Source organism: Aphelocoma coerulescens, assembly GCF_041296385.1.
Source record: "Aphelocoma coerulescens isolate FSJ_1873_10779 chromosome Z unlocalized genomic scaffold, UR_Acoe_1.0 ChrZ, whole genome shotgun sequence".
Classification (NCBI taxonomy): domain Eukaryota; kingdom Metazoa; phylum Chordata; class Aves; order Passeriformes; family Corvidae; genus Aphelocoma; species Aphelocoma coerulescens.
The window spans coordinates 14,127,582-14,271,760 of NW_027184085.1; the positions used below are offsets into that span (position 1 = coordinate 14,127,582).

General features: G+C 39.0%; 5 protein-coding genes across 5 annotated transcripts in view; 2 read left to right on the plus strand and 3 right to left on the minus strand.

Moving 5' to 3' along the window:
* The first annotated feature begins 30,239 nt into the window (after positions 1-30,239).
* Positions 30,240-40,979, plus strand: PTGER4 (prostaglandin E receptor 4). The gene is made up of 2 exons (XM_069002230.1): positions 30,240-31,565; positions 38,822-40,979. The coding sequence occupies exons 1-2, from the start codon at positions 30,735-30,737 to the stop codon at positions 39,413-39,415; spliced, it is 1,425 nt and encodes a 474-aa protein (XP_068858331.1). The 5' UTR covers positions 30,240-30,734; the 3' UTR covers positions 39,416-40,979.
* Positions 40,980-44,538: 3,559 nt separating this feature from the next.
* TTC33 (tetratricopeptide repeat domain 33) lies at positions 44,539-89,003 on the minus strand. The gene is made up of 5 exons (XM_069001960.1): positions 88,940-89,003; positions 88,535-88,763; positions 65,336-65,417; positions 56,600-56,731; positions 44,539-47,859 (listed from the first exon to the last, which is right to left on the minus strand). The coding sequence occupies exons 2-5, from the start codon at positions 88,753-88,755 to the stop codon at positions 47,509-47,511; spliced, it is 786 nt and encodes a 261-aa protein (XP_068858061.1). The 5' UTR covers positions 88,756-88,763; positions 88,940-89,003; the 3' UTR covers positions 44,539-47,508.
* Positions 89,004-91,043: 2,040 nt separating this feature from the next.
* Positions 91,044-111,929, minus strand: PRKAA1 (protein kinase AMP-activated catalytic subunit alpha 1). Its single transcript, XM_069001055.1, is given in 10 exon segments — positions 91,044-93,178; positions 95,234-95,360; positions 95,737-96,223; positions 99,373-99,597; positions 100,485-100,572; positions 102,229-102,373; positions 104,045-104,138; positions 105,885-106,026; positions 111,553-111,878; positions 111,880-111,929. Coding segments are annotated over 10 exon segments (1,929 nt in total). The 3' UTR covers positions 91,044-92,933.
* An 8,438-nt stretch (positions 111,930-120,367) lies between these two features.
* On the minus strand, positions 120,368-123,093 carry RPL37 (ribosomal protein L37). Its single transcript, XM_069002081.1, has 4 exons — positions 122,946-123,093; positions 122,158-122,293; positions 121,747-121,831; positions 120,368-120,479 (listed from the first exon to the last, which is right to left on the minus strand). Exons 1-4 carry the CDS (start codon positions 122,946-122,948, stop codon positions 120,410-120,412), a joined length of 294 nt encoding a protein of 97 aa, XP_068858182.1. The 5' UTR covers positions 122,949-123,093; the 3' UTR covers positions 120,368-120,409.
* Positions 123,094-137,592: 14,499 nt separating this feature from the next.
* Positions 137,593-144,179, plus strand: part of C7 (complement C7) — a 23,618-nt gene continuing 17,031 nt past the window's right edge. Inside the window, exons 1-8 of the mRNA XM_069001744.1 lie at positions 137,593-137,717; positions 138,008-138,063; positions 138,802-138,877; positions 139,800-139,941; positions 140,743-140,884; positions 141,657-141,795; positions 142,455-142,577; positions 143,739-143,982. Of these exons, the coding sequence (XP_068857845.1) occupies positions 137,712-137,717; positions 138,008-138,063; positions 138,802-138,877; positions 139,800-139,941; positions 140,743-140,884; positions 141,657-141,795; positions 142,455-142,577; positions 143,739-143,982 (928 nt within the window). The 5' untranslated portion in view covers positions 137,593-137,711. The remainder of the gene's footprint in view (positions 137,718-138,007; positions 138,064-138,801; positions 138,878-139,799; positions 139,942-140,742; positions 140,885-141,656; positions 141,796-142,454; positions 142,578-143,738; positions 143,983-144,179) is intronic.

Here is a 144,179-nt window from a genome sequence, read left to right on the forward strand (position 1 = left end):
CTGTTTAGCATCACAACAGATGCCAGCACAGATATCAGAGAGTAGACTGGGATTTTTTTTCCCCTAAGGAAGAAGGATTATTCTTTCCATCTGTAAACAAACCTTTTTTTTTTGTTTTTCTGAACTTCAGGCTCATCCTCAGTCCCAGACCTTGTCATTCCACCATGGAGCAGATGGCCCCATTTGTCTAAGGAATAAATTCTGCCTAGCATTTCCAAATTAGTCTACAAACATGGACATCTGGCTTTATGAGAATAAAACATAACAAAAAGCATTCAGTAAGACTGATGACACATGAGCATAATACTGCAATAGAAAATGAATAGGCCCAAGGGTAAAATTGGTGTTGTGTAAGTTACACTCATCATAAACCTAAAAAAGCAAGAGTATTTACATTTGATGTCATGATAGAACACATCATGGCAAAGGACATGCAATTGAAACAGTAATTGCTCAAACAAACCTTTTTAGAATGGACATTTTTTTATCATTGAGTACTTTTGCAACAACATGGATTTTGTGTTTGAGTTTGCTCTTGTGCCTTACATCTCAGCTTATGGCATATTTGCCTTATGCATTTGTAGGAAGACCTATCTTGCAACAACATTGATTAAAAAAATACTAACAGCTGAATTGATTTTGCCCAAACAGAATGAAATAGTGTTACACATGACATCGTAAACTCTTTCCCACATGCTCACAGACTTGAAAGAATGACCTGTCCCAGGAGAGGCAGTGAAACAGATAGCAATTAAGGCTGGAAAGCATAAATTGAGCCAGGGATTAAAAGCAAAGTTAGCAGAGAGGTTAAAAAGTGTCTTAATATAGACAAAGCAGTGCCTTGCAGGGAGAGCAGAAATATCCCCACATGAGCCACCTCCAGAGCTGAGAGCAGTGGGGTGCTGGCACAGAGCTCTTCAGGCAACAGCCTAAGTCATACCGAGCTGGTAATCACAGGCATTGCTACACCAACAACATCCCAGGTAACATCCTCAGCTGTAGCTTAAACTACCTCTGCCTGCACTGTCTTGTGCCGTAATTACAGAGGGCTCTTACTGCACAGGGTGAGTTTGGAGCCCACAGTCTGACAAGGCTAGTCACTGAAAATCAGTTGTAGGAAAGGGAGGAAGAGGGAGAGCAGCAGACTCCACAAGTGAGAGTTACCTCCTAAAAAACAAGCGTTGAATACCTTGGGACATGTCTTCAGTAACTGTCAGCTGGCATAGAACCACCAAAATCTCAGAGCTCTGCAAAATGCCTGCGGTTGGGACATGGTCACACAATTAAATCCAATGCTGAGCAGTTACTTCTGAATGTGTTTACTTGTGCATTATGCACTGGGCTCTCCTTTCCTCATTACAGGAATCATCTGTGTACCTGCCGAGCTGTGTTGTATATGTTCCTTAGGCATTAATGTCCCCTTTCAGAAAACATTGTCCTAAGGGTGAGAAAAAAATGTGGACAGCCAAAATCCACAGATGTTCAGACTGGTGAAAAGTGGGAGAATTTTATCACTGAAAAGACATATAGGCATATTTAGTAAGAGCTGATAGGTGATAAAAATCAATTATACAGTTAACAAGACTAGCAGGATATGTTTAGAAATAGGAGGGGAGATTTATGCAAACAAAACCAAGGATGATAAAATTTCCAGGTAGAATAATTCATTGATTCTCAGACAGCCACATCACCTGACTATGCAAGAAGCAAAACAGATGGTAAATGTTAATACAGCTGGGTTTATAGGCAGCATATCATAATGAGCAAATATGTACTGTACAGCATGTGCAAAGGACATTCAACCTATATTATCCATCCTTTAATAGGAATACTCTGGATGTAATACAGTTCTTAGACATTTCATATCCAAGTTGTGTGAGCAGAGATACGGGCATGTCTGTTGCAGCTGAAATGCAGGAAACCAGAGGCTACCAGGTCAAGTTTATGCATATTCTACAACCCCATGAAACAGAAGGCAGAATCACAGTACAGACTTCCCAAAAATATCTATGTAGTTTAAAAATAAAAAGACAAATTTGTTCATACTGTCCTAATGGAAATCCTCCAGTGGTATTATCTTGAAGTATTTAGACTGCACTTAAAAGACTGATTACACCTTATGTACAAACAGTAGCTGACTTGGGGATAGATAGAGCACTACCCAGGGTAGCAAAATGCAGTGTGCTAGCTGATCATTTGAAGTTTATATAGCTTTCCAAGCATACATTGTATTGCAAGCTCAGCCCCACAGTTATGTGGTTATCAGCAACAGAACTACTTAATTCTGGTTGGGCATGTTGGTGTGAATTGCTCTCATACCTAAGACTTCCACACAGATACTTCCTCCTCACCCTCCCCACAAGAAAGCCTGAAAATCAATTGGTGAAGCTTTAGAGCCTGGGCTAATTAACCCCTGGCAATCCCAAAATCCTTGTCAATATCTGAATGTCAGCAAAATACTAATTCTGTAAGTAAATATTTGAGAAAAACTTTATACAAGTCATCAGAAGAAACTCTCACACTGGTTCAGCATCTGATAAAAGACTGGCATGGTACAGACTGAAATCTGAAGGGTAAGTACATAGAAAAAAGCAATACATTAGTAAATTGAAGGTGAGACATCCAATCTTCCACACTAAAATGAGTCATTCAAGAAAGGTAACAAGCAATGCAACAACAAAATCTGCAGATGACACAATCTTGTTGTAGATAATCAAGATTAAATGCTGTGAGATTATCAGAGCATCTTTACAAAGCTAGGCAAATAAAGAGCAACAAATAAAAGTCAGGACTGTGCCATTGGAAACAAAGATGGCCTAATCTGAACCTTTTTTACTTCTCAATTAACTGCCAATCACTGATGATCATTAGTTAAGTATGCTAGCCAGTGTGTAACTGTGTCCCAAGAGGCAAATATTCAGCAAGAATGTTCTAAGAAATGTTAAAAAATCCATTCAAAAAGCAATATTGCACATGCACCTATGGGACACTGTTCAGTTCTACTTATCTTATTTCCAATAAAAACTAACAAACAAACAAAAAAAATTTTAAAAATATTCTGTGGGAGAAACAGAAAAAGAAAAGGTTTGGCAAAGCTACATGTAGCTTACCCTTGCCGACTGAGCCAACTGACAGCTTTGGCTGGGCAACAGCTGGTTTTCATCTGCAGAACTCAGAACACCTTTAGTCAGCTAAACAATGTACTCAGTGGCCCACCATTCAGGATCAGAGCAGTGTTCGTTCTTTGCTTCATATAATTTTTTCCTGTGGACTCCATTCTACAAAACACCATTCTACAAACTCTGCCTCTTTGTCTTACCTCTTTCCTCTGCTGTCAAAACACATGGTACTCCAGAGACAGCAGAGTATTCATATTTGCAGAGTGCACACCTGAATATTAGCACTACTTTACCTTTTCTTATTCACATAAATACAGTGAATTTCCAAGGGTTCCTTAATTCTGGCTTTTATTTAAAGTTACAAAGCCTAAAATATGTTACACCCCAATCCTCTTCTTTCTGATCCATACTACACAAAAACAGATTTCTTCACCACAATTTGCCAACCTCTCTTCAAATACAAACTGAATTATCTGGGATCTGTAAGGTAATAGTTATATTTTCCACATATTTCCTGCATTATTGTAAAAAATTTAATAGGTGTGTCAAAACTGTCATCTAGTTCTTTATGAAAAAGCCGGGAAAAGTTTAAACAAATAGTTTACACCAGAGAAGGCATGGGCCTTCTCATTCCCTCCCAGACAAGGAAGACAAAGAATCATACCACCAAGAAAATAAAAAGTCTCTTCCTTTTTCATAATCTCATCCTTGAAAGTTCTTTAAAAAAACAAGATATTTAGCAAAGGTATCTCATAGACTTTTTAACATTGTGTGGAATGATACTGCAGTAACACTTCTACAATGAAAATATCAGCTGGGATGTTCAACAGAATCATAATATAAAAGTCAACAAAGCCAAACTTGCTGAGGCTATCCATTCTATCTCTCCCAGCAAATGTACTTTTCAGTCCTGATAGCAAAGTCTCAGGAGACAAACTGAGATTCAGAGATGTCAGCTGATGACAGATATCTGGGAACAGCAATGGAACCACCCCCTGGAGATACTAGTGGAACAAACTGCAGATTTGGGGCTTTCCTTCTCTTTGACACTCTCAATGTTTTTGCTTTCCAGTGTTTGAACCTGCCTTCCTGAGATAAGCTTTATGTGACTACCTTGGTTGTGCTCAGCTTTGTGAAAGTGTCAGCTGTGTCCAGTCTGTAGAACTGCACTGCACAGAAGTTGTGCATGATCTGAAAATGATACAGCATAGAACAGTAATAATTAGAAACTTAGAGCTCATGAACACTGAAAAAAATAATTGAGAATGATTACCCTAAGGAAGAAAAGAGTGAAAGTGAAATCTAAAACCAGACTACAGTTACTGTGATAACACAAAAGAATGAGGGAATAATCTGTCCTCTGTGCTCGGATGGACAGGCAAAGAAGCCATTATTTTAAATTTCTGGAACAGTGATTAGGTAAGTAACAGGAAAGTCTGGAAATGTCCAGGAAATTTTTGTAAGAGTAAGGACAGGTTAAGATCTGAGACAAATGGCTTGAGAGGCATCATCAGAGACTGTAAGAAATAGATGAAACAATATGAATGACACATTTTAAACCATGCTTCACCCCATCTCCTATGACATTCACTTACCCTGCTACTAAACTGCAAGAACACAAGACCTCTTTTCGTTTCACCATTGAAAAATATGACAGAGAGGTGATAATTAGAGAAGTAGATTTATGCAGCAGCACTCTGAGAAGCCACGAGTTCACGTGTTACAAATCACCATGCACAGAACATGAGCTGGTGTGTACCTCAACAAAACATTTTAAAAAATCAGATTTCAAAAAAGTCCCTTTCAAAATGTCAGTAGAGTATATTAAAAATTTGAGCTGTGAAGTATTGTCATAATCAAAATTAGGTAATACACAGAAAAAAAGCAGCAGTGGTGAAGCTCAGTTTTCTTTACTGAAAAAGTAAGTTGACCAATATAAAATCAAGGTGTTTGTTTCTTTTCAAGTAAAACTGAAACAAAAACTGGGACAAAGGCTGAGTAGTAATCAAGGAAAACTGCAGGTGCTTCAAAGTTATTTAGGGTGGTCAAGTCCAGACAGGACTGTGAGAAGTTTACAAGAGAAACCAAAGTAATCGCCAAAGTGGTAAATGAAACTCAGTGTTAGTACATACAAAATAACCCACATTGGACAGAAGAAAAAAGGAAGAGTGTTCTTTCATCATCCTAAATTAACTGTATGAACTTTTGAAAATAGTCTGGTATCACTGTAGAAAACTCATTAAAGACCTCAGCTCAATGCTGAGCTGTGGTAAAAAAAGCAGACATGATGTTTTGAAGGATAAGACATAGGATGGTGAATAATGCAGAGAGTATTGTAATGCCACGATATAAATCAGTGGTGGAGTCTCACCTGGAATGCTGTACGTGCTTCTGATTACCCAGTCTCAAAAGGGATACTGCAGAACTAGGCAAGGTTCAGAGAAAAGCAGTGCAAATGATCAAAGGCCTGGACACCTCACATACAATAATCAGAAAGGATAAAAAAATATTAGCTTCTGTAAGGAGCAAGCCAACAATGACAAATGTGCACTGCAATGAAGTATGGAGATATAGGTCCTCCTTATCCCTGACTCATGACACGAGCACAAGGTCATTAACTGATGTGAAAACACTAGAAACTTAAACACAAACAGGAGATACTTCACATCTAACACATAATTAATCTGTATAAAACATAAATATAATGCCAAGTACTTACATTCTGCCGTTTGTTCTATACGTTACAAAGCAATTAAACAAAAAAAAAAATTAGGAACTACAGAGAGCTAAAAAAATTTGGATGGAACAGCAAATGAATTAGGATTAGGGAGTAAGCCAAACCTAGGAGGCAGATTACCCTTTATTTTAGAAGCAATTTCTCACACTTTCTCAGCTAGCTGGACAGAATCGACTGCAACTTGCTGAAATAAACCAACAACAAAACTCTTTTTACTCTGGTCCTTTCCCTACATCTGTGAGAGAAAAGGGAGTGAAGGGCACTGTACATCAGTGATGGAGATGGCTAAGACAGAAGCTGTTAGGAAATTGAAATAAACAGTGAAAAGCAGTTTAAAAGAGGTTGTCAAAATCCACCAGCAAAGTTGAATTTGAGAATGACAGGAATGAATGGTAAACTAAATGAAGGTACAAGGATTCTCTGAGCATAACCATAAAATCTACACATACAGAAAATAAAGGGCTTTACTAAGGCAGAGATGTGAATATACAACTAGCAGAGGTGAAGCTTAGGTAAAGAAGATAAATTGTTGGCCTCTATAGTGTCAACTAACCTATTTAAAGGTGAAAACATAATAAATTACACTTTCTTTAAAATGGAGCAGATATGCATGAAAGCAAAGGTGTGCTGGCATAGGCCTAAGAAAAGGCACACTTAAGTTTTAAAGCTGAGTTAACATTCTAAAAATAGATGGAAAAATGAAAACTCAGTCCAAAAAGTGACTTAAAGAGTGACTGTAGTGTGAGGCTCCACAAAGACACTTAGTAAACTGCCTTGTATTTCAAAGCATGTGCCTGAGTGACTAAAAATTTTAGGCACAACTTTTAGGGACTCTAAAGGAGTTGCAGTTTCAGGGCCCACCGATACTCAAAATGAATTGCTAATTGCATATGATTTGCAAATCTCCTCTTTATAGAGCTAAGGTTTTTGTCACATATATATGTGTGGGGTTTTTTTGTTTATATATGCATATTTCCATATGTGTATAGATATAGATATAGATATAGATATAGATGATATAGATATAGATATAAGAAAAGTGGCCAGGACCATTTTCTGACACTGAGGCCACCTGGCAATGAACTCATCAGGTCTCTACTACTGAAGTGCCTGAGTCTGCAGAACAGAGAGGGTACAACCTAGAATTAGATGTTAGACAGAGCCCACTCCCCAGTCCTGCCCAGGAACTGCCTGGGAGAGGGGCAGCTGGCCTGGGCCAGGGCATAGTGGTGGCTGCTCTGGCGACACAGCAGCAGAGAAGACCCAGTTCTAATGCCATCAGACATCCTGGTACTGCTTCCTGGCACAAAGCAGTTCATGGAACCCTGCCCCTGACTACCAATGTTTGAGCTATGTTCTTTTTAAATTATGGTGGTATTTTCTTCCTTACAGTGGGGGTAACATCAAATAAAACAGAATTAATTATAGTTATTTTTCCTTACTTCATTGCTGTTTTTCCTTACTCTCATTACTTGAGTCCCAAGTAGATAGACAGTTTTCTCTCTTGCAGAAATCCTCCTCCCTCCCCCCTAATACGCTTAGTCCACACAAAATGAAATGCATGTGATACTCAGGTAATGTCAGAGCAGGCACATGGCAACAACATAAAAGCCATATATGGCCAAGGAGGCAGACTGCTGCCTTCTACTAGGCAAGGACTTATGACAACATCATGCTGAAGGGTTTGCATGACTAAAATTAGGCAAAACATATTCTCCATGAAAGAAAGGCAAGGCAATCTATAAGCAGTAGCCAGAGGCAGCTTCAGACGTGTCAATTCAGCTGTGTAAAGAATGTGCCAGTCTCACTCTTGGAACAGTCTCCACACTTAATATACAGAACGAGTCATTAAAAATGAGGGGGAGAAACATGAAAGGGTGAGGCACATGGCACACAGTGTGCTACCACAGCATACCATATATTCAAGATAATAGCGTGCATTAGAAAATACATTTACACTTTCACTGATGACAAGTACAGCTATTGCCAATTAACTTCTCTCTCCACCTCAACTTCTGTTTCAAGGTAAATTCCTGACCTTAATGAGTCCACAGAAAATTTGCTATAAAGGTTAGTAGGAACAATATTTACTTGTTCAGGATTGTGCAAGTGTTTATATTCTTCTAACTCAAATACACATATTTATTATATGTTTTAATACATATGACCTGTTTCACCCCTCCATGTTACTTTCCTCAGTTTTTTGTATTATTTGGTGTAGCAAAGGCTGAAAAAATATTAAACTGCCCAGACTACTATTATACTCAAAAAGATGGGTAGCTATTTAAGAGGCTGTCCTCTCTCATTTCTAGTTCCAATCCTCCTTTAAGCTTTGTATTAGTGTCCTGCAAAAATGGACACAGTAAGGCATAAGCAACAATAGCTAACTCAGATCCTGGAGGTCTGTGTGGTATGAGTTCAACATTTACACCACTTTATATTTGCCCAGTGCAATGGCAACCACATTCTGATGGTTCAGGCCCTAATCCTGATCCACAAACTTCAATACAAGCCGTGGACTTCTGCTTTAAGGAGATTCGACCCTGGATTACAAGTGACGTTCCAGTGCCTTCTTGGAAAGAAAATAGCAAATATTGTTAATTCTCTAGTGATGACATTGGTAGCCTAAAGGATTTAAACAGATCCATTCCATAACTATATTAAAATTATAATATCACATACCGGATTGTTTAGTTTGCTCTTCTGTACACAGATGATATACATGTTGGTGAATGACTAATATTGACAGTCAGGAAGGAGCTACCCACACCATTTAAAATATTCCAGTGCAACAATAGATCACTTTGATCCATTACACAAGTTAGGAGGCCTGAGCTGACCCAGGAAAAAGGGAAAAAGATCATGGAGAAACCTGTTCCAGTTTTGAGGCTGTTGGAATGAATATTGTGCTGTGCACGTAAGGGCTCTGCGTAAACATACAGCTACTGAATGGACTCTGACGAAACTGATGATACACACACAGAGCATTCCTGAATGGACATGTGAGCACAACACCAAGCCTCACTGAATAAATTTTAACTTCACTTTCATATACCCTCAGTGTGGGGCAGTTTAATTTTACCAGAAATTAATGTTGACACACTCCCTCTGAACAAACTCCAACCTATCTGCAAAGCCCACCTGTACAACCGTTCCAGAGACTCAGCAGCCCCACTGATGACAACAGTAGTGTCCACCAATTGCAGTGGTTCACTATAGGGAATAATGCCGTGACTCAGGCTGGCCTGCACTTTTTATTACATTTAACCATAAATCTTACTCATAGAAGTAAAACTGCATGAGCTTTAATTTCATAAACAGAAAATATAAGTGCTTATTTTATTGCAGTTAGTGTCTAAAAGGCCACAGGAAATCTACCCACTCCTAGATGACTACACATCTTCATATTGTACGAGAGATTTTTAATTCATTTCCTGTATGAGATTCCGCTATTTGGGGTAAATTAGTTGTGGATATTTAAAAGCAGTCCCCATTCTGCATGAAAAATCCATGTCTCTTTAACATTTACAGAACTTATGTATGTTCTCTAACCAGCAGGGAATTTTCTTCTTACACCATAATAGAGAATTGCACAAACATAAAAAATACTTAGTCCACCTTTCTGCTAGTCATTAATTAAAAAACAAAACCAAAAAACCTTCTGATGTTATTTTATTCTGTCCAACTAAATTAATTAGTCCAGTGCCTCTATACCTTATTTTCTATTTCCAGAATCACTATTCCCTCAGTAAATGACCAAATTCAACTACATAAGCAGGAAGATCAATGCAAAGACCTTGTGCTAAGGGTGAGGGGTCCAGAGGGATGATCCAAGGCTATAATGCAATTCCTAAAATATAGAAATGTAGAAATTGTATGATCTAATGCTTCAGTGTATAAATGATGGTGGTGAAGAAGTGGAAGGAAAAGTCAGATGTATTTCTAGTGCTTCAAACTCATAGAACCCATCTGTACTAAAGTCAGGATAATAAGCAACTCAAGTGACTTCAAAGATGCAAACACCAGCTGTGTTTGTTGAGTCAAACGTAGACATTTGTTTTTTTCTCAAGAAACATTTTCAAAAAAAGGACAATGGAACAAACATGAAGCTTTAATCAAATGCCAAGTTTGTATACCTGATGATTGTACAGGCTTTATTTGTCAGTCTTCTTTCTTTTTTGGAGTTGTCCAAAATGAAACACCAATGAAACAATGCTAAGAAAAAGCAGTTGTCCAAATAAGTGGGACCATCAAAACATGTTCACATTATTTGACTTAAACCAACTCCTCCTTTATTGCATTCATCTAACTTTTTTAGTATGGGAACACACATCTGCAGTCCAAGCCATCAAAAGAGGAAAAATTGAAGCAACACAGCTGTCAAGTGAAACAACTATCAAACATTGTTCCAAAATACCACCTCAAAAATGAAAAATCAGGCCTTCCAGATACAAATATGTTCTATGATTTGTACACTTTGTACCTCTGAGATTGTTAGTAATGTATGCAGTGACAAATGGCCTTTTTCCAGTACAGGAGGTTGATGACCAATACCCTAATCCTAACTGAGTCCATCAAAGGCAATCAAGGACATTATTCACATGATTTAAGCCAAAGGTGAATGTCAATAGTTTATATCTAAAGCAACAACAAAAATAGTTTCTTCTACGCAGTATTTTCTGTACCTGTCATGTGCTAGAATGGTTTATAAACAAGAGAAGGACATATCAAGACTTTGGCCATACAACTTGAAGAGGATGAAATATATCTCTGGAATGTTCAGTTCCAGAGCCAGACTAAACTGTTATCTTTATGTTGCACTTAAGCCTTGGTGCCAATCCTTAGTAAAATTCATCCTGAAGAAGAATTTTAAGCAGGTTTTGTTCTAAGTCGGAATTCTCTTTCAAGGGGCTGCTGATATCAAGTTCTTAATCTTGCTGCAGTTAACAGCTGTAGCTGCTGCTGACTTCAGTAAAACCAGGCTTTTAAACAATTCTTTTTAAAGGTACTTTAACTGTCATCAGAAATAGAAAGGTAACACAGGCAGTGGCTGCTAACATATCACAGACAAACAAGAAAAAAGTTTCAAAAGCTAAGATTTTGAAAATGAAGTTTTAGCTTCATAGACATACAGCCAGAAAACATCACCTTAGGCGTCTATGCTTTTGCATCCTGAGATGAGAATGCTAGCTGTGGAACAACTATCTTACTTTACAGCGACTACACATAAAAATGAAAGGCACAAATGGTGATATGCTCTGGAAATTAATGAACTTTTCTTCTTAAAAAGCATAGAAAAAAGTAGACAGATCTTCTGATATCAAAGAAACAGCTAAGAAAATTCCATCTTTCTTCCACAGAACAGTCACACACATTTAATTCCAATTGAATCAATGCCATTTCGCATGCATGAAGTACTTCAGCCTAAAGGACAACAGCAAATTGATCTAAAGAATTTACACCAGTTGATATTGAACAAGATTAACAGAATTCAGCCCTTGCAGGTAGGCTGCTGAACATGTGATTTTCTCAGGGCTGGTGTAAGTTTGCAAATAATTTGGACAAAAAAAGTTTGAATCAGCATTATCACATGCAGGACAGACATTCAGAACAGTCTCTTTTGGTTCCGAGATAATGTTTTTTTGAGTTGTGTTTAACAACAGAGGACACTGGAAACAAAAATTAAGAACAAACCATCCCTTTGTGCTTTGGCATAGTCCTCACAGTATTGTATCACTACAATTATTTTAACCTCATAGACACATTTTCCATTATTTCACTTTATTACCCAGTGCTTCAGTGAAGTGTCTGTTCTTTAATACCATGGAAATTGGAAGCTCTAGCTGTGAATAGTAGCTGTGTTCAGGTCAAAAGCATGCTTCTGTAAGCCTCTTTTTTTCCTTTATTTTGTTTCTCCAGAATGAGTAGTTCAAAATGAGAGCCAAAGCACACAAAGAAAGTTTACCTCCATGGTAAAAAAACATCCGGCCAGAAAACATGTCCATACAAAAAATTCCCTAGTCTTTCCCTTTTCTATTCCTTGGAACAGGTTTGAAAGCTAAAGTTGAAGCTCAGTTCCAGATTAAGATTAATGAGTAATATCTTTATAATGCTTACAGTACAAAAAAACCCTGGGGTTTATTGAAAGAGAATTGTAAGAGAATGCTGTTTTATTTAGTGACTGATGCACTGTCATCTTCCTACAATGATTAAGAAAATATTTTTTCCATTGAAAAAAAGATTAATATTCTTGGAAAAACACACTGTGGTAAACAAACCCACAGCTTTTCCTTTTATTTTCTTCACATACCTAGCAGACTTCTGAAATTAGCTAGGGAAAAGTTAGAAGAAAAAATACTTACCTGGAAAATTAAACCAAATTTAGTGGGCAAACAACAATGAGAAACACAAAGACAGTAAAGGGAAAACAGGAGACAGATTTCTGAACTATTCCCCAATTAAACCCAAAGATATTAATCCTGAGGTCACTGAATTCAACATTAATAATTTAAAGACTTGAACTATGGGTTCACTATAAATTTTGACACCAGTTTTCCCGTTGTTAATTTCATGTTGTTATTCACATAGACAGCAGTTTCCAGAATCAAACCCATCCTCCATATTTTCACTGCAAGGAAACCTAAATCACAATAAAATTATTTTTTTGTGCAACATGATTGTTTTTTAAACATAAATCAAATTACATAATACAAAATAATTAAATTAATTTAATAGATTTCTATAAATATAGTCCTTTCAGTTGATTCAATTGAGTTTATTGTTGCAACTAAGTGAAATCAGTAGGGTTAGTTTATAGAATAAAGTTGTGAGCAACAAGTCATACTCATCAGTAGACAGGACAGTGAAAGCAGATTATTACTTCACTCATAAAATAACAGCAAGTTTAGAAAATGTCATGGAAATTGATTTTTAAATTAATACTGTTTTCTTAAAGGTACCTCCCCTTATCCCAGCACAAGTCCTCTCTTATGTAATACAATATTCTGAAACACAGATTTTGGGAGCAGGATTGATCACATTTGCTTTTACTACTTAAGATAAAGAATATTGTATCAGCAAGTTAAGAAGATTCCTTCTGTGGTCAGATGAGATGGACTGCTACTGTCAGAGGACAATTCTACATGGTCTCAGGGGACGTCTCTGTGGCACCTGAAATACTGCTGAAGCTAGGCTGTGGCTGAAAGGAACTACCCCATCCTCCCTCAGCTGCACATTCCTACAGGCCTTTGTATGATCACATTCAGTGAGATCAAGATACAGATTAAGGGGAAAATTAACCTCCAAATTCAGGTGAAAGCACTCCAGGCAACAATCTTTCAGAAACATAAACCCCAATATGAGTCAACAAACACCTACAGGAAAAAAATATCCGTAAGTATAGCACAGCAGCCTGCACTCAGTTTAATCTAAAATGGTGACAAAACTGCAGCTTAAAATAGGAGGAATTTCCAGACTTTCCCTTACAGAAGAAATCTGCATAATACCGTAAGACTACTGAAATCATATGAAATCTGCCTATTTATCTCAAATTTCGCTATGCTTCATAGAGCATGGTTATAAGATTTTTCCCATGGTGCTTGTGGAGCAATTTTTTTTTTTTTTATACACCATTCAATTGTTTGCACAAAATTTCTTTCCAGCGAAGATGCAAACAGCAAAGCAAGACTCTAAATGTAAGATGCTTCTGTCCTTGCCTTTATTGCATTAGTGCAGCCAGCTATGTTCATCTTTAAACTTTCAGAAAACTGAAGTCATAAACTTCTTCACGTGCCACTGAGTTCCACCTTAGAAAGTCTTTGAGTAACACTTTAAGAAGACTTTGGATTGCTTCTGCAGAATTGATAGTTATGGAACCTGAGAGCCGCAGACAAAAAGCACTTACTCAACACTGCATAGAATTTCTAAATCCCTGCTACGTTGTTCCATGATTTTTCTTTTTGTTAAAACTTATATTATTCCGGTTAGTTCATAAAGTTAAGAACCCTGAAAGCTGATGCTGCAGGGTTTCTAAGCACGATGAGACAGTCTCAACAACTTATTTTTAGGAAATAACTCCATATCTTTAGAACAAATAAAAATATCATATATCAGAAAGCACAGGAAATAATCTGATATATATATATGTTTGCAATTCCTCTGCTAAAACTTTTGAGATTTGATATTTCAAATCTTTTGAGATTGGATATTTTATATTTCAGGTTAAAGAGGTGACTTGCTTTTTTAAGTATGAGGATACATAGATGTACATAGAATAAAATTTTGTGTTAGGATTTTCAATTTCCATTAGTTCTGTATCTCTTATCATTTTGGTAAAACTCCCCAGGCTGCTTATAAGGCTTGAGAAGACAGCACCAGACCTTTCAGATTTCCTATAAATTGTCACTGTCACTTGGTGCAAGTCACATTTTGAAACCTATTCCGACAAGCCAGTCTAGCAACACAAAGACCAAATTACTTCTCTGTCGGAGAGCTTACAAAGTGATGACCATGGGACCACAGGTGTCCCAAGTCTGATGCTGGCACAAGGTTCTTGGCACCCTGAATAAGAAGACTTCAGCCCTGGCCCTCTCCCCTCACTCCAGCCCAGGAAGTCTCTATCTGCCAGCAAATAAGCTCTTGGTAAGACCTCTTTTAAAAATGTATCTGAAACCTATTTTTAACTCTGGGTCTCAGTATTGCTGTTTTAGACAGCTGTGCTCTTTACCACGTGAATTAGCCCCACATGCTCAAAGCAATACAGCCCCTGAAACTGCCAGCACACTTACACAGTAACACCCTCCCATGAGTCTCTGATCTCCCTCTTCTCTCTGTTCCTCCAGCTGACACACACTCACTATTATGCAATCAGAACGACAATCCCAACCTCAGTCAATTTGTTTGCTTTCACTTCTGTCCCAGGATGTTGTCCATTCCTCATTACAAACAGGTGGCATACCTAATTTTCTAACTATATTGCATTTTAAAAGAAATACTTCAACCAAGAAATATGATTGCTGAGTGTTTTAGGACTGTATGTTCTATGTATGTTCTCCTGTTCTGCTGGGAGAATGTGTCTCCTTATTTTAATGCCAGGAAATAATTCATAGCAAAAAATATCTTATAAATTCTTTTTTTCTTCATCTGTTCAAATCTCATTCAGGAAGGATTAACTGTGTAAAAAACCAACAGCAGTTTTGGTTTTTAAACAAAAGGTACTATATGCAATATATACATAGAAAATATTTACATTACTAAGTATTATTGCAACAGGAGCACATCTGTACTTGCAAATCTGGAAATGGATAAAACAAACAAAAACACTAGGCATTTTTCCTGGTTTATGGTGTACAGAGAATGCAGGCACACATCATCAAGGATACAAGAGACATGAGGCAAAACCAAGAGTCAGTGTTCACAGAAGTCACTGACAAATGCAGGTATGGTGACAGAAAGAGAAAAAAAAGAAGAAATTTAAAAAGAGTAGGAGAAAAACCATTACTCAGAGGCAAAAGTACAGAGAAGCTCATGGGAGAAGCTTGTAACTACCAAGGAAATGGTGACATGGGTAGTCCTCTGACTCAAGAGAAAAAGAGGGAAATGCTGGACTTGCCAGGGAAACATTCTTGAAAAGCAAAAGTGAGGCTACCTAACAGAGGAGATATTTCAAAATGTGTCTTTCTTTCATTGCATTACTGAGAGGCCATACTGAAACCAAGCAATGATTTTCCTCTCAGATATTCCTCTCAGTGTCTCATCCTGAGCTAAATATCATAAAAAGTATAATATTTATTGACCCCTACAGTATAGATCAACAAGTACACATCTGTAAAGGCCTGCACAGGGCCATTATTTGGGTGAAAATCTCCATAGTGGTAATTTATTTGCGATCTAATCTCTATGAAGACAAAGATTTGCCTTTCAATCATCTAAAGCTGAAAGGCTTATCAGTGGAATGCAGGTTTCAGCAGGACATCAAGCAAATTCTCTGTTAATTCTTCTCAAACTGCAAGTTTATTTTTAGCAAAAAGACAGCATCCATGCACCGTGGCAAAGGCTCAGAAACAATTTGAAGATTAAATAGCAAGAGCAAGTTGAAAAGCAGAGAGAAGTGGCAAGAGTATGTACCCCTACTGAGAAGACAAGTTCTACTAAAGTCTGAGCTTCCTTTTTAAAAACTGTCAGCAGCATCTCTCAGCGTGCTTTTTAGACATAGATCATTAAGGCTTAAAACCAGAAAAATATTAAACACCTTACTAGCCCTCCATTGCTGAGGCTATAATCTCCACAACTAATCTGCTGAGTCTATTACTTCTACTGGAAATAGAGCTGCTCGGCTGTTCATTTCCCTAAACTGTTCATCTGCTGTCAGGCTAAATCTCTTGTGCAATATTTGAACCTTCCAGTTACTGTAACAGCAATTTTAGCTTTCAGAAGGCTTCCCCTTCCTCTTACAGACTGAAATTTGTTTTGCAATTCAGTTCATTTTATTTATAAATATTTAATTTTCATTTGCCTCCTTAAAATTTGTTCTGAGTGGATAGTAACATGAATTTATTATGAAGTGTATTTATCTTTCTGTATCTCATTAGTGCTCAAGAGTTCTGTTGACTCTAAGGATTCTGCTAAACAAACTTCTGGAGGCCAAATTAAAGTGCATGTAGGAAATTAAATGTAAATTTAGGATGCAGTTCTTCTTTTATGCCCCTCTGCAATCTTCCTCAAAACCATATGCCCCACAGGAATTCAGAAATGGCTTTAAGGTTGGTGATCTGAAGACAGGAGACATGGTCTGGATTAGTTTTAGCCCCTCTGCTCTGTATACAAACAGCACCATTTCCAGGAATAACCCAAAGTGTCAGTTTCAGGGGTTATAAACATGCACACAACATAAGAAAAAGGATTATAAAAAAGTCAGTTTTTAAAATGAAACAAAAAACTCCGAGTGAGGGCTTTTAGCTGTCACACAGTATTGCTTTATGCTAGTTGTTCCCCAATACTACTTTTTATCAGGTCTGCACACTGTTCATGTCTCTCTGAGACAGCAAACAAATCAGAAAGTTCAAATCAAATAAAGCTGCTTGAAAAAAAAAGGTGAAGAATGAAATGAAAAAGACACAAATAGTCGCAAGATCAAAAAGAACAAAAATGTGAGTGAAAAATAGCTGACAAAAAAAATAATGCCTATTTGTGCATCTCACCATGACAAGGGTTGATAACATTTTCAACATACCTTCAGTTCCACCAGTTAGCAAATATTCTGGTAACATAAATATCCTGAAAGCATGAGCCAGGAACAGCACAGCATAATTTCAATCTGGTTTGACTTAGGTTTTCATAGAAACAGGTCACAATTAATGGAATTTAATTTGTCATTTTAAAACCTTTATGATGCAACTGTCTTGGCTGGATATCAAAAGCTCTTTTCACTACTTCCCCACTACAGGGAAATTAGAAAGAAATTACTAATTGGGCAATTCCAAGCATATCTGCATACTTTTTCCCCTAAGACCAGCATCATAACTGCTTTATTGGTAAGTTCACAACGAGAATCAGGTTTTATCATTAATACTAAATTATTTGGGAGATAGAGAATAAAAAAGTATAGAGACAGTTAATTCAGATTTGAATTATGATGCCAGAAATTATTGCAATTGCAATAAACACCTTGGGTACAGTAACTGAGTTCATCAGTCTAAATGAAAATCATACGTTGCACTTAGTGTTGTTGGTTTAATGCAGGACACAGATTAAAAAAATTAAATTAACAGGGCAAACATTTAACAAAAGTATCAAAAGAATACATGCTTCTTACTCTGTCTCTGCATAGATAAAAGACAGATACTTTATGTTGGGGCTGAATGAAAAGGCATTGTGCCTTTCAATCAGTGGTAAGTATTTAGTCATAAGTACCTCTACTAATGCTCTCAAAATGTCATGGTGATCCATTTTCTTTAAAATGGAATGATTCTAATATCTGTGTGTCCTTCAGATAAAACAAATTGTATTTTTAAAAGTTCACATTGGTCTACTAAAATGGATACTGCAGTTCTCTCTATCACTAAAATACTCAATAATCTGCCATGCTGTTAGATATTTCAGACAGCTGAAGAGGTTTCTGGTTACGATTAAAAAGCGCTTGATAGCAGGTTTTTTAGTTTGTAAAACCTTAGGTATTGTTCTAACACATTCTCTTCTCATCCCAGACAAAACACAATGCTGAGAATTTCCAGTAAGGTCCTGCAAGAACAGACACACTTTTTCAAAATACTCAATTTTTTCAAAATATTCACTACAGCTGCCACTGTCATTTTAACTTCCTGAATAGGAACTGCTCCAAAAATTGACGTCTATAACATCATCTTTTGTATTAACAATTTCAAGACAGTAGAGTTTACAAATGTCACATATTTTATTACAGAAATTTCTGTAATACTCTGTTAAATGGAACTCTCTTAGCTACTGGAAGAGTCTTAAAAGCACACTATGTATTAGCAAAGCCTTGTGACAGTGAAAGCAAACTACCACAACCAATTTAGCTTTCTTGACTGGGTTCTGGTAAAAAACTTTAGCTTGCAGTAAAGTGCTAACTTTAACACCCACCACAACTTTGAAGACTGAAGGTGGTACTCTATGCTTAGTACTTGACAAGTAGAAATATATCAGAATCCATCTTGAAAATACAGTTATCATCCCAGTTCCTTCTGAACCAGCAATGAAACAGGGAGGGAAAAAGTGCCTTCTTTTCTTGATGGTCATACTTATTAAAGAAATAGAACAAAGTCCTATAAACTGCATAATCCCTAAACACTGGAAGAGATTAAATCACTGATAAAAATGTTATTAGTACAGACAATTTCTACCATTTATATCTTTATACATTTTTATAAAATACTGGATGAGCCATTTATCTCTCAAAAGGTGATTACCAACCACTATCCAGTAAAATAATCATCAAAAACTAGGATAGTAATTCAGATAAAATACATTGATTAGTTCCTGTAGGAAAAAAAAGTGAGCAGAAAGAGCATCGATACCATCATTGCCAAACATTAGTCAGTTGGTTAATACGGCATCAAAAGCACTCCAGTAAGGAAGTGATGAAAGCTAAAAACAACCTGCAGAAACCACAGGTAAGACAATCAGCTTTGATACATGGCACAGTGTATTTGAAGAAGCAGTTTTAGACATGGAATCCAGCAAAAAGGAACTGAGAGATTCTTGACAGAATAAACTGAAGCATGCATGGAAATGGAAAGCTGTGAAAGCGAAAGACACAAGGAGGAGGTTTGAGAGGTACATACAACACAAAAAGGAGCAAATCAGTGATATCAGCACAAGAGGCTGCACAGGGCTGTAAAAATACCTTACATTTTCAGCATGCACTGGCATTTATGGTTAGATCTGTATAGGTAGGATACCTCTGTAGAGGTAGGATTTAGACACTTAATTTCGTGCTTAAGTTCCAAAATTAGATACTCAGCATCATCCCTGTTAGTTAAACCTGCCTATCAGCACACTCAGCTGCTATTGCTCAAGAGAGCTGACATCTCTAGTACTATTTTAATTTTTACCAGTTTCACTTCTGTTCATATCTATGGATAGTTCCACATTCTGCTGCTTCCCCTAACTGTGGCATTCCAATCAAGGACATCCTCAGAAAACCAGGCTTAAGACAGACTGCAGGACCAATGACAAGCACTCCCTGGAGCTAGGGCTTAAAACTCATGTCTCTCTACTCCCAGATGTGTGAGCTAATCGGTAAACTGATCTTCCTTCGCACTCCAAATTAATATTTAATTATTCCACGCACAGCAAAACACCTTCAAGAGGAGACACTGCAACCATCCCACCTCAGTATTTTATAGCCAGGATACTTTCCTGGAAGATAGGAGATGCTGATTAGAGCTCCCTCAGGCAGAGAAAGGAACTGAATGCAAGCCTGATGCCTTTTAACTGCTGAGGTAGTGCATAGCACGCGTTGGGAGTGGCAGGCAAGCAACAGAGCAGTAAGAGTTTTTGAACAAAAAGGCCATATGGCTAATTTCAGGAAAGGGAGCCTGCCTTGAAGGACACCAGTCCCAGACAACGACACTGCTTAAGGCACTCCCCCTTTTCAAGATCCCTCCCAAGCAACTCTCTATTCAGCCTGTTGGGATTTGCCATGTAACTCACCTTTTCCTAGAGGCTTCCTAATCGTCTAACTTTAATGATGCAAATTCACAACCAAGCACCTGGGTACAGCAAACCTTGAAGCTGCAGCAATTTTTCTGCTTTTTTTTTTTTTGAGTGTAGTGCCCAGCAGCTTAGAGAAGAGATCAAGAAGCACAATGTCACTACCAGAGTGGGGAAATACCTTGATCACTTGGGGTCAGCACAATTCTGGGTGCACACAAGGCAATAGAGCGAGCAGCTCAGACTGAGAGCATTTACTGTAACCCAACAGAAAGTCATGAGGAAATGGAGTGAAGACCGCCTTTAGGATATTCAAATAATGAAGTTCCAAGAAAAAGAAGAGCACCTACAAAACAAGTTTTCTCCAACTCTGCTTCTCCACCTGCTCCCATTGTATTCCTCTCTTCCAACATTTACAGTCTTATCACCAAACCTCCCATATTTGTATGTCCCATCAGTTCTCTTTAAAGCTACCATCTCTACACAGCCCTTACAGATAATATTCCTTCTCTCATCACACTAATAAAATTAATATGATTAACCATTAATCACTAAAATAAAACATTCTCTCTGCCTGAATGTATAAAAAAATAGTTTAGATTATTGGTAAAACAGATTGTAATTTCTGACATACTGGGCATACTGGGTTAGATTCTGACTTGTGATATGAATCAGTACATTTCCAAGAAAAAATCTGATTTACATCACATGAGTATCTTGCTTGTCTAATTAATATGCATCAGGACATTCTGGAGGAATGCTCTCCATATGGCATACATGTCCATGAACTGAGTGATACATCACACACATTCCTTCGAGATCTGCCATGTCAGAGAGGGTGTCCCACAACACTACTATATTTGCACTTGCTCAGGTGGGTGAGGCTGAAGCATTACTGCAGTAAGCATATCACAGATTTACATGCAGGAAGAAATTACAAATGAGATGCCATAAACCTTTGAGATCTCCAGAGGCCCTTATCATCCAACAAGAAACATTGCTCCTTTGCATTCTTTTCCTTTTTCTTTTTCTTTCTTGTCAGCATGTCTCAAGGGGTCTCTCATACCACAGAAATACTTAAGATATCCTGGGTTATAATTTTCATTTTTCTGACATCATTCCCAGGATTCGGGAAATGAAAAAGCCAGTTTATCTACAAAAGGATGGGAAGGACACAGACACTTCATTTACCATACTAAAGCAAACAGTCCTAAAGTGCAATCCTTCAGGTGACACGGTTGCAAGCTTCAATCTTCATTCTTTCTTCCTCCTCAGATCAGATGAAAACTGAAGCCACTCCACTTCCTGAATCCAGAATCAGGTTCTTAAATAATTCTTTCAACTGAAAGAAGTAACACCACATTAAAAATAACTCACCTGTGAAGCACTGTGGAGACATTGTAAAGCATTGAAGTTTTCATGCTACCTAACCAGGAAAGAATCACATAGAGTTCCTTGAAAATGTTCAGACCTCAGCAACCAAGAGCCTTTCTAGAATTAATACCAGGCTCAGCAGCACTGCGCAAGATATCACAAGCCTGCAAGATCACAGGTAATTACTCACTGCAGTGCGATTTCAGCTGTCATCACAATACCAAAACTGTTACAGCTGCACACAGTAGCTGTAGCAACCCAATGTTTTTCAAGAGTACTTACAGTATCCAAATATCTCATGTGCATACACGTAAAATTCAGCTACAATTCGGCAATATACATACTGAAATTATATAGAAAAGAGCAAGGTGCCAAGACACATAAACCAAGGTTTATCTTGTGAAGTTAAAATTCCTGTTGACATGTGGAAGTTCAGGCTGTTGCAATCCAAAGGCATATTTGCAAGTCTAACATTTATAATTACACAAACATTCCCCCACCCTTAATGTCAAATGTACTGAATGCCTTTCCGACAGTGAGAGGCTTTCCAGCTGGTGAAGAAAACAGCATCAGGAATTCAATGTGTATATTATTTAAAACTATTATCTATCTACATTTCTAAAGAGAATGAAGTTCATTTTTGTTCTAGTCTGTAACTGTACTATAGCCAAATGCCAGAATAATGGATAAGATACATAAATTTAAGAAGTGCATAAGAATATTCACTTACAACCATCTCAAAAATATTACTAGGCTAATACATATCTTTATACTGTTGTTATGGAGTGCAGTGGTTCAAAGTTTACTTATGCCTATTTTAAAAATATTAATTGCTAACACAGACATTCCTCATCTGTATGACAAGCTTACACTCTCTATTAACCAGGCATTAGCACTTTGCAAACTGCTTACCAGTGAAACAACATAAAGTACAAACTAAATACCTTAAATCAACTACAAATGGGTCTCTCTCCTCCAAAGTTATTTCCACTTTGAAAGGCAGCAAAGTCTACAAGATTACAAGGGACTGGCAAGTAGCAAATCTGGCACTAACCTTTTGTATGACTTTGGAAAAGCTATCCTGGGTTCCCCCTCCTTCTTTTTTCTGTCTGGTGTTTAGAAAAAGGGATCCTGGATTGGTATTCAGGTCTGAAATCATCCCATGTTAGTAAAATAGCTTACCAAAGCACCTGCAATAAGAGATTAATTGCCTAGGCTTTTGTATAATTGGTAGAGAGTACGACGTGTCTTCTACTGATCCAGGCAAAAGTTCTCCTATATTCCTTTGATCATGTAGAATATTGGTTTAAAAAATAGAAGCAAGTTAACTGGTTATACCTGTGTTGCTCCAAAATAAGGAATTTAGACACATAATTCATCCTTGATATAGTTAGGGCTTTCTTACCCAATAAATAGAAAATTATAAATAGAAAACAATAACGTGTCATTTCTGAAAGGAAATTCAACACTTGAAAAGGGGAGGGAAAGTCTGTAACACAGAGGGATACAGCTAGATTTGAATTACATGCCTATCTGACTCAAACGTATTAACAAAAACAAAAAAAAAGAAAATACAAAAAATAGAAGTCCTGCACACCACAGGGAAAGCTCCAGGTGAAAGTAACACCAAGATCACTCAAGCTAGTCATGGAAGCATGGACATGATTGACACTGACCATATTCACAGGTTTCTTACAGGAATGCTCCTTGGTGATTTTTTTTTTAGAGCAAATTATACAGAAGTTTAAGATTAAAATATGCAGCATAGTGTTAACCATATTACACCTCTCACTAAGACAAACAGAAAGATAAATATTAGTATATTCTTTTTAGAAATCAGGCAAAAAGGCCAATATCCATGAGGAGCTGAAACGCTGCTTTGAAGGAAACAAATTCTGAGTAATAGGGCTCCATTGAAACGTGGCAACAGAACAACTGTGGATCTTCACATCTCTTCTGCTACCCTTTCATGTATTCAGTCATCACTGCCCTCACTCATGCTTTCTCGAGTTTCTGCTGCACCTCAGGACTGACAGTCACAAAAGCTTACTTCAGGACTGCTTCCTGATGACTGATTTAAAATAAAATAAAGTATCACAGAAGAGGAGACCATAGAAAGAGCATCCCCCAGTCAACACCCCCTACCACTGAGCAGAGCAGAGAGCAGCTGCAGGTGGGTACTAGCACAAACACCTGCAAACATATATTCTCCTCGCCATCAGCTGCTGCAGCAGTGGGTACCGTGGCAGAAAGAAGGGCTTTTAAGCAACAGTAAACAAGCCAAACACTCTTCAACTGGAGTGATTTATGTATTTGAAATAAAAAATGCTTCATGTTGTATCTACTTCACTAGCTGACAAATGAAAGTGAAGCAGCTCTTAGGCTGATATGCGACTGTTCTCAGCACAACAAACTGCAGTAATTCTTGAAGGGCAAATGAAGCCCTTGGTAGCAGGACAGAAATGGGACTACTGTTGAATTTGGCTGCCTTTTCCAGTCCCAGCCTAAGAACATATAGTAGCCTAACAGTATGTTTTAGTATTTGTTAATCTGATGAGGTCAGTCCGTTGAAGTTAATTTTTATTGCCTTATCTAAAACAAGAGGAAATGGGAATCATTAAGTTACCTTTCCCAGTCATTCCTCCAACACACCTAGCTTCCTAGAGGATAAACTACCCTCTGCTGGAATAACAGAGAATTTACAGGCAAGAAAACATTTCCTTGAAAACTTCTTATGAACCTTCTTAAAAGCATTCTGCTGCAAATACAGTTCGTCATTTGTTGCAGAATTACTAAAGCTGGAGCTTATTCCAGTGATTTTGCAGCCAGTGTCCTCTTAGTGAAAGATAACTGACTCACCTAATACATGAATCATTCCCACAAAATTAGCCTTTTTTTCAAGGAGCTTTAGTAGATTTTTCTAAGAACCAAGCTGCTGATTAACAGATAATATCCAGTAACTTGTTGGTTTGTATTATTTTTATTGATCCAGGAATCTTTCAGAATTCAATACTTAATGTGACATAATTAATCCCACACAAGAGTTAATCACATACAGTAGTTACACAGTGTACAAACCCTTTCTGAGTAACTGCAATAGCAAGCATTCAAAAACCAGAAAAAATCTTTCCCAAAGAGCCCAGGCTTAGCATTTATTCAGATGGTTCTTCCACCAGGTAACAAAAGAGCCATTGCACTTCACTACTTTTTAGTCCATCCTGACAGCTGGAAACACTTCAAGTCCAGCCCCACAGTGGGCAGGGTGGTACAAGAAGAAACTTCTATTAAACTTTCAGCTGATTTTAACTCACTATCCTTGAATTACATGCCCAAGCCAGCCCTCATACTGCAAAGGTAGCATAGAGACTCAGCACATACTTTAAAGGATTCTGCCCTCTTTCCAAAATGGTCCAGGTACCTTGATGGAAAAAAACAAATTTCACCTCAAAATTACTGACTGTCTTCTTGGACCACTTCACCAGGATAGAAAGAGAACACAATCTGTACATAGGCAGTATACTTTCCAGAGAAACTACAGTTTATTTTACGTGGAGGTGTTGAATAAAACAGCAAAGCCAAGTATGACGACAGAGAAAGGAATGCTACAAAACCACATCATGAGTTAAACCCCTTCCATGACTGTTAAACCAGCTGCAAAAATCACAGGTCCACTGATTTCACCCCAGGTGCCTTTGGTACACAGCTTTTAACACCTGATAAAAGTTTCAACTTTCAAACAGAAATGCACAGCTCTGGTTCTTTCTTCAAATCCACAGAATATGGGTGTATATCACACCCTGACAACACTATCACACCACCTGAAAAAAAATCCAAAATAACAACCATGAGAAAGCCTGCTACTTTGTTGAAATTTCTGGCACACACATACAGAATTACAGAATTACAGCCAGGATCTTTGGAAAGGGCCACAGAATTACAGCCAGGATCCTTGGAAAGGGTCTTCAGTCTTACAATCACTCATGAAAAATCTGCAGAACAGCTAGAAGGCAACAGGACCTGCCCCATAACTGCTTCCTGTGCAGTGCTGGGCTGCTTCTGCTTCCACCCCAGTTGTCGATCACTGTACCTCCTCACAACAAAATGAAACAGCACACAGCACCAGCCACAGAAAGTTTAAAAAAGACAAAAAATTCTGACTACTAATATTAACAAAGTATATTCTAAGGCCCCTGTACAACTAATCCAGCATATATTCTAAAATATTAGTTTACTTCAGTGAAGGTAACAGCTTGTACCCAAAAGGAATTTGACTTTTTTTTCATAACATAACATTTTTTTCTGCATAAGGTCTGGCTTAGCTGGCTACATGTAAGGCATCAGGTAATGCCTAAAACAGTCAAAATTATTTTAAGGGCTCTAAAAAAAGAAAATATGTTGTCAGCTATTTATCAGTACTCTTCTACGAACTTCCCATTTCTGCTGGTGGTGTCTGAAAGGCAAGTAAAAACTGCCAACTTAAAAATAAATAGATAGATAGATAGATAGATAGATAGATAAATAGATAAATAGATAGATAGATAGACAGATAGATAAATAAAACAGTATAAGCAACAGTTGAAGCATAAGCTTTTTTAACCTACACGGTTCCAAAGAAACAGATTGAAAAAATTAATTGAAGCATTTTAAGTATTTTAACAACTAATGCAGACTTCAAAACTGCTAAAATAGAATTGTGTACTAGCGCAGTGACAAATGTTAATACAGAGGAAAAACCCAGTGTACTACAAAGGTTAACAGCATCATTTAAATAGATAAAAAAAACCCCCCAAACCTCAGTAGCATGATTGACTAATATGGAACACATGACTGTGGAGTAAATTATAGACCTGTGCTACATACAGTGTCCTATGGGGGATCAGAGGTGCCCTGCATGCAGGGCACCACTGTATCACCTGGCAGTGGCATTCGCAGCTCCCTCCTAGAGCAGCATGCAACAAGAAGAGCAGGAATGGGACAGAACTGCTCTCACTCCACAAAAATTTCCCACCCTGGGAAAGCTCCCACTCATCAAGATGTTATCAAGAACAAAGGAAATGTGCCAGAAGGCCTAGTAATAATTTAAAAAAAAAATGCTAGTAATAATTTTAAAAAAGAACTAAACCAAACTGTTACCGTCTGTGATGATTTTATACAAAAGTATGAGGGCAGGAAAATATTCTACGTTTTAAAATATAAATTTTTTATCTACTTACAGTGCTACTTCTGTTGAAGTGATGTTACAGATTCCCCAATTCCTTTGAAACAGTTTTTCAGCTTACTCCTTGCATGATCTTTCTTTTCTAATTATTGATTTAAGACTGCTATGCAACATTTGGTTCAGTCTATCTCCATTGTCTATTAATAATGATTTTATTTTGGCATACAGACAGAGTTTACTCTAACAGTTGTTTTTTTTCCTGAAAAAACTTTATGTGTCAAAAGTATGACAGTGAAAATTAAGCAAAAAAGCAGCAATAAAGTTTTTCCATGGCCAAATTTTCCACGAAAGGAGAAAGGCTGACAAACTCTTAAGTCAATAATTTTACTGAACTCCAAATATGTAATGGGAGTTTAACATGCAAAATGTTTTTCAGACCTGCAGCATGCTCAGAGCAGTCCAAAACTTCCAAAATTGGCTGTATACACACTTCCACTCCCTGCTGAAGACATCACTCCTCTGGAAGTGGAGCTCATAGAACCACTGCCAGAAAATGCCCATCAATTCAAATGTTTACTTGGGCATTTTAGTATCAAAATCACAGTTACGAACAGCAGAAAGGCCTTTACATAGTTTATTTGGCTATGTTCCAGCTGCCCCTGAGAAATGCAGTAAGCTTTTGGAACCATCAGCTAGCTAAAGGAGATATAAGGGATATCATGTGGCAGCTGAGACATGCTGAATAAATATGCCATGGAAGAAAAAGTAAAAAAAAAAAAAACAAGAAGTCAAATATTTTAATTAAAATCTTTCACCAAGCTAGAAATATGACCACAGTTAGTTATACATCTCAACTGATCAAGCTATAGTAGTTGACGCATGTGTGTCACAATTAACCTTCTAAAAATTTTAACACTATCATCAGAAAAAGTTTGAGGCAATTAAGAGTAAATCCTAACTATTGTAACTGTCCTAATATTTCCTAATCTAGAATTTTTGAAATTAATTGTGATTTTTTTCCCATGTGTGATTCAAAGCTTTTATTTTTAACTTGTGATATTTTAACTTCTCACATAAGTGGTTTTCTCACAAACAGAAGTTCTTTAGTGGTTACTCAATGCTACAACGTGTGACATTTCTGATATGAGAGGATGACAAAACTCATGTTACAAGTGGAACTTCTTCATTTTTTTCAGTTCCACTTCAGTCCACAGTGTCTGCTTTGCTCTGAAGACTACGGATTTCACGTGATTATGCTTTTCATCTTGACTAGGAGTTCTATATATCAAAACCATTAGTTCATTGGGAAACTCCCAAAAGTTACTGTATTTTTCTAATAACTCTGAAAGCTAGACAATGGGTAGACACAGTAAGCTCACATCCCCAGAAACCCATCCCACACTTGTGTGCTCAATTTCTATCCTATTCTCTAATTAAAGAACTAACACTATTTCACAAAACTAATCTTACTATCCTTGCACTCAAAACTATACTTTTTGTATACTTTTCCTTTTTTAAAAAAAAAAAGTGCAGTTTCTTCTTTGATTTTCCTGACTTTCTGCATTTTTCAATTAGTTCTTCAAGTGTATCCACTATAAGACAGACCTTCTAGAACAAAAGATAGCATTCACTCTTTCACACACACTCTCATGTCTACAAACCCACAGAGGGGCCGGCACACCTTATGCTACAGACTGAACCTTCTCAAGACAGTCTGTTCTGAGATGGGCAAAATACTTCATAAGATGGGATGTGCAGATGAGGAAAGAAGTGGAAAAAAGGCAGCAACAAAGAAATCATTTCCTCTGCCTTTAGTCATGAAAAACGTTTGCACGGCTTCAGGGAAGCAAGGTAGTTCTTTTTCTATACTAGTAAATACTGCTGCATCTGTGTTAAATTAATCCCATATAATGGCCTCTAAAGCCAGAGCTGCAAAGCCTCAGTGTAGGAAAAAAGGACTGTTGAGAAAGCACGTGCAATTACACCTCTCAAATTCAGAGCTTGCCCTGCACCTGGGTCAGCTTCCCTGGAACAGTCAGAAGACTGTTTAAAAGATAAGAAAAACAACCTTTGTGCTGCACTTACTTTGTATATTATTTTGAAGAGCTTCTAATTTGCTTCTGATAACTAGGCAAGTTTAACTGATCATCCTCTACTCCCACGTGTACTCCTGCCTTTCTGACAGAATGACTTTCTAATTTTGCAAAAAATAAAGAGGCACCAGTACCAGCAAAATGTAAGGAAAATTGCTGTTTGTTTTCTCTGAGCAGACCAGATCACCACCACTGCTATAGTTTATCTCTGTAAGTGTTACTTAAAAATCAAGGTTTTTTCCTAAAACTGTATTTTTAGTTTTCAAAGCAGTTAGATAACAACACTAAAAAGCGGATCAAATAAAAAACAGGGGCTTTTTCTTCATTTCTGCCCACACAGTACTGAAAACTGAAACTCTTTGTTCTTTCCTACAGTAGAAACTTGTCCTCATATATTTTGTTCTGTCAGTACTTTTGTCATCAGTATATCATGATGTTATCATGACTTTACTGATAGCAAGTCCACAGGCATCATTTTCATAGGCTTGAAAGAAAAAAAAGAGAGGGAAGATGGTAATTAAGACTGACAAATAATAGACTTTTATAATACATTTTGCCTTTGTCCCAGAGAAGAGATTCTTATAAGGACATAAATGTTATGCTTTGGGACAGAGGTTTTATGTTCTTTATAACCACAAATATCACCAAATGTACAAGAAAGGGCAACAGACCAGCTGGATCTGGGTGTGAAATCCAGCATGACAATGTGAAGCTTCGTTCCTGAGCCAGAAACCACAGCACAGATCACTAGCACAGAAACACCCATGGGCATACTTGTGGTCGCAGGTCTTGTATGGACATTTCTGGACTAGGGACGACATCACCACCATCACCGCTTGGGTGAAAGCTGCACACAGGCACTGCATAAAGTGACCGCTGTGCTTCCACTAGCCCAGGTAAGACTGACTGTAATCGTAGGGTTTTGCCAACAAGTGTAACCCTACTTCCAATTCACACGTGATCGTCCCACAGTCAAGACCGAACAAGTTCTTGGAACAAACATACAAATGCATCCCTTGAACGTACACACACCCTTCCTGTGCTCGGTACCCACACTAACAGAGGCCAGAAACAGGCAGTACAACAGATCTTCCCTTTGGCAGCGGGACCCTCCGGTCATGCTGCCCTGATGCCAGAGCATCGGCTGCGGGCCGTGCCCTGCGGCGTCACCCCGCCGCGCCCCTCTCTGTGATCGCGGCCCGGCGGGGCGCGGGGGTGACACGGGCTCGGCCCGGCACACGGAGAGCGGGACCCCCTCCCCGGCTCCTACGCCGGAGCACGGCGGGCCGGGCAGCGACAGCCCAGCTCCGCGACCCCTTCGGTGCGAGCAGCCCGCGCTCCCGCTCGCCACGCCCGAGGGGCACACGGGGTCCGTGCCGCGGAGGCCGCGCCGCACGCACAGGTGCCCCCACCGCCCCCGGCGGCCGCCCGGCCCCCGCCCGCACCCGCCCGCGCAACCTGCCCTGCCCGGCGCGGCCAATGGGGCGAGAGGGCGGGGAGCAGCGGCGGAGCGGCCCGGGCCGCCCCCGCCCTCCGCGGCGAAACTCGGCGGGAGCGCCGCGGGGGCTGAGACGGCGCCCGCACTCGGCACGGCCCGCACCGCTCTGCGCAGCTCCGCACCGCCAGCCGGCGGCGGGGGATGAGCCGCGGCCACCGCGCTCCGGCACCTTCGCACGCCGCCCCCGGGGGCACCTGGAGCCGCCGCCCCAGCGCCGCGCTGAGCCCTCCGCGGCGTCGGTGCGAGAGGCGGTGAGGCGGTTCCGCTCGGCTCGGGCCGCCCCGATCCCCCTCCGGGCTGGGCGCGGAGCGCTGCGGCAGGAAGAGGCAGCCCCGGCTCCCCCGGCTGCGGTCGGTGGCTGACAGACGGCACCCCGGTTCGGCCCCATTTTAGGACTTTTTTTCTTTCTTTCTTTAATTGAAACACACCACATTTTTGTTTTGTTTTGGTTTTTTTTTTTTAATAACTTCTCGCCCATTTGAATTTTTACTTTCGCACCGTACAGCCGTCTCCCCTCACTGAGCTTTTCCTTTTCGGACCCGATCTTGCCGTCTCCCAACTCGCCGGCTGCAGCGTGGTTATCATGTCATTCGACCCCACCATCATGCCACCTGCGAACGGCTCCGCCAACGGGACTGCCAGCGGGGCCGAAGGCGGGAAGCCCCCCACCATCCCCACTGTCATGTTCATCTTCGGCGTGGTGGGCAACCTCATAGCCATCGTGGTGCTCTGCAAGTCCAGGAAGGAGCAGAAGGAGACCACTTTCTACACGCTGGTCTGTGGACTGGCAGTCACAGATCTCTTGGGGACCTGCCTGGTGAGTCCAGTCACAATTGCCACTTACCTGCAGAACCAATGGCCAGGAGGAGCTGCACTGTGTGAATACAGCTCCTTCATCCTCCTCTTCTTTGGGCTGTCTGGCCTCAGCATTATCTGTGCCATGTCTATAGAGAGGTACCTGGCCATCAACCATGCCTATTTCTACAACCATTACGTAGACAAGAAGCTGGCAGGGCTCACGCTCTTTGCCATCTACGCTTCCAACGTGCTGTTCTGCGCCCTCCCCAGCATGGGGCTCGGCAGATCTAAGTTGCAGTACCCTTACACTTGGTGTTTCATAGACTGGCGAACAAACGTGTCCACCCATGCAGCATATTCCTATATGTACGCGGGCTTCAGCTCCTTCCTGATCCTGGTGACCGTGATCTGCAACATCCTGGTGTGCGTGGCCCTCATTCGCATGCACCGACAGTTCATGCGACGCACGTCCTTGGGGACAGACACCACCTCCAGCCGTTTATCTGACTTTCGCAGACGCCGGAGTTTCCGTCGGATGGCTGGAGCAGAAATCCAGATGGTTATTCTGCTCATTGCCACTTCCCTGGTCGTGGTCATCTGCTCCATTCCTCTGGTGGTGAGTAACATCATGCAACCTTTCTTCTGTTCCATCACCCTTACTGCAGAGTCTTTTCTCCTCCTAGTCTGTGTTTGTCAAACAGATTCCTGTCGGAATAGGTGCTTATTTGTGGCACCTATAGTTGGTGTCACAAACTGTTGAAATAATTCAAAGGCTGTTAGCATACATGCATGGTAAGAGAAAGTTAGTAGATTTACATTTCCCCAAAAAGAAACCTGCTTATCCCAAGTCCTAGACTTCTTTGCTTAGTTAAAATAGAGCACCAAAAATTCTCAATAATTGTTCCACTGTTCAACTGGAATCCACGTAGCAAAGTCCTACTGAGAGCTAAACGCACTTTAAAGTTCACCTGCAAAATTAATTTGTGATAAGTGAAGTTTGGGTCTGGCCTGCATTTCTGGCTGTTTAGTGTGTTTTAAAAATGTGCATGCTGTTGCTGAAGGGTGCAACAGTCCCTGATGTGCAAAAGGAGGACAGGGTTGTGTTCACATGGCACTAGCAACATGCAGAGTTCTTCACAACCAAAACCTGTGCTAAGCTTCCACTCCTCAGGTATTCATGCACTATCTCTGGGCTAGATCCCACACAGGCATCCTTCCAGAAGATCCCCACACAGTGGGAGGAGTGAACTCAGTGGAACCACCTGTCAGTGTGCTGCTCATTGAAATGAGCGTTAGAGGAATCTGGCCCACATAAACCTTGAGATCATGCTGAAATGTCAAACAACATTACAACTAACCATTTGCTAATTTTCTGAAATGGCTGATACAATTAGTGTCATTGAACTGAACACACAGGATCCACTTTTTTCTGTTCTCCACCTTCTCCTCAGGAAAGACAAAAAAACCCCAGATCCACCAGCTAGAGGCTCAGTTCTTGCTTCCAACTGCCATAATAAAGCTTGTCAAAATCGTGTTCTACTCTGGCTCAGAGACATTAAACAAATAGTTGGCTTGCCTTATTTGCCATCTTCCAAAACACAGTGTAGGGACTCAAGCAGTGGCTGTCAGACAGAAGGTGCTTTTAGAAGGACTTTTTTAAGGAGGTTTCTTGTCAGTAGGATGATCCCTCTGTCATAGAGAGGGAGTGCAATGTATGTCAAATAGATCTGGCCAGCTGGAGAGGCAGGTGTATATCCCCGTAAGGAAGTTTAGAGAAGTGCATGTGAACAGGACTCAGCTGTCAGTGAGTCTGTCCCCCTCCACTCAGAGGAGCTGTAATCACAAGGGTTGGGCCAGAGCTGCCACATTACTGACATAAACGGGAGCTAGTGAAGTGTGGCTGTGCTGCAGCACCAGGGTCCCTGCTTTCGGCGTTGTCACTTTGTGTGGTGCCGAGGCACGACCGAGCACGGTGCCGTGCGTTCATTGCCTGACATCCGAAGGAGGTCGAGAGGTGCTGTCTAAGCTGCCCACAGGGTGTCCCCGGGAGGAGCACATGCCTTAGACAGAAGAACTGTGCCAGCCTGCCCTGCAGTCCAGCTCCAGAAACGGCAGGGGTAAGCTGACTTGTTGCACCGGGATGCACCAGGTGGCCAAAACCCCGACAAGTACTGAGGGATGACAGTACTCGATTTGATTAATCTAGTATCAGAACAGCTACTTCACAAAAGAACATTGCATTTTCAAAAGAGATGCTGGTAAATGTAGAGAACGGGTTCTCTAAATTAAATACAGTGTCATGATGTGATGGACTTAAGCAGCTTCAGAAAACAAGCCAAGCTTTATCCTGTAGCAGAGCAGCTAGAGGAATGCTGAGAAGTCTGAGTGTGAAAGCAAAATGAAATAGTTTATATCCATTTGAACCTAGGCAGTCTTTTACCTAATATTTAAAAAAACAGGCGGGGGGGAGGAAACCAAGAGGGAGGGTTTACCAGCAAGGGAACTGGATTGTTGAGAGTTAAAATTAATGAACCTGGGTGGGGCAAAAGGTTTATTATTTAAACAGTAGCTAGTGAAAAACTTGCATATGGCAGAAATATGTGAAGGTGCAGGTGATAAAGTTGTACAGCTCTCCCAGAACTTGATTTCACTTCATACAAAGGCAGAGTGTTACCTTGGGAATGTTCACATAAGTTAGCTTTTACCTCCTAAAGCAGTACATATTTTCTCTATCTAAAATGATGTAAGAGACTCTCAGTTCATTTAGATGGATGACTAAAAATAAAAGGAACTTTTTCTAAAAAAACAAACCCAAATGACCACTTATATATACATCATCACAGTGTGCAGTGTGGTTAAATTTCTTCATTGTTAAGTAGCTTTTTAAAGTCTTCTGCCTCCCTCTGTGGGAGTGAGCCACAGCCACATTTGCTGCTTTGTACCATGATGAACTGCCATGTATGATGCTGTGTTAAGCCCTCTGGATGCATCAACACTGAGATTAAGAATGAGGAAACTCAGAGAAGTGACACCTTTATGCTATAAATCCCTAGAAAGAGCCACTAGCAGAAGTAGATAGATTACTAATACATAGACTTACATTTTCATGACTCGGAGGAGTTTTAGGGAGTCCTCACCGAGTGAGGCACTCACCTATAACAGGTCAGCCTAGCAGTCATCAAGAACCATAAAAGTGGTGAGGTGGTGGTGCCAGCAAGATTCAGACACATGAAGCAGGCTCAGGGGCTGCTGTGTGACTGAAGTTTTCTTTTGATGAGCTGACTTCACACTGATGATTTCAGATCAATAAACCATCACTTAAAGAAAAGCAACTTCTGAAAGAGACACAAACCTCTAACATTTTAGAACAAACACTTCCATAAGATAATAAGATATCAGATGGAGTCAGTTCAACAGGATCCACTTAAAATTTGACAGAAAAAATTTCAAGACTTGAAATATTAAACAGCTCTGAAATAAGTGAGTCACAGATAACAGCAGTTTTTAATAATGAGATGCTTCAGCACATGATTTACAAGAAGGGTTGTTTAGAGTTTTAGTGGTTATTCATAAAATCAGCAAAATTTTAAAGTAGCAAGTGGTGTAACAAAATTAATGGAGGCTATGCAAAATCCTGAATGAACTTGACAGAACAGAACTGAAAGCTGGTCAAATATATCAAGGAAAGAAAAGGTTAAAACCGTGAAAGGAAACTTTTTATATACACTGGTGTGTTCTCAAGGTGCAGAAAACAGTGTGAAAGACATGAATCTGAAAATTGTTTAAAAACTAAGTAAGAAAAATACATAACTTACGTGCTGACTTTTGTCTCTACTCCATGTGGGTTATGTCATCTCTTAAAATATTTGGGGTTTTTTAGAAATTAGAATTTCATAGTGTAAAATGTAGGGAATAAATTATGTGAGGAGGGATTTTGTCAAGACAAGAATAGAAATTTTATCCGGCCTTTCTAAAATCACCAAGCTGTTTCAAGAGTAAATAGGCACACATTACTCAAAGTCTGTAATTGACTCCAGCAGTCTGTCAGATACTCTTACAAATTTAAACTGTGTGATCTTTTTCACTTTGTGACCACTGAACATTGTTGTTAAATTATGGTAATGTTTCAGGGCGTACATCTCGTTGATTGCATGAAATGATCAGGAGTTTCTAACTTGATGTTTAATTGATCTAAAATTGGATTTTCTATCAGCTTGGTTGGTTTCAACTTTTTAATATCAGGGACTGTCCACAGCCAACTGCAAGGTGTCAGACAGGACTTTTTGGCAGTGGAGTAGTCACCAAGCAGACAGTAAGACCTTGAAGGGCAAAGGTTTTTGGCTTGTGGAGCTGAAAAACTTGTTCCTGCTTACTACCATATGTTTTTTAAATTTATCATATCAGCATGTGGGGAGATTTTGAGGGCAGGTGGAAGCTGTGGTAAAAATTACAAGTGTGAATGTAACTGTAAAAGTCAGTTTATAATGCTTCACAGGATTAGAAATCATGACTTGCATCTGTAGTTGGTAAAAAGGAAAGCACAAACAGCACAAGGACTCTGATCCTACAAGTACCTGTCTTGAGCATAAACTTGACGTACCTTAGAGCTGTGTACTACTTAATTGCAAATAAACTGCTAGTATTTTTAAGATATATTGTCTGGATTCTACAACTGCAGATCTAACATATAAACTCTATTTTTTAGAGATCCAAATTGTTCTAGTTTGTTTGCTTCTTTAATTAGGATTTCAAATTGCCCAAATCCAAGCATCGGATTAGATAACTAATTTAGTAGTGGATTCCACTTGGCACTTGCTTAGAAGATGACAGGCAATATCTTTTATCGTGTTACCTCCTGCAGCAGAGGACTTGTAGCTGAAACAGGGTACATCTCTTGCCGTTATTTTAAGTGATATGTTACTAAAGGTTGTTTCACCAGTAAGTAAAGAAGTAACTTAGATTCCTACATGGATAAATTTTTACCCTGTTGTGATTAATGTAAGCTAGCAATCAGTCTGAATTGATAAATTCTGACAATCTGGGGAGCTTTTCTATGGGACTCTTCTGGGAAGTAGAAACAGTTTTGTACAGTTTTCACTGACTAGGTCCACTCTGTGAATCGTTAACTTCTACATGCTGCATAGCTGTCAAAAGGAAGTAAAGCACGCAGGGATAGCATAAAACAGGCTGTGCTGTGTACCATTAGCAATAGTCCTTTTCAGCTATTCTTTTCAGCCACAGAGTGAACTTGGAGACATTTTCGCCTTTCTGTAAAGTCTGGCAGGTAGCAGAAGGAGGTGGAATAGGTACCTCAATTTCACGTGCTGCTTATCAAAAGAACAATCCGACTATTAAATCACTGACGTGTAACTATAGCTCTGAGTTTAAAAAAAAAAAAAAAAAAAAAGGCAAGCCAGGTCTCCAAGTTGAACTGTGTATTTCTTCAGCTGTCTTCAAAGTGTGCCTTGTGTGGTCTGGGTGTCTTTGTTACACACATCATACATATACCCATGTATATATTGCACATATACACATACATATGGTACATATATACACGTAGACATTATACGTGTCTACACATTACACATATGTATACATATCTATTATACATACGTACACATACACCTTAAACATATATACACATTATACACTTACACACGTACATATTGCACATATACACATACATGTGGTACATATATACACGCTATACACGTACACACATACATATGTACACCTTAAACACATATACACGTTATACATACACACATATTACACATAGATCCCCACCCACCGCGGGGCAGCCACGCCATCTAGCGCCGTGCCCAGGAGCAGCAATTTATTGATCAATCATTTATTTAGGAATCCTTTATTTACATAGCATAAATGGGGAAAGTTGCTTACAGAACAAGCCATCAAAATTATAAATAAAATAGTAAAATTAAAATCTTATAAATAAACTTACAATGAAATTATTTTTAAATAAAATTAATAATTATTAATTTATGTCTAAAGTAGTTAAAAATAAAGCAAAATATTAAAGGAAAGATTCTTAACAAATTTTTTTTTAAAAAGCCATAGAAATAAGTTCATCATCCGTAGGAATACTCTTTGAAGCACCTGAATGGCATGTTTGGCCTAACAGATAAATACGGCCAAGAAATTAGTAGTCAGAAAAACATCTAGGAAAGTTACTGTGGATAAAACTGGCATCACTATATTGCTTTATAAATTCAAGATTTTCCCATATCTTGAGTTCACTAGGTTACCCATAAACCTAGAGAAAAGTACTGAGAAAGAAAATACAGTCAATCATCAATTTGACAGACTGAGAGAGACTGCGGGCACAGGGCTTCCACAGAGGGACTCTGCATTATACTAAACATATCATTGATAGTTTTGGAGAACATTCCATCTCTGAATACTGAGGAGGTTGAATGCCACCACACTGCCCTCCTGCAAGAAAATTTCTCAAGAGTTGTTATATTTTTCACCAGACTTGGAAGGCTTCACATGCAGAACTTCTAAAAATAGGACTTATGAGGGCTGTCCTAATTTGGCTCATATATTTAAATGCTTGCTTGCCTCCATGTCTGTAACCTCACAGCTAGGCAGGCCTTGATTCATTTCAGGAGCTAAGGATGAGATTCTAAAAACGTCTTAATTTTGCTACTAGATTTTTACTGTATTAGATAAAAATGTAATTAAGGGATCTATTTTGACTTACCTTAAGGAATCTGAAGAAAATAGAATCTTCCATGATCCACTTTTCAGTGGCTTTCCTAAGCCTTTCTCTAACTGGACACTGCTTAGGTCTTGCAAAAATGCAGAAGAGCTATTTGAGACTAATCAACACAACAAACTCCTGTGATGCCGTTGTGGCACTGGAAAGATGATATCCAAGAATTGGACTGTGCCTCACTCACAGTAGCATTTACAAAACTGGCTTCTAAACAAGGAGAGAGACCAGCTGAAAAATAAACTAAAAGAATAAGCTGAATACATTTCTGTGAAGAAGACAGGGCCTTTCAGTTTTAAATATTATGCAGGATAAATCACTAATTAAATAGTCACTTCACACATCACCTTTGACATGTTAAACTCTTGGCCACTTCATTAGTATTTTTGTAAGTAAAACCAAATTGCTGGCTCATATAGGAGAACAGAGTACTCTAGTCCAGTGCTGAAATAATCTCATTATCTTGGCCTGTTAAAAATCTCCTAGCTGGGCAACCTATCTTTTTGGGTTTTTTCCCCCTTTTTCTTTTTTTTTTACCCTTCTGTTTTTCTAAACCATGCTGCAGCAAGCAAACATTTGCGGTTATATAAACAGTTCCAGTAAGGACAGGTGCCAGGAAAATACATTTCTAAACTTGGGAATCGACAACTCTGGACTTGCTTACAGAGTCTCATGTACTTGGATCATCATGTGTGTTTCATTTCATTTCTAAGTGATTATTAGACTTTTGCTAGAGGAACTGATCAGGTCTCCCCAGTCAGTTACCTCTTTGCAGGTTGCATGAGAATTGAGATATACCAAGGAAGCAGGATACAGGTCTATATCTTTGTTCTTGGGAATTTTCAAAGACAACAGCCAAAACTTGGAGGTTCAGGAATTAATAATGAGGTAAAAGAGAGAGAAAAAAGCCAGTCATTTTCTACATGTAACAAAGGTGTTACAATTTTCATCTGATTTTTTTTTCTGTTTCCAAAAATGAATTAATGGCTGCCAATCTGAGATGCCTAACTTTGCCAGCCTCCTCTTCTCTCGTAGCTTACATCTGCAAATCTAGATCTCTGTTTTAAAGTGCAAGCTTTTCTCTCCTGATGCAATTTTGTAATCGTGTCTTTCTTTTCCTCCATCTCCTTGGGTAGGTCCGTGTCTTCGTGAACCAGCTGTACCGGCCGGTGTCGGTGCAAGATATCAAGCAAAACCCTGACCTGCAAGCCATCCGCATTGCCTCGGTGAACCCCATCTTGGATCCGTGGATCTACATCCTCCTCCGCAAGACTGTGCTCAGCAAAGCCATCGAGAAGATCAAATGCCTCTTCTGCCGCATTGGAGGGGCTCGGAGGCAGCACTCGGGGGGCAACTTCAACTGCGTGGATGGGCGTAGGACCTCCTCTGCCATGTCCAGTCAGTCACCCTCCTTCATCTCCCGCGAGCTGAGGGAGATCAGCAGCACCTCCCAAACGCTGCTGTACCCTCCGGAGCTGAGCGAGAGCAGTGTCGGGGGCCGTGTGCTGCTCCCAGGCCCCAGCGCCAGCCCGGCGCAGTCCGACACCACGTCAGTACGGACACTGCGGAGCTCCGACACCTCGGACTCCTCACAGGGACAGGACTCCGAGAGCGCCTTCCTGGTGAACGAGATCAGCTCTGGTGGCAGGGCCAGCTCTGCATCCAAGAGTGGCCCTCTCCAGGTCACCTTCCCCACAGAGACATTGAATTTGTCAGAAAAGTGCATATAGATAGCCATAAAAGGCATCAACCCTGGGGATACTTCCTGGTACATTGGAAAAACTGGTGCAATAGATAGGTGTTCTGCCTATTAATGGGAAGAGGGGTTCAGCTGTGCTTCAAAGGGCTATTTTTCTCTCGCTGTGATGGGTACATTTCCTTTAGACTACTGAGGACTGTGTGGAACAGACATCGCACTTGGGCCCTGCCATCAGAAATGGTACAGAGCAGGTCTGATGGGACTGGAAAGATGAACTGCCTTGTCTTCTTGTGGGACACAGGAGAGCTACTGCGTCTCTGGAAATAGAAAGACCCCATCACTTGCTTTCTTCTTTTTTTCTTTCCCTTTCCCAGTCTGGTAGAATTGTTTTTGCTCCCTCCCTGTGGCTGCTCAGCTATCAAGAGTTTAAGCTTCTGGTATTAGAGGTGAGTATGAGGCAGCTGCTAGGAACTGGACACAGCTACTCTGAGAGCTGCCTGCAGTAGGATTTTAAAGTGTCTCACTAAAGCATGAAAATGTGAATTTTTATCATTGTATATATATCAGGATTGAAAATATTTAAAAGTGTATTCTTCTCTATGAGAAGGTTTGTTATTAATACAAGGTATATAGAAATGATTGCCGGCCTTCTCTTCCCTCAGTATTTCCTGCTGATAAGGCATTCTTGGCTTAGATTTGTTGTCCATGCTAGATTCACAGCTGATGAGGTAATTCTTGAGCTGAGAATACATAAGCACTTTCTGAGTGAAATGGGAATATATGCCTTTTAAAGAGAGAAAAAGAAAACACATCCTTTCAGTTAAGAATAATAGTTTTCAGTATATGTATATACTAAAAAATCAGATTTTATTTATGTTCTGAGAATGTTTTTCTGTGTAACACATGTGCGCCTCTCCGAGTACTTTGGCCCACAGCCTGCACACCTTAGGCACACACTTAACATTGCCCACCAGAGTGGTCCCTCTGCTGCCAGGGAGACTCCTTACATGTAAAGTTAAGGACATATAGAAGTGCTTTCAATATCAGGGCCTAAAACTTTCAACTCCTGGTTAATAGTCTTAATATTCACTTTAGTTAAAGCATCACCGATGTAATAAAGTTATTTTTTCATAACATTTATCATTTTACTTTAAATAGTAAATAGAATTTTATGACTGTGTAATCTGATACTCCATCAAATAAATGTATGAAACCATGGAAGCAGAATCTTCATTTAAAGTATAGATTATATAGAACTATATCTCAGTCTTGAACACCTTGAAAAGCATTTGTTGCTAGAGTTCTAATGACAAACACATCACCAAAACCAGCTGTTAACCACTGACAAAAAGGAGTTTTGTGTTTTGTGTTGTAAGGGTTAGATCTTGTTCCAGAAATACTGTGTATCAAAATAATTCTGTAGAGATATTTGGGGGATGTTTTGTCAAATACTAAGCATGTTATGCTGCTTAAAGTGTTTTCATATGAATGCTACATTGTAATGAAAATCTTGAGCCTTATGTTGATATGTTTAAGCAGTTGTACCGACCAAAGTAATTTTGGGGATCACAATTAAATGGAAATGTTCTGCTTGATCTCAGATGTCTACATGAGTCTGCCATTCAGTGCCAACTCCTCGCCTTAACAAGCCTCCCATCTTGGAATGCTTTCCACTCAGCTACTGCCAAAACATACTTTGTCCTGTAAGTTTCCGAAACACCACAGCATGATCACCATCAGCAAGAAGCAGCTGTCTTCAAAACTGTCCCCAAGAGCACTGACACAGAGCCACAAAAATTCTTTATTTTACCATATTCCTTTAACAGGGGAGCAGTAGAGCTTATTTGCCTTGATACATACAGAAAGTGAAGTTAAATCTCTACACAAATATTTGCAGCAGCAGCCGCTTTTCACCAGTTAAGCTGGAGAACAGTATTACTCAAGCTCCCACTGCAGCTACAGATAAAGATCTGCCTGAATTCCTTGCAATTAAACCACCTAACTATGGCCTGTTGCTTACCAGTGACCAACAAATAGAACAGACTCACCATACTTCCCAAAACAGGAAACAGCACCTGGCAGAGCAGGAAGGTAGGATTGCCAGCAGCAGGTAACACCACATGTACCAATATGGGACCAAACCTCTGCAGCTGGCCCAGAGCAGCACACCAATTACTGGTACTGTATGCAATGACAGAATTAATTATATACAGTGTGTATTTAAATAATTGCTTTCTATTTTTAAAATTATTTCATTAATATGCTTTTATTACTCTTTACCATCATTACTGATGAGAAATACATGTGGTCTGAAAGAGCTTTAAGCAAGAATAGACCATCTTAAGTAGCTTCCCTTAGCAAACACGTATGATAAGCCAGAGGTGTTCTTCCTGCCTCCAGCATTCACAACGTGTCAGTAGTGGACTCACAGACCATATAATCAACATGAACTCCCTCGCTAATGAACTCACGATTCCCAAACAGCCCACAATGTCTTCTGAGCAATACTGGAATTGCCTGCCACAGCTCCATGGCAGTGCACAAAGGCAAAATAAGAGTGCTTCTGCTGTCTATTTGCAAACACACGAGTGTTCAGGAGCAGTTGGGCTGAAGGACTGGGCAAGTGTGCTTTTTTTTTGGGTGACAGTAATATCACATCTCCCTCACCTACCCCATGGTCCTGCTCAGGTTTAGCACCTTCCTCCAATGCTGACCACAAACACATTACTGAACTACATTCCTTGGCCTCCCTGAGCGTAACAAGTCTCCTAAAATAAGGCTACAAGTTTGAAGAGTCTAATTTGCACATGGAGGTTAAAAGGTTATTTTCTTGCTAAGTATTTTGAGTAGTTTCCATATATACAAAAGGGCTTCCTTTCTCACACATTAATATATCCCCTATATTCCCAACCCCCAGAGATCCATATCCCCTCAGAATGGCCTTTCATCTGGCCTTTCAGAATGGCCTTTCCCAACCCCCAGAGATCCATATCCCCTCAGAATGGCCTTCCACATCCACCTTCCCTAGTTCTCTGTGTTCACAGAAATTTACTGATTCAAAAATTTCTCATACCAAACTTGCATCTCTCAAACTCCATCCCACCCTGCCAGTCCTGTGACTGGCAGTCCCTCACCCTCACTTCCAGCAGTCTGTCCTGCCCACACACGCCAGATCACCTTTCCACCAGACACTGCCAGACCTCCGACCCCACAACCACACCCTGAGCCCCAGCCCTAACTCAATTCAAGCCCCTGTCCTGTGGCAGGGCTTGGAGGATCCACCCACCACAGGCAGGATGAGAACCAGTATCTACACCAGACAGTGGTTTCTGTGAAGATCTGTGGATTAGTTTGAATCTCTGATCCATGGTAAGTTAGCCTTATGAACGGTTTAGGGTGTGGGATGTACTGTCAGAGGACTTGGCTGTTTTAATTCAGGCTCACACATTCCTGCTGTTGGGAACACCCGTGCTGCCTGCCCCAAACTAGCACTACAGGCCCAGTGCCAATGCACAAACAGGATCAGTGTAATCTGCTATCTTCAAGTGGCACAGCCAGCATCCTAAGTCAGGAAGCTTTTGAGTTTTTATTTCTGCTGCTAGACACAATGGCAAACCTGTTCCAGTTAAGGCAGATTTCTATTAGAGCTACCAAATACCACTAGGCCTTTGCACTCCAGGCCTTGTTCTAGACCTGCCAGCTTTACAGACCTAAGAAACCCACTGAAGTCTGAATCTCCTGCTTTGTGAAACCAAAGGCAGCTTGATCCCCGTATCTTATCTTTCCCTTTGATCATTTATCCTTTACAACTCTCCCAGCTCCTAGCCTTGTGGCTCTTAGGAAATCAGCCCTCAAAGCCAGGCAGCACTCTGGCAGGATTCAGCAGTCATCCATGCCCACCAGCTCTTCCTGCTGCTGAATCATCCCCTCTGGAGATACCGCAGCCCAAGGACTCCAGCACATCTGAGAACACCACCTTAACAAGACAGTGAACTACAATAAACGCGTGGTTCCTGCAACCTGCCAACAAACCAAGCCCACATGCTTCTGCTTTCCTGTGCCCCAGTCCTAACTACAGTCATTATAGTTTGATAGCTATTCTATGAACTCAAAATTAATTAAGATAGCACCTCAACACTAGTATTTTACCTCCTTTCCCTTGGTTTTAGGATTGGGAGGGAACTTACCTTGTGTGGGCAAACAAGTTTCCAGTGCTACCTCTCTGATCTTGATCTCTAAAACCAACAGATACTCAGACAACTTCATACAGCTTTGAGGATAAGAAGAGTAAACTGCTCCACTTGCTTTTTATCCTTCTCCGTGACTACTTTTAAAATCCAGTATCTTATGGCATTATCAAGTAAGAGTCACTGTTGTCTTATCTGATCCATATTTTTTTTACCCTCTAGTATTTTTAGAAAGGATTTATTTCTCTCTCAGTACATTTAAGCTTTTTAAAGATACTTATCTCCATCTATGAGAGTGGAAGTCACATGCTCTGTTTCAGCATTTGAGGTTAACTGCCAGTCAGTCACCTTGAGCTTCCTTTGTAGTCAAGGGAAATAATTAGGCACCTTGGCAGGCTGATTCAGCTCATTCTAAGATACCTATCTAGCACAAGACATATAAATGGCCCTGTGAGGCTTTGTATTTCTTTCCACTGGATATAAAGGGACTCAAAGGGAAAAGAATATATTTAAATGTTTAACTGTAGACTTTTAAATCAAGGAAGATTAATCCACCTGACCCACTGTTGTTCTTGAGCTTTCCTCTTGAATGGCATTGCAACATTTAAGCATTTTAATATGTGATTTATATGGAAGGCAAATACATGAAAGCTACTGCAGTCACTACCACTAATGATAATGAAGAACAATAAAAATGATTTCCTAGTGTCAAAGGGGAGGTGTATTTCACTAATAACCTATTTTGGATAACATCTCCTTTTGTTCTATCTCATGAGGATATCCCTGAAAGGTTTAAAAGCTCTGAGCATCACCTCTTATTAAATATTTTTCCCCGAGATGTCTTCTTTTCTTTTTTACTGTAACACATTAACTTGTTCACCACAGACAAAAGCAAAAATGAGGAACATTCCAGAATGGGAAATAATAACTTATTTTTGTTATAACCCAAAGAATAAACAAGCATCACTAAGCAGCAAAGAAGTCAGTATTTTATTCAAACCAATCCAGAAAATTCCTTACATGCAAAACATGGCATGCTGTACAAAAAACAATGCTGAAATCATCAGTATTGGAACTTCTCCCCAGTTTGAGAAGAGTGTCACAAGAACTTAACTGCTTTACAGAACACTACAGTTCTGACAATACCAGGAATTCACAACCTGATCTAATCAGAAGGAAAACACATTAGTACACGGGATGGAAACCACCACCCCTGGAGCCCAGCACAGCCTGATGGTGCAGATGTGCAGCCCTCCAGCAGTTTGGCCCTGCAGTGCTGAAGTCAGTAGGAACTTTGTGAATCACTTCAGAGGAAAGAGATTCTGTGATAACATGGGCCTCCGAGGAGGGCAGCAGTCCTTCCTGTATGAGTAAAGACAGAACACTGACGCAGGTACAAAGAGCAGAGAAAGAAAAGATGAGGTGGATACAGCCGAGCTCCTTTAAAAAGAAACATACCCTAGAGCATCTCACACATTTCCTTTTCCAGACAGAGAAGATCTCTTGTCTGAAGAAATCTTTCCAAACCTCTCTCATGCTAACTCTTCCTATGGCTGACTAGATTGTATTGATAGGAGAAATAAGATTAGGAAATCTTTCAACTCTAACAATTTAAACTATCAAACCATATCTTAATCAGGTGCCTATCCAGCATTTAAAATCCTTAATGAAGAAATAAAAATGGAGCATGATGATGTTTTACAATTCTTAATATACTTAGGTCACTGTAGTTATAATTATTTTGAACATTCAGAGGATAGCAAAAGGTGTGATTTTTGTGAACGTGTGTTCATGCAAGCACAGATCTAAAAATTCTCACACACAAAAAAACATTCATGGAGAATCTTGGAAAACATTGAACCCTTAGTACAACAAGGCAATTAAGTCTTTAAGAAAGATAATTAATTTTTTTTTAAAATTGGATGTATCCTTTTAAACAAAGATATTCTGGTATCAGAAAAACAGAAAGTATGATTTGAGACAGTTTTTCTGCAATGCACTTTCCACTGCAAAAAACACTATACTTCTCAAGCAACATTTTCTTTTAAAATGAGTTTTGAAATTAGAAATCAGATTTGAAAAGTGCAAAGATTACTGATTTCAGAAGTTTCACTTGTCTACAAAACTCTCTATTATCATACAAAACATTATCAAAATCAAGTAAAAATTATATGCTCTCAAACTGAATTCTTCAAGAATTCCTCAGCTGACCATTTCTTCCAGTACAGTTAGGATGTGACCATCTCTACCTTGTCTCCAAGACAATGAAAGGAGAACAGTCTCAGCACAGAGCACATCAAAGAAACAGCCTGATTTCATTTCTCTGACCTGCCTGTGCGACAAACCAATTGCCACCTTCCCCTGAAGAAAAACGAACATTAAAAAAATCTCCTACAGTATGCTTCAGTACCCACCAGGGCATCCAAAATCCAAAAAGGATAAAAAGGGTGACTCCAGCAGTGCTATCCTGAAAAACTAAGGACATACTTTTAATAGCAGGTCATAAGAATTAGGAAAAGTAAACTGACTTCCTTTATCAGATTAGCCTCACTAGGAAAGAAAAGCCCTGAATACAATACAATTCAGCCATATCTATTTCCTACTCCCACCATTCTAGTTTTGGTGATCTCTGCAGCACAGCACTCGCGATAAGGAAAGGCCAGTTTCAGTCATAACCTGAAGTGCTCTTTCTTCTGGTGAAACTAAGCATTCAGGGCCTTGTTTGGTATAGCATTTCCTTTCATCTAATCAAAAAGTGTTTAACACATTCACTGATGAAAGCAAGATAAAGGTTTCTGCTTGATTTGGCTACAAATCAGATCTGTCACACACACACAAAATAGTAATCCATCTCTGCTTCATAGGACACTTTCTCATAGAACAAGTAATCTTAATGAAAGCAAAGACTGTCAATAACAGAAAACAGTTCACACTTTTACTGGAAGAAAAATAATGTTAATTAATAGTGATTGCAATAATTTTTACTAGTTCCTATTTCTTTTTGTGCTGGTTTTGGCTGGGATAGAGTTAATTTTCTTCAGAGTGGCAAGCAGGGGGCTAGGTGTTGATTTTGTGCTGGAAACAGTGTTGATAGCACACAGTTGTTTTCATTATTGCTGAGAAGTGCTTCCGCAGGGTCGAGACCTTTTCCTGCTCCTCATCCCACCCCACCAGTGAGAAGGTTGGGGGCGCAGAAGAGGCAAGGCTGGGAGGAGACAAGCCAGAACAGATGACCCCAACTGACCACAGGGATATTCCATCCCACAGCCATCATGCCCAATACATAGAACTGGGGAAAGAAGGAGTTAGGAGAAGGGAGGACATTCAGAGTGTCTTCCCAAGCCACACATGTTGTAGCCCTGCTTTCCTGGGGACAGCTGAACACCTGCCTTCCCAGGGGAATCGGGCAAATCCCTTGTTTTGCTTGCACGTGCAGCTTTTGCTTTCCCTATTAGGCTGTCTCTGTCTCAGCCCACAAATTCTCTCACTTTTACTCTTCCAATTCTCTCCCCAATTCCACCGGGAGGGAGTCAGCTGTGTGAGGCTGAGTCGCCAGCTGGGGATAAACTACAGCACTTTTATAGTTTAAATAAAACTTTCCTAATTACTGGGAAAATGTACACATTAACTTGTAAAATTATGAAATACACAAAGATGAAAGCAGCTGTTGAAATGCAGTTAAGCATTTCAGCATTACATCTGGTCATAAGAATTCAGAATTTTCAGAATCAACTCTTGGCTTTCTTTTTGAAAAATACGGATGGAACGACAACTCAGGTCATTGGTTTTTAATTAACAAAAGAAAAATAATTTCAGTTCTTTAACTTTTGCAGGCTATCCTATCACATGATAAAAAAAGAACAAACACAAAGCAAGCAAAATACAATAAATAACAGTAGTTCTTGAAACTAGGGGTATGACAACTCACGAGGCTGCCCTACCGGGCCCTGATGAAAAGGGTTTCATCGGGAGTGGCAGGACGATTGTCCCGCTCAGTAACAGTCTCTACTGTGCCTGAAGCAGACACGATCACCATCGTTTTAGCGGCTGAAAGAGCTTTCTCCTTCTCTGCAATGGCAGCACAGACTGCCACAATTTCATCACTTTCAAAGTCATAGTCTGGGATTGACTCCTGTGCAAGCTCTTTTCCTCTTGCCAGTGCTTGCACTGACTCAGTTTTTGTTGCCTTCTGCTGTTCCTGTAGTTTTCTTGCCCAGGAAAGGTCTTCTTTCCATACTTCAGGGTTCATTGGAAAGATGTGTAAGGATACCTGGAAGCTTCGGATTGCCTATAAGCAGAAGATGGAAGAAACAAAGATGGGACACTTTAAAGCCGACCTAGTCCATAAAAACTGACAGCAACAAAAAAATAACATACATATTTGAGCAAAGCAAAAGCTGTTCTATTCCTGTCTTTATTGGAGCAATCCTCCCTCAGCTTAAGTTCAACAGCAGCCTCACCCCCAACCAACTGTGTCTGAAAGGACAAAAATGCATGAATAAACTAGGTACCTGGCAACAACGGCACAAATAAAGAGTTCATATATGAAAAATAATATTGTAATTAAGAAGGTGGAAGAAAAAACAATTTTTGGATGGTTTTCTATTCTACTTTTCTCTCATCATTAGATGTACGTAAAGGCAAAAGCAAGCAGACAGATATGGTTTAAAGAAATACAGAAAAGGGATGACTGGAATTTGTATCACTGGTATTGCTGCCTTTAAATTAGAATGCAGTCATTTCACATACAGACCTAACACTACACCAATACTAGCCACATGGTAAGCAGTTTCTGTAACAGGTATGTGGTTACAAAAACACATACATAAATGCTCAAAAGGAGCCAAATAAACTCCGAACTTGGAGAGTTGCTCTAAGAAAGAACTTCTATAATCTTATAAAGAATGTAATATTAGTAGAAGTAAGTGTAGTTGGCAGTGTTTCTCCTTTCTTTCAGTTCAACTGGGAAAATATTCCTAAATACAAATCCTCAGCAGAGAAGCTGTGAAATTTAAAAAAAAGTGTGACCATCTAAAAGTAAGAAGAGGTTGCTACAATACTAGAAAAAAGCAACACCAAGAATTACAACTGTATTGTCTTTTAGTTATATTAACAGTGGGCAAGGCTGAACCTAACTATTCAAACTTAGGTACACGTACACAAAAGCATGTGTGTATTTCACATTTATGACTGTACAGTCAGTTATGAAAATGGGTTAGTGACCAAACTCTTGTATGACGGGTAAAGAAGCCTTCCTGTAAGATGAGAAAATTGTGATGATAATGGATTTGGATTATATTTGGGAAGAGTTCTAGCAACTTGCATATTAAAACTTTAAAGACATATGGTAAACCCCAGATTACATATTCTGTTGTAATTTATAGACATTTAAAGCATGCCAATTAATTTGTAAAATCACAACTTTTCATCTGCACTGACAGAAACTCATAGTTCATCCTTCTGGTGGCACAGATGAATATATGGGCTCCACATGATGGGAACTCAAAGAGATACAAAATCAGACTTAAGAAATGCTGACTATGCTATCAGTATTACTGCTGTTGTAATAGGCAACCTTTCAGTTCCAGATGGAAAAAAAAAAGCTTGATTATTGGTCCATGGCCAGCTCTAAGTGCAGGAGCATGCTGAATTTTAAACAGGAGGAGGACTGAAGTTTAATTCTTATAAAACACTTGTCACTTTATTCAACTTTGCTAGCTTTTAATTTTCAGGGACACATAAATGACAACTAAACACTAAATGCTCTTTTTTTGTATTTCTGTTGAAAACAAAATATAAACAAACACCATCTGCTTTTAAGCTTTACATGAAAGAGGTCCCCTAATTAAAACCTGTCTGTATAGTTATGTTCATGCACAATAAATAACATTTGGTAAGCGTCAAAGCTGCTTTGATGATTCATACAATACAGCATAAAAAGATCATCTCAGTAAATCTATTAGAAAAGAATTTTTATGCCTGACATTTTTATAAAGAAATAACAAAATATTAAAGTAAATTTTTAAGTGCTGCAAAAGGTCAGAGGGATTAATTTTAAAGCAGCAATGTAAAACTGAAAAATACACACTTGTCATCCATTTAAAATTTTATGCTGCCACTGGAACAGCGCCCAAAGCCACTAATTTCTGTTAAGACAGAAGAAAAGAAAATAACAGCGCTACTTTTAATTCTTTTCCTAATGGAGATGTAAATCGCCTTCTCCAGTTGCCTGTCGCATTATAGAAAAACACAGTGACACTACATAAAATTGATATTTCTAGCCTCATTTTAAAGAGTAGCTGAGATTTTAGACACCCTGCATCTAAGGACTGCAGCACTTTAAATCAGTACAGTCATGTATCTGTTTTTGCTTCTGTAGGGAAGTGCAGTGTAAAACCTACTGCAAGACATTCCTGCTTGTGGAGTTACAGTATTTGAAAAATCTGTATTTTTTAAGTATTTTACGTGTTTCTCACTAAATAGTATTCCATAGCAAACAATCTTTCATTTGTCCCATGAGCAGAGTCTCTTCTGCTGGTTGGAACAGTCTTCAAATGTGAAGGGCAATTCTGATCAGACTGCACTTTTTTTACAAGTTTCTGTAACACACGGACTTAGTAACTGTCGCTATACAGAAACTCCTAAAAAAGCCAGGGGAAAAATTTTAAGAGGTTGTATCTGCTACCAAGGTATGCATTAGGCCTTTATGTTACACTTGGCTGACACTTTCTGACCTGCTTCAAAGGATGTCTATCAGTGAAGCAATCTTTTTCTGTGTTAAATGATCTTCAGTATGGAATTTTTTGTTTGTTTGTGTGTTTTTATAGCAGTCAGCATAGTCCCTGGGGGTGCAGGTGCATGAAAAGCTGGACATGCCCCGGCCATGGCACTCACAGCCCAGAGAGCCAAACGTGTCCTGGGCTGCATCCAGAGAGCCCCGTGGGCAGCAGGGGAGGGAGAGGATTGTGCCTCTCTGCTCTGCTCTGGTGAGACCCACCTGGAGCACGGCATCCAGCTCTGGGGTCCCTGCACAGGAAGGACAGGGACAGAGCAAGTCCAGAGGAGGCAACAAAGATGATCAGAGGGCTGGAGCACAACTCCTGTGAGAACAGGCTGAGAGCATTGGGGCTGTTCAGCCTGGAAAGAGAAGGATTCAGTGGTACCTTACAGCAGCCTCCCAGTACCCGTACGGGACCCACAAAAGAGCTGGAGAGGGACTTTTACAAGGATATGCAGTGATAGAACAAGGGTTAATGACTTTAAACTGAAAAAGGGTAGATTCAGGCTAGATGTAAGGAGGATATTGTTTACAATGAGGTTACTGAGACACTGGAACAGGTTGCCCAGATAGGTGGTGGATGCCCCACCCCTGGAAACATTCAAGGGCAGCTTGGACAGGGCTCTGAGCAACCTGCTCTAGTTGAAGATGTCCTGGCTGACCGCCAGGGAGATTGGACTAGAGGACTTTTACAGGTCCCTTTGAAACCAAAGCTTTCTATGATTCTATGACAATATATTACTGGAATTTAAGTCTTATTTTTGTACTACTCACCATGAACGTAACTCGTTTTTACAGAAGCGTTTATCATAGTAATGCAGAAAACAGGGAACTAAGACGTTTTAATATATTTAAAGAGTCCTCGTGACATTTCTCTTCTTCAAACAAGAAAAAAAATCTAGTCCTTTCAGGTACTTTCACACTAGTTTAATAGTTTCTGTGGCATAATCTGAATGGCAAATTTGTTTTGTTTGTGCTTTTTTTTTCTTTAAACTGTCATCTTGAACTTTTCTGTGTAATTTTCTGTTCAGACTATTTCTTCTTTTCAATAAAACATTCTCTCTGGAAATTTCATCAGAAGTAATTCTAGTGTTGTACAAAATGAGGTGAACGTGTAATATTTTCCTCTTCTTACATTTACAAAACCATTTTATTCAAAGGTTCCTGAGCTCTCATGTTTTGGAGAAAATACCTGAAATACAGGAATTTTCCAGATGTGAAAGACTATTTTTGTCTTAGGCTTATTGGGATTCCATTAAGTTACAAATGCATGAAAGTCTTTGTTCCCATCTGGTAGATATGTGTGAAACATCCTCATTTCTCCACCTTCCTTCTTCTCTTTTTGAAGAAGTTTGTATCTCCTTATCCTCCTCTTGTACTTTCTTTTGCTTCAGTGACAGATTTCACAGATGTAATTTTGCACCAACTCATTTCTTCACAGCCCTCTTTCCTCACATTTACTGCCTTTCTGCCCTTACACCTCAGTGCACCCCCCTGCAAAGCTGCAGAATGTTCTGCTGAAGTCACTGCTTCAGGCTGCTTCTACCACAGAGACCTCTACACTGTGCTCTATCAGATGCATGGATATAATCCAGGATAACCAAGGAAACAACCTCAAAAATCAATCTCACCCTAGAAACTGACACAGTTAGCCTAAGAAAATAAAGCTTAAGTGATATAAGTACTTCTACCTTGCAAATCAGGAAAATCCAAGAAAACATTTACTTCTTTATTACCAAATTATACTGCCAAAATTATTGCAGGAACTTTAAAACAGTTTTCAAAGAAATTTTCTTCAACATCCCTGTTTGTCTTACCCTGTTCATCTGTTTTAGCTAACACTTTAAATTACATGGTCTAGATGTTGAGAAATGCACTCCTCAAAAGTCCTGAGCATCTGACAAAGGTAACTATTAACAGGAGGTGCCAGCTCAATCAGCCACAATGACTTGCAAGAACTGAGTACCCCTGGCAGAAAGGTAGCACTGAAAAATGTAGCTGAAAAGGGCAGTTAAACTTTCAGAGACTTGCTTGCCCTTCTGCTTTCTTGATGGAAAATAAAAATCACCTCAGACTGTAAGACCTTTTTGTGCATTAACAAGTACTAGCACAAAAATCTATTTATGATTTCCAACAGTGGTTAAAGAAGAAAAAAGGGTTACTCTATAGTAGATGGAGAGGGCAGGACTAACACAGGACTGTCCTGGCGAAGCTAATGTTACTGACTATTACCTCAGTAACTCAGTTGGACTGTTTGAAGCTGTTGAAAAGAATTTAACAGAACCCCACTTTAACTGACAAAGCATGGTACTTTTTCTCTTAACTGAGCATTTCCTAAATACTTTGACTTTTCAGTGCAAGGTCAACCACCAATTTCCTTTTTATTACCAAAATACTCTATGTTTCTAAATGCTAACATTAGTAACATGTTGAAAAATTACCTCAAATTCAGAATTAGTTATGTTAATCAGCTTCATTCCAATAAAACACAGACATTTCTCTCCTTGGAGTACAAAGCCCCCATCATTATCTAGAAGACCTAAAACTATTTCTTTCAAGAGAGATGAAAGGAAAGGGCTGATCTGAGGATTCATATTGTCAAGGCATGATTCTCCTGACAAAATGTTGTGTCACACTTAAAGACCACTAAAGCACTAACTACTTAGCAGGAATATAGGGAACCACATCCTTCAAAACATCAAACACAACCCATGCACAACTGGTGCACATTTACACATCTACCCTCTCAGTTTTGTGATCCTCAGTACTCCAGATTTGACAGGGACCCAGAACAGGGTGAAGCTGAAGTCACAGAACCACAGAATGGCTGAGGTTGGCCAGGACCTTCTGAGGTCATCTGGGCCAAGCCCCAGCTCAAGCAGGGCCACCTGGAGCTGGCTGCCCATGACCATGTCACATGGCTGATGAACTTCACCACAGTGGAAGACTCAGTGCTTTCATTCAGTCCTTGATTTTTCTGTGGATTTGGTTTTGGCTTTTCTTTTTAATATTGCTTTTGTTTGGTTTTCTTTTTTTTTTTTTTCCTTGATTAATCAAAGCATGGGGCTCACTCTGTCTCATGGGAGGAACTGTTCTAATGAAGCTATTAGTGTGAAATTGCTAACTGGTTAAGATGTCATCAGAAGTACAGGAAATGTAATTTGTAAAACCAAATATTTACAATGAAATGAGAGAAATACTGCAAGCCTGACTATATTTCTACAGTTTCTACATTCACATTGCAGGTTTACTCAGGCGTGCTCTGCACATTAATTTGTAGAATTTAAGGAATTTCTGCCTTTACAGAAATAAAGTTCTCCTTGCTCACATATAAGTATTACTGTTGAATTACCCTATTTAGTAAATTCAGAGAAAAAAAGAGCAAACAACTTTTATAAAAGCTAAATAAAATGGGACTAATTTACCTCATTCTTTCTGTCACAAATTTGACAAAAACTAAGCAAATCTTTCTTTATTATTACACAGCTCATAATATAAATAAGATTTGTTTGGAAGCAGCATTTTGGACCTGGGAAACTTGAAATTAAAATACAGTAAATTGTTTTTTTCCCTAAGAAAAAATGCATCATTCGTTGTGAAGTAATAGAAGTATCCACAACAGACCATTTGGCAGGATGTGGGTAATGAAGACAGATGTTGATGGGGGAGAAATGAAACAAAAAAACAGAAGAAGCAGTTTTTGAGAAGGGTAGTAATTCCCAAATCTCAAAAAAAAAATTACTAAAAAGCCCTGATATTAACTTTATTAACTTTTCTTTGTAAAAAATATTATACAGGGAAAAAACAGAAAACCATGACAATGAAGGACTAGTAGAAAAAGGATAATTATGACTTAAACCACTTGGTCAAGAAGACTCCCACTCCAGTTCAATAATTATGAACTCATTTAACATTTTAAAACCCCTTCAGTCTTAACCGCTTAAGACTTCTTAAAAATTGCTTGGTTTGAAAACAAATAGTGATCATTATCTGCATTTTAGAATAACTCCCCAAGTTCTCTGTATTTGAGAATGTATTCATCAGAAAGCAGTTCAACCTAAAGACAGAAAGGCAGTGAAGTATGAACAGGCAGTACCAAAGCACTGGAGACACCAACAGGAGCTTGCACACCTCGGGCCCTCTGCTCAGAGACAATCAAAAACATTAAGAGGGCAAACTACCTGATAATAACCCCTCCTCCCTCTTCACCAACAGTCAGGTCAATTTAACAATTACGTGAGCACCTAGAGTGGTGTTTCAGATGGATGAAGTGCTTTGATGCAAATCTCTGATTGTTCCCACTTAAAATGCTTTGCTTTGCATTACTGAATGGTCTCAGATGCATAAATTAGATCCCTTTCTAATTAAGCTCAACAATGTATTCTAAGAGGGCACCTGAAGTGCTACTCTGAAATAAAACAAAATTAATATAATGTGAACACTAGGTCCCCAGCACTCAAGATATCCCCTCCCACTGGTGTTTCATGATTTGTCTATGTAGACAAAGCTTATAGGATCTGGTGAATTGACCTGGTGGGTGTAACTAGTATGGGTATATCACTATATATAACTGATATTACAGCAACTGTAGCATTTTTTACAGAATGAACAGCATCAGTTACTTAGGATCCTTGAAGGAAATGGAACTTTGATTTTCCTGAGACTAGTGCATTTAAAATTCTCAGACATAATTCACAGTGACAGCTTCAAACACTTGAAAGGAAAAGATCCAGACAGAACAGACTATCTACTCTTACCTTCTACACCACAAAAAGCCATGGAATGTCACCAGTGTTGAAATGCAGATATGCATGGATTTATATGAGATATTTCATATTATGGTACTGCACCAACAAAGGGAGCACACATCTGCAACACACAGCTATTGTCTTAGGTTTTGTCTAACAGGACTGGAGCACCTCCCCTATAAAGCCAGGCTGAAAAATTGGGGCTGTTCAGCCTGGAGAAGAGAAGGTTGAGACCTTATAGCAACCTCTCAGTATCTGAAGGGGGACTACAGGGAAGGGGACTCTTTGTCAGGAACTGCAATGGTAGGACAAGGAGTAATGGATACAAACTGAAAGAGGGGAAATTTAGGTTAGGTATTAGGAAGATATTCTTTACTGTGAAAGTGCTGAGACTCTGGAACAGGCTGCCCAGGGAAGCTGTGGATGCCCCATCTCTGGAGTGTTCAAGGCCAGGTTGGATGGGGCTCTGAGCAACCCGGTGTAGTGGAAGGTGTCCCTGCCCATGGCACAGCAGGGCTGGAATTAGATGATCTTTAAGGTTTCCTCCAACCCAAACCATTCTACGATTCTAGGTGATTCACATTGTTTGCATTTGTTTTGGTTTGTTTGGGGCTTTTAATACTGCTCCTTATTACATTTTAAAAATTAGTTTTGCATGAATTGTTAACCTCCATCAAAAAAAAACCTATTATTTTTTTTAATTCTTGAAAATTTTCAGACCAAACATTGTAACTTTGCAAAACCACTCTAAATTACCAAGAAAATTATTTGTATCAAAACAGCACACAGCTACTTCTATTCCAAATACAACCAGTATCTCTTTTCATTTGAGTGTTCATGATGCACTGTTTTTCTAATGGACTTCTGTGAATGTGTCTGAATTTGAAAGTTTTACTGTGTTTTCACCGAAAGTAGCAGAAAACTGTTATATTCTAGAAAAAAAGAAGCACTTCAGCTATTGCAGAGCATCCCTGGCTTTTTGCTGTCTTATTAAATGAAGAAGCAACTTCAACCATTTGAGGTTAGGGAGCCAGAGGAAAGCAGGAACGTGATTTGCTGCATGTGAAGCAGGAGAGCAGGACACAAGACACTAGAATTTTATAAGCAGGCATGTATGAAAACTGAGCCTGAATTATCAGCTGAGGCTGGGACTTCACATTACCCTCATCTTTAAACTATGGTGAGCTGCATTGTAGCAGTACTACACACAGAATGTAGTGTGTGCAGTTATGTCAACATAATTGTTCTATTGCATAAAGCCACCACATAAATACAATATATGACACAGAAGTCTTGGAGCTAGACAGGTCTTCCACAAGTCCAGCAAAAAAACCACACAGGAAGCATTTGTGAAACACAATAAAGCAGAGGGAACACTGCCGATAAATAATAATAAATAATACCAATCTTTTTCCTTGTCTGTGTTCAAGTTACCATAAGGATATACAGCTTTGGTATTTCTGTACTTTCCTTTTCACACAGAATTAATTTTGTTATCCTACCAGTGCTATCTCTCCTAATCCAAGCTGGGCACGTCCCAAAGTCTGCCAGGCATCCCAGGAACGTGGGTTTCTCTGGACAGCCATTTCTGCTGCATGCACTGCTGGGAATATTTCATGTAAAGACATCAGGACCTGTAACAGAAATGGAAAAAGAAAAGGAAGAAAAATAAGCAAAACTGAAAATAAATTCAAGTTTTCTGTGATTTCCCAGGCAACAACCACTGTTTCAATAACTAAGAACCAGATTCACCTTACCTAGTTTTTCTTAGCTTAAAAGTTAGTTGTCTGATCTCAGATAGTCGCTCAGACCCATTTCAATCCCCACAGAGAGAAAGAGACGTGCTATAGGATGATTCGCCCAAACAATTTAAGTGAATCCATTAGAAGTAGATTAATTGCTTCTGAAGGTGTCTCTCCTTGTCAACAAACCCTAAAGCCAATGGAAGCATAACAGAATACTCTGGACAAACACATGGAGAACTAAACATAATAAATGTGCAAGTATTGTTGAAAAACTCTTGGATTGCATTTATCCTTTCTAATAGAGAACTGAAATCTACCAAAGACAGTTGCAGTGCAAATGATATAATTATAGAAACAATCCCTGCAACTCAGCATGGAAACAGACCTTAACAATGACCTGTTGTATTTAGAAAACAAGCGTTCTGCAGAGCCTAACTTAGACATGAAGTCACCTACGTTAAGTAAGGAAAAAAGTGGTTTCTGAATGTGAAAATCTCTGTTACTCAGCAGCTACCACAGGATTATTCTTCTTGCAGTGAATGTCCATAATTAAGCCTATAAATCACAGTTAGCAATACATAACGTGGCTCAAAGCTTGCCTTACGTTTCCAATACCACCATGAGATTGGCACATCACCTGAAGACCTGCATCACTCTGAGATCATGATTTCAGACACCCACATGCTACAGTGATAGATACCAGTGTAAGAAACAAATGACAACTGCATTCCTGCAGTATGATGAGAATGTCAACCACAAGGGTAAGACTCATATGTGGGCAACCACTTTCATCCCAACTGACCACAACTATGATGAATAATATTAGAACGTATTAGGACTATTGCTGAAGTCCAAAACAGATTTATTTAACCTTACTGTTCTATGGTATGAGTGTGGAGTAGAGAAAGATTCAAATGTGACGATTTTGAGTATTTACTCTAATTAACAAATAGTACATCCACAACATAGAAGTGAGCAGAACAGTAAAAAAAAAGGGGAGGAGGGAAAGGGGAAGGCAAAGATTTACTACATAAAGTAACCCTGTACTGAAGAAACCAAGGAATATCATAAGCATAGCTTCTGATAAACCCTTTGGGTTGATACTTCTGCTGTTCTAGTAGGACTAAACTTTTTTAAAGACTAGTCTTATGGCTTCACTCAAATTCTGTTCAACAGACTGTACCTCAGAATTCAGAAATACCTAAAAAATATTTTAAAAAAAATCCATAGTTATATATCATTTTCCCTTCCTTTTCTGCTCAACAGTTCTCAATGACTGCATTTTGTATCAAAGTCTGTGATGAATGTTATGTATTTTTCCAAAACTTTCAGATCAATTACATTTGTATGAGTAGTTTCTCTTACCTGCAGTAAATGTGTGAAGTGAATCAAACTGTTACTAATGGATAGGTGTACATTCTAGCAAGATGAAGGGATTTTGCATCTATCAGCTACCTTTTATATCAGTGCCTTAATGTCTTAATGTATTTTTCTCATAAGAGAAAAAAATCCAAGTATACACTCACAGGAGCATTTTTATGCATCCCAAGTATTTAGTATTTCCTACTAGTACCTTCTGATGCAAACTAATTACAAAACATCTGTGTAAGTGCTTAGGATATCTTTTGTAGTGTTTAATGAATTTTACTGGTTTGTTTACTGAATTATTATCTCACTAATAAAGGCAATTATTCCACTTTATTTATGACTACTGTGTGTACTAGCGTAAACAGCTACTTTAAATATGCTATTCCAGATCATGTAGTAATTACTTTGCTCCTAGGAACTCTTGGCATTAGATTCTCAAACTACATTCAAACAAACACATATTTGAATGTATACACATTTTATCCAGCATGGGTAGTTTGTTCAGTTACTAATAAAATGACTCAGCTATTCTTGTCAGTCATTGCAAAAGAATAAACTTATTAATGCACACTATTTTCCTACACTTTTGTTTTCAGGTGAAGAGGTCATCAAAATGAACAGACAATGGCAAACCTGAACGTGTGCAGCCTTGTCCTGGGTTACTCTGCCTTTATATAATTATCACTTTAAAAAAACAGCTCTGCATGCTACTTGGAAAGTGAACCATCAAACCAGCTATTCTTCACCTGAAAAACCACGTTGAACAAGGAATAAAAAACACCACAAGCATGAATATTTCCTGTGCAGAGATTTGACAAGTGGTGCCCAGTTCTTTTAATGGGGTAGGCCACATGGGCAAGACAAAGCCAGTCAGGAACCACACATACTGTAGCCCCCCTTGTCACACAACATGCCTGTCACATGCAACGTGCAGCCACACCAAGCAAGTGTGTGTAGATATATATATATACACACACATACACACACTCACAGAATATACAAATATAGTATACAGGTAAAGTGATGTGTGTATATATAGTGATATATATGTATAATGAAAATACTCCATTAGAAAACAGTCTAAAAACTGATCCAGAAATTACAAGAAAAAATTTATGAAGCAGAAAAAATATCTCAAGACTCTCACTGCACGCACACACACACACACACATACACACATTCATGGAGTGAAATGTCATATAAAGATGTTCAGTATGTGGATTTTCAGGACTTGCTTTATTCCAAGAGATTTACCCTTATTACATGCTTTAGAACAAAAAACATCCATGCCCTATAAATGACTTATTTTAACAGATCTAGCTTTAGGATAAGTCATACATGAGAGATTAGAAGAATTAGAAGAACTCAATGGCAAAAAGCCAATTAAACATAGCAACTGTCATCAGGAGACTAACCAAGTATTAGAAATCCAGGCAGTAGAGTGACCCATCCTGTTCTACCCACAGTATTTTGGAAGTGTTATGAATCTGAGTAAGTTCTGGTTTTAAATGAGCTCAGTGGATTGAATCACTATATATAGATACATTCCAGTGAAACTGATCCAATTCCTTTTTCCATCCACGAACTCATTTCAAAATATGGATGAATAAAATTCATCATACCCATAAAAGCAGTTTACATTCATTCATGCTCTAAAGGAATTACACCTTTATTACAATTAAGTAATTGCACCACACAGAAACACTTCTTTGCAATTTAGATTTCTGGAGTTCACACTAATGTTTTGATGGTTAACTCTTCTCAGCACATACCCCATTAAAAAAAAAAGAAATTAAAAATAATCACACTTACTAGTTGATTTGTTATAATCTGAAATTGGGATTCTAAGCCTGGTCATGCCTTAGCAACCTTCTAATTTCTTAAGTAGGAAGAGAGATGGGTAGAAGTTGATATTATTTCTTCACTGAGTTAAAGATTAAGAAAACCTTTAGAAGAGGGGAAGTGGAATTATTTGAATATGATGGGTTTCATATATAAAAACAAAGAAGAGACATATATCTGAAATCCTGGTCCTGTTCAATGAATGCAAATTGAGAATGCAGCATTGTAGGAAAGTAGATTCTCATACAGCTGATGAAAAAACATCCAAAAAAATTATTATAAGGAACTTAACCTGACGGTTTACATTTGAATTCACTTGTTCCTAAAAATATGTATAAAACAATTGTATTGTCTACTTTTAAAATTCTGTCATAGTTGCATAGTTATCTGAGGTGCAAGTACCACAAGGTAAGCAACACAAACCAGGTGAATTCTCAGGGATGGTACTGAACAGCAGAACAAGATCATTTGTTATACATATCACACAATGTATCAAGTCCTCTGATATCTCTCCTCACCCAACAATGTCCCAGGTGGTCCAGTCGCCAAATGTTCAGATACAAAATCAAAGAATATGTCAAAGTCTGCTCTTCCATCTTCGTAAGCCAAAGCAGTAATAAAATAATCCAGTCAATATCTAAGATATTAAGCCCACAATTAAATTCAAGCAGTCTTGGTGACTGTGTTAATATAGGCAGTCTTTATACATTTTTTTGAATATACTTACAATACTATTTATCTAACATCAGAATCAACACTGAGCTGCTGTTGTTGGGTCTTTTTTGGTTTTCAACAAAAATGCAGAAATGGAGTTGCATAAACATTTACCTGCCAGTCACTGTTCTTCCAACTTAGGCTGGTAATGGAATATCAAGTATGTATACTGACAGATCTTGCACGCAAAGAAAAGTGCACCCCTAACCTCTCAAAAACCATAAAAATCTGTTTTAAAATGATCAAAGAGTAGATGAAAGCAATGGAAAAAAATCTCATCAAGTTCTATGGTTTTTTTGAAGCAATTGAGCAACTCCTTAGTTCCCATGTGATTTTCTGGAAATACATTTACTTCAAGTATCTTTGACAACTAGGAACTTTTAACACTATTTCCACCCTTCAGAAATACTGAAAGACATTTGTCCCACATCTGTTAAAATACCGATCTTTAAGAACTTACCACAAACATTTACAGATTCCTACAGTGCCATTAGAATATCTATCTGAGCTGGACATTAAACAATTCAGTATTGAAAATTTTAAGTTTGCTGTTGAGAAAGGAAATATTAACGAATGGAGAAGCTGCTATGTAATCCAACATAAAGTTATCCTAATAAATGTAAGGATATAAGACAGATACTCAAGCCTGAGCAAAAAACCCCCACTTCATCCTCCAGTGTTAATTAAGAAGTTACTTCATGAATAGACATTTTCTCACTGAAAGAAAATTAATATAGACCATAAAGAATCTCTGCATATTGCACAAAGTCATTCCTAACACGAGTTTCCTCCTCTATTATATGACCCGCATACCAAGACAGGGGGATTTTTATAGACCCAGTGCTGGTCAAGGCCTTGCTGAAGTTGGTGTACAGTTCTTCTGAAACACTTTCACTGAGCTACACTGTAATAGCTGTAGTATTTGTGCTGGTATGCTGGACTGGAATAACACAGCTAGCTCTAAGACAGTATCCTTTAAATATTGGCCGCAATATTTTTTGAATGCATTACGTATTTCTATTTTGGCAAAAGTGAGTTTTTACAGCTCACATCAGTACCATTAGAAGTACAAAGGTATCAAATTACACATTATACTAGACAGCTTCCAGTAAGCCTAAGTCATACTGCAAAAAAAATCTGCTATAATTATTTGCATGTACAAAGATACATTGCCAATTGAAACATTAGGTGTTTTATTAAAAAGAGTCAAGAAATAGTTTTATAAATATATATTTTGTACACAAGCTTTTCTTGTTTAATAGTCACAGTGTAACAAGTGTTAAGTAATACAAGAAAGTAAAATCAAAAAGAAATGGTGCTGCTGTCCAGAACTACTCTCAGGAAACAAAGCAAAGGCATGGTGGAAGCAAAGGCCTCGGCTCCTCTGGTTTTTTCAGCTTTCATTACTCTCCAATGGTTTCACTACACAAGGAAAGCTAATTCACAAGATGAATCAGAGTCACACAGCTGTTTCTCTTGGTCAGCAGAAAAGCTGTGTGCCTCTAGCTGACCTTTGCCATTTTGCTGAAATATCAGGACTAGGAAGCCAAGTAATCAACAGCCCCTCAGTATTAGGTATTGCATCTGGAGCACAGATTAAAGCACACTGCAGTAAGCACCTCTTTGGATAATTCACTGCATCATAGCTCAGATCCAGGTAAGCTTACACACTTCACAGTTCTCCCGCTATTTTCAGTGCAAAAATACTTAATTTTGGTATAATTTCAATTAAATAGAGCACTTTTGGAGACCTATATCAAATTTTTGCATTCACTTAAGACCATAATAAAGAACAGTTCAAGGGAGCTGTTCACTGATTTGTCCCACTGAACAGAACTGTCCTGAAATTTTCAACAGCTTTTTGTTTTATTCAAAACAGAGTTAAATGCTTAGACTATGATAATAAAACTTACCAATACCATTGTCACATCTAAACAGCTTTTCTTTACTAGTGGAATCAAAAGTTAAATATACAAATAAACTCCTACATAAGTTAACATAATGAGCAATTACAGCAATCTGGAATGCTGCTAATTAAAGCAGGATTACATTATACCATCTCTTCCAATAATGCATAATCAGGATTTGAAATTCCTTAATACACAGCTCTGCAGATGCTGGAAGTTTACATGAGAACAGAAGGCATTAAGAAAAATTTTTTTAGGAAAAATCTTTCAAGCACTTCTAAACGCAGCGAAGTCCCAGAGCCAAAGCTTGCTGGATCAGGAGAGGAGTATTGCTACATGCTCGTGCTATTTGTGCAACTCTTTCCCAGCCATCCCACTAGGCCAGACAGATCTTTCATTTACACTAACACTTATGGAAAGGCAACAATACACTTCTCCCAAAACAATTTAAAGAAAAACCTTTAAGCCATAAAATATCTCTCAGACCACATGCATAACCCAGTAAGATCTAAACCTTCTGCAGCTAAATAAAACAAAAGCATCCTTCTGTATTACTGTATTTAAATGAAGTTATGATTATTCAATTGATTCTTTTGCAGAATCAAACTTTCTTCACAAGACAAGATGACTGTGAAGAGAAGATGTGGAAATATCCATTAAAAAAAGCAAAAAGTAGCCACCACATCTTCGAAAAAAACCAGCATTGGTTCTTGGGGTTTGTTGGGGTTTGGGTTTTTTTGGCTTCTTTTTTGGAGAAGTGGGGGTTGTTAGGGTTTTGACTCGGGTTTTTATACAATGAAAAATTAGAGGAACAACAAATATTTTAAAACTAAACAGTACACCAAATTTCCTAAAAGTTACATAATATGTTACTGAATAATTTTTATCTCTTTTCCTCTCTTCTTCAAACAATGTATTTTTTTGAGACTGCTTGATGAAACTGAATAGCCACAGCTCTACCCGCATCCTAGAATCCTGAGGGAACTGGCTGTTATCTCCAATATATTTGAAAATTCATGGCAATGAGGTAAAGACCCAGTGGCTGGAAAATGGGAAATATCACCCTCAGTTTTAAAAAGGAGAGAAAGGAAGACACAGGGAGCTGCAGACTGGTGAGCCTCACCTCTGTGCCTGGGGAAATCGTGGAGCATAACCTCACAAAAGCAATGCTGAGGCACATGCAATACATGATCCAAAACAGTCAGCATGGCTTTACTAAAGGGCAAATCATGAAGTCATGCCTGAGCAACCAAGTGGTCTTCTCTGACCAAGTGACTGCAACAGTGGACACAGGAAAAATGACTGATGTCATCTACCTGGACTTCTGTAAGGTCTTCAACATGGTCTCATACAACATCCTTATCTCCATATTGGAGAGACATGGATTTGAAGGGTGGAATGACTGGTAGGCCAGGAACTGGCTGGATGGACATAGTCAGAGGGTTGTGGTCAATGGCTCTATGTCCAGGTGGAGGCCAGTGATGGGTGGTGTCCCTCAGGGCTCTGTTTTGGGAGCAATGATCTTCGCTATCTTCATCAGTGACAGAGAGTGGGGTCAGGTGCACCAGAAAGTTTCCAGATGACACAAAGCTGAGTGGTGCCCTTAACACAACAAAGGAAGGATGACACCCCAAGGAACCTGGAAAACTTGAGAAGTGGGCTCCTGGGAACCTCATGAGGTTCAACAAGTGCAAGTGCCAGGTGCTGCACCTGGGTCAGGTAATACCAGACCTGAGCACAGACTGGAAGAAGAACTCATGGAGAGCAGTCCTGCCCACAAGGACTTGAGGGTTCTTGTGGATGAAAGACCAGACATGACCCAATCTCATCCTGAGCTGCTTCTAAACCAGCGTGAGCTGCAGGTGGAGGGGATTCTGCCCCCCTACTCTGCTTTTGTGAGATCCCACCTGGAACACTGGGGTCCCCAGCATAAGAAAGACATGGACCTATTGGAGCAGGTCCAGAGGAGGCCACCAAGATACTCAGAGAGCTGGAGCACCTCTGCTATGAGAAAAGGCTGAGAGAGCTGGGGCTGCTCAGCCTAGAGGAGAGAAGACGCAGAATCTGAGACCTCACTAGAATCTCTCAGTACCTATGGGAGACTCAAGAAAGCTGGGGAGGGACTTTTTACAAGGGCATGTAGTGACAGGACAAGGGGCAACAGCTTCAAACTGAAATTGGGCAGGTTTAGATTAGATATTACGAAGTCTTTTACATGACTGCTTTATCTATGTAACACTTAATACAAAACCAGATTGAAGCAAATCCTCTGCATACAGTATCTGTGTTCAATGTTGACAGTAGAAAATATTAAGTCCAATCTTTAGAAAGAGCAGGCAGATTTTTAGTGGTCAAATTCGCTAATCTATCACACTAAGGCTCTCCTTGATCCCTCCAATACAATTTTTAAGTATTTCCATTTTTTTCCTGCAATGTACAATCCTAATTCACGACCCAACAAAGATGTTTATTATAACTAGGTGGGAAATTAGCATTATTTGAATTCCTGTTAAAAGACACCCTGTTCGTTGGGAAAAATTAAATACCTGAATTGTGCGTACTTCCTGTGTACAACAATTAAACAATGTTACTCAGTATCTGTTCACAAACACAACGTTTTCTTTTCTAATTTCAAAACTGGAAAAGAATTGTCATGCTTTACCTGTGATTTCATCTCATAAAGTGTAGCATCCTCTGGAGTTAACTGAAGTGCTTCATCCCACTTGACAAGAGCCTCTCTGTACCTGTAGTCAAAACAACATTACAGTGTCAACATATTTAGAGGGACTGGATATTTCTATCCTGACATTCTCCTAAATAAACTGCCATGGCGTATGATTAGTATCAATTATTTTTCTACTTATTTCCCCATAAGACATACTGAACTGTTTTCAGAAACTGGACATTTTTTGTTCTGACCAAAAGGATTCATAAGTACTACTACAGAAGTGACCTCAAGTGAATTTACAAAGCAACATTAGAAACCTGAGGCAAAGCTTAACAACTTAAAACTAGAAATCTTGAACTCAGTCAAGTTCCCCTCATTGTCAAAATGATCCCTAGCCAGGCATAAAGAAATATATCCAGAACCCTACATGCTATGATACAGTCATATTTTAAAATTTCTTTTCATTCTAAAAAGCTGGTATTTCTACAGTGTAACATAATGTAAGAATCTAAGGATATCTAGAAAACTTTGGTATTTAAATATAAGAAGGAGGTTGAAAGTAAACAGCTATACTGAAATCACTCAACTTTGAGAAAGCATGCACTATGTTGCTCTTTCCTAAGAAAAAGAACAAAACAGAAGAGTTGACCAAAACCAATAAAATGTAGCTTTCTTTTGTCTTGAACAATGAGGTAAAACCTGAACCACAGTGAAGAACTGTAACAGAATAGTGAGGTGCAGTTACAGATGTACAGTCTTTTCAGCCCTATAGGTGGCCTTTCATCAACATTAATGAGTCTGTGGGGTTATCACATGTTCTCTGAAACTGTTTCAAAATCCACATTTGTTACAAAACTCTGTGGGAACATATGTATTTATATTAATTACACTGCAAAGGTATGAAAACAGTTACTCTTGGGAGATACACATGCTTCAACTTTAATACAGTGTAGATAAAACTACAGTAATTTTCACATGCACTTAATATGAAACAACTGTTATCTTCCCCTACTCGTCATTCTTCCTTCCCATTCCTTTCCCCATTTTTCAGTCCTCTGGGTTGTATTACACCTCCAGGTTTTCCAGAGCAGTCATAAGAAGACTTCAGAAAGTTCTGAACCAACTCGGAACAGAAAAACAGACTGGAAAAGCAGTGCAACTGAAGTCAAACTCTCCCTATGATCCAGGTATTATTAGTTTGCAAATTACACTAATAAGTGTGATGTTTAAGTGCTAAGCAAAGCATGTTTCAATAAACTTTCACATTTCCTCCAAGTTTAGCCACCAGCTGCACACTTTTCATCTCAGTTCATTTGCAAGGGCAGGTGTTCACCCTAAAGAAAACATGACATTTTCCACATGCATCAGTAGAAGCTTTATGCTGTTATTTTACCTAGTGTGCACTACTTTTGGAGTAGAAGATTATAGTTTAGTTCAACACCTAGCACAGACCTTGCAAAACAAAGCCTACATGAGTAAGGGTCCTCAGCTCAGTTAGGTGGTATCCTGGCCATGCAGAAAGGTGCAATGTTGTGAGCAAAGAGTTTAGTAAAAACAGGTTTTGGAAAACAGAGCAATTACAGTAATAATATCAGTGACCAGAAAGGAAGGAACAGCACTGGCATTCTGTGAGTAAAAAGATGCAAGACAAAAAGCTGCATTTCAGGAACCTTCATTTTTAGTTCTATGAATGGAACATAATTGTTCAAAGCACCAATCTGAATGGGATATAAACCCATAGCAAGAACATGCTACCGCTGAAAGAAGGGTCAAAGGGAAGCCAGTATTTCCCCAAATCCTGCTGGGTTTTGCTACCAATTTGTCAACAGTCTGCCAAGAGAATAAAGATGGACAAGAGAGAAGTTGCACATTCACAGAAACAATATGCTGCGTGTGCTCTATATGTGAACAGTAAATTACGTAACTCCACCTGCGAGCCCCAGAAAGCGTGATCCAAGAGAAGGGACAAGAGAAAGCCAGAATCACTTCCCAGACTAAGAACACAACAGCAGAGGGCTGGAAGAGGAAAGGTTTCACCCACTGAGGAGACTGACTGCTGACTACCAGCTTACAGTGTGGAGATACCCACAGGGCTGTGCAATAGTCATCTTCTCAGTACATGTATTTTCTTGAGAGAAGGTCTGATAAAACATTTCTGTTCTATTTGAAACACTCAGAAAAAAAGATCTTTCTATTGCTGCTCCAGGAGAAACTAAGGGCACTGTCCTTACTAAGAGAAAATGAGCCATTTTGCTTCTCTAGTAATGCAAAATCAGGAAAAATCCTTTATAAAAAGATAGTCCATTAATCAAAGAACATTCTACATCATTCCCCTGAAGGAAAACATAGAAGATTATATTAAATATCGAATGCTATACTGAAAGATTCCTAGAGATATAAGATACAGTTGCAAAGTCAGTGTTTCAGTAAATGCTTTATGAAAATCATAAACCTTGGCTGAAATAAGGAGGGAGTTAACACAGGAGTAGTGTTGCAAAATAAGTAATTTAAAAAACAGATCATTTTACTGTTTCTCAGGATCTTTTTTGAGCTGAACTGTACAGCTTTTCCACTGTATGTTACCACTGTGAGGAGAACTAGTCTTGAAAAGGAAAGCTTCGATATAAATATGACATCTGCTTAGGGCTTGGAGTATCTGTCACATAAGGGAAAGCTAAGGGAAACAGGACTATGCAGCCTGGAGAAGGGGAGGCTCAAAAGGAACCTTACTGAGGTGCAAAATTACCCAATTTGGAAGTGGGGCAGGGAGTTCAGAAGATGGAATCAGACTCTTCTCAGTCATGCCCAATGACAGGACAAGAAGCAATAGGCACGAAAATGAAGCACAAAAATTTCTGTTTAAGCACATCTCCATCACTGGAGATATCCAAAATGAAGCTCAACAACATCCTGAGCAACTCACTGTAGTCAAACTTGCTTCAAGCAGGAGCCAGAGTAGAAAAATCTCAGGGAGTTCACTAGGATTGTATGATTTGCTAAGGTATCAGCAAAACCAGTGATTTAAGTGATTTAAGATATTATTATCTTTTGGCTAAATGAAAACAAATTTTAAACAGAATATAAACTGACAAAAAATAGATCCATTAATTTTTAGATCTCTGGGATGGCTATAAAAATTTTTCTATTGTAGCAGTGAAGTCACAGAGCACTAACAATGGATATATCCTCTTTTTAAAAGATTATAAAAACAGTATTTCCAGAAAAATTAAAACATTTATGCATATACACATTGTAACTAAGCACCTAAACAGTAATACAAAGCATTTTTAAGGAAAGACTACAATATTTTGATATATGGAATTTTATTTATGTGAGTACACAGATACAGTACCCTTATCTACCTACAGTGATTTCAGCCAAGTAGCATACTTCACTACAAAAAAATTATACAGTTACAATCAGAATTTAATTAGTATTTTCTCTTCTTTATTGCAAAGCTGTAAAAATGAATAAATAATTGACAACTGGATACATCTGGAATGGCATCAGCGTACAAGACCTGATGGATTTAGACATTTTTTATTTAACAGCACATGAAATCCCATAGCTCCCCTAAAGTACTAAAACTGCTCTCTTCAGACATGCTACTGACCATCTGGGAGCTGCAGAAACTTGGCACATTTTTCTACAGCTTGTCAAACTTTTGAAACAAACATCTCATGCTTACACTTCACTTTTTCAACACCACTTCTGGGAAAACAGGATCTCTTGAACTCTTAAACAAAATCATTAAAACAAATCTTAAAAAAAAAAAATGTTTGCGGCATCTTGGTAAAAAACCCAAATTTTTTTGGTGTAATTACCAAATTACACCAAGATTGATTTTTGAATTACATACATAAAATGCTAGAAACCATCACTACAGCTCATGCAGGATTTAGAGTCCTATATTTTTCTCTCAGGCTTGCTATAGGTTGATGTTTCAGGAACAGAGTAAGACAGGACACAATCAGAGTGCCACTGAAAATATCTCCAAATATACTAAAAAGAGGAGATGGTATCAAATTCAGGCAAAACGAGACAAAACTGCAGGAGAGAGGTAGAGTACAGGAGTACAGTGTTAGGAGAAGGCATGAAGAAACATAACTCCTGGGATTTCTTTTAGAGTTGGACTGACATTCCTATCATCAGATGTTATAGGATAATGAGGAAAAACACAGACAAAGCTAAGAAAGGGAAAGCAAATTTTAAAAAGAATATGCCTAATTGTCAAAGATTCCTATCACAGAGGAGGAACATGAATAGTCTGCGGCCACCAGCAACTCCATCAAGAACAGTTTTAACCTAGTGCAGGGTCAAATTCTGAGTTTGTTGGAAACCAGAGGAAAAGAACACTAGTCAGTAATTATACAGAGTACATAAAAAGAGAAATGAAAATTAAAGCAGAAGTTGATTACAGGAATAAACTTCCCTTTTTAAGCTGGTAGATGATGCAGGGCTAGACTCTGGGAGAAAAGATCCGAACAACAGGTGAATGAGGAAACTAAGAAGGAAAACAGAGAATGAACGTAACATGGCTTTTTTGCGTTTAACAACTTTGGATTTCTCTAACACAGCTAGGCTTTCACAGCAAAGTACTTCCTCTGCTGGGGGTGAGGAGGGAGATGTACAGCACTTGTAGAAGCATTTAGAGAAGAACAGTGCATAAATAAGCAACAAGAAGTTGTTTGCTTAAACGCACACAGAAAATTCATGCCCACAGCATACTTAGATTGATAAAAGTCATAGGATTGGTACACCTTACTATAGTGCTACGTGTTCAAAACGTTCTTTTGAAGTCTTAGCAACCTCCCAATTTTTTGTCAGACAATTCTGACAACTATTGGTGAATCATGATCACTGCAGCACAAAAGTATAGCTACTTTGTGTTAAAAGTGCCAAAAGTGGTAAAGTGCCACTTCGGATTATGTACAGAGCAAAGAACTGCTTTACAATCCACCAGAACTTTCAATAAAATGTTTTAATTTAACAGTTTCAATTAGGTGTGGCTACACAAGAGGTTCATGGCAATTCTTCAGTGGCACCTGACCATACACGAGGTCTTACCCCACAGTAAAGGAGAGATAAACACAAACAAATCACTGCAGCTACCCTTCGAGAAGGTAAACTCTTCTGAATTGACAAAGGGGCAAAACAGCATGCACATACCTGAACTACATCATTTCAAAGCCTACATATTCAGAGTTACTATTCTGGCACACACTAGACTATTCAAATTCAGGTCATTGACAGCCGGACACTGGTAGCGCACATAGTGAAAATAAGCCTGGTTTATACAGTAAACACAAAAAGCTGTTACATGTAAATCAGCTGAACATACCATAACATTAAATAGCTAACACAAATACTTCAAAAAGACTTCTCTCTCTTAAAAACTTCCACAGAAGAACAGATGGGAATTACCATTTCATCATGTGCCAAACGTAATTACCATCTATCATTACAATGAACTACAAGATCAAGTTTTTGATGTAAGTTCCACTCAACAGTTTCCTAATTTTTATTCCAGCCACAAATGTAAATATGGCTAATTCCTAGCACTGTAACTATTAGGCAAATGCAGTTTTGAAACTACCTTTGTCAAACAAAAAGTATGAAACACAATACTGGAGAGAAAGCTGAACAAGTTCATACCAAAAAGCAAATACCCAAAAGCAAAAGCCACAGAATCAGGATTCTGGTACCATCTCTGACAGGCACCCTCTCTCACATGGGAATAACATTTGATTTCCTCACATATGATACGAAAAAGTAGTCTCAAACAAATTATTCACTACTATTTCACAATCTTTTTTTTTGGACACAGGAATGGAATATATTGCAGTAAATAATTTAAGCGACAAATGACAGAGGAAATGGGGAGTGAGCAACCCTGTTTTTAACAAATACATTTCATATGGAATTGAGAGCTGAGGGCTCTGCTACCTTTAACTTATTTTACCCCATTCTTTACAACCTGGTCAATCACTGTTTCATGGTCCACCACACTCAGATACTGCACTTGTAAGCAGACAAGAAAATTAGCACATCTAGGTGCTAATCAAATCCTTTCCAGCTAACTTCCACAACCACTTTCATTCTTGGGCCATCAGTGTGCGCAACTTCAGGGCTTTGTCCCCAAAGGAGGCTTTGGAAAGCATGTAAGCATGAACCTACACGTGTGTTTAGTCTTCAAAAATGACATCATTACTTAAGCTCTGCCTGACTAGAATTATATAGTTGGTTAACATGAAAGTTCAAAGCACATGTTTTCCTTCTAAAAAACCCGTTATATTCAGGGAAAGAGAACAAGTTACATATTACTAAACAAACTCTTAGTTAAACACACCAATCACATGCAAAATTCCCCATACTGGACATTCTACAACTTTGTTTCTGTCCTTGCTGCAGATTCTCCCTGGACTTGGCACTGCTACTTCATATTTTTCTCTCAAAATATGGATTTAATAGATAACACAGAGAAATTTACTTACCTGCAATAAGATTACATCACGATGACTGTCAGAAGTGCTAAAAAATACACTGCTAATCATTTGCAGTAGTCCTGAGAACTTGGTACTGTAATTTTTAAGTGAGAATAGCTAGTATCTCAAGTCCTCTCTACAGGGTGTTAACTCAGACACAAGAGCATTATTTGGAGGAAAGGAACTCCAGGAAATTACACTTCTTTCAATTAAGTTGTTTTGCTGGTTTAATTTAGTTATGAAAACCACAACTTTTCAATGAGAAGTGGCTATTGTCACTGACTGCATACGTGATTAACTACAGAAATATTAACAGATAGACTGCAGTGCAAAGTTTTTCCATGTAAAAATTTGAAACTGCAGTATGGATTAATGTCTGACCTTCAGGAAGAGACAAAATAAGCTATTTCTACCCATATTCTATTAACACCAAACTATCAAGTAATTACAAAATAGAACACAAAGATGTGAAAAAATATTGCTTTTTCTTCTTTTCCTCTACATCTTGAGTTCTTTTACTCAGAGTCTGAATTGAGACACAGGAGATCGAGAATTCTTGTTCAGACTTAGTTGTTTATTATATCTTACCAGTAATATAGCTGCACAGTGTGCCTCCAAGGTTGGCAGGGTGGAAAATGGCTGTGAGTTTTAATTTTCCAAGCTTTTTAAAGTCTAAACTGACCCATTATGAGATACGTTTTTACTTACAATCCAATTAGTAACTTTTCATGTTCTGCAGAGAGGAACTTTTGACCCAATGACAGAACATTCAGATTTGTGAAGAAGAAGAGAAGAGAGAAGACATAAATCCACACCCAAAACCCTTCATATTGTAACCTATTATTATCTATATCTCCTAAACCTAATTTTCTACATTTCTACATATTTCACCCAGTGACATAATTTTAATTACACAGCAACAACCTCAGTGTTATCACACAATTTAGGAAACTTTTCCCAGGGTTTTGGATCGAATACAGCGTGTTTCTGAGGATCACTGCTTCTCAGCACCGAAACGCTGAAATTCTCAGAACCCAGGGCTCCAACATAAAAATACACAATGAAATACCTTAATTCACCAGAGAGCATGCAACATTTGAGAACTTCTTTACAGACAGGCAAACCTTTTACCTGTGTTCCTCCAATATCTATAGCTGCAAGTTACGTAACATACCTATTCTCTATTCAGAAAGGCAGTGCTAACAACAGACTTGTTGATACAGAGGAAACAACAGCTATATTCACATGCTGAAAGTCATATCACAGTGCTTAAGAACAGAAATTGTCAAGACATTCCACACCACTGAGAAATACTCTCACACAGAAAACCATTTAGTATATTGTATAACTAGTGAATATATATTGTATAACTATGAACATTAAAAAGAATATATATGAATTACATTCATATAGTTAAAATCCAGTTTAAAATGCTTTTATGTTCAACATTAGTATCAGACTAGACCACAACGGGTAAAAAAGACAACACCTAAGACTCCCTCTACAGGGTCTAAAAGCTGCATTCCAACCATCTGTAAACATGTGAGGTGCTTTGTTAAATAGCAGATTTGTAATTTAACATAATTAAAATTGGGTATTGATTGTCATTTTACAGCTGAGAGCTCTGTAGGAAGCCCAAATAAACAGGGACAAATATGAGCAGCATGGAAATACAAGAAGGAAATCAAGTTTTATTACACCTCAACCTGCTATTTTCATTATTTAAGCAGTAAGAACTGCCTATGAAACTGACTATGACTAACCCTGCAAGCTTCAAAAGAGAATTCATTGTATCATTTCAGTAAAATCAATTCACCATTTCACTATTCCAAACAGAAGCTCCAAATTAATATAAATCAAGTATCAGACATTGCAATAGCTGTAGTATTTTAAGTATTCACAGAGAAGTAATGCATTCTTATTGCTGAAATGAAATTTTAAATAGAAAGCTTTAGTTCCTCAGAACCGTTTCAACAGCAGTTCCTCTGAAAGCAGCAGGAAGGAAAAAACTGTTATGTGGCATTTGAAGCAATATTCTGGTCAAGAGAATTACTTGTTCAGATACCGTTTAGACATACAGTAGTAGAGGCCAAAATGATAGGCGTCATGTCTTTTGTTTTTGGCTGTGAAGGCATTTATTCCTTTTAACATTTTAATTATTTGTCCACAGATGGCAAACAGCTCCCTCTCACTTCACATTATGATCCTAATGGCTCTTAGCAATCAGACATAGAAATATGGCCCTAAGTCAACAGAACAAAAAAAAAAAAATTCTGAGCTTTAAATACCAGCATTCCTCGATCTTTCTCAAAATTATTTACTGCCAAATCATCATGCTCAACAGCAGGGTATTAACATGACAAAACATTTTTGGGACAGATGGGCCAGATCATACAAGTAAAGCAATAGTCTGCTCAGATTGTATTCCGATCAGTTCCATCTCATCTAGCTGACATGCCTTCGTTACCTGTGTTAAAGAGTGTAATTTTGCTTAATTTTCTTTCTTTCTGTAACTTAAGGCCTCTTTACAATGTTTGCTGATGAATAATAATGACAAAAGTTATAAAAAACCAGAAAGACAAAGATAGAGGAAATGTATACTTCTCTATGATATTTTCCTACTTAAAAGGCAATTTTTATTTTTCCATTGAAGTTCCAGTAAGTTAAGTAGGCAGGTAGTCTACAAACCTCCCACATAGCTGAAACTGTCAGAAAGTACTGATTTCAAATTACTGTGAAGTATTAATGCAAATACTAGTCAGCAAAAGCCATGAAGTCTCCTGTAATAAGTGAAATACTGATATGTAATAAACAGAACTACCTACCTACAAGGACATAATATACATATATACAGACTGTATGGATACTGGGTATCACTAATTAATTAAGGAAACTATCACACTTTTAAATCTCAAGATAAGTAAGAACTCGTCCACATGAAAGTGGCAAGAAGAGCAGCAGCTCTCCACTACAAGCAACTATGGCAACAAAGAGCTGTGGGCTTCAGTGTCACTAGACAAAAATGCTCTGTAAAGGGTCAGATGAGTTAAGTTTGTGCTTCAAGTACCATGACAGAGCTGGTTAATCACTTACAATGCTGTTTCTACTGAAATGCAACCTTACAGGAACCATTCAGACTGACGGTTTTGGCTGGCACTGTCATTTTGCACCCATAAAGCAATGCCTGTCAAAAGAGAGGAACACCAAGAACTGCTGGAACTATCTACTTCAATGTTTTTTCCCATAGTACAGCAGGCAATGCAAAACAAAACATCAAAGATTCAAAAAAAGATAAACATACCAGATGTTTTTATCTGCAGTGACTACCAGATAGGAATATTTCAATGATTTGTTCAGGTTATCCCATGCTTCTGAATTCTAACCTGTAAAATTAATTGTTCCTCTTAGTCTTACTTTATGACTCATATCCTATGCTCCACCTAGCAGGAAACATCTACAAAGAATATTTGGAGTTTTGAAAGATAGTATCAGAAAGAATCAATAGATTCACAACACACTTTCAGAAGAGCAAACAGGGCAACAGACCTAAGTTTGTTGTGATAATGCACAGAGCTTAAGGCACCTATAAACTGGAAAATCCCTTCTGGAGAAAAAAAAAACAAAAAGGAAGCAAAGTTTGATAGTTCAGGGCTGCATTCTGGAGCATGGATCTGTGTCTCAATCATAAAAATATGATCTTTAACATATATTCTTTACTACCTTCTCTTTACACATTAGGTAGATTACTCTGATAAGATGAACATAATTAAGTCCAACTTACAAAAGCCTACCTCTCTAAAATTCCTTTTCCTGAATGTGAGGAAAGCTACCATCTACAAACTCTAACAGCACCAATAAATTTTCTTTAGACTGAGACATACTGAGACATATACTACCTCACCTTGGTGGTTCTTTCCCAGTTTTGCTCAATATTTATGATTTTTCTCTCTCACTGACAATTTATTATCAGAATATAATGACCAAAACTAAGTAATCTGGACACCCTCACAATCAATTAAACTAAATAAAAACCAATAAAGTACCCAGAAAAAAAGAAGCAGATTTAAGATTTTTTATACTTACACAATGCTCAGTGTAATAATACCAGTAATTTGCATAAAACTTCCTTAGGTTTTATTACAGCAATTTATTCTGTAAATTTATTAGGACATTTTAATTACTATTATTCAATTTTAGTATTAATTTCTTTCATTTTGTATACCAACAGCACTTCTAAATATTTTTCCAGTATTGCTTGCAATTCCTTTCTCACTTTTGAAAACCATGAAAGAAATCAGCTACTAACATAAGCAATTTTTGAAACCTCATTCATTCAATTCCACCCACAATACAGAAGTATCAGAATTCTGCACATTTCTGAAAGGCAAACACCATCTAGTGACTGCAACTTTCTGATGAGTCCTGAAAAGTTGTTCTGCACTCTCCTCACCTACCTCAATTTACTTTCTTGCCCCTGCTCTGCACCAGAATAAAAGCTTTTGCTCCCTGAACCAAGTCAACAGCCTAATTCAGGTTATGACCTCTCCAAAGAGTTTGTTTCAAAGCACCAAGCAGCTCCCTGGTGTAATTCTCCATTTGGAAAATTACACTGGAGTTACACTGCAGAATTACTTTACCAAACAAGACAGCTGTTGTGATAGTAATGAAACTGAATGTTTTATTAAAAAAATGGCATTTTACCAAACAGTGTCCTATCACCTTCATACTCAGAGCTCTGCAAAAAGACTTTCTAATCTGACAGTGACAGAAAGATGGTCTAGCAGGGGGGCCTGACTAACACAAAGCTTATTTTCAGGATTGGAAAATTTCTATTTCAATCTCAGCATGTGATCCTACCCCCTAGAATGCTTTTAAGTACTCTTTTTCTTTATCAAGCCCCTAGTGAGGTCTCAATTAATATTAATCAAATTCAAATCAGAAATGCTCTTTGAGGACTGGAAGTCAAAATACTTAACTGAATGATAAATCTATTTTAAAATATACAGTATTTCACATATGTCCATTATATGTGAAAAACACCAGGAAAGGTTAACCTTCTGGCAAACAGAAGAGTTTCACTCACAGCCTAGAATAAAACCAATATAAAAACATCTATGCCAACATCCAAATCCACTGAAGGTGAATTTAGCATCACAAGAGCCTGTTCCTAAGAAAAGAAAAGTTTCTATTAAATCTTCCAGACAAACACAGTTACTACAGAGAAGTCTAGGCTTTCAGTAAGTTTATGCTATTCAACATATTTAACAGGTGTCTCCTATTTTTAACAGTAAAATAGGACTGTGGAGCCAGCTGAATACAATCCATTATTCACTACCAAGATCTCTTACCCAAAGTCAGTAGCTGAAAAAAAACCCCACAACTATGAACTGCCTTTTGTTTAAACATCATTTCCTGATTTCTGCAGAAGACAAAAAGCTTAAGCCATACATGGTCTACTTCACTGAATTTCTATTACCGGCTGACAGGTCAAAGAAAAAACACTGTTTTCAATATTTGCCGCTTAGTTGCTCGAGCCAGTAAAACTGCAGAGACTGGCATGAAAATATATCCAATTCATGCTAAGAATGGCAGCCTGTAAAAATGATTAATGAGTTTGAACTGGCTACAAAATAGCAGACTTCAGTTCTTCAGAAAACCAAAATTTCTGTGACTGTCTTTCAGATGGCACGAAAAGAAAGGAGTCCTGCCTTACTTCTTTCACTGAATGGTATGAGTGTATTGGACAGCATTCGTAGGTACAAAGGTATGGTTCCTGTCTAAAACCTCTGAATTACAGTATTTAAACACAATAATATAAAATTGAGAATGATACTGTAAATACTGTGATTCTTCTCTTTGCAACCAGGACAAATGTACTGGTCACACAAATGACTGTACTAAGAAAAATGTACAATGTCTATCACCCATTTTGTATGGGTCGGATGGTTTACCAAAAGTACTGGACTATATATTTTAACATTTTTGTTGTGTTAAGACTCTCTGCACCTAACCTCCATCAAAAAAGTGTACTTTAGTTTGTACTGCTAAAATTGGAGAAAATAACTGCTAGTAAAGTCTCTAAGAGCTAATTAGAAGGAGTTTGTTCACAGTCTAATGGTAAGACAATTAGACTCATTTGAAAACAGATGAGTGTTTTTTTAAAAGTGTAAAAACAGAAGTCTGGCCTACAGGTGCAAATAAATTCAAAGATAACCATTTCAAATTTTAAGTGCAACACAGTAACATAACACAGGACACAGCTAGACAACAACAGAGCATAAATGAAGTAAGTTCCCTCTTCCCCTGTTGTTTGGCCACTCACTCCCATTTTTCTGGCTATTTTGTCAAAAGCATTTGTGAACCAGATCAGAAACAGCAACCAGAAAGACACTATTTTCCAGCCAGGCTTTGTCTCCACTCCTGTGACTAACTGATACTTTGAGCTGGCTTCCCCCAGGGTAAAAACAAAAAAATGAGACCACAGCAAAGTAGTGCAAATGAAAGAGCAGCAGAACTGGATCACAGTGACCCCCAATTCAATTCAGTTTACCCCGTGATGGAACTGCAGTCTTTGACCGGGTACTTCCAAACAACCAAAGCTAGGGAGAATACACACCAGCCCTCACTTTCGGTTAACTCAGCCGTGACATAATTTAACAACTGTCTACAGAACTACTGCATTGTTAACTGCCATGTAAATAAACCAATAGGACAAAAAACAACAGCGGAAGTCAAGATACACAATCAATTAAGTTCTTATAAATTTGATGACCACGTTACTATACAGGACCCTCCCAAACAGTTATTCTTGCGGTAGCAGTTTATGTTATGAAGTCAACTCATTAACAACCATCGCTCCTACAATAGCAAATACTTCCACAATGTAAACTGAGAATGCACCACCCTCAATTTTTCCCATTTGCTATTTGAGTTAACCTTCAAAAGACCTGGCTGAACAAGATGTTGTTGATAGAGGGTTTTTATTCTGAGTCTTTACTGCCAAGTATCCTTTTCAGTTTAAGGATATGTTCACAATATGCCACAGGATATGGAGGACACCATTTAGGGAACTAGAAGACAAGCTGACATATATATAGGAACCAAGACCTTGTAACAAAATACACTGTCATCTCCTACTTCCGAAGAAAACCACTGAACCAAACGGGCAATTAAAATCCCTTAAATTCAGTACAGTTTAATTTTGGAAGATACAGACAACAGGTACATATTCAGTAAGGATCACACAAGGGATACAAAATTACTATTTCAAAATTAAATTCCATCAATGACAGAGACAGTTAAAACAACAGCAGTGGGGGGGGATATTACCTTTGTCAGCAACAATAACTAGACTTGAAGAGCAAGTGGACAAAGATACTAAACTAGGAAAGCACTTAATTTTTTTTCCCTGATGCTTCCCCTATGAAGGGAAATAGTATTATGAAAAAAATAATTTTTAAATACAAAGATTTTATTAATCAAGTTTTACTGGATGTATGCAACTAGATGTACTTAACACTAGATCTGGACAAAGAGCAAAACCACAAAACTGTCACTTTAAAAAAAATGAGATATGATCATATTTTACAGTATCCATGTTGTAACACATGATATCATTAATACAGGGGATCCTACAAAGTATGCGGAAAAGGCCCCAGTTTGTATTTCTCTATAAAAACTGCTTAGATTATTAATGTAAATTACTAAGTTTTGCTAGTTGTATTATACGAGGGATATAAATAATAGAATTTCCTACATTTAAAAGCTGCACTGTTAGAACACCTAACCGAAATTACAGGCAAAATCTCTAAGCTCGAGCATATTCTTTAACCTGCTAGGTAGACTTCTGCATCCAAGCATTCTCACAAACCTCTAGCTGCCATCTACCAGCACAGACCTGCTATCAGAAATTGGTTTTTGCAGGATCGCAATAGTGCTGGCTGTACTGCCACCGTGTCACCTATTTTAAAAGACGACCCCTGTCTCAGATAGTTTACCACAAGAACATGCAGGAAGAGAAAAGGAATGAACACATTAAGACGGTTTCAGTAATCAAAGCCAACTGTGAGAGAAACTCGCACTGAAGCACTTCACCTCAACCCAGCACTTGGAGGAGAAAAAAATGCACCAGTAGCACTATGCTATTCACACTCAGTGCCCCTTACACACAGCAGAAGGTTGTGAACATTCATGTGGGAAAGTATCTCAAAGACTGGTGGCATACACACATCAGATTCAAGGAAAATCACAGACCGCCAGAAAAATTAAGTGAAAAAAGGTGGAGTTAATTACTTCACCTTTGTATACCTTACAAGGCTAAAAATATGCCAGCCCGTGTGCTTTCACATATTGTAATTTTTCAAGCACAGCTATGATAATGAGAGATAAAAATTAAATGCAAAATATTACCATAATAAGTAACAAAAATAAAAGTAATGTGATAACAATATTTATATTTTTATATTATTTATTTACAGTCCATTATGTTAAATAGTTAAGAAGTACCACAGAGGTACTCTGGGATTAGATGCAACTGTCCTACTGGGTCACAAACAAAAGCTGTCTGGAAAGCATGCTACGAATGGGACAAAACAAGGGAAGCAGCAAGCAACGTAAAAATTTAGAAACCATTGATTACTGCCTATAAAAGTTTGAGACAAGTATTCATTAGTTTCCAGTAACATCATATACATAGAAAGGATAGGAAAAATGGAACTGTCAGGCATGAATCCTCTATACAGAGATATTAACATATACATCAAAAATTAATACATACTGATGAAACACTTAAGAAAACTTTTTTTTAATGCTTTTTCAAATCCAATAACATTCTGTACATATTTAAATATGAGGGGAGATGTTAGGTAAACAGACACATTTTCAAAGAGTTCATTTTTTAAAAAAACAGTGCATAGGACATATCCAGTGAAAAACACAGCTTTTCGCTTAAAAAATTCTGTAAATGGTATTTAATGCACAGAAGGAACAGACCTGCTAGACATAAATACAAAGGCAGGTACCACAAATTACCTTTCCTTCAGCTCCTAAAAAGCACTGACAGGCCCAATTGCCCTCACCTAAGTTTAGATAACTAACATGAGTTGTTTACAGGAGGACTGCAGTCACCCTGTAGAGCCTCACAAGCTGTACCTCTTTCTCCTCACACTGTCAAGAGACCTTGAATACCGAATACTTTTACTCTTTAAAGAATACTGATTCTTTTCTTGGCTGACCACAATAACTGCCTAACTTATACAGGATGATACACAGGCACCAATTAAATTATGCTTTCTCTGAAGGAAAATATAAATATATATATAAATATATAGATATAATCTACAGTTGGTGTATGAATATTCCTTCTGCTTCTATTTACAAATACATACATACAGAAAAATGCACACATTCAAATACAGATGGCTCATATGGTGTCACATTTCAATATCCTCAAGGAGCAACAATTCTAACAAAAAGATACTCTCAAAACTATTCAAACTCTGGGTACAGTTTAAATAATCTACAAGTCTTGCACTCTCAGAAAAATCTGCACTAAATTAGTAACAATTTCATAACTGAACTCCTGCTTTGCCAAATAATAACCAGCTGTTGGAAAATAATGTTTCCCAGAACGAGAAGAAAATAGCCAATTTAAAGATAAATTACAACTTAAACGAGATAACTACTTAAACAGTTTGCAAAGAACTTCCTCCTCAATCAGAGGGGCCAGCTAGATGCATCACCAGGAAGCAACAACTCTATCAGTAAGTGACAGAAAAAAATAAAGCTAGCAATAAAAATTAACTTAGACAAAAAAATTAATGTGTTAACTTCATATAACAGTTTAGAGGAGGGTGTTAAACACTGCAAAACGTCCTCTGCAGTTTTTTAAGAAAGGTTATGAAGCCTGAAAAACAATCCATATGTTCTGACTAATAAGAGAGAAGCTCTAACACGCTTTCTCCAAAAAAACAAAAGGTACAAAGTCCATACTTGTTCAGTATTTTCTGTTTCAGCTCATGTGTTCTGCACCCACGACTTCCAGCTTACACACCCTTCGCCTCTTCAGTGAGCATATAATGTGTACAGCATTCCCAAGAAAGCTAATGGTAAGGAAGTTTTATATAGACACAAAATAGACAGTAAGGCTAAACACTGGAAAACTTTAAAAACTTACCAGGTATTTTGACTAGAACTCATGACCTTTTTAATCAAGCCCCTATTTGCACAGTATAATTTTACTTACACTGTGAAACCTACTTATGTTCTCTGCATTTTGGCATGACTGACCCAAGAAAACTCTCAACCTAATCAAATAATTACTGATACTAAAACTTTTCATTTTTTTTTTGCAGAATACTGGTATTGGTAATTCACTCTGAAGGACGTAAGCATTATATATAATAGCTAATTATACCTCCTATGCAAATTACATCCAAACTTATACTGAACGGTTATTTTCAGCCTACAAGGAACAGTAGGCATGAGTACTTACTACATCCTCCTGGTTTCCTTATAAGCATTTTCCAGCAATTTCTCCTACACTTAATAAAAATCCAAACTGTGTAGGGCTTTCAGACTACTCTTACGAAAGAGTCATTGCCAATACACTATACCAGCAGCCTAACAGAACTTTAGACTTTATTCTTGAAGCCAGAAATAAAAGTTTATAGACACCCAGATTATCTACTGAATCAATCCTCTTAATTTTTTAACTTCTAAAACACATCTTTACTTTAAATGAGATCAGTTAGCAGAGATGGTAAGAAGGCAGAGCAGTTTTTTGAATTTCTTTCTGCACCCAAAGTATTCCACCAAAGATACCTGTACTAGTGAAGCAAAATTTAAAAATTCAAATTTAAGTCAGAGGAACTATCTTCTGTACTCTAAATGTGTCTGAAGTTTTAATGGGATATACTTACAGAATGGCCAAGATTGGAATGAAACTCTAGAGATCATCTAGTCCAATCACCTGCTCAAAGCAGGGTCAGCTAAAGGAGGTTGCTCAGGCTACTGCCCAGAGAATCAACATGGATGGGAAATCCACACCATTCCCTATCAATGTCAGCTCCCAGGAACCATGCCCTGTTGTCATGACATTTCAAGTGCAGTTGAAGATTCTTTGTGATGACATCAACCAGCTCCTGCAGCACTGTGGGAGGGACTTCATCAGGTACCATGAACTTCTATACATCAGGTTTATCTAAACATTTCAGTCTGACTCACCCAGAGCAGGTCTTCCTTGTGCCAGACTTTCCCTCTGGTCCATTGGACCTGGGTTCCTGAAGGCAACACTCATCAGTAAAGACCAGTGCAAAGCATACAGTGAGTGTCTGCTCTACATCCTTTGTCACTAGATTCCCCACCCTGTTTAGTAGAAGACCCGCATTTCTCCGTGTTTTCCTTTTGTTGCTGGTACACCTGTAGAAGCCCTTCTTCTTGCTGCCCTTCACATCCTTCCCCAGATTCAACTCCAGATGGGTTTTGGCTTTCCTAACTTCATCCCTGCATACTCTGACAGAGTCTCTGTGGTCTGACTGGCTCACACAACTCTGCTCTCACCTCTTATAAATTTCCATTTTATGTTTGGATTTTGTCAGGAGCTTCCTGTACATCCACACAGGACTCTTATTCACCTTTTCGTGATTTCCTTTTCACCAGGAAGAACCATCCTTGAGTTCAGGGGAGAAAACTTGAAACAAAAAACTTGCTCTCCTAGATCCGTCTTCTCTCTAACATACCCCATCTTTTTCTAGGCTACTCTACAACATAACTCTGCTGATTAAACTGATGAAATGTTTTTGCCAAAGACAGCTGCTGGGATCTTCTGGGAAACCTCTTTATTAAGACTGTATTATGTAAGTAACATCAGTTTTATTGACTTTAACTTGAAAAGCAATTTCAACACAATGATCTCTATCCTTTGCCATGTTAGTTGCATCAAAATGAATTAGCACTATAATCTGAAAACAATTTTATTACTTTCATAACTCATTTTAAATCAAGTACTTACCATAACCTAAACCTAAAACACATGGGTAAATGGAACAAATACAACTGTTAAAATCTGCTCCACCTGACAGACATATTTTTTCAGCAAACACTTGACTTACCACAACACTAAGCATACTTTTTAGAGGTATGTGCCTCATCATCTGACAACCTACAGTGTCTAGTAGAAAAACAAACTCAATTACAGTGTATATAGCCAAAGAATCATGAACTACACATCTCGGAGTCATGCTGGCATTCACATCAGAGAAAAAAGTCACAACCGCTAAAATGCGGAAAAAATGACTCTCCAGAGAAGTTCCATTTTTTTAACAGATTAGAAAATTAAGCAATTCTAAAAAACTAATCTCTCCAGAAGAGTAAACAGTTTCATGAAAATTGGCCTGTTACCTGGTCTAGTCACTGAACTTTGACATGTCCTTGTTTAATTTGCTATTGCAAAAGCTAAGGGAAATAAAAAGTAAAATCTTATTAGTCAATCGAATTTAGACACCAAGTGACAAAGTGAAAGAAATTTTTTTTAATAGAGGGGAACCTCTAATGTAGGAGTATTCCAGCTGAAAATGTGACCTTCCCAATCAAGATGGAAACTTTCACGCTTTTTTACTGCAATGTGCAATAAACACCATCAGGAGCGAAGGCATTATCAACTTTTATTTAGCAAAACTGAAAAAAAATGCAAATCATCGAGAATTTAAACCCGACAGTGTCTACTTCCAACAGAAATCCTGCACCTCTCCAGGACACATTGAGAAGAGCTCTATCGCCGCTTACTGGGCAGCTGCAGAACTGTGTGTGGTTTGAAAACAGCACAGGGATGATGACGGCAGAGCTACTGCATGGACAGGCAACTCAGTTACACTGAGGACACAAGTCTGACAGAAGCTTTTCTTCCAGCTGTTAGCTCTCACATGCCCTGTATTTAAGGACATCATACTTCACTGTTTACCTGCACCTCAACCATTTCTTAACCGTGTGGCCAGAGCCAAAGGATTACCTCCCTCCCAGTCAAATAACACTGTAATGGCAAATTGCTGTGTTCAAAATACTAAGGCTGAGCACTGTGAACTCTTGCTGGATTTAAAACAGTGTAGGACTATCAACGCAAAAAAAAAAAACTGGATGGGGGCTGTTGGGTTTTGGTTTTGCTTTTCTGTTGTTTTTTTTCTTAAGTCCAGTGTATGTGGGCACATCCATACTTGCTGTCTCAAGATCGATGATCCACCAGTATTTTAAGTTTCCTATAAGCAAAAAAAATTTCTCCTCTAGAATATTCTCCACACTTTCCACCAACAGACAATATTTTGTTCATAGAAATCATAGAATACCCTGAGTTGGAAGGGATCCATAGGGATAATCAAAGGCCACCTCCACGCCCTGCACATGACAGCCCAAAGAATAACAAAACCCATGAGCCTGTTCCCAAAAGACTGTGTGTGTTTGTACATATTTGTTTCATTGCTCCTTCTCACACATCAAATGAGCATACAAATGTGATACTTCTACAGCTCTGCGTTTTCTTGCTGTTCTGACAAGATCACCCATTCACAAGCCATCTTCAACACTGCCTACTTCTCAAGTTTCTAGGTCAGCATCTCCTAAACAGTGTTTTTCACAGTAACACATCCACTGTGATGATCAACTTAGTTTAACACCTTTTTCTGGCAGACTCCTAATCTTTCCTCCCATCCCACAAAAAAAATACAAATTATGGATCAGAAACTGTCATCTTCACACTGTTTTTCTTCTGTGTATCTGTCTCAGCTTATCAGCTTCATGCACACACATTACAGCCGGTCCAAATATTCCTTAAACAGTTCCACAAAAGCTGAAAACTCACAGAGGGCCACCACCTCCCAAACAATCCCCCCATTCCACTCCCAACTTTGACAACAGGCAAATAAAGCAGGCTGCATAAATTCTGGTGCCAAGAAGCTCATTCATTATTCCCTCCCCCAGAGAAGCACTGACACCTACTTTACCAACACCAAACAGTGAGATCTCACTCATCCACACAAACAGACTTGCTATGTACACAGAGACTAACTGATGGTGGGGCTTGTAACACCATCACCGTCTTCCCTAACCAGAAAAATAAGATAAGTAGACTAATAAAGCATAAACATGGTAAAGTTTTAGCTAAGTAATATGGGCCTTCTTATAAAATTCATCATATTAATTTTTACCGTGCACATTACCTCAGTCTCTCTACTGTAAGAAATTAAGTTGAATTTATAACTTTTCTTTATTTAGCCCCCTGCTTCTTCACGAGTTTGTTTTCTTTTAGGATCCCCTTCACTCCACAAGTAACACCAACTAAGAACCAATCTTTGTTACTTTCTAGTGCTCAGTCTTTGCTTTTCTTCTAGAATGCTACACAATACAACTCAAATCTTTCATAAAGTGATACCACACTTTGATATTTCAGGAAAAAATCCACCTGAAGTGTTTAATTATTTACATGAGTCTGCTTATACTGTACAAATTCAAGAAACAGACCACATAAGCCTGAACACAATCACAGCAACCACTTTCTTCCAGAGAGAGAGTAAACATTCCTTTCAGTCTGCTTCCTCAAGTTGTAATGGTATATCAACTATTCCCCCTGTTTAAGTAATAAAAGCCTTACACTGTGAGTTTAGCTTCCAACCTATGTGAATTTTTTTTTAAAGAGAAAATCTGTCTGAAAGTTATGTACCCCAAAAGCACCATATCACCATCATTGCCTGAACTGTAGAGTGTGCTGGAGTAACTGATGGAAACTACAATTTCAAGTGAGAACTTCTGTTGAGCCTCAGATATGAATGTTAACTTCTTTCTCATACCTGTTATAAGCCATTCAGAGTTTCTCAGCAGTTCTTACAAGCACTTCTGATGAGAGATAGTTCTCACCAAATTCACAAAAAATGCTTATAGTGGGACTTATGGATGGGTTAAGCTTTTGTATTGTTTTCTAACTGACAGGCAATGGAGAACTCAATTTCTAAGACCAAGTGAAGATATTAAAAGCATCAAAAATTACCTGCTGTTCAGTATGTCCCTGCCCTAAACCAGTATTTGTTGCTGTTTAAGAGACTTACAGCACTTAAAAAAATACACACTAAAAAAAAAAACAAAAAAAACACCAAAAAACATAGAGAAAATATATACAACAGCCAAAGTAAAACACAAGGAAAGCCTATGTAGAACAAAAGGCATAAAAAAGAAATAAAAATATCCATCTGTTTAATATATGTAAGCACAGGATGTATCAGTTACACGACTAGAATGAAAACATTTAGAAATCTCTATATTCCTAAAAGGACAGAATGGATCTACCTTTCTTTATACCAACATATGATTTCTTTCTGGTGTTAAAAACAGAGATGTTAATTGACTATTAATTTGTATATCTGTGTTTTCAGCTATTAATATTCATGTCACCCACTTCTGCTACTGCTTCTTTCTTTCTTTAAAGCTACTGCTTTAAATCTCTGAATTAACACAATGGCAGGATGATTAAAACTTATTTAGTTTAACTTGGTTTTAATTTAAACTCAACTTTAAAAGCCTTCAAAATTTTATCTAGGAACTATAGGCCTCAGGAACACAAAAGAATCAACAGAAGTCACTCACTGAACAGTGCCACTATTTTAGTGACCACTAAAAAGAGAAAACTGTATTTAAATATTTGAAAATAGGCCTTTTCTCAAAGAGATTTTGTATTTATTTACTACTTTTTTTTTTAAATCAGACCCAACCACACACATAGTATGTTTATTATAACACATAAACTTGCCTGCTTTAAAGTTACAAGTTGTTCTCTCTTCCATATTGCCCAGGGAGCCCTATTTCAGCCTGACACTTCTTAAGACAAAAAGTGTAACAGCACAGGAGCACATACTGACATCATGGTAATGTTTCTACCAGGAAAATAAGGTTATTTCTCATCTGGGACAATAAAGTGAAGATGCTCTTAAAAGTAAAGACAGGATAAAAATTTAGATGTCAAAACATTCTGAAGATTTTAAGGAGACTACTCTCAGAACTGTTTCTTCCCCCTCTGGTGAAGATCTGGCCAAATTATGTACTCAATGTGCAATTTATAGTCCACTTCTCCCTCTTCTAACACACCTCTACTTCAAAGAGACTTCCTGCTGCTTGAAACATAACAGGACAATGGAACCACTTTTGCAATATCCTTCCAGAACTGCCAAACTTCCAGGACTCAGAAGGCATTCAGAGCAGCTCCCTGAACCTGGCTTTACAAAGCATTGGGCAGATTAACAGCGCATTAGCTGCCTGGCAGTATTTGCCTGGGCACTGGTAAATAGGCTTACTCTCTGTAAGAGAAAAAAGACACATTTCCAAGAGTGGCTAAAGCATTACTTACAGTATGGCTTATCCCACTGCATCCTATTTACCCTTTCAGCTTTCAGATCCAATCAGTTTTTCGACTTCTATAATCTTTGGTGGTGGTGGTGTTATGAGAACAAGCAGAAATAAAGTGGAATATAGACTTTGTTTCATATCTGACAACACCACCAAAGGCAAAAACTTATTTAGTACCAGACAGTAAAGGCAGAATGAAAGAAATTACCACTTTTCAAATTACGAAAAGTACCAATGCAGATACTAGCAAATTACCAGTGTTTAGAAAAGGGATTAAAATATCACGCAGCACATATTCAGTCAATGAAAAAAAAGACAACATTAGTACCTCCTATTTTCAGCCAAATTTGCACCTTCATCCTTGAGCTCCTTACTTTTCCTTACACAATCTTCTAAGAGAATTTCCTTTCTTCTCTTAGCTGCATGCACCCAGTTAGCATCATCATCGTCACCCAGATCCTTGTCATCCGCAGCTTCTGCTTCGAACTGCTGAGAAGTAGCTTTTGAGACCTTCTCACCAATCTTTCTCTTCCACCCAAAAGAAGCCATCTGGAGAACTAGGGAAAATGCATTTTCAGTAGTCAAGTAATGAAGCTTTTAGGTACACAGCAGAAAAATCACGCCTCGCTCATCTCGAAGCTAGAACAGTAATAGGGAGGGGCACGCCCCCACAAAAAACCCAGCACCCGAGCTGTCACTGAGGCACGCACAGCCCCGATCCCCGCGGCGGTACCTGGCGCAGTCGCCGGCCACCTCTCCCGGCTGGAAGCGCCGCGCCAGCCCCGGTCCGCGGCAGGAAGCGGAAAGGCGGAGCGGCACCGCAGGAACCCGGCAGGAGCCGGAAGGAAAAGGGGCAGCGGCAGCGCCCACGGCCCTGGCGGCGGCAGGGACAGCCGGGAGCTGTAGTTCGCCCCGGCCCGGGGCGGCAGTGCCCTTTGGGTGCCGTGAGGCGCCCGGCGGCCCCCGCTGCTGGGCGGGCTGAGGCAGCGGCGGAGCGCAGGAGCGAGGGCGGAGGGGAAGAACACCCGGCCCTGGGAGCGGCACCGCTCGTGGTGCTCGAGTGTCACACAGGGACAGGGGCAGGACGGCGGGAATGCCGCCGCATTTACCGACTGCGCCCTGGGACAGCTGCCACCCACCATGGGGAGGCGGCTCCGGGCGGGAAGTACCATAGGAAAAAGTGATCCAGGCTCCCCAGGACGGGTTTTTCCTCTAAAGGGGAAAAAAACACCACCACAACAAAAACATCACACCAGGAAAAAAAGAAAAAACAAAACAAAACAAAACCAAAAAAAAAAAAAAAAAAAAAAAAAAAAAACCAGCCAAAAAGCCCACCAAAAAAACCCCCACACATAAGAGCCCAAACCCCAAAAAAGCCAAAACAAAGACACACACCCACCCCCAAAATACAAAAAAAACCCTAAGCCAAACAAAAAATCTCTATGACAAGAAGAGAAGACAGGCTGCAAGGTTTAAAACTGCTCCCTGCTTACAGGGACCAACACCGAGAGAAAAGCCCCATCCGTGGTGCGAGAGAAAGGCTGAGTGAAGATGCGAGACGAGGAAGGCTTTTACACCGTGGTCAGGGTTTGTTCTGTCCCAAATTCCTTTTCTACAGCAAAAAGGTTTACACGATCTAGGGGAAAAGGGTCAGTCGGATCAGGCGAGCACTACTGGTGCACCAGCCTGTGTACCTCGGAACTCTGATGTAATTAATGTTGTGTTGCTGCTTTTTCTGAAATTGTAGTACCTGCTGTTTTTAAAACGAGTTAACAGCTCTTTTGCACTTAACATATATAACACTAGAAAACAGCAAGCACTCAAACAAGATGGTTCAGTATTTCATGTTTACTTAGCTTTTAGTTTTGAAAGTTTAAAAAGTTATACATTTAGAAAGAAGCATTTTTGCCATTCAGCTTTGTCAAAAGAAATTAACAGGAAGTAGGCACATCTTTGTTAAAGAACAGGACTTCATATCTTACAATGGTAATCAACTGGTAAAATAAAATTTAGCTCAAAGTTTGTATTAAACACTCACATCAAGACAAACATGAAAGATTTTTTTTTTTCATATTGCACCACCAAGATTAATTTTTATCCATTACATAGTGAGTTATATTGCACATGGACAGCCCAGGTACATCCATGTTACTGAAAAATTTACAATACAAAGAAGTTAACTCCAACAGGAGTAAATTTGGGGATACAGATTAACACACTTTACCAGTTTGTGTATCTGCATAAGCTGCCTTACAACTCTGGCAGCTCTCTTAGTGAAGTTTCATTTCACAGCCCATTGGCAGTTTCTAGTGCAATGCTAATGAAAAGTCTGCGAGATCAGTAGGAACACGTGAAGAAACCAATTTCAACAGCGACATCTACAAAGCATAGGAAAGTCACACAACAGGCAACTGGGTTCAACGAGGTTGTTAGCGCCCCTTTGTACTCCTCCCACTCCCTATAAAAATCTCAGTTCAATCAGAAAACCTTTGGCTGTCAAAATTGATCTACCATAAAAATGTACTTTATTTAAAACTACATATATTGTACACTTCTGCCAGTAACTTGCTTTAACCTCCTAATACCAAAACTAAGGACAAACCAGGGTTCTTAATGCACAAGAGGGCCGAAAAGGTATATAAAAATTAAAAACTATTTTGCAGCTTTACACCTTGCATGTGTTGTCAGCATTAAAAGTAGCAGATAGCATTTATAAATAGTTTAATATATGCAAGTGATCCCAAACCAACTCCAGATGAGGAATTACTACAATTTAAAAACCTGTGCGTTTGTAGTGTTTATACATGTGCAATACATAATAATTCCAAAATAAAGAGTAACAAAAATGAACACACTGATTTATTCAGAACATCAGAACCAATTCTTACAAGACTAAAGACAGGACTTTTTTGTAGGATTTGCAGCTGGTCCCTCATGTTGGCATCTTAAAGTTTTGGGTTTAAACTTCTGATACTAACTTCCACTTTGGAAAATCTTCCACTTTAAAGTACACTGATACAGCCAATGTCCCTGCAGGGACCATCTATGACACTTGAGGATAAAGAAGTGAAGGTGTAATTTGTACCTATCCACTAGACAGATCTCACAATCACCCAGTTCAGAACGCAGTTACAGCGGTTCTGGGGCTTAAAAGTTTCTTCAGATTCTGTGAATGTGAATTTCTGGACTGCAGCCAGCTGGCCAGGATTTAAACTGTTCTTGTATCTGTAGCTAGCAGTTTCCCATGGATAAAATCTCAGCCATTGGCAAGAATTTCCATCAACGTGAAGAGTCCAGGTTTCACTGTTCATAGTAATGCCTGGATTTCCAGCCTCTTCCTGGGGGAGCAACCTTTGAAACTATGTAGGACAAGAAGATCATTTTGAAGTAAACATTAAGTCTTGAATGCAAAACTAAGTATTTTATGACTGTTTATATCTACTAAGTGCTAGACGAAAACAAAACCATGGCTAATTATATCCAATTTAAGAGCGACTAAGGGTTTTCATGCAAGTAGTACCCATGATTTTAACATAAAAGGTTCAGGTTTTTTTCCTGGAATGCTGCAAAAACCATTAAATGCAGAACGATTTTTATTATGGGTAATTGCAATCTACTCTTGAAAACCTTTTGAAAGTTAGCATTCAAATTGTCCTGATCAGTTTTCAATGCTCAACTGAAAAGTTAGACTGTTTAATTCAGTTACATTAAATAGCAAAGTTTTCTATAAAAGTGCCCTTGGAAAAACTAGAAACCTATGTATGCAGTTTTCACTTCATACTGTATACTATATAGTATATCCTAAGTTAACCTGATAACCAGCTATATCAAAGTATTAACATGTATGTTAAAAAACTGTCAATTTCAGATTCTGGAACAGCATGAAGGCTGTGCTCTTAACTACAGGGGCATGTTTATAAGGAAAAGGATTCTCAGCCTGCAGTAGCAGTGGGGAGCTGCTGCGCTGCTACCACACTAAGATAACATGTGCAGACGAAGAGCTTCCTCACAGCAGCATTGCTTCTTCACAAAGCAACATTTTGGTTTAGCCCATGGGATACCACATCTCCTCAGCATTAAGTCCCCTGCCATTGTTATGGACTCAATCGTTTCACTCACTGCCCACAGAATTTTCCCCCTCAGTTCATTACAGAGCACCTGGCTGGATCTGCATGCATTTAATAACATTTTTTGTTAAAAGTAGTACATTGTAACGCATCAAAGTATTCTTTATTATTTTCTGTCAAATAAGGGGGAAGAAACATAGCAGTTTTAACACATTACTGTTGAGAGATGTTGATAGTTCGGAGTCACAACTGTAGAGCGTGACCAACAAGTCATACTGACATCACTGAACTAGTACGTGTATGTTAACTTACAGTGCATCAGATATATGTATAACCAGAGAAGAAAAACAAGGAGGTCCATCTAGCTTAAATGTTATAGGCAGCCTATTTTGCACTCAAGGTAAAATGTTACAAACACTACCCAAAGAGCATGTTATTTCCTGTACCTGTGTTATGCTATTGGACAGCAGGCAATCAGAATTCACTCCAGCTTCAAAATAATATATAGTAACTGCCCATAATTTTAATCCCCATGCAAATTGCATTCTGTGGCTAGCTTTTTCAGTGCCTTAGTTAATTTAACTTGATTATAATTGGAAGCATCTTGACTATGATTTAGGCATGCTTATTGCTATAAAAGAAATAAGCCCATCTTCAAAATTATTGTGCAAGTATTTTAATAAGATTTGCACACATCTCAAAAAATTCTATTGTATGACTCCCTGGTCTTGGAGTTACATCAGCTGTGGAAGAGTCAAGCGAAGAGTTCACTGATGAGGTAAGGGATGTATCTGCAGATTTTCCTTGAGCATCAGCATCTGAATCTTTCTGACAAGATCTATAGTTGCTCACAGAACCTGATCTCTGTGGAGTTGCAGCACCAGACTTCGCTTCAGTGATTTCATCTGGGGACAAGAGAAGAGAGAAGGAAAATGAGGTATTCGTATCAAATTGGTTCTAGGAAGAGCAAGTATCTTCCCCTTCTCACACTTCTTAATCTTGTCTTTAAAGTCTTGATTAATAAATAAAAAGCTTTTGCAAACTGTATTTGATACAAAATAGAAGCTTATATACACAGTAGCACAAAGCAAATGTTCTTATGCTAATTCTTTCTGTACTCTGAACTGTACTCCAGAACTATTTACATCTTGTTCAAACCAATACTAATTGTATTTTTCATGAACTGATTTCAGCAGCTAATTGTTCAATTTAGGTTACTCAAAACAGAAACAGGTCAGCATCATAAGATTAAGCTGAATAGCAGTTTGTAGATGTTTTTTTCTACCATCTACTTTTATTTTTGATCTCTTTTGGGGATTTCTACATTGTTACTATTTCTATTTTTATGATAACTCATTAGCACATTATAATTGTTAGTATCTGTATTAATTTATTCTTCTCTTTTGAAAGTTTTTCACCATTGAATGTTCTACATTTGGTCTGCAGCAACTTATGTTTACCCTCCCTATGAGGAGAAAATAGTTTCATCTTAATAGTAGTGTTCTCCTTTAGCATCTCTACTCTTATTTTACATACTGAACATTAACTTGTGTCTAAGCTGGCTCCCAGAAGGTTATTTCAGGTGAACTGACAGAAAAGGCAATCTCTCCTGTTTACAGAAAGCTACCTTAAATTACAAATTGTTAAGAGGAATAGAGAACAGTTAACCATGGTGGAGAGAAGGAATGTCAGATCAGTTTAACTGTTGGAAGGGATACGACAAATCTGTGCCCTTGCATATTTCCTCAAAAGTGGAAACCAGGATTATAGCAGGCTGCCCTCCCCCAGCTGCATGGCTCTAAGCAGTCCAAAAAAGAAAAAAAATCCTTATTTCCGTGCAACGTTTTCCTAGGCATGCCATCAACACCACTGGATGTACGTAATTTTCCTTTAGTCTACTATGCCCATAAACAAGCCTATTAGCTCCTCTGTTCACTTCATCTAACCAGGCTTTGTATACTGTGTTACTGTCACTCCATAAAACATATTTTTGTACAGGTAAAACTAAATGCTTTCAAGACTTTAGCTACTGCAAGCATACAATTCCTACCTCAAATTTTAGCTACTACCAGAACTGATGGGTTAACTTTGCCTTGCATCTGATATCTCAGTGCAATGGGGAAGAAAATTAGAAGGGCAAAAGTGAGAAAACTCATGGGTAGAAATAAACAGTTTTAAGTAATGGGGGGGAGAAGTGATGCAAAGGCAACCACTCACTATCTCCAAAGCAGACGGCCCAGCCGGTCTCAAGGTTACCTTCCCCAAAATCCCTTTCTTTGCTAGGCATAACATAATACAGCATTGAATGTCCCTTTGTTCCATCTGGCTCAGCTTTGCAGAGCTGTTGTTCCCCTCCCAACACGGCAGTGTGGAAAAAGAAAGGCTGGATACTACGCCAGTGCTGCTCAGCAACACTCGTGTGTTATCAATACTGCTTTAGTCACAGATCCAAAACAGCACCATGCAGGCTGCTATGAAGAAAATTAACTCCATCTCAGTCAGACCCAGTACAGCAAGGTACAGTCCAAGTCAAATTTAAATGCCTAGATGTCAAGCTTTATCTTCACTAGAAAACACTGTCTGCATGCTTAGTTCAGATCTAAATTAATGTTTAAATTTGGGGTGAGGCTCCAAAGGCAGCTTAAGTTGATCCCAATCTCATTTCCAACAGTCCTGTCCCCTTTTCCATTACTGGTATTAGTTCTGATGAAAACACAAAATGGAGCTCTTCAGGAGCTGATATAGCTTAAAAGCAATTATTTCAGGGATGCAGCAGCTAAGCTTCTATCACAGGAACACTAGTGCAGGAAGGAATAAGGAAACACTGATACAGATTATATTGGTTAAAAATAAAAAAGGGCCAACACTTACTTCACTTCTAAGTAAGTAAATAAAGACATGTTTGCCAAGTAGAATGATTTCCCATACAACTCAATTAACTTAAGGAACTTTTCACATACCATCAATACTACGGAAGTCCAGTAAGTATGTTCTGCTGTCTACCTGATACAACTGGAGACTCATTTTGGAATATGCACTTGTTACTGGATTCTTCCTCCGAACACGCAGATAATATGGATTTACAACCTAGTATGAAAGAGATTTGAGTCAGTTAACCAGAACTGCTTGAATATCACAGCATATTGGTTTTGCCCTTTCAACTCACTAGTGTTTATCAAGTGGTTTCTGATTTCATTACCTGTTGGATTTGAGGGTTTTTAGGGGATTTTTTAGCCAAGAGAAATACATTCCTACAGCCCCAACAGAAAACTTTAGCAAGACTTTTTTTCCTGTCAGCATGTACAGTCTCCCCCAAAACCCTTCTGGCACAGCACACAGATAGCACACACCCATGAGACTAATGCCAGAACATGAAAAGAGTTTCAGGCCTCTGGGTTATACAGCTACAAAGCTCAAACCAAAATGCATTCTTGTGTACTGTAAAGGTCCTCTATTTTGTTACCTTCCATTCATAATCCAACTGTTTAATTGCTCGACAAACTTCAGCCATGATATCATTTGGTCGACTCTGACTCCGTATTCCCAAGTGCCATTTAGCCCGTCTCACACCCTGGTGTTTTGACTTCTGTGGATTCAGCTCATCAAGAGTGTGTCGAGGACGTGGTGCTTCAGCTACTAAGAATGGCACTCGTTCAGGGTGAGGGCGAGACAGGTGGTGATCATCCAGAAAAGAATCTGGTGGACTCGTAGCCAAGTAGAAGTCTTTGGCCTCGTTCATTATTCTTCTGTTATCTATAATGAGGTGGTAAGCAACAGCTAGAGGGTCCTGATGATTTCGGCTGTACAGACAACTTAGCACTTCCTCTTCAGTGCATTCGAACTTCTCACACACTTCTTTTAAGGCTTCATCATCAATCATGGTAGAGCTGTATGATGGGTCTTCAGGAAACAAGTATTTTGGAAGGTCCTGCTTAAACCATTCATGTTCCCTGGATTTAAAAATAAAAACTTCTGAATATATGTAAGTAAAGAAAACATTTTGAACAGGAAATTCTTTAAAAATATAAAATTAATTTTAGTCTGTGCAGGAAGAATCATGTGCCAGTCCAAGACCCCTTGTAGCACAAACACTAAAACAGTACATAAAGTAATCGCTGCTGGCACAAGATTTTATTAGACATTTTGCAGGAAACTGAAAAAAACGTTTTTTGCTATCTCACAAATCGCTTAGGGATAGGAATCAGGTGGTTACTTTCTCATTTATGATTTCATTCCCTTGCTCTGCTTTTTCTTGTGACTGTTCTGCTACAGAAAGGGCTGACACTTCTGATTCCCTCTCCTGTTCCCTCCTAGCAGCTGCTTCATTCCTGACCAGATGAGATGACTTTTGCTTTGGTTGTTTATTTTTAGTTACAGGAACAAATGATATAATTGAAAGCTGGGTTTCTGGCCTAGCCAAAGTGTCTGTTGGTATGTTTTCAGACCCAGAAATCCCCTCTTCTCCTTGAGGGTGCTGATCAGTATTGAGCAGTGTTAAATACAAGCAAGCCAGGTCCCAGCACAGTGTGGTAAGCTGGGCCTCTTTGGGATAGCAAGGGCATCCTTTTTTCAAACATTCTATCACTTCATGATAGAATGCCATTTCTATCATGTCCTACCTGCCCATTTTCTCCCACATGCCTTGCCACCCATAAGCACACTGCTGTTAGGCCTGGGAGATATTCCAAAACAGCTTGGTAATCTTCCAAAAAGCCTAAACCATACTCCTAAGAAATACCAGTATAAATATTTTGACTGCCCGAGGACAGTCAAGATACGGAGGTTATGGCAATGAGGGAAAAAAGGTCATAGAAGAATGTAGTGAATTCTGTATTTGCTCCACAGAAAAAAAAAAAAAATCTTAGACAAACTGTCTCCCTGAGATGGTACCCAGAGGACAGTAACAGCTTCAGTCCAGAGCCCAGATAGCAGATGAAGCTCAAGGCCAATGTTCTAATAAAAAAACAAACAACAACAACAACAACAAAAAAAACCCCCACACACTAAGCACTACAAAGTACAGCAAATTGCAAAAAGCAACGCAAATCTTCAACATGTACAGCAAAAAATGGAACATGGAAGAGATCAGATAAATCAACACTGGGAACAGAAAAATCAATATTCTGACCAACAACCCTTATACAATTTATAATTATTTTATCTAACATGGTCTGTTCAAATCTGTTATTATCTCAACACCTTCAAGCCTTGCATTAGGTGTCAAACAGAACTGCTATGGTTTAAGCCCATAACTGCAGCAACTAAGCACCACACAGCCACTTGCTTGGTCCTCTCCAGTGGGATGAGGGGCAGAATCAGAAGAGTAGAAGTGCAAAAAACGTGTGGGTTGAGATAAAAACAGTGTCATAATTAGAAACTTCTTTTTAAAAATTCTAAGAAAAAAAAACTCCAAAACCACGAGAGGTGACAAGGAAGCCCAAGAAAGACAAGTAATGCAAATAAAAACAATTGCTCATCACCAACTGACTGATGACCAGCAGACCATCCCCATCAGTCTTCCTCCAACTTTTACTGCAGAGCATGACCCTGTATGGTATGGAATATGGCTGGGGTCAGCTGGCACAGCAGTGTCCCCTCACCCATTCCTTGTGCACCCCCAGCCTGTTCTGTTGGGACAGTGTAAGGAGCTCTGTGCAAGCTCTGCTCAGCAGTAACTACAACATCCATTTATAATCAAGACTATTTTCAGTATAAATCCAAAACACAGTTACTGTGAAAAAGTTCACTCTATTCCAGCCTAAACCAGCACAGTGCAGTAAGCTCTACTCAGTATGATCTCAAAAACACTGTGCTTCAGCACAAATGTGCTGAGCAAAATATAGTTTAATCAGAAAAAACAGTTAATTTGGAAGCAGAAAAATGTTTTCTCATACCACTACAAGGCTCAGCACTAGATGGGATGACAGAACCCAGAGGAATATTTTGTAACTGTTCATGGCACCAGGCCTTTCTCGTTGCATGCACATACACACAACCCCTAGAAGAATTAAGGTATTCAGTTAAACTCAGTTTGTCCCTTAAACTGTGAGGTGACATGTCACATGGATAATAGGACAGAACTGGTTTGGATTCAAAATCCATCCATGTTCTCTTAACCAACATTTTTCAGCATTTGTTTCACACCACTTCTTTGCCACACACTATTTAACACAACTGAGGGAAGTTAAGTTCCCACCCACTCGAGTCTTGTAACACTTACTTCTCGCAGTGCTTTGATCTCTGCAAGGAAGTACTTCCTATTGTAATAAAGTACTAAGGGATAAGTGTGTCGTGTTTTTTGTTCCACTGAGAAAATATGAACATTGCTGATTTCCTAACTTCCAACCCTAAAAGAAGCATCATTTTCATTATGGTAGTATAGCAACATTCTTTCCTTAGAGCTTCTTGCAAAGAAAATTAAGATGCTGAATAAAGTACAGTTCTCTCAGCTACTTTTTTTTAATTTGATCCAGTGTACATTTCTCAACACAATCAATTTCTCCAGAATCTTCTCTTGGAATCTGGGGCCCATGATACTTCTCTTTACCTACGAACTATAACTTATCAGTACTTGGTGAAGTAATTACTGTTCATACACAAATTTATACCAGTGTTTTGAAGGTAGAAATTGCTGTCTTAAATGTGGAATATTCAGAGTCTTAACAAATGACTTTTCAGAGCCCGAAGAAATACAAATAATAGCAGTAGTTATCAGATTAAATAGCTTCCTCAGACATTTACAGTAGACAGCACTGGTTCCTAACAGCAAATACAATTTTTTCACCTAGGGAAGTCTATATAGTGTAATTTTTGCAAACCATTATGCAAGTAAACAGTTTTGCTATGGCAGTCTTATGCCTAAAGCGTCTCAGAATTTCCATATATAATATAAATAATTTGTTTTACTATGATCTCCAATAGATTCTTCATTGTCCACTGGAGATCAGCACTAGCAGAGCTAAAACCAAGCCATCAGAAGCTGAATTTTTGATCCCAGTCTAGAAAACATGGACAAGCTGTATGAATAATTTCTTTGTTCTGCATATTTGTGCTACTGTAATTCCAGTATCTTGTGATCAGACATCAGATGGTGTTTTACCTAATGTCTCTGATTGTTGCTCTCTTCATTGGATCCACTTGCAGCATGTGCTTCAAAAGACTAATTACAGATGGATTCAGGTACTGAGGGGTATAAAAGATACCATCACATATCTTCTTAAAAAGGGTTGGCACGTGATCATCATCAAATGGAAGTGTTCCACATAACAAAGCATAGAGAATAACCCCACTGCTCCATATATCTACTTCTGGACCTGCATATAACCTGTGAAAAAATTAACTATAAGTGATTTGTGTTTAATACATTTAAATATTTTTTCCTCTCATTTTTCCATTGCATCACAGTAATTAAAAGCATGTGAACTTGGGACAACTGATTTGCAAGCACTATACCATTTCAATTCTATGCCATGCCTCCCTTGCACTTCAGTATTCTTCCCTTTATAAAAGGTAACAGGGCACAAGTACAGAGTTTTTCCTCTCTACTGTGTAACAATAATCCACAATGCAATTTCATACAATGGCAAACTGAAAGAAACATGCATCTACTACTAAGAAATCCCATGCTATATATTGTTATAAAGGTTTTAGAGGAATCTGTGCAAAGTCAGCTATCCCCCAAATTGTGGCTGAAAAGTTGAAGACAAGTCCATATAGCAGAATGTTATCACATATTCTGTGCCACTGCCTGAACAAAACAGACATCTGGCCTCCAAACAAAAAGAGGCAATATTAGGGCAGGTAGCTGAAAGCAGATTTGACAATCATAGTTTACAAAAAGGGAAGTTACCTCCAGGACTAAGTATCTACTCTGCAGCAGATATTTCACTGCTACACAACTTCACCACAGACTTTGCCTGTAACTCTGCACCTCTGCTTCCAAGATCTGAGCTGTACATGAGATTTTTAAAACAATTCAGGCAGAGCATACACAATGGATTTGGGGCATTAGACATCACCTCTACCTTAAGGGAACTATTCAAAGCTAGTTCACATAAGCTTTGAACACTCATGAAAAATTATCAATACAACTAACAGCCCTCAGTTTCTCAGCATCAAGCTTGTCACCTGAACTAGTTTCGTAGCCTTTAGAATCAAGCAGCAAAATGACTGAAGTACATGCACACATGTATCCAATATAAAAGAAACTACCTTCCAGAAATTACTTCTGGTGCAGCATAGTTAGGGGAACCACAGCTTGTTCTTAAAAATTCTCCATCTGACATCATATTTGATAGACCTGAAAGTGTATAAGAGTAACTACTAAAAATTCAGGGAGCAAAATTATTTCACACTGCATATACCACCTAGAACAAACCACCTGTGATTCATATTAGAAAATTAACAAATTTATTCCAGTTAAGAAATGACATTGTTTGGAATTACAGAATTTTTACATGAGCATGCCACATAATCCTCCATTCATTTTACCAGAAATCCGAGTAACATCAATCCATTACTGCCCACAGCCTAGAGATATTTGAGAACATATCCATTCCCAGACCAGAACAGTTAAATTTGGATGACACAGGCATGACAGAGAATAAAGTTGCTCTAAAGGAGATGAAACAGTACAGTAAGACAGGATTTTGGTCATTAACAAGAAAGTTAAAACCTAATTTGCTTCTAAAATGCCAAAGTGAAAAATGCTACCACAGAATTTCCTAAAATTCTGTTAGAGGTTACACGGAACAAGGAAACTGAGGAGTAAACATGACTTTACCACAATTTACACCCCTACACTATGCACCTGGTTCCTGCATCACTGCAGTTCAGTAGTTTGGTTTTCAGACACTCTGTAAGCACAGAAGTGTGCTTTAGAACTAGGCCACCTGCATTCACCAGTGCTCCATATAGTCTAACAGCTGTAGAAAATATCTTATAGCTTCCTAAGTGGAGGCTGCATGATCAAGATTACCGTAAACCAAAGAACTCAGTCTCCAAGAAGGAATTCTGCCCTTTCACTGGTCAGCAGGGAATGTGGAGAGGAAAGAGTACAGCTTGGCTAGCTTTCACATTCTAACACACAAGCTCTTTTATTAAGCTCTTGTTTAACACACCAGTCATGATTAACTGAGTGCTACAGTTTTGCTGACACTAAGTTACAGGAAGATATTTTTGTAAGTTACTGTACTTCATTTCTTCACCATGTGAGCTATTTCACCCAAAGCATTTTCTACACATGAGAATCCAGTACGATTCCCAGCGCCCATACAGTCAAACACTATACCTAGAATACTCAGCATTACCTAACACCTTCCATTGGAGACTTAGATGAGCAGGTATTATCCACTATGTCTACACGAGATCTATCATGACACAGCAGTATGGATATGTTACTATGCTTATGTGGTGAGGTTTTCCTGACTCATATGACTCCAAGAAATAGCTGCAAGGCTTCTCTGCAGCTGTGTCACCAACAGCTAGCATAAACAAATCTTCTTCACATCTTCAAAGATTAAATTTAGACCAATTTAACAGGACTAGTGTATTTTTCTATAGCACTGTAGTTTCTTAAAAATGATTAATTGCCCCTGCACTGTCCTTTTTTTTATCTGTATTTTACAGGTGGTGAAACAGACAAGGACAGAGTTTGGAAGAAGAAAGGTCAGAAACTTAGTATTTTGGAGAAAATATTGTTTAGCAAAACCAAACTAATCAGTTCACAATTTCAGCCAGTCACAGAAAATACCTCAAAAGAAAGCATGAGAGGAAAACAAGTTCAGTAAGTGTGCAAGAACATTATTTTGCTTTACATATATATTCTTCGTGTTCTTCTGTTGTATCACACCACCAAGATATTAAAGTATACATATTTTATTTAATATTTCCTATTGTTATTAACAGGATCTAACACCAGAAATGCAAACAGATATTTAAAAAAACCAATACTTACCAAAGTCAGCTATCTTGGCATTCATGTGTGCATCAAGCAGCACATTTTCAGGCTTCAGATCTCTGTGTACTACCATATGCCTGTGACAGTAATCTACACCAGAAAGGATTTGCTGGAACAGACGTCTACTTTCCTTCTCATCAAGCTAAAACAGACAAAGATTTTAAATAATTGACAGTGGAAGTTAACTTGTTTTTCATTTTTACTAGCTAGAGGAAATTTTCCCATGACCTATACTTATCAATTATACTTATCATTTGATACCTCATACAGCAGATTATCAGAACTTGTAGCAAGAAGCTTTGTATCTTACATAATTCTGTTTGTACAGAATTCTAAAAAACAGTTCTAAAATTATTAAAACAAAACATACCCATTTACTCAGAAAGTCACTGAAATTTCTTAATCACACTTTTGAAATTGGGTTTGGCAGATGTTACATACTCACTAGCTAGAAACGTTAGCACTCATTTAACTTTGTCCAACTGGTGTATCAGCAAACTTTGATGTTTAAGAACTGCGCAAGATTTAAACTGGCAAAAGCTGCTGAAACGCAGCACAGAAATTATACATTTCAGATGCTATTTATGCTATTAGCAGCTAGTCCCAAACAGCAGACTTAACTGGGCATTTCCTACAAAGACCCCTAATTCACATCAGTTTGTCCCAGCAAGGGAAGTATCCTATATATCTAAATGGTCTGTAAAAAGTGACTTCAGATCTTTCACAGAAGCTGTTCTAACAGTAGAAGACAGTAATAAGGGCATAAAGGTAGCTTTCCATTATAATGGAATATATTGAACAAACAGTTTTCAGCTACTCCAACATATCCATCTGGTTTATTCCCAGCCACTGTAAATTAACAGATTAGTAGACAGGAAAAATACTATGACAAAGTCACATAAAGATTTGAAATGTGTTAACACGTGATCATTTGTACTTTCAGAAATATAAAATATATATTAGTGGATAGCAGCAAAATTAAAACCAAATACAAGAAAATACACCTATATTTAACAAGGTGTAACCAGTACCCCTTGCTCCCAGCCCCTGATAATGTGGTTATCTTAATTAACTCCACTTTATGAGGCAAGCAGCCATTCTGTGACCATGCACATCATGTGTTCATGCCCTCTCCCTCATTATCAAGCCCTGGAGGTTCTGTGAAGCAAGTAGACAAATCAGTGTTCTTCCCCTCCCTACTAGCCTTAAGATTCCTGGGTGCCAGGCTGAATATCTTCTTCCTTACCAGCCTTTAGTTCCAAGGCACACAGCCATGGATGACTCTGTCATGGCATATGGAACTGCAGCAGCAGCCAGAGCAGTGTCTCTAACATCAGTTATGAGTCCTAAATGGGAATGAAACCTGTGACTTCTTGGTAGCCACAGACACCTCCAACATCCTCTGCTTCTTCTCAGGACTAAGTGACTTGTGTTCTTCCATATGATTTTCAAGGCTAGACTGTGACTGTTATATTGATATAGCAAAATATGTATTAAGATTTGACCAGATCTACAGAAGGTCTAGGTGAATATATATCCCAAGTCAGGTTGTGTTAAAAATTCTGTACTACACTACTTGTAAACTGTACTACATTGATTCTGCTCATAGAAATCCTGTGACACTCTAATAATAAATCCTGTGCTACACTAACCATAGTATTCTTTTGAGAAAAAAAACCCTTTCATTGCATCATTCTGACAAGGATACCCAAAAAGAACCTGTCTGTCCCCCCAGTGTAGGGTGACAGAGGAATGCTGCAAATGCAGTAAGAGAATGCAAGTCACTGATTTGCAGAGTTGGACTACTTCTTACCCTTCCATTTTTACAGATATAATCAAACAGTTCTCCTCCTGAAACATATTCCATCACCATGAAAATGTCAGTGGGTGTACTGATGACCTGGTACCTGACAAGAGAAGGTATCTATTAGTCTACACATTCAGTAAAAGACTAGTTACATTTAGTTAAAACCAAAGTTGTACAAATAATCAGATAAAAAATACACTTTAAAATAGTTACCAATCTACAGCTACTGGAATGACAATATTTTTCAGAAGCTTTTTCCTCTCTTTTCACTGTGTGATGCCACCATTGCCAAGACTAGTAGGAAATCTGTAATCCCCATCAGGAATATCAGTCCTTGTTCTTTCAGAGGTAGAAGTGATTTCTGTAAGACTATTTACAGTGCTGCCCCACCAAAGCTTGGTGTAGTGAAAAAGGACCTCAAAAGGACTTTGCTAGTGTTGCAATAATACATGCTTTTCAACATTAATATGCAAAAAAAATCACTTGCCATAAATAAAAAGGTGTACTTTAAGACTAGGAAAAAATTCCTCTTAATAATAATGAATATTAATATTTAGGAGTATTGATCTCTGGTTATTATATTTTTAACATTGTACTTCAATTAAATTTAAAAAACCCCTAACTTTAAAGCTTTGAAATAACAAGTTTAGGAACAAACTCAAAATTTAAGAGATTTTGATTTTTTACCTAAATTTTTTTTAATTTGTTCCCTTTACAGCAAAAGAAAAAATTCTCCCCATAATTCCCTGAGAAAGAAACTGTCATCCGAAATCTGCTAAACTGTCTTCAGTTGAGCAACACCACAAGCACACGCTGGCTCTTTCATCCGGGTATGTCACTTGGTGCACTGACACTTCCTATTCTGTTCTGGCTATAGGTATGCCCTTTGAACTCATTCATAGATTAACTGAAAGCACCAGCAATTTTGCTGACAAATCAGCTCAACAGTCTTACGAAGACTAAACCACTGAAAAAGTGGGTGAGTTGATCTCACACAATGTAATTTAGATTCAGGGTAACAGCTGTTGCTAAATTAAAGGGAGTGCATAGACATGGCATCTCCCAGTGGCAAGGGGGTCTTAAGACAAGATTCTACTAATAAAAAAACACAAATCATGACTAAGACAGTGGAAGTCACCCACACTCTGGAGGTGAAGGTTATCTTAATAGGAAATTAGAGTCAAAAGAAAATCAATGTTACTTATAATTTATTACCACAGATGAGACATGAGGGGTCTACTCTGGGACATAGTTAGTTGTACTCTGAAATCTACTGATGAACTATTGATCAACTAAGAGATGTAATCAGGCACATTTTAAATACCACATTTAGACAAAGGGTAGCCGCTATATTGAAGATTCCTAACATAGCAATCACATTTATCAAACTGTACATCCTTCATTCTGAAAATCTTGCAGAGCACCACCTACACTGAAAAAACATATATCACTGCCCAGTACAGCACTAAAAACATTGAGAAAACACAATAAACTTACTACAGAAATTACCTTTACACTCTTGTTCTTAGTAACTCATTTTCTAAGCAGGAAAAAAAAGATCAAATATAAACAGAGAAAAAAAAATGAAGTAGGCAATAAACCCAGAGATAAGTGCCACCAGAAATATCTGTCCAAAGAATGTCTAAGCAAAGATCTAATGGAAGCTCTCCAGTGAAGATCAGCTTTGTGAAAACACATTACAGAGGGCACAACTGTGTATTTTGAAGCTGGTTACTTTTCTGATGAGATACTGTTTGTAGTATTGCCCTTTAAATGTACTTCAGATCAGTGAGAGCAAAAAGAGATTACTGCCTAAGTAAACTTGATTATAGTAAGCAAAACTTACAGCTTAATTATATGAGGATGCCTGAAGAGCTTGAGGTTCTGAATTTCCCTGCGGATTTTTCCTACAACATCAAGGCTGCGAATCTTCTGTCGATTCAGGATCTTCACGGCAACTTTATGCCCAGTTAACTCATGTTTTCCAACTGCAAGAAACAAGGAAGTATTTAGTCAGGGCTCTCAATTGCTCAGTAAAGACATGGTTTCTCCTTTCTGAATGTAGCCAAGTTAAGACACTAGCATGCCACATACCCTCATTATCTTTCGGGGAGGCTGAAAACCAGATGGTATGGAATTTCTCCAGCCCTACTCCAATTTCTCCCACAATTCTATCATTAGAAGATGCATATATGTAAGAAACACCTTAAACCTAAGCCACAGAAGTCTTGCAGCATGACATTTTTTGCAATATTGGTTTAAAAAAAAAAAGCAAAGCATATCCCAAACACTGCCATCCTTGCTCATTAGAGAGAGCATTTTCTCTCCCTGTGTAAGTCACTTCAAGCTTTTGGCTTATGTAGCAACCCAGTCAAACATGTTTTCCTGTATCTCTTCTACTTTATCTGAAAGGATCACTCTTACTGAAGAAATCACTCCTATCCCTCCCTCAAGAAGCCTGTTCCAGCAATTGCTCTGAATTACCAGTATAAGTACCTGATCAGTTTACTTATAAAAACATATTTGTCCTTGAAGCTGACAGCTCCACAGTCTGTGCAGTTAACACCAGAGCTTTAATCTATTTAAATAAGTGGCAAATGCTACCGGAAATGCACAAAAAATAGAATAGAAACTACAAAAAGCAATGCAAACATGCAGCCTAGTGCATTTCTAGAAGTGGAAAAGAAACTGAGGACAGTTTCACTGTTCTTTAAATAGAGGAACTAAAAGTGTAAACTATTTCACAGTCAGCTACCCTTCTTAAAGTCCTTAACTTTCCAAGTGCTTTTGGGGAGTAGTCACAAAAAAAGCTCATCAGAATATTTTTCTTAAACCCAAAATAGGATCACAGATGGAACACCGAGAAGCTAAGTATCTCTTTTACTAGAAGGCTTCACTATCTGCCTGGCTGCTGCATGCAGTGATGATAATAATACTATTCCTTTGCCATTGATTCCTACCTTCTGAAGATAAACCAGATTCTCGAGACACCCGTAGGGTTCATCCCCATCCACATGAACAGACATTTGTAACACAACTGTGCTGAACACAACACTCACTGATTTGGGTGCCTACCTTCACTCGAGAATTTAAATAAGCTCTGAGCTTCAACCTTTGTTTAAATATATCCATGGGAAGCTATGATTAAACAGCAGTGATCCACAAAAATCTTTCTGTGTTCAACAGATAATCTGGATAGAATAAACAAACACCCATCAATCTGTAAATCTCATTCCAGCACAAAAGATCTTCCTCCTGCCTTTTGCCTCTACATCGAGATAAAAACCAATGCAAGTGAAAAGAAGCTCGTAGCAGAGAGACGAAGATAATGATAAGCATCTGAGTGATTATTCTTACAAGAAGACAGCCACCTATAAAATGAAGCAGACTAAAATTCCTGAAGGGAAGTGTAACAGTGGATTACCCAAGACACCGAACCATCACAATGCTGCACTGATATATGTCTAGCACCTGAAAAAACAGAAGAGCTCTGACTAGGATGAAAAGACCTCCCCTCACTCAAAGGGGCCATTACCTAACAATGGCCACAATAAACAGAGTGCTGGGCAGGCATATTTGCACTACTGAGGAATGCAGGACAAAGATCACATCCATAGCAATTCTAGAGAGACCACAAAGCAGTGACAGGTGAGTGCCCAGAAATGCAAGAGAATTATTTGCTTTGAACCAGATCTACAATTAAAGCCATCACATTCCCTTTGCTTTCTTCAAATGTGATTGAAGTTTTAAAAGAATCAAACAAATTATATGACCTGTATTCAAACCCTCGGGAATAAATAATCATCATAAAAAATAATAAAAATTCTAAAAGCAACTATTTTAATTGAAAAGTCTTTACCTATCCATAATGACAACTGAAGTAATCCAGCAGTATTTGAAAAAAAAAAAAACCAAAACACCACCAAGCTTTAATCAGTAAGTTAAAATGTAACATTTGTTTTTGTTATCAAGAAACAGCTTCTTAGAAACCAAAAGCAAAAATCGGTTAAGACACATGAATCTGCATCCTCTTTTGCTGTACAGAATATATTTAAGAAGGTGTTTTAATACAGTAAGTAACATATTTATTTGACCAAGTCTACAGCTTAGCATATAAATACACAGTTCTGATATGCACTGGGTTATAAAATATCATTTTTAAGCCACTTTGTTTCATTTCTGATTTGTCACTCTACCTTAAACTAGGATTAAATTAGCACTCAGGAAAACATTAGAAAGTAATTCATTAGCTACAATCTATGTTCAATATGCAAGGCACATAAGAAAAGAGCTTTTCAAAACAAATTTTTCATTTAAAGTAATTAACCAGTAACATTTACAGTTGACTGAAACAAATTCTAGCTGTCACAGCCTTCAAGGCTGTGAGCCTCAAGCCTTAATTTTATTCACTGACTGGAAGAAAACAAGGTTTTCTGCTTCTTCAACTCTACCAGCTTTGAATAAATTATTGTAATGAAAACATACTGTGGTTCAGTGCAGGTGCAGAAAGATCCCAAAAAGCGTATTCTCTTGCTTAAGACATTTCAAATTCAATCTCTATTTTCTTCAGTAATTTTTGCCTTCCTTTAATTCAATTTGAAATTATAACAAATCTAGCCTTTTAAGATACAAGTTGCCTGGATACAGTTCAAGGTATCTGTTACCAGTAAAACAGCAGATACTAACTGGTAACAGACTGCTGACACTTTTGAATTCAACATTAGGGCAGAAATGAAAGCGTCACCCTCGATGATAACATCATGTAGAAACATAAGCAGCTAGTGTTATCTTTCTGAAAGCTACTTTGCATTACGGCTTGACAGAAGTTTTACCTATAAAAGGGAATGCAACCTCATCCTCAACTAGCCACCAGTCCTTCAAAATAAGCACTGCAAAAAAAGGAAATTCATTTAACAGACCTAATACATCCCTATATTTATTTTCTGGTAATACCAAATGCCTTCAGGCTTCACTGTGGCTTTGCATAGCACCAAGATTTTCATGACAGTGGCAGAATCTCAAAGCAGCAGCAACTTATTTTTAACTGTAGATGCAGAGGAACAGTCTCTAACCTTGTTCGACAGTTCTTCAATTGGAAAAAAAACTGATTATGAGGCCATGCAGCCAAATACAACATTACCATGAAATACAGGTACCAGTCATTAAGTTTGTAGGAGGAAAAAAATCTGAAGAAGGCTATGTTGCATTTAATGAAACAATTCTGCAGGAGGTCAAAAAGCCAAGCCAAAGCTCAGAGGAAAGCAGTCTTTAAGAGTATGAGCTAAACAAATGTAAAAAAAAAAAACCCAAACAACAATAGTTCATGCTGTGCAAAGCCATATTGGTGCACAACATCAGATACCATACTGCACTGTTCGTTTCCAGGTCTCCTACTGCTCCCTTGGCCCAGACCACCTGGTTTGCAGTCTATATAGACCAGTGTTGATTACCTAGATCTTGAGAGATGGAACAACTATTGTGTATCTAGAGTCTTAAGTAATATCCCTCATATTCTCAGTATGGACCACTGAAAGACTGAGAACTCTTCCTTTTATGAAAGATAACTTTAAAACAAAAATACCTGGAATTAAAAGTTTGCATCTGGTTTCACCAGAAAACACCAGCAGTGTTTAAATAAAATTGACAGAAATAGGGATAGATGTTGTACACTGACTCATGCTGAAGTCTGAATATGAATCTGTCTCATACAATTGGTTAAGATTCAGTATTCTTCCACCTCAGCTTTTCACTTTGGTGGCATTTTAGCTTTGCCTAGATGCTGGCTAGGAACAGCCACCTCTGTGACTCAGAGGCACAGTCAGGTGAACCAAGTCCCCCAGAATTAATTCAGAGTGGCACAGCCAGGTGAACAGATAAACTGGACAGAATCACACCAGTGAGAGCTACCAGCAGCTGAATTCATCTGACAGCTACAGGAGGAGACCTTTCACAATTACCAAGTAAAGCACTGATTTTCCAGTTCAATTTTTTCAGGCTGCAACCACCACTGGTAAAATTAAACATTGACTATCAAGAAGCCATATGCCTGACCTGCCACGTCACACAAGTTCAATGTAAATCCTAATTGAACTTTAAGAAGTGAACATATTTATTACAGTTTTTCACTTTACATCAATTAATGAAACCATATCACCAGAGAAGGAAATGATGAAAACAGGAAAACAATTGCAGATCTGGTATGAAATGAAGAAAATGTGTGCTTAAGAGGAAAACCAGTGCATCATAGATAAAGTGTTCTTTATTAAGCACAGCTGAAGCAAGAAAAAAGTAACATAGTACATCATATGGGGACAAGAAAAATAGTACCACAACAGTGCTCTCCTAAATTTAGGATCATACTACAACATTGCTGGTATGACAATCTTAGTCTTATGCAGCGTGCTGGGTAAAAAAACACCAAACAAACACATCTTTGACCCCTCCCCTCAACCAGGTAGTCCCTCCATGAGGAAAGAGAACCTAATGCCTGTCTGCTACGTTACCTTTTTTTTCTCTCTATTCAAGGAAGTTCTAAGTTCCCACAGAAAAGAATAGTACCCCAGCAGCCAGCTGCAGGGTCACTGCTCCCAAGTGACTGGGGCTGTCCCTTTATAAGCTTAACTTGAAAAAGAGACTCGAAGAGCTCTGCTCTCAAAATATTTTTAACTGCTTTCCTAGAACAAAACATCATCTGATTTCCTACACATTAGAAATTTCTTCAGAATATAAAAGAGCTTGTGCAGAGGACAATAGACTATCTACACTGAAAAAAAAAAAAAAAAAAAAAAAGCTGGGTTTTTTATATTAAGTTAACAACAACAAAAAAAAAACCCTTATGACGAATACAGCCTGAGCCTAACTCTACTCATTTGAGAAAGAATGTTTTTGATTTGTTTGCCCCAATATTTGAAGTTCTCAAGAACAACACGGCAGGAACGGTGTAAACTAATATACAGTCCTTCCACCTGTGGTGAATGGCACCATGGGGAAGTTCAACTTCTATTTTATTTCCACTAGCTTTCAAATAAGAGTACCGCATCCACAGACCTACACCGTAAAGTTTTAAAAATCTGAACTGAAAAAAAGGTTTGCTAACCCCTGGTCAAGCAGATTAAGCATAAAGTTTTTTCGTATCTGCACATCAGCTATGTTACCAATTAATCCAACAATCCCAGACTGATCTTTTTACGCTTATTTCTGTTTGCAGAAAGAGAAATCTTGCCTTCCTTGCAAGGGCATCGAGAGTTCGTACATGAGCATCAAAACGCAATATAAAACAGCTGGGGAATTTAGACTCCCTACATTCGCTACACGCCCAGTGCTGTTCTAAGCAAACGCAGCATTTAGCTTCCAGCGGTGATTTCCGCAAGCACAGACGAGGAAGCGTTTCTGCCCCAGCCACCGCTTCCCGCCGCGGGACCGCAAGTCCCACCCCGGCAACTCAGCCCAGGCAAGTCCCCGCTCCGAGAGGCGCTCCCGGCCAAATGCCCCGCGGCCCTGCTCCCGCCGCTCACCCTTGACTTTCCCGAAGGTGCCGACGCCCAGCGTGTCCCCCAGGATGTAATGCCCAATCTTCACCCGCCCGTGCTCGTGCTTCTGTTTATCCGCCACAGCCGCCATCTTGAGGCAAGGGCCGAGCCTGCGCATAGCGCCCGCCCGCGCCGCGCCACAGCGCCGGCGGGGAGGAGCAACCACACAGCGCCCGCCCGCACCCGGAAGCGGACCGCGCGCTGACCGCCCTCCCGCCCGGCCCCAGGACGAACCACTGCGGCTCTCGGGGGAGGCCGGGCCGGCCCACAGGCGCCCGGGGGGGAGCGAGGCCTGCTGGGCTCCGGAGTGGGTACGGCGCTGCTTTTCAGGAGTGGCGGCGTTGCAGCGAGGCCGCCCTCATAAAATAGACCTCCTAAGTCTATATATTCCAATAAACTTGTAAATTAAATTTGTTTTTTCTCCTGAGTTCCTCCTCCCAAATTCAGACCCTATTACGGGAATACAAAGAAAAGAAGGAGTCTCTTAACTCCAGCTACCTTGACCACGTAACCTGCCCTCTGGCTTGTCTTGCCTGCCACTCACGCCACACATTCACATTGCCTTCAAGGCAGTAACCTGCCTTCAATTCCATGCATTGGGTATTTTTTACATACCTAAGACCATACTTGTTCTATTGTTGACTATAACTGGATTAACTTTTTTAATTGCACTACAACCCCGCATTGAAAGAAACCCATAAACCTGTAGAAAGAGTGACTATTGGACGGGTATTTTCAAAAGGAGAGATCATCAATTGAAAAGGAAGGTTATGGGCAACTCCCATGCCTTCCTTTCCCCAGTACGCCAGACTAAGTGAATGATTCAACCTAAAACGGTTTCTCTTGCCTACCCTACACACAGCTCCTGAATGCGTTTGCAAATAGATAAATACATCGGACAGCAAGAAATGAACAACTTTATTCTAGGAATAATCCTAAATCCGATCCAGAGAGCCTTCAATATTACTTATATTACAGTCATTAATTTAACAGTTGGAAAGCAGAAATTCTGGTCTATAGAAAAATTGTGTATTTTAAGAAATTGCTCTATGCTAGTTGCACAAAAAATTTCATAGGGAGGCAACCTTGAGGGGTGTTCCCAACTCACGGCAGAAATCTTTATACACTCACTCTGGAAATGGAAGGGATGTGTCTGAAATGTGTCCAAACTGAGCCCTTGTAGTGTATAAATCACATATAAAAAGTGATTGTCAAATGTTTCTAGGTGAGCTGTGTCAGCTCAGCAGCCTTTAACTCAGCAGCTTTACTTAAGTTATTAGCACTGTCATTTGTGGTTTCCTTTCTCAGGAACGTTGCCACATCCTCACCAGTGCCAATTTCTGTCAGGAAACATTGTTCTTCACATCCTCAGGATGTTTTAACTTTGAATTGTTGAGTCAGGCTGGTCTCAGCATTCTTCAACACCAAAAGGCAGCATGACCCCCCTCCTCCATCCACCTCCAGTAACTTTTGCAAACAGGACCAAGTTTGAGCTGTTTTGCTCCACTTAGAGCATCCTGCTACACTGCATTAGTAACATTACACTACATTACAATCGAATTGGACAAGTTTTGAAGTGTAATTATAAAAATTATTTGGCCTGGTGTTAGATCTTTCGCTCTAAAAATCTTGTACATCACAAGTAGGAAACACACACCAGTCAGAATACACAAACTAGCATAGCTCATGATCTGAGATTTAAGGGAAAAATATTTATTGTCAGGCTATCAAATTTCAGGGTGGGATTGGAGAGTAACATCAGGAAAAGAAAAAATGGCAAGGTCTCTTTGAAGTGATGCAAAAAGCATTTCTTTAACCTTTTGGAAACATTATTTGCAGTATTGAAAATTTATATTGAATATTGAAAATTTATATTGAAAAATTTATATTGAAAATTTATATTGAATTTATATTGAATATTGGGAAAAAAATAATGGATTAGGCCATAGCTACCTAAAGAGGGAAAAATTGTATTTGGAATGTCTGTAGAGCTCATCAGTATCTTGATATAAAATGATTAAAAGCTGTTTTTGGCTTTAACTCAAGCTGTTATCCTGATCATGACAACACAATGAGAATTCAAAAAGTTCTACAGGTCTCTACTAGAAAATCGTATCATTTCATGAATTATTAAGTAATCTCTTAATCTGTTAGATACCAGAGTGTTATAAACAAAGCTTGGACTTTTTTTGGGTGGAATAAAAGTCTGCTCATTTATTAAAAAGAAAACCAGGAGCAGAGACTCGAGGTAAGCCCAAGTCCCACTCGACAACCCAGAAAAACAAACAGTGCAACGCACAGACTCTTCACTTTGACTCAGGTTCCTCAGGAAGACGATGGGGGGCTGAGCCCCAGAGCAGTTCTTATAGTCTCTTTTGATGTTGCGATTGGTGCAGCTCAGATCCTCCCTCTGATGGCTCATTGCTAGGGTCCTCATTGGTGTTCAATTCTGTCAGTCTCTGGGGCGTAGAGTGATTGGTTGGCCCCTTGACCAATAATCCCTCGGAGTGTTTACATCATGATTATTAGGTTATTTTAAGAACATTCTAGAACATTCTCCTCCTTTCTATAGACCCACTACTTTCCCCCATTGGTGTCCCCATGTAGTAGGTACATGGCAACATTTACACCCGTACAATAGCAATAACAGTTAACTCATTAACTACATAGCCCCACTCCTCTTACAAGCAACTTTTAACTTCTTCTCAACCAAAAAAAAAAAGAACTTTTTAACCATTTATTACAAGAGCATTTTAGAAAATGAAAATAAATGAGCTGTTGAAGTCAGATGGGAACTAGACTATAGAAGCCATTCATTACTTTTATATTTCCAGCCAAAACTGAGTAATACCAAAATAGTTGGTCCATTTGTATAGCAACTTTTATGCGTATATCACTGCATTCAGTTTTACTCGAAGCTCTTTGTCACACCTTGAGCATCAAGTTGCTTAAAAAAAAAAAAAGCATAGAACTTACAATAGGTAGTCTCCCAGGCTGAGCCAAATCAAGCATAATCTAGGCCAAGCCTTATAGTAAGAACGCAATGGATTAATAGTTTAATATTTGATGCTTATGTACAAGACATATGAGTCTACACATCTACTTGAACTTTATTCAGCATGAAAGGTAATGATAAACACTTTACTAATCAGCAACAATGCTTCCTCCCTCTTCTTTTGCATGTAAGAGTCATTGTCAGGTTTTTGTGTGCTAGCTCAAGGAGAGCGCGGAGGTCCAGCCGCAGCCGGCTGCACTGCGGCAGGCACAGACACACACAGCAGCGCCGGCAGGCGAGGGTGCGCTCCTCACCCGAGGGGGCTGTCCCTGGACAGGGTGGGAAGGCACGCAGGCAGAGGCAGAAAAGAAAAGAGAGAGGGGACTCTCCGTGTAATTCTGCACAGAAGGTTTACTGAGGTGAGACAGTGGGGGCATGAGACGGAGAGCCAAGGATCTGAAAAGTGTCCAGTGATTTTATAGTGGGGAGCAGAAAGGCGGGGATAAGGGATACGGCAAATGGGATAATTGACAGGAGGCAGGGTTATGTGCAAGGGAACCAATGGAAATAACACAAAGGAGGGATTTAGGGAAGGAACCAATGGGGCATCGAGGAACAAAGAACTTTCTAGAACTGATACATATTAAACTTGGGAAATGAATATACACCACCTCATACACAAAGCAAGGAGGGAAAAACATTTAACCAGTCAGGGGAAAACATGGAAACAGCAGAACAAAGGAATCATGGGTTCTCACCATGACTGCAAAGTTACGTGCTAAACTTGGGTTGCTGACTACCACAGCTGGTTGTCTGAGTTCTTCTCATGAGACAGAGAAGCTGGAGTCACCAGCACTGCTGCAAGTCATATTAGAAGATTGAGCATTTTTTTTGGCCCGCAGTGCAACATGGAGTAATGTGTTATATGGGGGAGGGGTGCAGGTCGTCCTGTCAGAGTAGCTGCAGGAACAAGACATAGCAGAGGAATAACTCCATGAGTCTTTCAAGCTGACTTGCGTTCTGATAACCTTTCCATTACATCATTTGTCTTGAAAAGCCCATGCACTACTTTAAAACCACTTTTTCTCTTTGTTTATTCACACTGGGCATGCCTCTACTTTTAAGACAGAATTTTAAAACAAAAAATGAACTCAAAGCTGACTTAAAAATTTCTATCAGTTATCTCCATAATCTTATTTTGAGACAGAAAATTGCTGTTAAATTCCCCTTGTAGAGTTTATTTCTTTTAAATGTAAATTGTTTCTATATTTTCAATAATTTATGCCCATATGTGGGAAGACTCAGGGCACCCTGCTGTAAATAGAGCTGCTGTTCTGTGGAAACACCCCCAGCCTGGTGTTACCCGGGGTGTTACAAGTGCCACCTGTATGGAGCCCCAGCGTGCATGCCCTTTGTGACACACAGGGAGCCAGTGCTGTGGTTCAGGGACACAGCAAGGCTTTCCTAACTCATCTGCCCAGATACTGCAATGCCATCAGGCCACTGTACAGTTCAGGACCAGCAAGGGGACCAGAAGTAGTAATGGATCTCATTATTAGACGGTATAAGAAAACAAAGGATTGAAGACAAAAGGAAAAACATTCTCAGGTTTACTAACAATATTAAAGGAGGAATGTTAATTTGGGTTGTTTCTGCTAGCTGGCATTAAGACTTCCTTGGCATCATTGGAGCAATTTGCAAATAGGCACCCACTTCTCGCTCTTTTTGATTTCTCACTCCACATTACCGCTGAATGTACAGCATGTTTCTTCTGCAAGCACCAGGTACTATTTCCACTTTCCCTCTCCTCCCCCTAAAAGCATATGTTTTGCCCAGCTCCAGGCTTGTATCTCTTCTGCTGTTTCTAGCTTCTAAGGTGAAGACACTGCAGAAATCCCAGAATCACAGAATGGTTTGGGTTGGAAGGCACCTGTAAATATCCTCTAATCCAACCCACCCTGCAACTCAGAGCACAGTCCAATCTCTCCTGAAACACTCTCAGGGTCTGGACATCTTACAGCTTCTCTGGGCATCCTGTTCCATTATCTCAGCAGCCTCATTGTAAAAAATTTCTTCCTTTTACATAGCCTGAATCTACTCTCCTCCAGTTTAAAACCATTACCCCTTGTCCTATCACTGCAGGCCCTACTAACAGGTCTGTCCTCATCTTTCTTCCAAGTCTCCTACAAGTATTGAATGGCTTCTTGGGAGCCTTCTGTTTTCCAGGCTGGACAATCCCAACTCTCTGGGTTCATAGGAGAAGTGCTGCAGCCCTCTGATCTTCTTTGTGGCCCTTCTCAGGACATGGTCCAACAGAACCATGTCTTTCCTGTTCTGGGGATCCCAAAGCTGGACGCAGTGCTTTGGGTGAAGTCTCTCTGTAGAGGGAAGAACAGAGGGCAGAATCACCTCCCTTGACCTGCTGGCCATGCTGCTCTGGATGCAGCCCTGGTTGTGGTTGGCTTTCTGGTTTCCAGGCTGCAAGTGCACATTGCTGGCTCATGTCCAGCTTTTCAAGAGCCATTACCTTCAACCCTCTGTTGTAGAGCCTTTGTCAGTCCCTTCATCTCTCAGCTGGGATTTGCCTTGACCCAGTGCAGGACCTTACACTTGACCTTGCCAAGCATCTTTAAACTCACATGAACCCACTTGATCTTGTCCATGTCCTTCTGGATGGCATTCTGTCCCTTGGACATGTCAACTGCACCACTCAGGTGTCACCTGCAAATTCTCTGAGGGTGCACTCAATGCTACTACGTCACTGATGTCATGTTGATTGTGGGGGAAGTAACACTTTGACCTTCCCTTTTATGGCTCACATGCCTACAGAAGCCCTTCCTCTTCCTTGTGTCCTTTGCCAGGTTCAGCTTTAGCCACATCTTGGCCTTCCCAACCCTATCCTGTCACAACTGAGCAATGTCCCCATGCTCTTTCCAGGATACCTCTTCCTGCTTCCCTGCCTGTGTATTTCGTTCTTGTCCTTCAGCTTGGTGAGCAGGTCTTGACTCAGCCATGCTGTTGCCTTTCCTTTCCTGGTTTCTTACAGATGGGAATTGAGAGCTCTTGCACTCTGTGGAATGCACATTTTAAGATCTGCCAGCTCTGTTCCATTCCCACTCTGAGGGCAATGGGTCCCATTGACTAGCTCCTTCAATCTGAGAATTGCTGAACTCTGAGAGGTGTTCCTCCTACAGGGAGATGCTCATGCAGCCTGCTGTTGTGAGAGGGAGCTCAAAGGACCTCACTTAGGACCACTGTTTATAGGGTCGCAAGATGACTGACTTCAGTCCTCAGCCAGTATCCATCGTGGCCGCAATCCAAGACAGTAATTACTGGAAATTTTCAAAAGTCCATAACCATAATACTGTCCCATTTAGGCTGTTCCAGGCAAGTAACGTTCCTAGGCTGTCAGGGGATGACTTCCTATCTCTGTCGCCCTCCTTGGTTAGGCAACAAAGGTCCTGGTATGGACAGTCTTTCCAAAAAGTTCAAGGGCAGTTTCAGTGGGGGAGAGGAGGCAGGGGGAGGTGTTTGGGGAGGTAATACCTCACCACCCAAGGATCTTTTACCAAAGGCAATCAATCTTTCACCACCAGTCACTTCAACACCTCTCTGCCTTTAAGAAAAACTTCCCTCAGATACACTTCTGTCTAAAAAGTGAGACTCGTACACTGAACTATATGAAATGTAATTTCTCATGTAATTTGGACTACATCATCTAACTGTGATGTATCTATCAGACTGAAGGATGCAAAAATCACACATTACAGACTGGGTATGACAATACTTCTGTACACTTAAAGGGGCTGACCTAAACTGCCAGTGAGCATTATGCAGAGGTACAATTGATAACCCTTGAGTTAAAATGCTTAATCAAGATCTCAACAAAAGATTATGTACTTATCAACCACCAAGGCAGCTGTTGTCATTATTGAAAGCAGCCTAGCTTTCAATACTTAACAACACACTGCAAAGAACAGAAGTGCATCAAAATCTATCTCCTGTACAGTGCAAATATAACTGACACATGAATTACACAATCTTTTCTGAACAGGTCTAAAAAACCACAAAAAACTGATTTCATGCCCCTCACCAAGAATTTTAAAACAATTGAAAATGCAATGGCTGTGAAAATTCTTGCCCATAATATTAATTCCTGCTGCAGGTAAAATTCCTCCTGAAATAAAGGGTTTCAGTTACTCCAAGTCATTGAAAGTTTCAATCACTGCTACCATGATGCGTTGCGTATTATACAAATGTTCATTTTTCAGGAGCAGAATTCACGATAAGCTAATAGGTGACAGCAGGAAGTGGCTAAGCACTTGCCCTTGCAGTATTTTATGATGTTTGCAGGCCAAACAGGCTGTTCAGAACAAAATCCCACACTACAGAAAGATCACCTCAGACTTGGCAAGCAGAGGCTTTCACTCCCACCCATAGTCAGAATACCGGCCATATCACAGTCCAACTGTACCACTGCTCAAAAAGCCCTTCCTTAGAATCCTGCTGACCTGTTTTTACAATGGTCTGGAGTTTATTCTCAAAGAATAAGGACACATTTATGATTGCTTCCTTCTACATCCAATTGTTTCCCAAACCACCAAAAAACACATTTCAGGGACACTCCTTAGCCCTGGAAATATATGGCCAGTAGTGTGCACAGTGTATTTTCAGAGCATCAGTACCACTTAACATTCCAATGTTCTCAAATGGACCAGTTGAAACTAGTGACTACAGTCTGTTATATGCTAGAGAACAGCAGCAAATGACTTCTCTTTTAGTTTAGAAACAGCCCAAGTTGATACAATGAAGTATCCAAAAGCTCTAACTCTGCTTCATTTAAAATGTAAGAAAGTGCAGTTGGGCACTCCAATTTCATACCTGAAAATGTCTTCTGTGATTTTGCAAAAGGTGATACATTAACTGCTGATCATTCAGAAGCAGTATGGTGCTTCTGGTAGTTCATGACAAAACTAAAGAGCAGTAGGAACAGCCTCAGAAGCTTAAAGCACTGTAAGTTTGTCAGTTTCTAGTTTTGTCTCTGCAAAGCACCTTCAAGTCCTCTAAACCCTCACAGTGATTACTGTGATTGCCCAACTTTCATAGCACCATCTTATGATCACTTTCTTAAAAGTGTTTGAATGCCAGTAACGCACAAGGTAGGTACAAATTCATAAGGCATCAATCTGTAATTTTTATGTAACTTCAAGTGATTTACTACTGTCTGGTATTACACACCCAGCAGAGTTCATTCAGATGTGTGTCAGCTTTCTACACCAACCCCATCAGGCCACTCAGGCAATTTTGTCCCACCTACAGCAAGTCTCCAACCCCTCTGTACTTGCAGTACACATGCTCCAACCTTCAGACTTTCTTTTTGCCCAGAAAGCAATGACCCACACAGTTAGGTAGTATCTTTGCAGGCTTTTCAGTAGCCCAGAGCAGCGAAAAATGAACAGTACTGGAAATCCCTCTTTCACTAACACCTTCCAAGACAGCTACAATCTTTAAAAAAATTTCTGGCTTTCTGTGCTAGGGCATACTGAGATTCAGAGGCACAGAGGGCAAATCCATAGTACCAATATTCCACTTCTCTGGCAGGGGAGTTGAGTAATACATACAAGCCTTTTTTTCAGTTCAGTGCAGAGATTATGGTCCTTTTCAAGAGAAAAGTACTATTAAATGGAAAGTCAATTAAAGGATTGTTTGAAATTAACCAGTTCAGAATTTGTGTTTTTAAGTATTTATGTATTTTCAGGAACACTACATTTCAATGAAATAAAGTATGTAAAAAAAGGTGACAGATTTTCTGGATAAGACCATTTATTTTAGCGAATAGATGAGTCTTTAAGATGAACTGGAGGCTGCAACAGCTGCTCTCTTGGGCTTCGGTGTGGTTCCCTCACGGAATCCATTCCTGCAAGTAGAAATATAGTTACCACTTTTCAGAGAGTTGACTTGTGCTCCAGGTTATTTTATTCTGTTTTAGATGAAGCTCACTAGCTTTTTTCAATTTATCTCAGAAATGCACTGAAATCACTACAGAAATCACACATTTACATCTTTTTACAAAGAAACACATTATTAACAATTGTCTTGAATAAGCAGTATGGTTTTCACTCTTCTGCTGAAGTAAATTTGACTTCTTGGAACGGGAAGATTTCATTACCTGAGTAAACACTGCAAGACTACACCAAATACAGCACACCTGCTGAAAGCAGATCTTAGTTCATGTTTTTTCTAAGCAATCAGACTAAAGAGATCCTGTTTATGAAGTCTAAGTCTATTTCTTACAGAAATCCTCTCTGCCTCCAACCACTCTTCAGCCCCAAGCTTGCTTTTGGATACCAACATTTCTACTTGAGCAACACTCAGTGGAAAGCAATCTACAGATGCACCCTGGAAGGTGTTTTACAGCTGCCACTGGAGAAGAATGAACTAACCAAAACAAATTAATTGATCCCTCAACCACACCCAAGACTGATACTTAAAATCTCCTACCTTTTGCTAATAAAGCCAATCTACATTTTTATGACAACACTCCTGAATTACGTGGTATTTTTCATACAGCTTCTTTGTGTAGTAGACCAGAAGCTACCGAGTTCCATGGGAGTCATACAAAATGAGTGTAACCTTACAACACCCTAACCACTACCTCCTAAGTACAACTCAAAAGCTTTCTAACAAGTCTTAAACCTGCAACTCAGGATCTGATGTAATACCTGCTTAATTCTAACTGAACTCTTAAGAGAGGGACCAGAAGTTATTCCCATTCTGAACTTTTTTCTGAGTAAGCAAATGGGGACTGGAGTGCATTTTATCTCTATGAAACTCCTCACTTCAGTGTAATCATCTATTTAACTGAATCACAAATAGAGGCAATACCACAAAAAACATTTTTAGATGTGGGCATCTTATTACAATAACCTCTGTGTTCTGTACTACCTTTATTTAGTAGAAACATCAGAACACTTTATACACCCTTTGTCTTACCAGTAGGGATTTTTTCATCCTCAAAGGAATATGCAGCCAACTATACAAAGTATCACTTATTTCATGATGTATTTCAGAAGATTAAGTGGTACTAAAAAAGTTGAAATGTTAACTTTGAATGGCAAATTTTATCATTAAGTAGTGTCTATGCAGGATTTCACACCCTGCTAGCCTGTAATAAAATGTTATACCTGAATCGACGGTAGACCTTTTTCAGGTGCCTCATGCGACCAGTACCAGTGGTGTTGCGTCGTTTAGCCTTGGCACTCCAGTTATCTAAAATATACGGGCTACTGTTACTCATCTGAGCCAAATATTTTAAGTTGCATGTTACATTTGTATGTATTTTGGTACAATTAATGGTACAATTATTCAAGCCAACAAAAGAAGAAAAATTAACTATAATGTCAGTTTCTATGCAGTAATACTGCATATTACCTAACATATAGTTTAATCACCATTAATTTAAACAAAGCTCCAAAATGCAAAATGATAAAACTGCAAAATGACACAGCATTCCTCGACTGGAAAAGAAGTCAAACTGCTGAAATAAAAGAAACACTTTTTTTTAAACTAAAGTCAGTTAAAAGTTTGCTACTTACACTTTCTCTTACGCTTAGCAGGATAACCACATTTCCCACAGGTCGATTTTTGCAGATGGTACGCCTTGGACCCACATCGACGACACAGGGTGTGTGTCTTATTTCGTCGCTTACCAAACGACGATGTACCCTTCGTCTGAAAAGCATTTCAAGATATAGAACGTTAGAAATATCTAACAATAACTAACACTTCGAAGTCACAAAACTAAAAGAAGAAGCCCTAAAAACCAATTGCAAACCGAATCGTATAAACACGCCAGAGGCACATTTAACTCTGACGCTCAGTTTCAACTACACGTAGCGTCCATTTTCAGGACTCATTGACGCCACTCCTTATGTGCCCCCGCCCCCGCGCTGAACTAAAACGGAGCCACGGCGCGTTTTGTCGGCTCTCCTTTCCTTCCCCACACCCATCACCCTCAAGCAGCAAACTGCTCTCTCCTGACGAAAAGTGACTCGCTTCACACACAGCAGCCGCACACTCACCCTTGGCGACCGAACCCTCTCTTGCTACGTTACCGCCCAGCTGCTCGGCCACGGCGGCAGCAGGTACGAAGCAGGAGTCTCCGGAGCGCCCAGGGCCCCGCGCCGCACCACGGCCTCCCCGCCCGGCCCGGCGCGGCAGCCGCTCCCACCGCCGGCCCCAGCCCCGCCGCCAAGCCCGGCCGCGGTACAGCGCGGGGCCTCCTCCCCGCGGCCCGGCCGAGCCCCGCGGCGCCCCCGGCCCGGCGCGGCGGCGGATGGCGGCGGATGGCGGCGGATGCCCCGCGAGCGAGCCCGACACTCACCATCTTCCCCGGCCGCCAGCACCAAAGAGGCCGCGCCCCGCCCCGCTTCCGCCGCGGCCCCGCGAGCGCTTCCGGGGGCGGCCGCTCGGGCGGGCGCGGGCCCGGGCCGTGTGTGAGGGGGCGCTCGGCGGACACTGAGCGCCGCCCGGGCACCGCCCGCAGCCCCGCGCAGCGCTCGGCGCCCCGGGGCTGCCGCTCTGCCCCAGCGCCCGCGCGGCCCCGCGGGTGCCTCAGCTCCTGACCCTGCTCCCACCGACAGTCGAAGTTACTTTGATAGAATCACAGAATCGTGAACTTTGGATGAGATCTACTAGACCATCCAGTCCACCCGTCCGCCCAGCAGTACCCCTGTAACCCCTGAACCACATCACCCATTGTCATACCCAGACGCCTGTTGAACACCTCCAGGGTAGCGAGTCCACCACTTTCCGGGTAACCAATTTCTGACCACTCGAACAGTGACAAAATTTTTAATGTGAATGTCCCATCTCTCAGTTTAAAGCCATTTTCTGTTGTCTTCTCTGTAGGCACAGTAGAAGAGACTGGACCCCACCTCACTACACCTTCCTTTCAGGTGGTTGTAGAGAGCAATGAGGTCTAATGGGTGAGTTTTAATGAGTGAAATTCAGGGACAGGATACTCCTGCCCGTAATACATAACTGTCAAAGTAAGCTGCCTTGGACAACAGGCTCTCCTGTGCTCTCTGTCTGTCCATGTCCTCTCCCATTCCCCTCCATGGCACTAGACAGTCTGCCTGGAGTCAAAAGCATTGGCATGGACATTATGGGGGCACAAAAAAGGGAAGTGATCACAGCACCAAGCCTGAGTCCAAGAAACATTTGGACAATGCTCTAGACACATGGTGTGATTCTTGAGGCTGTCTTGTGCTGGTTCACGATCCCTGTGTGTCCCTTCCAACTCAGCATATTCTGTGATTCTGTGAAAATCTCCCATTAAAATTCTCATATGCCTGCCTACTGTGCATCCTCAGTAGGCTCACAATCTACAATTTTATCTTGACAGCGTTCATTTCAGGGGAAATAACATGTACAGAGAGAAATTGGAGAAATTTGTGTGTATCTTATTACCAGATCATTACCTTGTCATCCCAAACAAAGCCAGAAATTGACACTATAGCCAGTTTATTTATCTTTGATGGTAGAATTATGTAATTTATCTTACAGTACTTGATGAACGCATGTCTTTATCTGGCAGGCTAAATTCCTGGTTTACTGACTAAAAATGAAGCTTTTCAAAAGTAAACTATCTGGGCCCACCAGAAGCCAACAAACTATGTGGAACCCTCCCACTATGCATGGGTTGAAACCCTGTGACACAGAGCTCATTGATCAGAAGAAGGCGTAGCCCCATGGCACAGTCCCTAGATTAGTGAAGCTGTGTCTGACCTGCTGCATTTTCACTCCTGGACAAACCATGTTCATATGATTGTCTCAATATTGATTTATCCTCACTTATTTCGAAATGCAGCCTCTTGTTGAATTCCTTCAGTGCCAATTTATGTGCTGGGAGACTTTTGACCTTTGCTAAGGTTGAAGGATGGGGCAAAAAGCCATTTTGACTTCAGCAGCACTGCTTCCAGACCCAGAAAGGTGTGGCTCACACTGTTCGCTCAGTTCTCTCATTTTGGGTGGCAGTTTCTGTTTCTGAAATAACAGAAGTCTTTGCCTGTATTCATTTTACCTCACATGAAATCCAGACATTTACTCCATCTATGGTCCTGCAGTAGTTAAAAAGGAGAGATTGGTTCCAAATGGTAAATCATCCCATCTTAAATTAAGTGTCTAAAGTGGGGTAAAAAAATGATCTCTGGGAGGAACCTTCTTCCATGAATTCTGAGAGAAGCCTAGGCAGGCCCCTTAGGGGCACACAGGTGGTTGAAAGTAGGTAAAATTAATTGTACCCTGACTTGATTCAATGAAGATATTTTATAGCAATTCTGTTTTCCTTACCAGAAATCAAAAGAGAAATCGCAGTGTCCTATGGAGGAAGTGCTATTAAGAAAAAAAACAAAACAAAACACTTAAACGGTGTGAATACATCCTAAAGGCTGAACTGAAGTCATGTTTCTCCCAGCAACCTTGCTGCGTGCCTTTTATCTAGTGCTTCCTTTGCTCTTTCTATCTCACTAGATCTCAGAAATCTGGAAGATGACATGGACATTGGACAGGTGCCATGGCAACAGCCTCCAAAGGAAGTCTGTTGGTTTGGCTGCCTGCAAGAATATGCAGGAATTCCTGTCCTTTGTGGGATAAAAATAATCTTCTTCATTTACATGTCTTCAAATCTGTTCAGAAAGTAAGATTTTTGCTATCATCATGCACTTGTCTTTAGTATTCAGGAACACTTTTAGGGTAGAGAATGGGCAGAGCTGTGGCCGACCCAGTACCATTCCAGAAGCTCTTAGCCTGTGTAAGCTCTCAGGGCAGAACAGAGTTCATTGCCCGTTGCTCAGAACCCACAGGCTCCTATACTGGTAGCTGCTGAATGGCACCAGTCTAAATTCAGCACTGACTAATTCACACTGCTTCTTTGTTGCCTAGAAAGTAACCCAAAATTTGGAAGGTGACATGTCTGGATTTCAGAACTGTCTTTTTGATGTAGGAAACAGCAGTCTGTCACTGCAGCTGGTATCACGTCACAGCTTCTGCACAGCAGTTTTGGTCCAGCCAGATTTGTTGATGGAAGAAACCCTTTGTGGTGCCAGCAAACAGTGATCCTATTAATCTTCTAGGTTAAGGTTTATTGAATACTGTGTTCTGCACTGTGTTCTGCAGCCTGGCTGATCTGGTTGGGGTTGAAACACTGAAATAAAAAATAGATATGCCTTCAGAAATAAGTCTTAGAGACAAGTCTATTGCAGGGACAAGGAGACCAGAATGAGGGCTGGCTAGGCATTGGAGAGGAAGGAGGGTGTGACCAACAGATAACTTCAGTGGCATTTGTTTTGCTGAGGTTTGATGTCGTACTACTACACCACACCATCACTGGTGTGCAGTACAGCCAGGCACACTCTGTGGTGTGACTTGATTGAAAAAACTGAGGAGTAGAACTGGTTTTACAGAGACTGAGCTGCTGAAAGGACTAATGTGTGGCAAACACACAACTGATATCCAAGCAAGTTCTGCCTAATGTCATCATATGGTATCACTCATTTGTGCACATGCGTAGCACCCTTAGTGCCAGCAGGGATCAGTTAAAAGGATGGGAATAGTGACAATTCAATCTTCATACATAAACATTTGATAATACTTAATATTATCTTCAGTTATCTTCCGGCCTGCAGACAAACTGAAGTCTTTATTTCTTATTGTGATCTCTTAGATCAAAGGAATGCCTTTTAGTATCCTCTTGAATATTGAACACTTTGACATAGATAACATCATCTCAGGAATGCTGCAGGAAAACAGAGGAATTCAAGGACAACATTTTCATGAGGGTTGATTTGGATGCCTTTGTTTCTGGGTATCATCTTGATTTGCAGAGGTAGATATCTCGGTTGGAATTATTGGGGAAGACACTGATTATTTTTTACTGAGCAGGCAGAAGGAGTGTAACTTCATTTGTATAATATCCAGATTCTTCAGTTTGAAAACTTTCGTATGTGAGTTTGAGCCAGAAACGGTCACAAGATGACAGTAGAGTTCAAGTAAAACCTTTCTACTAAACAACTCAGTAAAAACTCTCAAACAGTAACAGTAAATTAGGTTAATAAATTGAAGTATTCATATTATCTGTACAATTCTTACATCTCTATGACAATAACAGAAAATTTTGGCAAACAACAGTGCTTAAGAATAAGCCTGTTGTATCCTGCTAAGAAACTAATAAGCATAATAGAAAAGTCTTTCTATTTGTTTAAGATGAAAATGAATAGAAGAAAATTAAACAGCTGACACTAACGTCTGAAATTGCTTATTAAAATACAGCGAAAGTGATAAAATAATTATAACAACTTGATATTCTTTATTACTATTTTATGGCAGCCTTCCAGTACCTAAAGGGTGCTTACGAGTAGGATGGAGACCTTTTGCAAGGGCATGTAGTGACAGGACAAGGGGCAGTGGCCTTAAACTGAAGAAAGGCAGGTTTAGATTAGGTATTAGGAAGAAATTCTTTACCGCCAGGGCAGTGATACACTTGCACAGGCTGCCCAGAGAAGCTGTGGATGCCCCATCCCTGTAAGTGTTTAAGACTAGGCTGGATGGCGCTGAGTAACCTGGTCTAGCAGAAGGTGTCCCTGCCTATGGCAGGGGGGTTGGAACAAGATGATCTTTAAGTCCCTTCTAACCCAAACCATTCTATCCATTATAATATTCTATTGCCACTCCTTAGCATCAGAGAGAGAGAGACTAGATAATAACCTTCAGTCCACCTTGGGGGTAGCACTAATACTTGTAGATCACCGCAGAAGCATGACTACCATCACAAACATAGCGGGAAGAAGAGCTCCCCACCCATTTCCTCAGCTGCCTTTAACCTTTATCTTAGAGTAGTTGTGGGGGGGTCCTGGTTTCCTCTCCACTAGAAACCACACTAGAATCTTTCTTGTTCCATTTGGCTAGGGGAACAGGGAGAGTGTATCTCTGCACAGCAGAGGTAGGAACAAGCCTGGGACACATTTGCTACACAGTGCAACAGAACTCAGAAAATTCAGAATTTTGAAATGTCCCTAGTTTTTGTTCATTTGTTTCTTGCTTTGGTTTTGTTTTTGTTTAGTTTTGGTTATTTTTTGTTTTCTTTTTAGTGCTTATGCTTAGATACATTACAGGTTTGTGGGGCTTTGTTGCACCAAAGTAATTCTCAGAGGGGGTTTCACTGATTGCAGAGTGGTTGCATGGCAGTTTGGGCTGAGCATCAAACAGGGTACATAGGAGAAAGCCACAAGTTCCTTTACAAGGTGTCAGCCATTTACTTCTCAGTAATATAACAACATAATATTCTTGTCTTGTTAGTATATTTTGATAAAAAACCACCTTTATTGATCTGGTATTGTTTGATACTGTTGTCTTAAAACTTTGTTGCATTATGCATGTACAAATGTATGCACACACAAGCCTAGAGCAAACTTTTCACTGGGGAGGTACAAAAAGCATTTGTGCTACCACCATCTGGTATTGTAGTCTAAATCGTATTCCACACCTAGTTTCTAGCCACATTCCTGTTCATTGCAGCAGGAACTATTTTAGTGAGTTGTGAGGAAAATGTTTTTATCAGTACAGACTACAAAGTACTGGACTTAGTTTTCCTTCAGATGGATCTGGAATTTTTGAGAAAAGGCTGGTCAAATGTTTGTCTGAAATGGCATAGGTGTGGTGGATCCTCTTTGGAAAGGCAAATAAGCTGGATGACCTTCTGAGGTTCCTCCCACCTGTACTTTTGTCATACTGTGATTTTATAAAAGGTCTCTAACTGTAGAGACATAACTGTATCTCTAATCTCTCAGGCTGTCATTTTCTCAGAAAAATGCATTTGACCAATTTTATACTTGGAAAAGAAAGGTCAGATCTTCATGAATTCTGCTTTCAAGTTTTGTCTGCTTTTCCTGTTGTGGTGGCTGGCTGAATAAGTGCTATGGCCCCTTTCTTACAAGCCCACTGACAGGCCTGCATTTTAAACATTTGTCTTTCCCCAGGGTTGTGTAAGTCTCTGACTTGCATTTTTGGAGTTATTGTAAACCACATTAAATCCAAAAGATTCATTATTGAAAATAATTGTATAAATGAAAAGGAAATGTTACCTAGTCACGAACCTGAGATTAGCACAGTGGATCAGAGCATGGTGCTACGAACACCAAGGTTTTGGTTTTGATCCCTCTGTGGGCCATTCACTTAAGAGCTGGGCTCAATCATCCTTGTGGGTCCCTTCCATCTCAGAATATTCTGTGATACATGTGTATATCTTTTTGTGCAGACACATACACAGATGGTACACACTTAGCTGTACTAAAAATGTTTTCTTTCCTTTCTTTTGTTCTAAAAAAACATCGAAAGCTTGTCTCGCTTACAGCTAGACACAGCCTATACCTAAGCCCAGGCATTATGGTTGAAATTTGCTAACTTGGAAACCAAGTGTCTAAACATAACTTACAATGTCAATTATTTTATACTTCCAAATGTTCTGTATGAATGACAGATGGGCATAATCTTTGGAAAAGAAATACAGTATCAACTGGTTGGAGAAAAAACCAACTCTTTTCTGAAGGAATGTTGGGTGTAAAAGCGTTTGCCAGAATCTCAGTAAAGGAAGCCAGCTTAAATTTAAAGCTGGATTCAAGCAGTTAGCTATCTTACCCTCTCAATTTTCTCACTTTTTATGTAGAATTACATACTTGCCTAGTTATGTCTCTGTCATCACATACCCTCCTTGTGTTCCTCAGCTATGCTTTAACTGCATATGTGAATGATTTAATCTTTCATAAAAGTATGGTTTTACTAAATGTGAATGATTTTACTTCTCACCAGCCATTCCTTAGAACATGGCTTGATATTCTACTCCTGGAAATGCTGGAGAAATGCAGATGCATGCCTTTTTACACTGCTTTTGGTCTCCCAAGGTAAGCAGCTAATTCAGTTTTACAAAACCTATCCAGGTTTGGCACCTGTTAGTGTTAAAAGAATTGGTACAGCATAGACATGGTACAGTAAATTTTCAAATTTTTCATGTATGTTGCAATTAGAAGTATTCAAGTCAGTGAGTAAATGCAAAGCTGTGCACAAAATGTAAGGTATCTGGTTTTCTTTTAGAAATATGCATTTCTCACAAATATTTATTGTTTATAAGCTTCAAGTTTTACTTTAGATCTGCCATTCAGGAAGAAAGATATGTCTCTACACTAAAGTGCAAGGTCAAAGAAGGGGGCATTGAAGAAAATTGGGGCATTCATGTTTGATGTGAAAACCAGCAAAATGAGCCTAACATATTAGTTGTTTGCATATTTATTTATCTCACGTCTCACATCTCACTTCAGGAGTCCTATAGAATTTACATTTTTCTTGCTCTGGGACTACTGCAAGTGATTGCTTTCCCTGGACACCCGGTCCCTTCTCTAGAAATAAAAATATAAGCTGCTTTAAAGTAGAAAAACCTGTCCCTTGCATAGCACTCTTTATCCTGTATGGATTTGTGGGGTTTGACTTTAATTTTTGGATGTGAGACACGAGCTGTAAGAAAAAAAAAAAGGCTTTCCAGTGGAACAGACAAATGCAAGTTCTATGTTTACTGAAGATAAAGGCTTATTCCCTAGGTAAAATAAGTTCACTTTCCTTCATCAAAATCACTGTTGCATTTTAGTATTTTCAGCGGCTGAGAACCTTCCTGAAGTACAAATGAATTGCTAACAAAGGTCAGCTCAACTTTGCAGTTACAAATGCTATCTTCTGTTTATTCTGGAATATGTTTTCCCTGTATCAGGCATTTTCAGCTTTGCATTTACTGGAACTGAGGCATGCTGGCTCCATCAGGGAATTCCCCTAGAACCCATGCACAATTTCACTCTTACACTACTTCACTTTTACAAAAATAGAGGACAAAATAGTGCCTAACCTTATTAGTGTGTGCAAAGAGGACACAGAGAAGAAATTGAGCTTTCTGAAGTTGTTCTTATTTGATCACAAATTGGAACTCACAGTCCTGTGGCCACAAGACATATATTAGACTAACACACACAGCATGGACAGTCTTCCAGATGATGCAGGGCAAACTCAGTTTCTCTGACAGGCGGTGGAGAATATGCCAGTGTGTACAGTTTTAGATTTGGGTTATCCCTTTAGTTAGTCCTTGTTAACTAATTGTGCAGTTTTCAGCAGAGCTTGAACAAGTATTAGGAGGAGATGTAGCCTAAAAAGTGTTTGCTCAAGAAGGGAAAAATGTCTGAGAGAACGTTGCACTGTGAAAAAGTCACAAAACTGTGACATGTCCAAGCCTACTTACTGTATTTTAACTGCAGAATAAAACATGGTAGCCCTCCCAGCAACAATATCTGTAATTTATTTTTTCTGTTCTGTCTCTCGACCAGTTTACAAGTTTGTAGTTGACCTCAGTGCAAAACTGACCATCACCCTTTCGCAGGATACCTTTCTCATGGTTGAGGCATGCTTTTACATGGAAGCATTTCCCTGTCCTGCTATCCTGGCTTAAAGCCCAGCTGGCAACTAAGCCCCATGCAGCTGCTTACTCACCCCACAACAGTGGGATTGAGGAGAGAATTGGAAGGGTAAATGCCTGAAATCTCGTGGGCTGAGATAAAGAGGGTTTAATAGGGAGAGCAAAATCTGTACAGACAAGCAAAGCAAAGGAAGGAATTCTTTCACTGCTACACATGATCAGGCAGGTGTTCAGCCATCTCCAGGAGAGCAGGGCCCCATCACACAGAACAGTTACTTGTGAAGACAAACATCATCACTCCAAGTGTCCCCCACTACCACCTTCTTCTCCCCACTTTATGAACAGAGCATGATGTCATATGGTTTGGAATATCCCTTTGGTCAGCTGGGGTCAGCTGTCCCATCTGTGCCTGTTCCCAACCTCCCACGAGCCCCCAGCCTGCTTGCCAGTACGGCAGTAGGAAAAGCAGAAAAGGCCTTGGCTCTGTGCAATCCCTGCTCAGCAATAGTAAAAACATCTCTATATTATCAACCCTGTGTTCATCTCAAATCCAAAACATAGCCCTGTACTAGCCACTGTGAAAAAAATTAACTCTACCTCAGCAAAAACCAGCACACCTGCTTTCATTACTGTTTCAGAAGACCAAATATGTATCCACCAATAAATGATCAGAATTGTGTACTTCTCTTGCCATGAGGCCCTACAAAGGAAGAAACAGGAGGCTTCCTTTTCTGTTGTTATCACAAACCTTATGTTTTACATTCTCTCTTTGGAATTATCAATGTTTATCTTTCTTTCTCTCTCTCTCTCTTCTTTTTTTATTTTTTTATGATTTATAAACATCTCAAAGTTATTTGCTAGTTCTAAAAAGTCTGGACACTACTGTTTGTGGAATACTTTTTTTGAGCTGTTAAAAGTTCTATAAGAATGCCTGTTTTAGAAACACCATACTTTTGATTACTTTCATGATGGTCTTTCAACCAAATAAGCACAGAATGGATGTCTTTTCAGGCTAAGTGAGGACAAGTCCAATCTCCAGAAATTAAGATTCTTAGTGTTTAGTGATATGGTCTCTACTATCAGATAAAGCATTTCCTATTTATATAACTCCAAGTAATCCAAACTGTTGCATAAAAGTAATTGGATGGCTGGATAGGAAGAAATTTTCTGAGAATTTTGTATCTGGAAATAAAAAAGTACATCATTAGTATGGTCACAGTAACCCTGTGCTTCAGCCCTGCTCCTTTTAACAGCAAGTACGGGCAGAAGCCAGAATAATTCACTAAGCTTATAAGCTTGTTGCAGAAAAAATAGCAAATGTTGAGCACATCTAAACTTCTCTGGGCTCAGGTGAATCTCTGCAACTGCATTTTCCCTTTCTCATTACTGGTACATGTTTTCAATTATCGCAGTCTGATGGTGGTTGTATGCATAGCCAGTCCAGAATGAGGGAGAGACAGAGTCAAGGCTGTGTCATTTCTGTTTCTGCACAATGTGCTGCATCTCTGTTGCCTCTATGAAAGTTTACAAAACCTTACTTTATTTGTTGAACTTTGTTTCCAGATGGAAGATATCTGCAAAAGCTTATTCCAGGAAGTTTCACAGTAGCAGTTAGGGTTAATTACTGACTTCTCAAGTAAGCTGACAAAATTTAAATGAATTCCAGATGGTCCTAAAAATGTTGTAGTTCAAAAAGATATCCTAATAAGATCTGTTTCTTTGAAGTCCTGCTTTCATTTTGTTCCCTAACTATCCTTTATAGGAAAGGAGACTTTGTTCTGTTTATTGGAAAACATTTTTAAGGTTTTAATTTCAAGATACTTGGAAATTTTCAGAGGGAGACTAATGGACTTTAATGAAAGATTTTGTTCAAGGTTTGGTGCTTGAAGCATTTTAGCTTTTCAGCTAGTTAGAATAAGTCTTGAATATATTCACTGATTCAGAAAGAACCAGAAATATAAAAGCATGGGCAAGGTTGCTAATAGTAGATATTTGACATTCTATTCACTCTACAGAGAAATCAGAAAGAGATGATATTTTAAAAGGCACCAGGACCTCAGGCCAAAAGAGATCTGGATTATCAATGTGAGATACTGCTCTCTTAGGCAGTTATATAAAGCTCCTCATGAATTTATTAAAATGTAGGAATTAAACTTAGAGTAAACAATGTAGAAAAACAGAAGAAAAAATCAACAAAAACTTATATCATTGGATGCTTGTGAAAATTTGTCTTTGTTTGGGTCTGAGGATTAATTGCAGAGAACAGGCTCTGCAATCCTCCCTGTAGTTTGACCTCTGATACATGCCTTTATATACTGTGTGTGGTTTTGTGTCACTGTTTATACAGATGGAATAGTACTTCCGCTCTAGCCTGTTTCATGTGACTCTTTTTGTGTTGGCATATTTAAAGTGCTAAAATCTAGATACCACCCCGCTGGTTCATGAAATTTACCTATTTTATGTATGTATGAGCCCCTCTATTGCTGGACACATGAGAGCATATAGATCTGTTGTAGACACAGTGCCTCTGCTTCTGCACACAGCTGGCAGGTGAGCTCTCAGAAGAGCTTTTGCAGAAGCCCTTGACCCCTGTGAGCTCTGTGGGCAAAATTTTCAGGTTGAGGACTTGAAGTGGATCTTGGTTGCTCCCAACCCTTGATGATGAAGACCATTGAAAATGCCTCTCATATTTACTAGCCATACTTTGTTTGCTGTTGTCTCACCAGACAGATGGTCTGATTCTGAGATTTTTGTCAGCTTGAAGGAAGAATGTCTCAGGGAGGCAAGGATCAGCAACAGTAGCAATGAAAAATAAGTATTCACCTTTAGTGAACAGCTAAATCAGGCCTGTCTAGGCAACTAATCTCTAGATAGTATGGTGCATTTGGATGCCACAGACCTATCCAGGGGAGTCCTTTGAAGCAGTGAGCAGTATCTGCTAGTCTGGGATGAGCAGAAACCGGAGGAATTTGTGCAAGTTGGTGGTTCACTGGCACTTGAGCAGATGCAGTCTGACTGCATCTGCAAACAGAAGGTTCTCCTCTTGCCCTCCTTCTTTTCCCACTTCCCACCTCTTTTGTCCCATCTCTCTTCTCTGTGACTGTGTATGTTTTTACCTCCTCCATGGGCCTGTGGCTCACCAGCCCTTTCTGAGAGATGATCTAACTCATAAAAACAGCTCAAACCCACCCAGATTTCTTTTTTTCTGGATTTTTTTTTGGCTTTTGTGATAGATTAAACTGGCTCAGAAGGGACTGAAGTGTGCCAAAGCCAGCATCAGATGTGCAGAAGAAGCAAGCACGTGGTGGCAATTGGGAGTAAAAGCAGGCAAAGATGTGAAAAAAAACAGAACAGTAACTCAACTTTGGGCAGATTCGAGCTGCTGAGTTTGTTCACCATGTATTTTGTTTTAAGATCAGAACATAACTCTAAAGAATAGTAATTATTTGTTTGCCTAGTGATGACCTTTGTGTATGTACAGAATGTCTGTGCTCTGGACAAGTCTGATGTATTGCCAATATACCACGGAAGCTCTTTGAATTTTGAATCCTAATAACTTGAGCTCTTTTGTTCTAACCCATTTCTTTCAAACCAGAACCAGCCCTTGTTTGTTTGGCATAGCTTCTGCCGCATACAAATTCCAGTATCTAAGGCAGTATCCCTCTGCAAGGTCCCCTGAGAGAGAATCATTTGCATTAAAGTTAGCACAGCAGTAATGCTATTTGACATATTTCACGGAGACACATCCCAAGGCATTGTCATTAATCTTTGAAATGCAGCAAATACATTAAAAGCAAAACAGGCAATTAAAAAGCTTAAAACAAAACAAAAAGAAAGGGAGATGGACTTAGAATACAAAAACAAATACAAAAACCGTGCAAATCAATTTCACAATTCAAAACCATAATAACAGGATGTTCTTTCTCCACTCAGTTGTCACTGGAACCTTGGCATTTGCAGCAGTCACAGAGCACAGACTGTCTTTAGGGCTATAATACATAATGAACTTGGACAATGAAGACACGAGACTATTTAAAGCTTGGTAAACTATTGAGTAACCTTAGCATCAATCCTATAAAAGGCCGGAAGCCTACAGGGAAATATCATTGATATAATTATATTCTGGCTGACCTTAGTGTGAAGTAGAATACAGACAATACCTTTTCAGGCTGTCTCTAGACCAGGCAGGATATCATTAGCCCAGCAAAAGAAGCATTGAATTAACCACTCCTGTGCTAGGACTGTCATTTGACGCAAGACAAAAAGTGCCCTGCCTTATGGCTAACCCTTTGTATCTCTCAGACGACTCCACTTTTAATCCCCTAAACCATCGGTTTTAGTTCTAAAGATGGTTTATTTATGAATACACAGTAGAAATGTTTAGCAAGAACAAAAAGTTGCTATGATGAAACAGTAAAATGGTTACCAGATTGTTGCAATTTTCATAAACAGTAAGGGAAAATCAGCCTCCACTTCTCTGTAAGTTGCACTCTGCCCTTTGCTACTGCTCCATCAGGGAGGTCATTGGGGAGGTCCCCAATCAGGTCTTTTGTTGTATCTGATGTTATTGTAGAACTGCATGTCAGTTAACCTGAGACTGTACTAGGTGTTGCACAGTCACAAAATTCAAGTGTAAATAGATTTTTATGCTACTTAAACATAAAAATGCTTATTGCCTTAAGTGTCAATAACACACACAAAAAAGTAGGAAACTATATAAGTTGTTCAGAACGTAGATGCTAAGTAGAAAAAAATCTGCTGTAAGTACCCTATGAAATGAAATAAGAATTAGCCATTCCCAGTCCCACTGTTCTAGAGGAGAGACTGAACACCCATCCACTACAAACGAGTGAAGTGCCATGGGGCCTCTGGACTTGCAGTCCTAGGAGCAGCACAAGTCCAGCTCTAACCATCTTGGTTCAGTTTCTTTGCTTTTGTTACCCTGAAGCAAGGATCAATAAAAAAGCAGGGTCCTATTTCCAAATAAAAGAAGATAAAATCATTAGGTTGAAGTACCTGAAAATGTGTACTAAAAGATCTATTGTACACCATCTGCCAGTGCAACATTTTTGTCTTGCTGAAATACTTTTTGCAGGAAAACATTCTATCAGTATAAAGTCACTTGAATATGATAGCCATTACTATTAATGATTTGACTACCTATTAATTAAGACCTGACCCCTGCCAACACACACACACTTCCTTTGCTCTACTTGTCCTCTTTTATATTTATTTGCATATTTTGTTTGGGACCAAATTAGAGTATATCTTGATCTTGAGGGTTATTATAGCTAATTATATACTTACAGAAAGTGAAATTGCTATCTAAGCCATTGAAACAGCTGACTGAAAAATCAAGACATATGTCTGGATAGATAAAATATTTTTGCAGTTCCTGGATTCTGGGACAGGTACTAAAGGTCTTAACTCTGTTCTAATAATTTCCCTTAAAGGCAAATGACCACTGTCAATATTACACAAATTGGTCATAAATTAAATAGGTGCATGAGGATTTTGATGAAAAGCAATCAAGTATGTACAGAAGTGTTGAAAGTCTGTGAATTACATTATCAAAGATATTCATAGTTGCTAAACCTGAAAAGTTCCAAAGACAGGCTCATCTAAATTGGCTCTGAGGAGTGGCCATAGGTATCCTCCACATGAATGGAGTAGTGTGACCCAAGATCTAGGCAACTCCTTAAGGAAAGCCGACCATGCCAACAGAGTTCAGGGCTTAGAACTCACTATGTTGTGATGCTATGACATGAAGCTTTTAGCTTTCTGAGGACTGTGTAAGCAGTTCAAAATTGGTGTAGTATCTGAGATCTAGTATATGTGGAACCTTCACATAGAGGTGCTACTTTTCCATGAGGGGTTTATCTGGGGTACTCTAGGATAAATGAAGGTAAATTTCCCCAGCAGTGGCATTTTCGTGCTGTTACTGCAATGGATCAGCTCTGAAAAGTGGAAAAAAAAAAAAATCAGAGGACATGGCAGGGTGAGGAAAGAGAAAATTAAGTGTTCTTACTTCTGTGTGAGTATCTCCACAAAAAACATGCAGAACCAGGCTAGAATTGACCAAAACTTGCATTCAGATCCATAACCTGATTTTCATGTGAAATCCAATACACAAAAATCAGCATGCCTGCAGAAGTGGAGAATGAAGATTTGTGCTTATAATGAAACCTTAGGAACATCAGCTTTATTCTAGAGCACCTCTTCCTGCTGCAGCTGTGAATTCGGCTGTGGTGTAGTGTATGTGGCCTGGGATCTCTCAGAAGTCTTGTTCAGGGGAAAGAAACTATGAGAGAGAAGATAAGGAAAAGATGATTCTTCTTGCAGTAAGTGCTCACAATTTTCTGCCAGCCCTAGTTAATATATCCAAGTCTTGATTTATATGTCTAAAAAATCCTGAGCAGCTCCCAAAGCAGGCTGTGTCCCTAGAGAGGACTAGATGGGTTAAGGTTAAAATTCCTTGGCAATATTCACCCCTTTTAAGGAAAGAACAGCAGAATAGCAAGGCAGAGCGAGAAGAGATGAACAGCAACAGACAGACTGACTGACTCCTTTGGCGTCCAAATTGAAAATGCTGGAAGTGCATTTTCCCTGGTAATTGCTGTATATCTGAGTATTTTGTCTAACATGAAGGTAAGACAATTGCTTACTTAATTTGTACTGATGAAGTGAATATGGAAAGTGCAGTGAAATATTAATTTATATGGAGAAATAGCTGAAAAAAGTAATTGGACAGCATTGCAAGAAAGAAGAAAAATAAATGAGAACTTGCACAACGAAGCTGAGAAAATCAGTGTGACATTCTCCTTTTGTTTCTTAAGCTGACTAGTGTATAGATTGCAGAAACCTTGAACAACTGCATGAGCTTAAAAAGGGAGGAAAAAGCAGAAAAGCAAAGTAAATTTGCTTTTACTTCTTTTCAGGTGCTGGGGATTTTTCTGTTGCTGGAAGTTTCAGGATTCTTTCCCATTTTTTCCAGGTGAAAATTTATTTAATAAATTGCATGCTGAAGGTTAAGCATGTATAATTGTGGTGCATGATGTGGGACAGAGCTTCAAGGGGTCATCAGGTATATTTCCTGGGAGAAATACACATTGTTTGGTGTCAGCTCTGCCTCTGCCACCAGTGGGGACAGCAGTGGGGCATTATGTTGTCCTTAAACTTCTACCCAGAGGAGTCAGCCAGCCTTGGGGAAGAGAGCGCACAGTGGTGGTGTCAGGCACAACAACCCATGACTGTGCAACAGCCCAGCTTACCCCAAGCCAGCCCCAGTCCCAGGGACAGGTCGAACCCCCGATGCCTCCCATGGAAACTGGCAGTTCTTTTGTTGCTGATCTTTAGGCTAGCTGGATGTGTCTAGTTTCTTCTTTTCGATGGCCAGAAAGCCCAAGCTGGGACTGATTTCATTCTTGCACATGAAAAGCAAATCGAAGTGGCTTTAAACCTGGTCATACCTCTAATTATTACTGAAGGTCTGCTTTGCCTTTTAGGAAAGTTTTGCACTCATGGTTATGGCTGGAAATCCCTGATGATTTTCCTTTCTCTTTTCCTTTGGATTTTTTGTTTTTGTTTGTTTGTGTTTGTTTGTGTTTGTTTTTGTTTGTTTTTGGTTGATTTTGGTTGATTTTGTTTGGTTTTGTTTGGTTTTGTTTGGTTTTTTTTTGTTTCATTTTTGTTTTTGGGTTTTTTTGCAATGCAAAAACCAATACTGGAGCAGCCCTTCATCTCCTGTCCATTGCCGCTGGAATTCTTTTGGCCCTTGGTCGGAGTGCAATGGCTGTACTCAAAAACAGGTATAGATGGACACATCTTTTCTGTATTCATAACCTCATAAGCATATACTTTTTTCTCCAGTAATTAACAAGCCACTCTATCATTAAAACTCCAAATCAGGTGCCAGACAAAAGCCCCAGCAGAACAAGAAGGCTGAAGACCAGAGAACTAAGAAGATAAATCCTCCAGTCTGTCCCAATATGTTTCCTTTCAAAGCTATGATGTTCATGTTGTAAAATAATTTGTGTTCCCTTTATTTTGGTGATAGTTTCAAAAAGCTCAGCTGAACTGTCTGGTAAACACAGATATTCCTTCACTGATGCTGTTTTGTGCTAATTCCACTGATTTTTCATTTCATGTCACAAGGGAAGAAAACTTGGTTGCAAAGTGTTACCTTCAATGAAAAGAAGTTGGTGATTTTTACACTGCAACTTTATTGATGTGCAAGACGCTTTTGATTTTCCTTCTCATTTACTTTGATGTTACATCAATTAAGGAGGGATTAGTCAAAATTAAAGATGTTCCATGAGACAGTGCTTACTTTTTTTAGAAACAAGATCTAGCCCACTTGATGTAAGATTTTATCATCCTCCTTAATGACATTGTTTACTTTGTAAAACTTGAGTTCATATCAGGCATGGTTAGTCCTATTAAAAATTAAAAAAACCACCTAAATTTCTTAGCAGCTTTCTCTTGCCCTCAGTTACATATTAGATTTTTGAACAAACCAAGACAAGCTCATGAACCAGTTTAAAGACCTTGTAGATAAAAGACTTGTCTTTCTATTAACTTGAGAGTTTGCTACTGTATTATGGTAATACCAGGTGTGGTTGTTCTTAGAAAAAATAGTAAATGTCTAGAGTAGTAGCATTGTCTTCACAGTAACAAACTATTCTGGCTTTGCATCAGGATTTTCTAAGATCTCCTTTGATTTGCATTCAGATTAGGAGACGGACAGTGGCAGTTTATGGCCAGTATGGAGGAAACCCCTGCTCTGGGGATGCCTTTGAAACAAGACAATGCACCCCCAGAAGGGGATGCCCAACGGAAGATGGCTGTGGTGATCGGTTCAGGTGTTTCTCAGGTACCGTCCAAGACCAGTTTCAGTATTTTCTGGTCATGAAATTAAGAAAATAATCTTGTTATCTTTCAACTTTAGTAAATGGGCAATGTATTTGCAGAATTCTTGATCTACAGATGAATTTGACTTAGGTGAATGTTCCCTTTGTTTCCAGCCTCAATTATGCATGTTTTTAATTTCATCTGGAGTACTGAAGAGCATTGAAGATAATATGCTGTAGCCCTGGTACCCTCTCTAACTCCATTCTGCCTTACTCGTTGGCCCCAGAGAAGAGGTTTTTTCATTATAAGAAAGTAGTTAAGGAATGCAACCTTAGATTGATGTCTCAAAGCTGTTCTAGGCTATTTCCAAACATGAAATGACCTGGATCATGGAAACTAATGCTCTGTAAAATGCATCCAAGCGGCTCCCATTACCTTCACAGAAGAGCACATTATCTCGTAGATAAGCATTTATCACAAAGGACCATGATAAACATGTTTTGGTGCTACTAGAGAGACAATCATAGTTAATCACAAGTGATTGGGTCAAAGGGTGAAAGCTTAGGAAGTAGATCTAGAAGTCAACTGTTTCACTGATATATCATAAGCCTTGAATGGCTATGGCTCTCTTGAGTGTGCTGTGCACTATTTCTTTATGTCCACATTTAATGTTCCACAAGCCCTCGTGGGCACAGGCTGTTCATCATGGGAGTGAATATGCTAATTAATGTAGTAGATTAATAGGACCTCTGCTTTGATTTTAGGTGATCTATTTTTAAACTAACAAACACTTCTTTCCTGATGCATGTTTGTTCTGATTTAGGTCAGTGCATTAGCAGATCCCTAGTGTGCAATGGCGATCAGGACTGTGAGGAGGATGGTGCAGATGAAGATCGATGTGAAGAGAAGAGAACTGTATGTGATATTGACAAAACACCTCTGAATTCAGAACTCACAGGAGCAGGGTAATGCTCTGTGCTGGGTTCAGTAGTACCAAAAGCACTTATATTTTGATGTGTTTGCAAGTTCTGGGTGTACAGATAGATTTCCTGGGCTTATGCTAAAACATCCCATATGCAAATGTTCAGTACAACTGCTTCCACCAAGCCAGTGGTTCAGTGCAGGATGAACAGGTCCTTTGACTTGAAGCACAGAATAAAGTTTTCAGTCTTTTGTTCCTGCTATTGAAAGACAGCTATTAAGATATGAAGTCAAGTTTCAACTAGTAACACGATCTTCAGCATGGAAAAAATGAGCCAGCAATTCTCATTCTTTTTGTTCATTGCTGTTGCATTTAGCACTCTAGATTCACATGGATTTCTGTTTATAAATCCCAACTGCAACCTGGCAAAATAATTGTTTTAAGTTTCTGTGGTGTTGCTTTATCACTTGTTATGCAATACACTTCAGATATAATAAAACCCCTCACATTTTGGAACGCATGCCCTGTTTTTTCTGTGTGGCAGCAGTTGTTCAAACACTAAAACTTAAAATCACTTGAGATAGATATGAATGTCTTAATCTATAGAGATAATGACGTGTTAATTTTTGTTGACAAATCAAGACCAACATTTCACTTTCAATGTTGTAACATGCTGTGCATACTGCAGTTCTGCATGTATAGAAATCTATCAGGCGATAACCCCTTGGTTAAATCAGCCTGTGATCATGATTGCAGCACTCAGTTATAATGGCTCTGTAATCTTTGTCTTAATGGCATACTTTTTCTTCTTGTAGCTTTGATATTATTATTGGTGAGACTAAAGGAAGAGTCATTCATACAAAAAGCTTTGGAGGGCAATGCAGAAAGGTTTTTAGCGGCGATAGGAGAGAATACTACAGGCTGAGTGAAAGTGTTCTCGCTTACAATTTTCAGGTATGTTTCCATTAAGCATAGCTTTGTATTTACGTCAGGATTAAAACTGGGAGAATGATACAAAGCTTACAGGGGCCCTTGGCAGGTACACTTCCCTAAACACAGCTCACTGACACCTGTACCCTCTCTGCAGTTGCTTATTATTTTTAAATACAAATTGGCGTATACCTTGCTGAAATAAAAAGAAAAAAAAGATTAATTCCCTAGATGTGATTTCTAAATCTCTCAGTTAGACTGAATGTAAAGCTAATCTCCTTACCAGAAGCAGTGGCCTGAAGCACCCTAAGAAATGCTTTGGGGGTGAAATACAGGGTTTTGCCATGCTTTGTGTAGATATTCCAGAGATGTTTTGTTTGAAGTCACTCTCTCAGTGATTTGGTTTGTCTCACGTTTATCAAAAGCATGCCAAACAATCCATAATGTACTTTACTTCATAGCGTAAATACTTGAGAGAGATATATATGTATATATCTATGAATGAATGCATTTCCAAGTTTTTCTGATAGCATGCAGTACTTTTTATGAAATCTAAAATGGATTCAGCCTGAAAAACATATCAGCTTATTTTGCATCAGTAAGGCCTTGCTCTACTCTCTAAGTTACCATTTTTAAATCCTACACAAAGCTCTTCATACAGACGTCTATCTTTCACCTTCTAGGTTAAAGTTCAGAATGATTTCAGTTATGAGTTTTTCAACAGCACCTGGTCTTATATGAAACGCGTAGATAGGTATGAAAATTCAAACAGATACAAACACACACAGAATGAAAATCTGCAAAAGGTATGTATAACTTGTCACTATAGCTTAGTATTTTGCATAAATATTTTCATCATTTTATTAATGTGTTTTTGTAGTGAGATGAAAATGTTTATTTTATAAAGACATTTTTGGCACAAAGTACATGACAGTAAATATCCCATAAAACCTTTAAAAAAAGATCACTGGTTTGTTTATCAATCCAGAAGAGTTGGCTGCTGTTTCTTCTTCCTCTGCCTTACCTATTTAGTAGTAATTTATTTATTTATTATCTGTTTTTCTCCCTATTTAAGGGAGAAATCATTGGCTTCTTGTCATAATTGATTCATCTTTTTTTTTTTTCAAGTGGTTTATTGTCCCCCTTTTTTTTTCTGCTACGTTTTGGTCAGTATCTTGGAGCAAAAAGATTGAAATAATTCTGTGGTTAAAATTAACTTATTTTATAATGCATTTTCCATTAGTAGAACTCCATTAAGAGAGATACCTGGTGTCTTTAACAGCCAGGATGTCACAGTGGTTAGGCCTTTAACTTATTTTAAAAGGAGCATTAGATAAATAATTTGAGAGTAATTTTCTATTATGAGGTACAACCTCTATCTTACAGCAAATAAAATCAAGTAAAAAATGTATGCATTTTATGCCACCCAAGCAGACACTAACAATGACATATTTTGAGACTCAGCATAACCAAGTTCAAAAGCACCTTTGAGAGTCAGAAGTGAACAGTACTGTATAGGGATATCCGATTTTATAATTAAGCAGCATCCTCAAAATGGCTAGAGCCCATTACAGCAAAAGGCTTACCTAGACAAAACAGTGCAAAGAACAAGTGTACTGCCTGTGATTTTCTTTCAGACGAAGCTTGTTAACTTTCTTCTGCCAGGCTTCTGATTCTGGAAGCCACCATTAGCTTTGAAGAGTGATAGTCTCCTTTCTACCTTGTCCTTATGCTAGTTTTTAAGTACACAGGAGGAAAAGAAAGATGTTGCAGCAATTATAAATAAAGTTCCAACCATATTTCATGACTTCAGGGTGTTCTTTTTGCATTTACAGTGTTGCTTAGACATATCTAACAGCTCTGTAAAGCTGTTGGTTAGTTGCCAACAGAATGTGTGTGCCATCTGGCTATTAGGAGCCACTCGGATAGTGACATGGAGCATGACTGATGGCTTTTCCTTCCCCCAGAGTAAGCAGCTGATGGTTGTTGAGAACAGTGTGGAAGTTGCTCAATTTATTAACAACCGCCCAGACTTTCTCACTCTTGCGGAGCCTTTCTGGAAGGAGCTGTTCAACCTTCCAGTCGTCTACGAGTACAGCGTCTACCGAAGACTTATTGAACATTTTGGGACACACTTCTTGCAGTCTGGGTCTCTGGGAGGACATTACAAAGTTATTTTTTATATGGATACTGACAAAATGAAAGCAGAAGGTAGAGTACTAGACTATTTGTTGCAGAAAGCAAAGTCAGAAATCAAGAATAAAAATTTATATGCATGTTTTTCCAGCTAATGTCTAAAATCAAGTAACAGACTTCTACAAGTTACCACATTCTCTTCATGGGCAAAAGAAAGAAGACTATAAAATGTGCTGAAACCATGGCATTTAATTCTAGATTCATGTTTGTGA

What these genes read in the sequence shown, in the direction of transcription:
- PTGER4 (XM_069002230.1), top strand. Translation starts at nt 30,735, where the DNA reads ATGTCATTCGACCCCACCATCATGCCACCTGCGAACGGCTCCGCCAAC. An exon ending in TCTGCTCCATTCCTCTGGTG is followed by an intron (nt 31,566 to 38,821) that starts GTGAGTAACATC and finishes CTCCTTGGGTAG; the next exon opens with GTCCGTGTCTTCGTGAACCA.
- TTC33 (XM_069001960.1), bottom strand. Translation starts at nt 88,755, where the DNA reads ATGGCTTCTTTTGGGTGGAAGAGAAAGATTGGTGAGAAGGTCTCAAAA. An exon ending in AATTTGGCTGAAAATAGGAG is followed by an intron (nt 65,418 to 88,534) that starts GTACTAATGTTG and finishes TTTTGACTACAG; the next exon opens with GTACAGAGAGGCTCTTGTCA. An exon ending in GATTAGGAGAGATAGCACTG is followed by an intron (nt 47,860 to 56,599) that starts GTAGGATAACAA and finishes TTCTGCTTATAG; the next exon opens with GCAATCCGAAGCTTCCAGGT.
- RPL37 (XM_069002081.1), bottom strand. An exon ending in TGCTAAGCGTAAGAGAAAGT is followed by an intron (nt 121,832 to 122,157) that starts GTAAGTAGCAAA and finishes CGTATATTTTAG; the next exon opens with ATAACTGGAGTGCCAAGGCT. An exon ending in AAGGTCTACCGTCGATTCAG is followed by an intron (nt 120,480 to 121,746) that starts GTATAACATTTT and finishes TTCTACTTGCAG; the next exon opens with GAATGGATTCCGTGAGGGAA.